This window comes from Watersipora subatra, chromosome 2, assembly GCF_963576615.1.
Source record: "Watersipora subatra chromosome 2, tzWatSuba1.1, whole genome shotgun sequence".
Classification (NCBI taxonomy): Eukaryota; Metazoa; Bryozoa; class Gymnolaemata; order Cheilostomatida; family Watersiporidae; genus Watersipora; species Watersipora subatra.
In genome coordinates, this window is record NC_088709.1 from 13,249,768 (window position 1) to 13,368,647 (window position 118,880).

Here is a 118,880-nt window from a genome sequence, read left to right on the forward strand (position 1 = left end):
CATCTACAGTAAACCCTGCGCCTCTTAAAATACTTCTTTAAAACTGTGTTCATTAGCTATCAATAACGGCTTCAACTTAGCTCTACCTCTCATAATAAGATGTCTATTGCCACCTTCACCTTTATAACCTCTCTTCTCAACTTCTCTCTTGATACATAAATTCATCTTTTTAATGAATCTCTCCCACGAACCATCACCACGCTGACCAAACACAAGCTTCTGATCATCTATCTTCATCACATCACAACACAATATATTTTATGCCACCAACCCACTCTACACTTTTCCTTTAATTTTTCAACTCTCAACTTCTCCTACGAATTCCCGAATAATAAACTTCAACACTCGCCTTTACCCCTCTAACACCGACGCTTCACAGCTTGGTAACTTCACTGCTAAGATAACTCGTCTCCACAACACTACACCTCATCTGCGCGCCTGTGAAAGGGTACCGTCAATCGTTAAACTTACGAAACCACCAGTACCTGCACACTTTCATTAACGATCTCTAAAAAAACAAAGCTTTGTCAACTGCGCCATGTTGTATAAATGAATAATCTTACATGAACTGAAGCAAAGAAAGAGAAGAAGAGAGTCTGTCTTTCATTCCACTTCCTTATATACTTCCAATACTGCCTAATACTACCTAATCTACTAGCTTTACCCACTAGCTTTATTCACTCACCGTAAATGCTAAGACCACCTGTACTGCTTCAAGCTCAGACGCCAATATAGCCTGAGCCTAACAAATCCCATAATACAACACTCACTATATACCAAAACAGCTTGTGACAATCAGGTAACAACACTCTACATTACTGTCATTACGCCTTTTCATGAAGTCTTTCATTCTTTCATTGAAAGCAATGATATGGCTAATTATTATATACTTGCAATTTAGTTGTTTCAGACTTGAATGACTTTTCGATGTATAGATTACAACCAGACCAAAATACGGACTTTAATAATCTGGGTATTTTTCTTTTATATAAATCTATAGATAGGATATATAAACAGCTTCTATATAAATAGCTTGTCCTGTTGAAATGAATTGAGCTATGAAGTCATCAGCCAAATCTCATTATCATATACATGTATACTGTAATGAAACAAAGGCTAGGGTGTAAGCTGCATTATGTACATGTATGTGTTATTTATTATTTGTTGCTATTACTCATAGCTTGAGAGACAGTGGCGTGGTAAGGACAAGCGGGGAACTCTGCAGGACTTTGATAAACTAGCACAAAAGGAAGTAGACTGGAATCTTCTAAAAAAGCTAGCTGAAGAAGGAAAAGTGACTCTATTTGGTGCCAGAAACAATGACTAACAAAATACAGTAAGGGTCGACTACTAATGTGTTGAAATTTATGCAATTCTTAATCAGCTGTTTTTTCAAGAGTTGTCTTCTCTCACTTGTTTCGATACGTTACAAATGATTCAATTAGCTTTTTCAAAAGCTGCGACCAACAAATTATTTATGCGTTTACAGACCAATCAGTGAGCTGATCACCTGATTAAAGTATTTATGTGAAAATCTTGAGTAGTTCTTAATGAAACAACTCAATAAGAAGGTAAAGTGAAGCAAATATAGTTATACTTACTGCAATCAAAGGATAGATTGAGGTAAACAGTTATAATCTATTGTCAATAAGCAAGCATTTACGCTAAACACAATGTTGATACTAAAGACAAGAAAATGTTATTCTGTCAATCGCGCATTCTGATTATTGCAAATTATTTAGTTAAAGATTAGCCAATGCTATATTCTACACCATAACTTGATTTTGTTTTTAAAATGTTTTGGAAAAATAACTCACCATATATATGCCAGCTCCTCAAATTTAAAGTTAATTTTGGAGTTATTTGCTACTGGACCTGGAATCGGGTATAGCTGTTCTTCAGTACCGATGTAAACATGTACAATGTTGCTAATTCTGCATAGCCTAAGCTCCTACAATCTGGTGAAGTTGATAAATCATGCCTATATAACAAGTAGTTTGAAATAATCGTTTCAGGCGCATACTTTCTTAATTTGCATCACCTTATTGTGAATCTCTGAAGCATTTTTAAAGCTATGAAGCAAAATGCACAGAGCTTTAAAACAGCTGTGAGTGGGTAACACTTGGGAGTTATTTACTCTTATTTGGAGTTTCAATGAAGAGATGATGATTAACACTTGCAGGGTACTAACACACTAGTTTCATTCATAGCCATTCTATGATTATAATATATTCTTGATTTCGGTGTTTATAGTAACAACTGAGATACCGAAAGAGATTCAAGTGCTCTTCTTTGAGAATTTCATCCCCAATAATTGGAAGGAGAGAATTTTACCTGATTTGATGTACTCACTGAGACGTGTATGAACAATCTATTTAACGTCATTTATTGATTTATGAAATGAATCAATTTCTATATTGATTTTATATTCATTTATCTGGAACCAGGTTATTCTAAGAGATATGCCGCTCGCGCTGCAAATCAATTTTGTTGTTATTGTCTAGTACCTGTTATTGTCTAATGGTATTGGTTTATTGTCTATGTGAGTTTTTGACTTTGTATATTTATGTAATGATCAGTCTGTACTATGCACACAAATTAAACTAGCTGCATTACCCGTCTACGGGAATACATTCATGTCCAGCAAGAGGTTTATTGAGAGTTGTCTTTCATAAGTTAAATTGTGTGTATATATTTTTACAAATATATATATTTTGTATATATCTATTTTAGTTTATCTATGAACGAGTTCTCTGTATGTATACACTCACATGTTTGTACCTTTGTATAATATAGTGTGTTTAACACATTATTAATAAATGTATTGACTCAAACTATCATTATGCCATAAAAATTTTAATATTATGTTATTATGGTTATAATAAAATAACCATAAATTAGGTGTTCACAATCAACAACTACAGTTACTATGGGATTCCTTATATGTAGTAGTTCGTGATACGATTATGCACGGGTGAGTCATTGGAATTCCGATTGTGACTCATAACAAGAGCAGAATTTAGTAGTTCAAGTCATGAGTTGGTTCACAAAGGTACATAAGAACTAAGCTACAATGACAGTGGATATGTGCATACACACTGATGCATCGTTAAAAGCTTTGGCTACAATAACCAAACACTTGCCTTGTAAAAATGTGTTGGATGGAGGCTAAAAAATTTTTATTGGTTTCACTGCATGGTCATCAATAGAATAATTTCTGGGTTTATTGCAACTTGCTGAAAGCAACAAGTAGAAGACAACTACAAACCCACAAATACATTTTTAGATTAAGCAAATTCCTATCATGTGCATGTATTTTATTCTGTGACAAATAATTTTCAATATTTTGCCACGTTTGACTGTTGAGGGTATGTAGCTATAATCATACATGAATCTCAAAGTGTGTGTGTGCGTGCGTGCGTGAGTGTGTGTGTGAGTGAGTGTGAGAGAGTGTGTGTGAGTGTGTGTGTGTGCGCGCGCGCGTTTGTGAGTGTGCGTGTGTGTGCGTGTGAGCGAGTGTGCGTGTGTGTGTTTCGGTTTGTCTACCTATAGCTACTAAAATTTAAAAATGAAATACCCATTTCATCCGGGATTTGATCTGAGAGCCTCTCGTTTACCAGGGAAATATCTTACCAATTAAGCAACGCAAGATGCATTGAATTCAGAGGCAATATGAGCCATTATGTCTAACGCAGCATGACTAAAGCTTGTTCTCATGGCTCTTTTTAGTAAGTTTAGCAATAGGATACTAGGGATAGGACAGGGATAGGGCAATGTTTCAGGCTAACAGCAAGTGGTAGGCAACTACATTACCTGCCAATGTTTATAAGCTGATTTTCACTACTATTGGGTTTTATAGATATATATATATATTCCAATGTAGTGTGTTAAAGCTGCCAAATAGTGCTCAATGAGTGATCAGAGCTTAAATATAAAATTTATTCATGTAAAACCTTAGATAAAAAACAACTTCATTACTATTAGTTTCATGTCTGTTACGCAGACAATCATCAGATAAAATTGTTTTGGTCCAACTGAGTTATATATGTAAGAGAGGTGTAATTACTATAATGACTGATAGCTATGTAAGAAAGCTATTTAATAGAAACAACACAAAGATTGGCTACAGCTGCATGCCTAACATCAAACAAACCATCAACAATCACAATAAGAAGCTTTTGAACAACGCCTCGATGCACCCAGCAAACAACAGAACATGCAACTGTCGCGCACCAAATGAATGCCCTCTCGAAGGAAACTGTCTTAGCAAGTCGCTCATTTACCAAGCTGTAGTCACCGCAGACGACGGTAACAAACCTACAGAAAGTTATATTGGCCTCACAGAAAATACCTTCAAGACACGATTCAGCGGCCACATATCATCTTTCAGGCACCAGGACAAGCAATCTGCCACAGAGCTTAGTAACTACATTTGGCAGCTAAAAGGCCTGAACACACCGTATACAATTAAATGGAAAATCGTTCAACACGCAAGGCCATACGACCCAGCCACTAAGCGTTGTAACCTGTGCATATCAGAAAAGTACATCATCCTCACAAAACCAGAAATGAGCTCACTCAACAAGCGTAACGAGCTAGCTTCCACATGCCGACATTCTACTAAATACACACTACGAAATGCAATTACATAGCTATCAGTCGTTATAGTAATTACACCTCTCTTACATATATAACTCAGTTGGACCAAAACCATTTTATCTGATGATTGTCTGCGTAACAGACATGAAACTAATAGTAATGAAGTTGTTTTTTATCTAAGGTTTTACATGAATAAATTTTATATATATACAAGTATATATATATATATATATATATATATTACGACCAGGATTACGAGATCAGGAATAAACGCAAAAACCGGAAGAGAGGAGTATTTACATAGCAAAATGCAAGAAGATGGCTAACGACCTCAAAGGTTGGGAAGGGGATGCTTCGGCCGATCTGAACAGACTTTTTCTGGTCCTCGCGAAAAAGGATGAGAACTATGGTAGAGTGAGTCTAACTATCAGCAATAGAGTGGTCACCATCCTATTGAGTAATGCGCAGCGTCACTGGTCACTTTGAGCATTCTCATTGAGATAGTGTTTGGACAGAAACTGTAAGAATCTTTGTCTTGGGGAATCTAACCAGTATACATAACGTAAGATCGTATTGATAAACATCGCACAGCGCAAACTTTTGAAGCAAATAGGAGTTAACAAACAACAGTTGGCGAACAACACCGCAACTTCTATTCACATCCATTAGTACCCAGAAAAACTGTCATCAGCTACACATTAATGAAAGAGATGAACCGACTGTGGCGGTACTGACAGAGAAAACAATGAAAAGAGGAGAAATGACCGACCTCAGTAAATAATAAGAGGGAAAAGGGTAAGAAACAACCACCTTTGTTTAGTAAAACATGTCTGTTTTTGTAGAGACACCCTTCTCCTCCATCATCACGGATTCTAAAGAAAAGTCAGTGATGAGTTCGCATTCGGCTAATTTGGTTAGTGCCAATCTTTTAGGAAAGATGAGAAAATGGTGTCCCTAAAAAAAGGAGAAATGTGTAAAGTCTCTCAACTACTACCGGATGTCAAAGCTAATGGTCAAGGCACTGAGAAACAAAGTACTCGAAAGTTTAAAGGAAATGCAAGTTGTCTATAAAAATCTGACAACTCCTGGAGAAATGACTGCAAACGCTCTACGACGGAATGTCATTAGCAAATGTTGACAGAGCGAGCTATGCGATGCGTGGGTAGAGAATTCAGCTGGCCATTCACCGTGTTGAGGAGGTATGTTAGAGAGAACATCAATTAAAATGACCTCTCTTTTAAAAGGAGGACCACCCGATCGAGCGAGACTCATTTTAACTGTTTCCTAGCAAAAAGCTGAAACTCTACATTAGGAGTATGTACAGAATACAACCAATTATAGACACAATTAACATCAAACTGGAGGGAAGATGTCGGAAAAGGAAGGAGAAGGAGGAGCAGCATTAGTAGTAGAGGATGTGCATGGTCTGCTTGAGAACGCTCTGTACCAAAAGCTTTCTTCGGCTTGAACGTCAATATTGGTAACTTGGGTTGTCTGATGAAAAACCGACTCAATGGTCAGCTCTGATACTCTCACTTCTCAAAAAATGATGCCAGATTGCTTGACGCTCAAACTACGATGACAAACTTGCTGGATCTGAGGAGGCTGTGCCAGACTTTATACGGAATAGATTTGGGAAAAGATGCCTAATGATAAATACCGGACACAACATGGCATCTCCGCATCTCCGCATCCTCACCAACATCACTTTCTACTTGTGAAAAATGGACATTGAAGAACCTAGGTAAAAAATGCATAGTTTATTCTTGACCACTGCCTGCAAAAAATAACAATTTGTAATCCTAGAGCTACTCCGTTGATCGCAAGGATCCAAGATCACAATAGGGATTACATGATGTGTGTATTAAAAGCCTTAGGACCATTAAAGAACTTAGGCTAATGCTCACATCAAATTTAGGTTAACTTCCAAAAAACTTGGGAAGGGGTGTCGAAACCAACCTAAAAACACCTGTAGTGAAAGCGTGCAACTCCAGCTTCTCAATTAAGTATTTTTAGAAAAACTGTCTACTATTGACTACCGTCCTACAAAAATGGTTTTAAGGAATTTAGGCTAATGCTTCCATTGAACTTTTTAATAACTTAAAAAAGGGGGAGCACCTACCTGCGAAAAGCGCCCCAGCTCTGAGGCTCCGCCGCCAACTGCCCATGTTATTCTACCCCTACACACTACTCTATTTTTGATGATTTCAGGTACGACCCTTACTTATATAACCATCTCATCAGGCTGCACAGCCTGATGAGAAGAAGGATTGCATATGATTTCATATGCACCACGCATATGCATGCATGTGGTTAGGGTGCATATGCATATGTACCAAAACTGAGTCAACATATTATTCAGCCCGGGTATGAAAATCATACATGTCAGCAATCATACATGTCAGGTGACATACATGTCAGCCCAGGTATTAAAAATCGGCTTATAAACAATGAGAGGTAATGAGAATTGCCTGTTACTTGCTATTAGCCTAGCACTCTGCCAATGGATAATTCGAGTAAGCTTATTAATATGAGCTACCCCCTCTGTGGCGTTATGCCTTCACCTTGCGTAGTAACGGAAAGCTGTAGCGTATTTACTCCCATATAGCAACATATATCGCCTAGTGAATCTATCAATATCTGTGGCCGAATTTGTACAAGGCATTGGACTGGTGAACGGGAGGGTCTGAGATCAAGTCTTCTACAGTACGGATTATTTATTCCAGCTGGAATAGCTAGACATATACTACAACGACAAACTTTGAGAAATATATATATAGGTAGTGGAGTGATAATTTCCAAAACTAACTTATTTGTGAATAACAAAACCATCAAACAATTATAATATTATAGGCTAATCATTTGATGGTATAGATGATGTACCATCAAATGATTATAATATTACATATATTAGTGGTCAAAATAATAATATTTTAAAAAATGCATGTATGTAGTATAAGCATAGTTGCAGAAAACAGTTCAATGCAAAGTAGTTGTTTTGTGCATTCCAACTTGTTATTTTTTGAGTAGCATTTTCCTAATGAAAACTGGAAAAGTCATTCAACAATATTTTTACAAATTGAGAAATGGATGGCTAGTTGTTAGTTTATGTTGATGAATCATCAATACCATCAATACCAATAACCTCTCGACACCATGAACTTTTTTTCTACCATTTTCACCGTCTTGCTTACCGTTCTCATTGTTTATTTGTTGAGGAGGTAAAAGATCTATAAAGAGTGTTTTTAGGTAGTGCTTTCATATATGGCCATGAATCTTCAATATTCTGGCAACAGAACGCTTAAAACAGATACGAATACATGATAACATAATTATTTGGTTTATAACTATAGTGAACAGAAGTACAGGTATATAATTTTGCAGCATTAATGCTCAGTGCCATTGAAAACTAATGAAAAGAGTATTTATGTAGAGTGCTTTAATTTATGTCAGTTGTGAGTCAATAATTGTTGAGTCAAGTATAGTGAGTTTGTATTCAAATTATATATATGACCATTCTAAGTCACTTTATTAAGCCAAGGAATCCAACTATAACAGGAACATAGCAACATTACTATCAACTAATAGTACCGTAAACAAACAGAAATATGTTAGAACCACAAACATCAACAAAGACCATATAGCTAGTACGTCTTGAATTATTTTGAAAGCTGATGTGAGTGTGAACAAGGTCATATATCTAAATTCGATCTTGTTCACATCGATAATAGATAAAATAATTATTATCTATAGATAATAGTTATTTTAGAAGTTTAGCGAGCAACGAGACAGTCTGATCGTAGTAATAATTATGCTTATGATTGGCTTGCAAAGCCAGTCTGTCTATTTAGAAGTTGTTTTACCGATGAACAATTTTCACGACCACGTGTGCTTATGAATGTACCGGCGTTAGGCGGTACGAAAAAACAATAGACCAATCGCAGAGCTGTTAGAGCGCGGCTTTTACATCATTGAAAATATGGAGTTGGGTAATCCACTGCTGGAGCGAACCTCACCACAAATCAGACAGGAACTCTACGCGGAAGAGATGTTCGGAAGCGCAGCTCTGGTCGTAGTTGGAGAACCAACATCTGAACAACACAAGAATGCGATATTGGACCGAGTGACTCAGGGTAATGTATAAAAATTGATTTGGCCTAATTTAAAATAAAAATATGTACTTCCTTGTAGCTAGTTATAACTGTAGACATGCTTGTGAGTTTGATGGCCACTAAATTCGCCTTAGCTATAGCGTTTGCATCGTGTCGATCATCTGGTACTTTTACGCTACGTAACATCATTTTAGTTTCTCGTTCGGTGTGTTAATTTGATTGCAACGAGGACCATGTTAGTAATACTGCATGAACTACTAGATAAAACAAGCTGTTTTACGATAAAACTATTGTAAAACAAAACTTGGAAAACTGCGGTTTAAAAATACGACGTATTATTTTCTGATTACTAGCTGTTAAAAAGTTTTAACTATTACATCGTCACTAAAGTATTGTTCATTAAAATTGTTGAAATTAAAATTTAGGTCAGCAACAGGCCTGCCAGCACAAGAGTGTGACAATGCGTGAGATTTGGTTTTGGGGCAATAATTGATGTATTAATGATAGTATATATAAAATTGTGGAAATTGGGGCAAACATCTCACGCATTTCTCACGCATTTTCATTTTTTTTTCTTTGGGGTGATTGCGTGAGTCTCACGCCTCATGCGTGAGAGTTGGCAGGTATGGTCAGCAAATAACGCTGTACTGTCGGCAGACATAATGCTAACCTGGCATTCCTCGACTTGTAAAAATAATGAAGTATAGGCATAAAGCGCAGTTCTACGAGAATACCCAAAGCGTTGTCTCTATCTACTACATACCGTCTCCGAATGTCATTTATCGCATTATCAGCTTACTACAAAAAGAGGGTAGTTGTAGCTTGTTCCTTGGATTCAACAATATTGATCATTTGTTAAATTTCTCCTAGAAATCATTGCTTCCGTCTTTGCACTTGAAGTAATTTTTTATCATTTTTAGTGTCACTGTAAATGCTTTAGAATAAATCTTAATTCATAAAACCTTCATCTTTGCACAGCTTTCACAATACACTTTCATTCATTCAACATCATGCCATTGTCAAATTTGACCGAGTTTATCAAAAAGCGAAGATTTTACACTATATAATTAAATAACTATAATCCCTGCGAAGCTGTAATTGCACATATAGCTCAACTATATCAATTGTTTAAAATTAAGTGGGTGTCAAGCCAATAAAAAGCTGGCTAAGTGTAATTTTGATAATTGTGACATATCTAAGGAAATGAATTTTAGTAATTGAATGTGCATTTTTATTTGTTGGTAAAGTAGTAATCCGCCATGCCTGTGTCGTCATGTTAGTGTCGTGCACATATATTTAATAATAGAAATGAAGAGCCATGTTTAGCGAATGCTGCAGAGTATCTGCTAGTCACCATATGCTCGGAAGTCCTTACAATTGTGTTTCGATGCCGAAGTTATAACATCTTGTTTCATTAAAAGTACCTACATTTTCAAGCAAATCATTGTTAATGAAAACGTACTCAAAAGTACATTTACTGTTGCTTCTAATATCATTTCTAATCTGAGAACAGTTCTTTTGCTAAATGCAGCTGCCAGACAGCATTGTCTAAATACTCGTAATAGTGCAAATATCCGTTTAAGCAAATATTTGGATTAGGTGGTAGTTTTCTATGCATTAGCCTTGCCAAAGCGTTTCAAATCCAAGTAGGTTAACACCGGTGTTAAGGCAGTCAATTACCTGCCAGGAAGTGGCTGGTAGGTGTGTTTGTAAGTAGTCATTCGCTTATTGAAGAATCACAGCTTCAATGGCAGCCTCTCGGGGCAGGCTAATTGTTTTCACAGGCTGCCAAATGCCAGCACTGGCTCATCGCTGATAAGTAGTGGAAAAGGGATGTGCGCCTATCAAAACTAGGACAGCTATCCAATGCCGGTTCAATATAACAGGCATGCCAAACGATGCCAGACATGATGAACACTTGAGGCCAGTCTCAACGCGTGTGGGGAGTAGGCCCGGCATATGCTAGACAAATTGTGTTTGGTCAAACAAAAGTTGCTGACATCTAATTGGGAAGGCAAAAACAAGTAGTTGAGGCAGCCGCTGTCCCCTGGGTATGACATTTAGGAAGAGTTGAAATGGAGATGATTAGGAGCTACAGCTGTATGGCAAACAATTGTTAATTAATAGTTGGAGCAGATGTCGAAACTCTATACAAATATGCTGTAAGAACAAGTCTCTTATCCTGACTTGAGAGAAGGAATTAAATGAAACTTAAGTTTCCATGGAAACGCAGAAAGATAAGAGTTTATTTATGTAACGACTAGACTAGTTGAAAAAGAAATGCATTTCCTTGAATGCTGTTAGGCAGAAGTTAACTGTTAGCTCGCACTTAGGATTAATGATAATAATTGTTCACATTCATTGATCGGTTGGTAGCAGAGTGTGATGACTTTAGGTTTTAAGGCTAGCGAGAAACCATCTCTTTATACAATTACACTATAGATCGGATGGTAGCAGAGAACAGGGGTTTTAGGTTCTAAGGCTAGTGAGTACCCATCAGTTATCGCTGTTGCAGCACATACTGAGACAATTCCAAGTGTTTTAAAAAAATTAGTGTTTCCAGGAAGTATTGTTTTGGGAATATGTTATATTTTAACAATTTTATATTGTTATTATTATTATTATTGGTCTTATAGCTGCTTATGTTTATAAGATTAATGTAATCCAAAATTCCATGAAACTTACAAACACAAGGAGTAACATAAATGTATGTAGAGTAGAACATGGTTTCTTGCTATATTTGCCTGAAGAACACATTTAAGCCAGTAAGCAATGCCCACTCATAGATAATAAATATTAATGCGAGGCGGATAAGGAAATCGGCGTATTAAAATGATCTTGAAACCAACAAAATAAAAGTACGTAAGGTATTGTATCTTGATGTCATGAGATTGAAACGAAACAACGGTTTTGTACTAATGTCAATCTTTAATTTTTTTAATATTTCCGAAGTAGATCATCAATGTTCTTTGTCTCTGCTCGCTCTGCATGTACCATTTCTGTTTCGACTGCTATCTCATACTTTCCTATCTCATACTGAGATTTTTCTCAATGCCATCTGTTGTCAGTGACATCGGGCAGGTTAAATTCTTACATCTATAAATCAGTTAAACTCTAACGTAGCGCTGACTTTAGAGGATCTAATAGTAACCTTTCTGTCAGCTTGTTTACACCCAGTCGTGAACACATTTGAGGTTTTGGTTTCTACCGCAAGGTATGTAGCATCAAAGCTTAGTTGTTTATTGCTGCTTGATAGCCACAGTGTAGTCATGGGCCAGGTGTAGTCATGATGTATGGCTGTAGAAATATTGGAGGTGGATGAAACAGAAGGATTCACTCTTTCCATGATGCTCAAGTTTGTCATCATCCGCATGGTGGAACCGACAAAAATCCCCACGTCAAGCGAGTTTTGTTACTCACAATTATGTGTCGAATGTATCATGCTTGCGAAAGATGGAAACATCGCTTGTGAATAATGCGCAAGAAACTGATGCGCAAGCTATTCCATGTTAAACATTTTTATACTTCAGTCGTTTCTATTTTGATGTGAGCAGTTCTGAATGCTCTAATGTTCCGAACTCTGCTAAGCGTGACAATGTTGCGTCGCTAACTATTGACCTATGGCATTGAATTCCGTACCCTTTTTAATAAAGCGCCCACATTATTCCGCACCATACGAGTGTCCATTGAAACGCTTCTCACACGATAACGTAACATAACGCATTATGCGTAATGAAAATATAGTGATAGTTCCCTCAGCTCCTATAACTCTAGTAATTGACCAGTTCATAAGTTACTAGATACCATATACTTTTGGCAGCGTTCTTGATGTCAAGGCCAAAAGATAATAAATGGTTTGAGGTACTAATAATCCTATATCATTCGCAGACTTACTTTAACTCTCTACATAATCACAGGATGTCTGAATATTCGACATTGCCCTCAAGGTTGGTACTAGATGAGCCATGAACTGGAAGCCATATTGAAATGCCCAAGTCTAATAGTGAAGTTATGAAGACTTGCTGTCCATAGTTCCCCTCCACGATTACTAGCCCTATCATTGTGTTACCTTCACTGTCAGCGCGAAGGGTCATGGTTATGAGTGAATCTTGCTCCTTACGCAAGTGGCCTAATCACAACAATTACCAGGTTTTTGTGTACTTGTAGGCTTTGCATCTTGGGACAATGAGTCAACAGGATGTGACATCAATGCTGAGCTGCTGTCCATTTTCACCGAGTCACCGTGCGGAGTAGCTGGAAGCAATGGTACTACTTGCAATCTAACTATACACTATTAGCATTAGCTGGAATATATCTATGGAATACGTGTTTTAGGTGCGCCACAAGATACATAACTACGAGTGAATATCATCGGGTCTAGTTATTTACATGTATATTAATAAATCCCACATAGTTGTGTCTGTCTGTTAGTCAGCATAAACACACTGCATTCCTACTTATTTTGCCCGATTTCATGACAACTTCACAAGCATATGCTCCGTGCCTTCCGGCAAGTCGCTCAAATATTTTGTCTCGAAACTCCTCTGGTTTGCGAGATTCAGCCTCTTGAACACCCACCTACGGACTATCTGATTGAAAAGATGTTTCCCAGTGCTTGCCAGGCCTACTGCTTAGTGTCTTCTAAGTTAATGACTAGTTACTACTACATAGAGACTGAGATTAATAATAATTCTCTGTTGCGGTTGTTAAAAGATTTTGTCAAATGTAAACTTATATCCCTAAGTTGCCCGCTGTCTCTTTCTTCAACCTATAAATTTTTTCACACGGGCTCCTCCTGTAATAAGGCCTGGTTCAGAAAACAATACTAACTCTGAAATACTCGCGCGGACACCGGCAGCATTTATCAATTCCACGTTCTCTTAGTATGTTGCGTGAGACTTCTAGTCAAGTTTTGCCATTCCTCACATCTCTCTCTTGATCTGCTCTCTTAACTTGCTTAACTTGTTCGCTACCATAAGCCGATATATCGGCTTTCATGGTAATTCAAGTACAGACCGTAAGCCGATATATCCGATATATCGGCTTTTCAATATGGTTTCACTTTTCTTTTAATTACGAAGCCTATACAATAGCTAGACCAATCAAATTTTGTCTCCAGTAAAACAACCTCGTTGCCAATCACTTGCTATCAATAGAAATTTTTTGGCTAAATATTTCCAACAATTCGCGGGGATAAAAGTACCAACTGTAAAATGATATATCGGCTTATAAATAGGGTTTCACTTTTCTTTTCATTACAGGGGCTACACATTTGCTAGACCAAACAAAATTTGTCTCCAGTGATACAACCTTGTTGCCAATCACGTGCACTTAAAAGAAATTGTTTTGGTTTAACGATTCCATTTCTAATTATTTTTCAAAACGGCAAAACCAGATCGTTATCGTCATGGCAAGGAAAAACACACCGCGTTCGTTCAACGCAAATTAAAGTTTATTAAACCTTGGATATTTTACGAAAATGGAATTCACTTTTGTGAAGAATTTTGTTTTGATCAAGATGCATTTTATAGTAAAACTATATCTGTTTTTATTCTTGAGATATTGCTAAAATACTAGTGGTATATCGGCTTTTCGAAAAATTTGTTTTATTAATTCAGGCAGAATATTCATTCGGTAAGATTTTAATGCAGTAGTGAAAGAATTGAAAATGCATCAACATTCTTATTTAACGATTGCGATATGTAAAGAATTGGTTGAAAATATGTTATAACAGTTAATACAATTCATTTTATAAGATCTTCATTTGTGTAGTTCAAGAACTATTTACAGCTATTTGATCTGTCTGTTGTTAAATGATCATTTCTGATAATAATATAACAATACACAGCTGCTATTGTTTATAAAGGTTCTTCCTTCAAACTGATTCTATCAATTTAGGAACACTGACTGATTTTGTATTCATTAAAAGTCAGACCTAGTTGGGACAGTAGACTATTCTAGAAGCTATTTAAGGTCAACATTGCCTAGAGTATATCTTCTGCATTAGATTGTTTTTGTAGCAACAAGGGAAAAATTAATCGATGGATATCTTTATAACCTCAGGCTAGCTGGTTAAATTGATTTTATGGTATCACATGACTTATTTTGTACTAACTATGAATATCTATATTTATGCCTTAAGAATTTACATTGTTCTATGGAGCCTTTTCGATAACGCATGCATAAATGTAGACAAAACACATCTACACCAAAATGAACTGGAGTGATGATAAAATGTTCAACCTGTTAAAAAGGGGCTTGCACAAATTTTTTGTACATTCTATCAAAATATCGGTATATCATCTGCGATTGTTTTTGATGTTTTAATGATTTGACGTGTTAACCATGATCAAGTTTAGTCAATTTTAATCTTGAAAGATTCTGTCAGATCACCTGAATCATCAACAACAATTGCAAATTGTTTTTGATGTTTGTGGTAATGAAGTTAAGATTGACTGGATAAAGGTGAGATAGACTTAATAAAGGTGAGATAGTCTTCATAAAGGAGAGATAGTCTTCATAAAGGAGAGATAGTCTTCATAAAGGAGAGATTAAAGTAGTTTTAGATCTTCATGTGGCCATGTTATTTTAAGTAATGTGGTTTTGGCTGACCTTGATTCATAACAACTTGTTGGTAAGGATGAAAGATAATGATTTCTGATCGGTAGACATGAAACATCATTTTAATGTCTCGCAATGGTCTCCAATGTCTCACTCTTCATCCTGTCTGTGCCTGAGGAGCACCTGTAGTCTTACCGAGTAGTTAGCAAGGGTTGACTACGTTTGCTGAGAAGTAGATATGAATTGAGCTGATAGAATTAAAAGGAGTCTTAAAGCTAACAGCTGTCATAGAGAACTTCTCCGGCTTACTCTTGCTTGGGCTTTTATCCATCACCGTCTCTAATGAATCTCCTATCGCAGATTAATAATCACTTTAATGGCTAATGAAATTACGCTCATTGCTAAGAATTGGTGCTTCCAGTTACTAGCTCTGGTTGGGTGTACACGCTTACTACCCATACTTGTAAAGAATCTGTAATCAAGGCTATATTAGTGGAATAATTTTTAATGGTCTCTGTATGAAGCTACGTGGCCGCGTGCCTAAGATGATGAGGATATTTACTGATTATCATCAGTAATGGATACGAAAACTACTCAACTTGGTAACAACTAGACATCCATGTCCAGATGTCTCCAGACAACAACGACAAAGTCTCTTGTGCGTGCCTCAAATAACTTCATTATTCAGATTTGATTGGCTTTGACGTGTCTTCCCCTGGGTCATCCATCTCAGATCAAAGAAGCTACCTTAAGAGTACATAATTTATTGTTCTGCCTACAGTTCTTTCTGGAAGATACTTTTTGACAAGAGATGTCTCAGTTCTAGCTTTGCCTCTTCCCCTACAGTCCTTTTGGTTTCAATTGACATTTACTTTTGGTCTACAGGCTATGAGAAGCTACCAGGCAGTAATTTTCTTCAATGGGAGTCAGATGGTACTTACTGGCACTCACGCGTGATTATGCTCTTGTGCAGCCAGCAATTGGGTTGGCATTGCGTGCATTAGTCTCTCCTATTGACTGGTAGCTGGAAGGGTGACTGAAATAATGGATTATTACGTAACCCCCTAATCAACTCCAATTGCTCTGTCAATTACGGAGAAATGAATTATTTAAGATTATGACAGGTTTCTCGGTGCCCTGAGCCTACAGATCTTCATAATAATTGATGTTTCGCTTTCCTACTCGCTGCCGTTTCCCTAAGGAGAGAGTGCCGGTAGCGCTTTACATCGTTCAATAGAGATATTGATTTAGTTGAATCTGGGTTACCTACCTGAGCTCTGAATATGACATAGCCTGATCTCTGGGTGTATCATTGCGTTTGCTTGAGCACTTCATATCACCGAGTGGGGCTCCTAGTTGGTTTTCTAGACTAGTTGGTTTCTTAAAGGCTACATAGGCCTAAGTATTTGTGGTATTGTCTCTTGCCATTGAATGCCTGTTATGATGAACTGGCACAAAATTTTAGTAGATTTTATCAGAAAGTATTATTGTTTTTAGATTTGCGATTGTTTTCAATGTTTTGAGGTAATCTGACTGCCTGGAGGTTTGGAGATTAAAATTGAAAAAACTTAATCGCAGATAAAACGCTAGAATCAAGCGAAAGTGACATCTCTGCAATGACGTCTATAATTGCAGAGATGGACAATACGCAACTTGACCGTAATAGCCGATAGCAATGATAACAACTGTAGGCGTCTGTAATTGCATTTTCACATGATCTGAGAATTTTAACTGCGATTAAGTTGTCTCGATTTTAATGTTGAACCATCCTGGCAGTCAGATCACCTTACACGTGAAAAACAATCGCAAATAATAGAAAAATACCGATACTTTCCGCTCAAATCTACTAAAATTTTATGGAAGACCATCTTTAGATGTACTTTACTTTGGTGGCTATTTTCCTTGTTGATTGACCTTTGCTCATGCACTTCATGTTCGAAAGTGAAGCAGAAGCGTGACACTGTGTGTTTGCAAATTTTACTAAAGAAAATGCATGTTATATGTACAATAGCCCTCGGACTGCTAGATATTTCCTTGACCTAGCCTGTTTTTATTGTTTTCATATAGGCGAGCACGTTGTCAAACATGGTAGTGAAGTTTTCCAACTGGAGATTCTTGTGAATCCACGGAGAGAAACTCTAGCAGATGCATTGCGGGTGCTTCTCCTACCCCCGACGAAACATAAACATGTTATATTTGCTGGTAAGGCTAAGTTTAATGCTCATGGTTGATGAGGTATAAATGTGTATTGTTTTGTAGCATGAATATGGTAAAACTCGAGCCAATCTCTATCTTCATAACAAAGGAATTCGGCCAATGATATTAACCCTTATAATTAGTTGTTAGTGCTTGTCAGTGATTCGCTACAAAGATAAAGCTCAATGGCTAATAAATGTGTAATATCCTGATTGATAATTGTTATCAACTATAAAAGCCTAAGGGTGGTGGTCTTGTTTATGTTAGCATTTGTTAGTCACGTATTGTTCCTCAGGCTAACATTCTAGAATTTAATAGTATATATTAGGTTGAGTATCTAGCATCATGTGGCATAGGTCTAGATTTAGTATTCTCAATAAAACTGCCATTCCAAAGGGATTTATAGTTATTAAAAGATCTGCCTTCACCTGTGGCTAGGAACATTGAGGCCTATAATTTTCTATAGGCATTATGGGAAAAATATCTTTCAGTGTGCAAATGACTGTTTTCCATTTTTAAGGATGTCCTTGATAGCAGAGTGACCTGTGTAACAATCATGACCGTCACTTTATGTTACATACTGCAATTATATTAACACTTTGGCTACCATGAAGGTGTGGCCAGGATTCATTTAAAACCAAATTTAGCTTCAGCATCTTTGTTCTGGCTGAAACCTGTGTATAAATCTACCGATTTGTTGAATTGTTTAAAAACGTTGTTTTCCTGTTTTAATATTTTAAGTAATTTAGTCATTTTAACAGTATTCAATTAAAGAAAAGATTTTCACAATTGTTATTCACAAGACGTTTGTCGTACGCTTATTAAATTTAAGAAATTTGCATTTTTTACAGTTCTAAGAAATCATTCTGATAAATTTCTATGTATCTATTTTGTCAGATTTCAGGTTTGCAGTTGGGATAATTTCTCTTTGGGATAACTTTCAGTAACTTTAATAGGGTTGGTATCTTAATATACGTAATGGAAACAGGTCCTGCTGTTAGTAGAACTATGGATGCTCTCTTATTGAATCTCATGCTATTAGATGGCATGATAAGGATGTCAAGGCTGCTGCTTCCAATTCTTCCTTTTTATAGACGGCTATATATCGTTGTTTCAATGGTTTAATCATCAAATTTATAGCTATTGCTCTCCAACACTGGTTTAAATGTTATAAAACCAGTGCAAAACAGAAAATATTATATCTTATTCGCTTTATACCCTTATATGGAGTAATGCTAAGGGAACTGGAAATTGATGTCGAAATACGTCACATCTTGTTCTGTGAATTCATTGCTAAATTCTGAATTACTGAGTGAGTGGAACAGACAAATTTAAAAAGTTGGTAATCTATGTCTGTATGCATAACTTTCTATTACCTTTGGTAGTCATCAACCAAATGAGGTTTTTCATTACAAAAAGAAAAACTGAAAAGATATATCAGGAATTATTGAGCGAGTCAAACAAGTGTTTTAAAAGTTGATGATCCATAAGTATTGCGGAAGAGTCAGGATAGTGAATTGTAGGTGGTAGTAACAGAAGTTTATAAACTGAAATATATGATGGTGGATGCAGTATGTTGGTGTCACGGAATAGAAAATGATGTTTTTCATATGTGTAGAAGGATAAATACAAATATTCTGGCCATAGTTTACGCAGGATTTTGAAACTTGCAACACAAATACAGAAACGAGCAAGTTTGGGACAAGGCAGTATGTTCAAAGGTTCTGTGATGTGATTAGTGAAGTGTGGGAAGCTAGAATACTGATCTCTAATAAACTATATTATAATCGTGTTAGATCTTCTGTAGCTGGTAGGTTATTTTGGATTGTAAGTAACTTAACTCAAGTGAGTAGCACTTTCATCTGGGATCAGAGCACAGTTTGGTCTAGAATGACTCGTGTTTTACAGCTTTCGATTACTCAACTACTAGCTTTCATTGTAGCATTGGCTCTCGGCAGCATATCTTTTTCAATCTCTAAATCGGCAGCATTCCTCTCATCCATCGCCAGAGGCAGTGTGGCATCATCAGCTCACAGCTTGATAGCTGAGGAAATTGCTTTTGCTTGCCTCTGAGATAACTGCTATGATGTAATTTCGAATTAGCGATCTGCATCTTTTATTGTGTTAATGCTTCTGTTCAAAATGGTTGCCAGTTTTTTATACAGGCAACTGAAATCCTCCAAAGTTCTTCAGATATTTATACCCAAAACTGATATTGCTAAGGGCAGTCGATGGTCTAGATGTTTCAATTGTATTATAGCTTAGCTACTATTCTGGTAACCCGTGGTTTGCTAATTGGAGTGCAGCTATAAATACGATCAGCGTTTGTATACTAACAACTTGCGTACTGCTTCACATTATACATTTTTGTGAGGTCCTTTCATGTCAGGACATTTTAAACTACGATCCGTGCCAGCTGTTAGCACCTGTTGGAAAAATGGTACAATTATGGACTTGTAGGCTACAGCTTCACAGGCACTGGAGACTGGATACTGCAGGATGGCACCTGGTCAGCTGATGACTTTCACAGGATCTGCAAACAGAAGGATGTGGAGCTCGCTCTAAATGAACAGACTGGTATGTTTAAACTGTCCCAAAATGTACAGAAAGGTACGTTTGAGCTGTCTCTAAATGTACAGAAAGGTAAGTTTGATTTGTCTCAGAATGTATAGCAAGGTAGATTTGAGTTGTCTCCGAATGTACTGGAAGGTAAGTTTGAGTTGTCTCAGAATGTACAGAAAGGTAAGTTTGATTTGTCTCAGAATGTATAGCAAGGTAGATTTGAGTTGTCTCCGAATGTACTGGAAGGTAAGTTTGAGTTGTCTCAGAATGTACAGCAAGGTAGATTTGAGCTAGTGTAATGGAGTTGCCAGCCATTTGTATAGCTTGCTTTGCCATTGCCATGTTTTTACCATTTTTATGTACTTTCTTATGACTATTAACTTCTACATGTAGTATTTCCGGTAGCGAACTCAGTTGTGGATAAGGAGACAACAGTATGAACCATCAAGTCTAGGAATTATGGTCGTTCTTGTTTTATTACAGTCTCCAGTCTGTTGCTCCTTTCTCCCTGCGCCTGTTTTGGTTGTCTCTCCAGCAATAACCACCTTGATCCTGATGTTTTTTTGCAGTCTACATTTGCGAGATGGCCTACATAGCCGTGTTATTACGTTACGTCATGTTGTTGTGTAGAGGCAGCTGACAATATGGTAATCATAGCTTAATTGCCAGATGTTTGTTGGAAGCTGGTAATGAGTATTGGCAGCGAGCACACGCAATCAGTAGTTACTAGCTGGTAGCTATCCGTCTAGTCTCAACTGACGCGGCCTCTCAGCAACGATTGTTACAATAACCCCATCAGCAACAGAAATTGAAGTTTTCGACCTTTTGTGTTTTTTATATAAACAGTAATTAATTTTGTTTGTATTGAGTTGATTATTTGATTTCTTGGTTAAATATTTATTCATGGGTTTATTCTGCTAGGACGTTGTATGTGATTGCTACTCCATCTCCATCAGACATACCAAGAGTGAATGTCACTTAGTCATCTTGTTGCTGGGTGTACAACAACGTTTGTTTATCTATTGGCTGGTAAAAGGTGCTGAGTGTTGCTACCTGTGGATTTCATGTGCCCCCCCCCCCCAGAGAGCCACATGAAACAGTTATATTACTCTATGTACAGCACTGAGCTCTCCACAAATATGACTCAATTTATTTTCTTTTTTACCTGCCAACTATTTATCTTTTCCTTTTTTACATGCCGACTATGTATCTTTTATTTCCTTTTTTTACTTGCCGACTATGTCTTTCAACAACATTTTCCATTAGCTATAATCTTCAATCATTCCTCTCATCATTATTCTTCTTCCACTTTATAACATTTTTTGCAGATTCCACCCTGACCATTCACCAAGGAGCAGCCTGTGGCCAATGGACCGAAGAGAAGATGCAGAAGTCTATAGTAGGTCAAAATTTGCGAGTGTCAGTCAATCCTGAACAGAGGCTAGACAATCTCGACACAGTTATACAGTTTACCACGTATCTCTCCTGCTTTGTCAAGGTAAGACGATTCTATGGTCATTTTTAAACTATCTATTTTGATATTAAGCATGGAATAGCCTACATCTGTTACAAATTATCTAGACCTTACTATTCTCTAGTATGAAATTAGTCTAAACTTTAGGAAAAAGTGCATAATGCTTCCTCCTATTGGGTATATAGTGGAATGCGCTGACAGCAAAAGTGAATAGGAGTCGTATAACCAGTTTATGTACTATAATACTGAGATATTAAATAGTATTATATTTAATATTATACGGTAATATTATGCGGTAAAACTAAACCATTTTTTACTATTGCCTTTGCATATGAATCCTCTGACACCCGCTGCCAGATTTGACTAACTGTCTGACTTTGCACTTGTAGTACTTTCTACCTTACATCATCCACAGTTTCTCAGAGAACGGCAGTCTTGTAAATAAAAGAGCGATAGATCAGTAAAAAAATAAAATGTAAAAATATTAAAAACTAAAAAATATTTGAGTTAGTTTAAACTTTCCAAGTTAGATCAAATTATTGCTGGTACCTCTGTCATCATCATCACCTCTGTATCACCTCTACCTCTGTATCACCTCTACCTCTGTCATCACCTCTACCTCTGTATCACCTCTACCTCTGTATCACCTCTACCTCCAAACCTATGTAATACCAGACTTGCATGTCTATCTGCAGATCTCTAAGGTCACTCTAAGGTCAAGTAACATTAAAACATTTTTTATTGATCACTTATTTATCTTTCATGTTCTTTAGCGTTATGTTTAATCAACACTGTGATTTTCAAGGGATAGGCTATTTTAACCACAAATTGCAGGTTTACGTACCGTACCATAAGCAGCAGGTTATGAAGCATATTAAATTTGTATGTAGTGGTTTAAGGTTAGTTTTTGGAACTAACTCAATAAAGTGATTTGGCATAGTTCGTTCGACCTGAGAAATGCAAAAAAAATGCAGGAGTCATTAAAAGGCTGAATGAAAAAAAGTACATTTGAAGTTTCTTATTTCAACTCTTCCATTCACATTCAGAGCAGCCTTATTTCAGTATCAGACTACCAACCATTTTAGCTAATTCTATCATTAGTAATTGGTTGAGAGCTAGTGGGTGGACAAGTCTTCTCTCTGTTGACAATAGTCATGACAAGTCAGTCGTGGCAGCTGCCTTCATACGTAATTATCTTCAGCAATAGACAATCATCTATTCTCTTGACGCTCGGCCGTAACCCTGACATCTTTGCATGAATGCGAGAAGAAGTCATACCTTCCCATGAGAGTTCTAGCAGCACTAGCAGGCAAACAAACAGCCCAAGGCCCTCTGTCTCGCTAGCAAACAAACAGCTCAAGGCTGTGAGAATGTTCCATTCATGACCCCGTGTCTCAGCTGAGCCTCAGTAGAAGATCATACAATAGGTCACTGATGCTAGAAATCTATCTGTCCCAGAAGCCACACAATTTTATTCTTTTTTGCCCATTTCTCACGTATTAACCGACTTTTCACACCGATACTGCCTCTGGTGAATTGTCAGCTTACGTGGTTATGTAGAAGCTTACAGGATTCTGTACGTAGTTGATTTAGCTGCTCAATTTTAATGACTGAAACAGAGATCCGTGAAGTCAAACCACAAAAATAAACAATTATTTTGTAAACTTATCCTTGTATTTCTTGAAGGACATTTTTTCCTTTGCAGTCAAATGTAGGATTTACTAATAGACAAGACTATTAGTAAATCCTACATTTTTTATCTTTTAGTAGCAAACTCGGCAGTATACGAAGAGTTAATAGTATAAACCATTAAGTCGAGGAATCCTGGTCATCCTTGGTTTGTTTCGGTCTCCAGTCTGTTATTCCCTTCTCCTTGCCTGTTCTGCTTGTCATTCCAAACATTTTAGGATTGGCATGCCAATTATATATGCAAATCCTTTAGGATAACGATGTTTCAAGAGAACCACCTTGCCTGTTCTTAAGGTAGCTACACGTCCGGTCCTATTTCTCAATGTTTTCTTTATACATGTAACATTATTATATTATTATATATTATATTGATTAATCGGGTTAGATCGATACATTCATTGCTATTTTCAACAATAATCTTTTCCTGTCTTTAGAAAATTATTATGTTGAGCTTGCAATTTTCAGTACTTTTTAAAAATGTGAAAAATGTATTCGGCAATTAACTAATTGGCCAATGATATGCGAGCAATGTACAACTACACCGGTGCAGTAAGTGTGAAAATAATGACCTTTTTACAAGCTCAAGCATTCAACCATCACATGCCCTAGCATTCACCTGTCACATTATACATGCAACTTCATCCAACCTCTGTAGCGAAAACTACAAGGATGTTTTGAACTCTTATTAGCTTCGCTCAAAATGCGTCGTCTCATCACAATCATGTACATGCTATTTCAAAATGGCATCCTCACTTTTAAATTCGTTGAACCTTTGATTCGAAATGCACCGAAAGATGAATACTGCAGCTCTGTGACAAGTTGGAAGCATTGAAATGTTTTAAGCGGCTAAGAGTGAATGAATATTCAACTCTAATGCATATTGATCTGTGCTCTACCTGCTCTTTATTCTCCACCTGATCAGCCTTTCATAAGCTTCTTCCAGCGTGAGTGCATCTCAGCGGAAGCTGGTTAGAGTACTTTTGTTGTCTCCTGCTTGCCTTTCATCATCGCTCTTGGCGCTCGATACGGTCGATGAATTTCCAACAGAAATAGAAAGGAATGCTTGCGGTTGTTTGTTCCGCGGATGCTCGGGGACACAATAGTCGACACTGTTAAGGCAGAGCTCGCCGGTATGCCTTCGCTTACCAAGCTGATGTCATCATAGACCGTTTCCATGACACGGTAATTCAGCAAGTCTGCATCATCCGCAAACTGGAGAGGACAAAATTCCATCAGTGAAGCGGAGTTGTGTTACTCGCAAACTTTTATTGAATGTTTCGCGCTTGCGAAAGATGGAAACGGCGATGATGCACCAGAAAATGCGCACGTTCTTCCATTTTAAACATTTTTCTCACATCAGATGTTCCTATTTCGAAAGTGCGTTGCTAAGCAAGATAAAAGTGCGCCGATCTGACCTCTGGCATAGAATTTTTAACAAAGGGTCCGCGTTATTCTGTAACATGTGAACATCCATTAAAATACTATTTGCATAGTAACACAACTCCTAATTCACATCATCCACACAATGAAAACAGTGATGGCTACATTTTAATATCCAATTTAATAAGGATAGATTAGTTAGCAGAAATATGTCTAGTTTGAATGAAAATGGAACTGGGAAAGTAAACCAGGGCTAGTAAACTTATATAATACAAGTTAATAGTTGATGCCTATGTTCCACCAAGGCAGCGGATCTGTGTCACTGAGTCATCACTATCTACTGTATGTCAGTGTGTCAACAGCTCGGAGAGCTAATATAAGTCCAAGTGGGCCCACCCATTTCCTTTTCTTAACTCCACTTATTATGAACTTCCTGTCATGGATATCTGTCGGTAGAAATTGACTTGTGAAAAAGGTCACGTTAACTTGCATACACTTGTATGAAAGGTCTCCCTGGTGCTTCTTTACGTGTGCCAATGGTTAGCAAAAGTAAAGGGGTAGGTTAGCAGCTAACCCCCATGCATGGATCTGGCGCAAAGTCCTTCACAGTATTTAACACAGATTTTAATCCCTTTTTATTTGTTGGTCAGATAACCTTCATGAAGATGGTAGATTCTGCTATTTGGAAAAATATGCTTTATTCTACATGTGCATGCTCGTGTCTACTAAAACATAGACAGACACTTGTTTAAATAGACATGGGTTAGTATACATAGACATGTGCTAGTGTACATAGCCATGCACTAGTTTACATGGATATGCACTAGTGTACATGGATATGCACTAGTGTACATGGATATGCACCTAACGTGTACATAGACATAGGCTAGTCTACATAAACATGGGTTTGTATTCATAGACATGGTATGTCATAGTTATCTATAAGTATTGTTATATAGGTCAGATGGTCTGTAATTGATAGAGTGTACCAGCTGTAGATATAATAAGCTAACAATAACGATTAGGTGTCTCTCGGGGATATATATATGAGTATAATATAGAGATCAATAATATACAGTCTGCTCTTGTGCGCTACCATTTCTCTAGTCACCGGCCTTTTTACTGCTCCACATTGTCCTTGTTCCCGTCTCATTAGGTTTCAATCAATCTTTGTTCTTATGATAAAGACATGATGGAACAGCGAAGTTTTTACTTTGTAAAAATATGCTACTCAAATAATATATGTATTCGATTGAAAGTATGTATGGAAATAGTTATTCGAAAGGTTATTTTTACAAAAAAATTGATTGCAAACAACAGCGGTGTATTTATAAATAGCGGGTCTTATCTGACATTTACCATATTGTTCAGTACAGTTATGATGTAACGCTCATTTAACCTTCAGAGGTCAAGCGCATCAGTAGTGCGCGGATGATTTAATTCTTTGAAATCATCAGATACTAAAACTCCAGTGGAAATTGAGACAGTTTGAAATGTTAGGAACACAAGTAATTCAGAGATGACCAGATCATAACTTTATGCGTTAGCCCTGTGTTTAATTTCTGAGTCCGGGACTCCTAACAAGATCCACTTTGTTATTCTCTAAAGTTGTCTCCCTCTACCTAGATAATCTCATGAATACTATGGCTGGTCAGTATGTGTGTTGTCTAGGTTCTAAGTGGTCAAAAACTGACATCTCTAGCTTCAGAGTAATTTGCTTCAAACTACTGCTATTTTTATTACTTCGGAGAACAATAGCAATAAGTAAGCTAATGAGGCGTGGTGAGTGATAGTCCTGTAGCTTACATAGATGTAGATGATACCAAACAGTCAGAATTCCAGCGAAGAATAGTCCTTGCGGAAGGCAGCCCCGCTTTACCGTTTATATCGTTTTTTGTCAAGTTTGCTGAATAATTACTTAACAGGATGTTAACCCACAACCTTGAGTACTAACATATATGCATTGAAAAGACAATGTTTCTGTGGTTGGCCAGACAGTATTCATTGTTTCAACCTTGGTAGTGAGTTAGGTACTGCCTTCACTGCAGGTTACTAGTACATGTGATCTACTTAACCTCGGTAGTGAGTTAGGTACTGCCTTCACTGCAGGTTACTAGTACATATGATCTACTTAACCTTGGTAGTCAGTTAGGTACTGCCTTCATTGCAGGTTACTAGTACAAATGAGCTACTTAACCTTGGTAGTGAGTTAGGTACTGCCTTCACTGCAGGTTACTAGTACATGTGATCTACTTAACCTTGGTAGTGAGTTAGGTACTGCCTTCACTGCAGGTTACTAGTATATATGATCTACTTAACCTTGGTAGTCAGTTAGGTACTACCTTCATTGCAGGTTACTAGTACATATGAGCTACTTCAGATGAGTCAGATTGTGGGAAATATAAGGTTCTCCAAGCCGACCCTCTACATATTTCCAGGGAGTCAAGGAGACTGCGCAGTCTTTGGTGTGCATGGATTCAACATGCTCTTAGATGGCGGGTGGGTAGAGCCCTTTTTCATTTCTTTCATTTAGAATTTCCTAGGCTATTGTGAAGGCTCATAGATAAAGGGGCAATATGAAAAGGCTAATGAGGATGTCACACAAATCTGTATGAAATGTTGCTGCAAAAAAGATTATTAAAGCCAGTGGTGTCTTAATTACAATTGGGATCAACGTCATAAAAATTAGTCTTACTGTTTGTATTTGTGCTGCCTGCTGACTGTATCCGGGTAAATGTAATCAGTTATTAATACTTAATAATTAATATTGATTAATTAATACTTGATATTAATACGGGATGTGTTATTCTATTCATTTAATATTAAAATTATTATTATTCATATTACATATGATTGAGTTTTAATGAGTCATCGTATGTTGAATGTTTAGTGTTATGAGAGGTTCTGTTTCTTTTTGATAAGCCAATCATATAGAATTTGGTTTTTTTGAAAACAAATTGTTGGAAGGAAATATTTGTTAGTTACACAGACCTGGACTATATAGTTTATTTCACATAAGCACTCTACGTGTACTTGCATTCCGTATTATTGCCTACATCTCAGTTCACACAAGTATTTGAACAGTAAAATTTCCATAGAAGTACTATCTAATATCAACTATGAAGAAGCCCAAGTTTCCTGGATTTTTATTAACTCTTGCTTGTGAAGGTTTGGTGATGGAGGTGTGAATGATTAATGTACTTGCCTTTGTTTAGTTTCTCATTAGAGTTGAAATTTCGTCCCGTCACGTCCCGAGTCAATAAATTGTTAATTTAGTTGTTTAGCTTGCCCAGAATCCTTTGCAGATGAGCACCTGCTGAAGAGTGCTATGGAAGCTGGACAAAAGGCTGTTGAGTAGGCGGCTGGCTCTCATCTTACGATACACGATCTTTGTACACAACTCGTCCACTTGTGTAACTCTATTGATTTTCCTCTCGGAATAAAATAAATGTTGGGCAGGCTGAACAAATAGCAGCATGACAGATGCTCAAAAACTTGCGTGACAGGCGTGCTTCTGAACTATCTGCGATCTTTCTGTATTTCTCGCCATATTCATATACCCAAGGACACTTATATTTCGCTAGTATTTAGTTTTGTGAGTAGCATACAGAGTAAAATTTCGCTGCAACTTAATTTCGCATTTTTGATGAGTGCGAAAATATAGTGATATGAAAATAAATGCAGTGGAACAAACATAATTAGATTCCTCAAGTTCGGTTCACCGGTAAAAGTTTTTACAATTTAGAACTACAGTAATACTTCAACTTACGAGTGCTCCAATGTACGAAAAACTTGAGATACGAGCCAGCTTTTAAGCAAGTTTTAGCACTAACATACGAGCCATATTTGAGATACGAGCACGTGAGTCAGTTGCCAAGTATGTCGGAGGTGTTTTATGACAAGAACATCAATCTGTATTTTTCAACTGCACATGTTATACTTTTGTACCGTGTTTTTGTGCACGCTTTTCAGTGCAGAATTATGTGAATTAAAAGTACTGTGCGTAGACCGAAAGTTTGCCAGTAAAATGAAAAATAATGCAAAGAAAAAGCAAATGATAACAATTGATATTAAACGGAAAATTATTGAAAAATATGCGAAATGTGTATGCATGATTGAGTTAGCTCAGCAATATGACAGAAATACATCCACAATTATCAAACAGAAGGATTATATTCAGGGCATTTAGCTCGCAAAAGTACTAACCCAAGTTCCTAAACGGCGCGGCGATCTTCACCACCGCTGATGGAGAGACTGCTCAGGCATTGGATATAAGATAAACAATTGGCCGGGGACAGCGTAACTGAAACGACGCTATTTAAAAAGGCCAGTGCTATCTATCAAAACTATAAAAATAGACATTCGGACAAGTTTGCTAGTGGTCGTGCGTTAAACCTTTCTGACGACACCTGGGTTCGTCCTAATCGCGACATGTTGAAAGGGCGACAAAGGCAAACGTCCTTAGATAGGTTCATCTTAAAACGGCCGGCTAGTCGTGAAAGCGAAACAAAGGAAAAATTAGCTAACTAGAGAGAAACTTCAAACTATGAACGCCGAAGAAATTTTAATTACGTTAAATTATAAATGAAAGTTTGCTTTTAGATTTGCTTCTAAGTGTTTGTCTTTTAAGACTTTGATAAAATCCAAATTTATCAAAGTCAACTGTTGTAATGAAGGATAACTTATATATCTCTCTCTGGCAAATGCTGGCGTTAGCTGCTATTGTATGTATTTAATTTTACATTTTAATTTAACACATTTCCTTGCATTATTTTTTATTTGTTGCGTTTTGAAAGCAAGTGGTAAGTTAGGACAATAACCAACATGTTCTTTCTGTTACAATATCTTGTTTTGAGTGTTTTATTTGCATTTTACAGAGTATGGAAACCAATAAATATATATTTAATTGTTCTATATATAAATAAATTGCACCAACATGCGAGTAAATTGACATACGAGCTCAGTCTCGGAACGCATTAAGCTCGTAAGTTGAAGTATGACTGTAGTTTGTAATTGTGAACCGCAGGTAGAATTGTGTGGACGAGCTCGATAATGCAATTTGATCGCTTGCTGCCATTTGGTTTTTGGACTAACAATGAACAAAGCTATTTAATTCCACGTTTTCGCTCGTTCGTTATGATAGTTTAGTTTCGCTCATGAAATTTTCGCGAGAGGATGACTTCGCGAAAACGCGAAAGTTAGATGAGGCGAATACATAAGTGTCCTAGGGTAGTGTGAGAATACAAATAAAAGAGAGTTGTCTTTTCACGACTAGCCGTTCAATGGAACTGGCAAACGGTAACTAGTGAGAGTTCTACTAAGCTTAATGTACAAGTTGAAGCAGTTGTCCTACCATGACAGTGGAATGGCAATAGTTGAAGGTTGTTAAAATCGTAAACTGGCCATATAATCTAGTTTCGCCCTCTCTCCACTTTAAATCTTGTAAAGTGCTTGGAAAAGCTGCAGGCGTCACTTGTACCAATTTTCTGTTTCATCGATTTCACTATTTTTCCCAACCAATATATTTGTCAAAGCCCATCACTAACCAGTTATAGAGCAAATATTTTGACTAACGCTACATTAACCACTACACTGGCCTATTTCAGGTACAGTAAACGCTCATGTTTCTGGGAATTCACACGACATCTCGATCGCCTGGATGTGCTCCTCGTGAGTCGGATAACACAGGACAATGTATTTGGTATGAAGGCATTTCTCTCACGCTGCATTGAGGAAGAGCTGGTGCACCCTCAGAGCAAGCTGCATCCGGAGATTACATACAGCTTTTTCAACCATGTGGTACCAGTCAAAGGCAAAGACAAGGAGTTGTCTTCACCGCTTAGTGTCTCACTCGTTGAGGAGTCTTCTCTAGGTCAGTATCCGATTCTGTGAGTACATGAGACGCGCGTTCCGCACAGAGAAATATACACAAACACACCGCAGCTAAAAGTTCTCTGTTTTATACAAACATGGAGAACTTTTAGCTAACATTGTAAATCTTTTATCTTTTGTGTCTAAACATTTTATGGAAAATATCGGGGTTCGGTTCATACAACTTTGGTTTAATGCTAAGTTGGATGCATTCGTCCTTTCATTTGTTGTCGGGCTGATCACAGTACTGATGCGTAGAGGAACATACATGAATCCAAATTTTTAAAAGCTGATGGTACCATGTTTCAAAGTTCACCTCTCTTTCTATTGCGTAGGTCCTAACCAAGCAAGAGCATTGACAAATTTCAATACCGACAATGCTATTTGCTGAGATTTGTCTACTCCTACAGTGTTCTAATTTTTATCTTTGTCATTGTGAGCAGACAACTCGATTTTAATATTATAATAAATGACTGGCATTGTGTTAATTTAATTGGTTGCGATTCTTGTATCTCACATTTCCAAATACCCACACAATTAACCTAATTAGTTAGAAAGTTTCATAATCAATTTAGTTGTGGGTTCTCTGTTGCTAGACCATCTATTACACGTACCTTTGGCACTGTCTTCTTTAAAATTTCAGCGTCATCTGCAATCATCGATCGCCGTCCTATACGAGTCGTGTAGCCTTAGTCAATTCTACGATGCCCAAGTTTGAAATATTTCTCATTGTCGTTTCACAAACAACTCAATTTGTGATGTATTTTATACAAGAATGTATAAACCTCTAGAATGTATCATCAAGCATATTTGTTCTTGCCTGATTCTTGAGCTTAATCGCTAACAGAAGCAACTATTGTTCATCATACCTATTTCTCTCACTAGTACCACTCAATAAATTTAAAATAGGAAAAGTATAATTTTTCTACTATTGTCTACTGAAAATAGGTTGGATTCTGTTTATCAATTTTTAAAGATATGACACAAGAGTTTTAACGATATGATATGACATGCGAGTTTTAATAATATTTTCAAATTTAAATTAAACTAAGCCTTAATTTAGATTGGTCTTTCATTCAAATGCTTTCCTCTACGCACTTTGACTGCTACCTAAACAATAGCTCATAATACTAAAACATGTCATTTTACTATTTTAAGATGGATTAAAAATTTCAAGGGAATATTAATGTTTTTTTGACTTGAGATATTGCTTTGTTGATATAACACAGTTTATTATGGTAGACAGCAGTATAGAAGGGGCCAAGAGTTCTTCAGGATTGTGACATGCTGTAATTTGTAAGGACTGACATTTACATCAATATAAGTCATTGTTTTTGGACTAAAATTCTTTTAATTTTTGAAAATAATGTTTCCGAGAACTTTGAATACGAAGAGGCGTTGGGGTAGTAGCACATCTCCACCAATCAAATTGTGTAGAGTGTAAACCTTTCTTACTTATATTTAAGAAACGTACAAAAAGGTTTAGGTGAGGTCTTAGCTTTTTGTAACGGGCCCGCGAGTTGTTTACTATTCGCGAAAGTAAAATATGTTATTTGTTATTCATAAATATGGGTCAACTTTATTAGTGGAATATAATAGATGTCATATTGCTGCAGCTGAACTTTTGAGTAGTAATAATTCATCACTTATTTATTCACCGAGACTAGGGATGCTTCATCGAGCCTTTCACTCCTTGGCAGTGGAATTAATACAACCTTAAGTAAAGTATCTGTTGCCATTTCATCACTGGTATGTTAGGAATCAGTCAGAATGAAATTGTTTATCTTATAATTAGCACAACTTCTTCCTTGCAGTCGGATCCTACCTTCGCAATCTAGACTGCAAGCCGGGGCTCGCCCACACTTCCCCTAATCCTATACGACTGTTTCACAAGATAGGGCATGGCACACTTGAGATGTATGTGCTGAATCCCAACAAAGAGTCCCCAGACTACAAGGAGATGATGAAACAATGGAGTAACACTGCCGAGCATTTCTCTAACAACAAGTATGTTTCTTTTTTGTTTGTTGGTTCTGTTTTCACCGACATGAGCCTAGACTGATTGGAGCTGGTTACGTGGCTGCATGCGTCTAGCATTGTTGCAAGGCATCTGTTGCAAAGCGTATGTATTGGATACCTAGAGTTGTTTCGATACTTTGACCTTTGCTGTCATCAGGGCTGGATCACCGCTGCCGGACTCTTGCTCTATGGCTGTATTGCTAGTCTGGAAGTCCCACTCTGGGGAGGTTATTAGGATTTTGTATCCTGGATCTACTCCGCAGCCTGACCTACTTAAAGCAATTGACAGTCTGAAGGACCTTGACCTCTTCAAATATCCAAATGGAAGCAAGACAGCTGCTAAGGTTGTACATGGTCTTTAGTAGCATATATAACCCTGCAGATAGTATATTGCTACATGCGTTATATTCATAGTTTGGTGAACATAAAGGTTTTGGCTTGGCACACCTCTGCAAATGTGCTTTAACTGGCGATGCAGATATTATTGTTGAACATGAACATGCATATGCTGAGAGAACATATGAACTTCAAAGAACCGAGTTGTTGGCAGCTCTTTACAAGGGCATGCTACATATTCTATTGGCCATCAAAGCGGTTTTGAAATGTCAAGTAAGGCTCCGTCAATTCTCACAGTACCTTATGTCTTACAGGCACCCAGGGCTTCAGTAGCTCTCTCGAAAGCATCACCTAGACAACAGACTCCTGAAATTCCCCAACCTTCTTTCACAAACACACCTACTCGCTGTGCTGAACCGGAACCAAGACAGCCAGTACAAGTGCGTTGTGTAGTCGGTACTTGTGTTTTAACATATGCAACCTGCGTGGCAGTGTTACAGCTTTCTTTCAATGCTCATTTGTAGTCTGGGATTATTGCTCCTCCTGAAGATCTTATGACTGACTTACCTGCAGAACAGCTCCCAGACCTGGTCACAGGAGATGAAAGTGGTTCGCTACCGAGCTCAACTCCTAGAGACGCATGGGTGGAGAGCAATGAACCAGTTTCTTTACCGGAGCCAGGCCAGGCTGATCTGCTATTGGTTAGTAGAGGCTACTGGATTATTATTTGCTGCTACAGTTTGCGGTGGTGACATTGAATTTTGTGGGGCTTTCGATTTTGCCTTAACTGCATTCAACTGCGGTATTGCTAGAAGAATTGTTGTTTGAAAATAGTCGCTTTCTCGATATTATAGTATTTGAGTTGCAAGGAAAGCGTGCATATTTTAGCCCGTCTGATGCATCTAATGCATCTCGTGCTATGCTAATACGCAATGAAATTTACTGAATAGATTTGTGTTGGAAGCAAGAAAAGGCTTCATACTCATGTCCTATACTAAGTTACCATATAGCGACACCTAGAGGCGCCAGTGTCGGAGCGCTACTCCGGATTGACCAGCAAATCATGTTTCCATTGGGCGCTATAGTAGAGTGATGCTTGTGCTGCAACTAATGTCAAGGTCAAGCAAGACCTATGCGCGTGTGCAGGTGTGGCGACCCCATTGGTCACCAAGGCCGTTTCTATAGCACAACTTGGTGCATCACACCTGTGTTCCGCTTTCAAACAGTGACGCTGAGTCATGACAGAATGAGAGTCGCACGGCTGTTTCTATGATGATATTGCAGAGCCATATGGGGTGTGTCGCTATAATATCACTCTATGCAAACTTAGTAATAACGTGAGTTCGTGTCTATCTTGTATTCTTTTTCTAATCCCATCTGTAACCCTTTTGATGTGCTTTTATCTAGCCATCTGAAGTTCCACTGACAGAACCTGTAGATAAACAGGAAGTGATTGACGAAATGCCGCAGCATCCGCCCAAGTTCACAGAGTAAGTGTCAATATAAAACTGACTGACAGTACCATCTTTTTAGCTTATGACAGGCTCTTGCAAGCTGCCTCTGTTCTCGTGCTGTTGAGATTTCAAGCCGGCCTTCTCTTTCTGTTTGCATTCTTGGCAGTTTTAGCAGATTCATACTCAGCAGTTCTGATGGTAATCAAAAGTGACTTTTTACCAGGTGCACTCCTGCGTGGTGTTGCATCAATTGTTTGTCCAAACTTCCAAATGATGTGTTGTATAAACTATTGAGCAATGACTGCCTTGCAGTGAATCACTTCATGACTTTGAGCAACATCTCAATGGAACAGAATCACAAGATGAAGATCCCCTTAAGCCAGCGGTTGATGTTTCTGGTATCGCAGATGATCAGGGGGCAGCCGATGAACAGGAGTCTTCGATCAAACCAGACCAGGATGAGGAGACAGAGTTAACTGATGAGGAGGCAGGAGAAGATGTGATAGAATCAGCTGAGGTAAGACTCCTTGATTTGATGTTTACAGGAAAATGTTGTTAGTTTATATTTAGAGATGAGATTTTATCATTTGGTTTCTGGGAAGGAGACTAGAATGTCTTATGTGACTTCTAGGTTAAAGTGAGACCCGCTGCTGTGATCCCTTGATGTAGGTGAGGCTCTCTTAATATAAATGATGGGTGCCGTATGTGATCGTTAGGTGGAGGTGTGGGTGTCTTATGGGATCATTAGGTGGATGCGTGGGTGTCTTATGGGCTCATTAGGTGGAGGTGTGGGTGTCTTATGTGATCATTAGGTGGATGTGTGGGTGTTTTATGGGATCATTAGGTGGGGGCGCGGATGTCTTACGGGAACACTAGGTGGAGGCGTGGGTGTTTTTAGCTGTGACAAGACATCAGCTGATCCAAAACTCCCATGGCTGGCATATTTCACCCAAAGCAGAGTCAATCTCAAAGACAAGCGCTGTTCCAGTTGTTTTCTGTCTGGTAAATGAGCAATTCGATTTATTGCATTCTGAACCATTGAATCAATATTGTGATGAAATATAACTATTATAATACAATAATACAATAAAATATTGCAATCTCGTAATATTTTGGCTAACTGAACCAAATATTGAGCATTCCGAAGCTGGTCAGCTGCAAGTTTTTTGGTCTTTGGTTCGACAGTCTTCCCTAATGGAGTCAGGTGATAGCATCAAAAACAGGTGAAGGCATGGCTGTTGGTGTGATCTTTAGGTGGACAGATGTGTAAGCATGTCATATACTTTCTAGGGAGTAATGTAGGTATGTAGTGAAGGTCACACTGTTATGTCATCTCAAAATAGGCCTGCATAAAAAGCCTTATTTATAGATTTACTGAACCTCCCTTCACATGAGACATTTGCACCCACACAGTTGAAGGGCCATTACCCTTTTGTTGTTGAAATTTTTGTCATGGGACATCCCCTGCTTGCATTTCTTGCTCTGTACATAGGATAAAACAGTTCCTGAAGGAGATATAGTGGAACCTCGCACTGACGAAACAATGGAGGAAGAGATTCCTAAGTCTGTAGTAAATGAGCTCGAAGAGTTTCCCATACCTTCTGGTAATGCCCCTTTTGATAGTCAGTCACTGGACGCTGATGGCAGCGAGCTTCACACGGAGTATGTTGGTGAACAGCTGGAAGAGCCAGTAGCTACTGACCCACTAACTTCTGCAGACTCGGTGGAAAAACAGGCTTTTCTTGAATTTGCTCCAGATGACCATAAGCCTACTGAGCACCAAATAGAGAAACAAGCACCTGATGAGTATTTGTCAGAGGAGCACGCACCTGATGAGTATTTGTCAGAGGAGCACGCACCTGATGAGTCTTTGTCAGAGGAGCACGCACCTGCTGAGCACTTGTCAGAGGAACAAGCACCTGCTGAGTCTTTGTCAGATGAGCACGCACCTGCTGAGTCTTTGTCAGAGGAGCACGCACCTGCTGAGTCTTTATCAGAGGAGCACGCATCTGATGAGTCTTTGTCAGAGGACCACGCACCTGCTGAGCATTTGTTAGAGGAACAAGCACCTGCTGAGTCTTTTTCAGAGGAGCAAGCACCCGTTGAGCCTTTGTCAGAGGAGCGAGTACCTGTTGATTATTCGTCAGAGGAGCAAGCGCCTGTCGATTATTCATCAGAGGATCGAACATCATTTGATAGGCAGTTGGAAGGTCAAGCTCAGTCTGAACACTTACCAGATGCGGCCAAGGTTGTGCAAGACATGCCAGCTGAACAGGATTCTTCCAAGTTTCTATTAGATGAACAATTATCTTCTGACCGTCTGTCAGAAGTACAGGCATCTTTGGATCAACAGGTGAAAGAGCAAGACTCTTTTGATCAATTGCTTCAAGAACAAACACTGTGTGAGCACCTGCCGAATGAACAAGTGGAACAAAAGACTTTAGATGAACAAGCACCTTTCGAGGAACTCCCAGATGAACAAACTCCGCTAGCGCCCTTGCCTGATGAACATGCAATGGCGGAGCATTTTTCACATGAACAAGTAGCTTCTGAAATGCTGTCAGAGGAGCAAATGCCTTCTGAACACCTGCTAGAAGAACAACCATCTTTCGAACAACCCCCTGTAGAACAGGCTCCTTGCCAGCAGCTGCCTGGAGAACAATCTCCTTTAGAACAGTCTCCTTGCCAACAGCTGCCTGGAGAACAAGCTCTTGAAAATCTTTCCGATAAACAGGAAGAAACATCAAATGAGCCATCAACAGTTAAACAGCCATTACAGGGAGAACCTGTTGCGGATGGACAAACACAAGAGCAGCAGTACTCGACGGAGTATGGACAAGATGAGTCAAGTTCTCTCAACAGTCTAGTCAACACAGAGGAGACGTTTTCAGTAGACCCTTTGTCTGCTCATGCTAGTCAGTTGGATCAAGAAATGAATGCTAAACCCCTCGAAGAATATTTGTCAGATGAAGACCTTACACCATGTGCAGATGTCCCAGTAACAGGTGGTGACCAGCAAAGTTTTCCAACTGTAAGTGACGCTTTTCAAAGCATGCCAGTTGAACAAGATGCGATGCCTGGATTTAATGCCGATCAAGCTGTGCTTGATGAATTTAACTCGTCACAAAATGTGATTGCTGCTCGAGACCCTGAACAGGATGTGTCAGCAGCACCTTTCTCTCCATCCATGAGTAGCGACCCTGGTATGGCAGCTGACGTTGCCAATGATAGGGAAGGAGACGATGAGGGTGTTATTCGGGAGAAGCCAACATTGATGAGCAGCAGTGAGGAGGATCTCTATAGGCATATGGCAGCCAATGGTGAGTTAAATAATTGTCCAGTTAAGATAATCTTAGGTAATCACTTGTGTTTATAGCTGATTTTTTGCCGTTCATATAGTAGGTGGTGTAAGATATATACAGTGCACCCTCGGATTACGACGATGCTGTTATACGATTTTTTCGCCCTACGATGTAGAATATGATGATTTTTCACCCTCTCTATAGGCAATATTTTTAGTCATACAATATCAACCAAAATCTTTTCTCAAAATTCAAATTCGGCAGTCGGTGTGCTGATTACGTCAAAATAACTATCATGCCAATATGCTATTCGCTGAAATCCCTCTAACGACGAATAAAAGAGATACGATGCACAGTTCGGCATTATTAGTTATTGTAAAAACGAAACTGGAAACAGATGTGATAAAATTTTAGCGAAAAACAAGTTGAAGTTCAGTGAAATAGTTGAAAATACATCTTAAAACTTAGCTTCGTGTATGTGTTTAGTAAGCTAAATTCAGTGTATGTTATTCGTCTGCCTCGAAGATAAAAACTCCCTATGGTACGTACTGCACATAGTACATTGTAACGTTACATTTTATTGCAGATCATAACCACTAAATACACTAAAGTTACTGTATGTAACTATAGTTACTGAGGTAAACATCTTATTTTGTTACTAATTTTGAATATGTATGTATTTTTAATGTAGATTAAATTGGGATGATATTTAGCAGGGGTGTTTGCATTAGATATTTACTATGGGCTTCTATACCTCTCTATACAAAATCTTTGCCTTACGATGCCAACACTGTAACTAATTACAATCATATGACGAGGGTCCACTGTAACTCAAAACTGTGATGCTCTTTATTAATGATCTTAAAAAGTCAAATATTCAACTAGCTGTTAGTATCTCGAAGCAGGTTGTTTCATGCTTGTACAAATACTACTTTTAGAGGAACCCCTGATAGCAGTTGTGCCAGAGGCTAGGGCTGATCTGTCAAATAATACATTGGAGGATAACAAAGACTTCTCAGGTATGGCATGGCTACACACTTGCTCTCAGGCTACACACTTGCTCTCAGGCTGCACACTTGCTCTCAGGCTACACACTTGCTCTCCGGCCACACACTTGCTCTCAGGCTACACACTTGCTCTCAGGCTGAACACTTGCTCTCAGGCTACACACTTGGTCTCAGGCTACACACTTGCTCTCAGGCTACACACTTGCTCTCAGGCTACACACTTGCTCTCAGGCTACACACTTGCTCTCAGGCTACACACTTGCTCTCAGGCTACACACTTGCTCTCAGGCTACACACTTGCTCTCAGGCTACACACTTGCTCTCAGGCTACACACTTGCTCTCAGGCTACACACTTGCTCTCAGGCTACACACTTGCTCTCAGGCTACACACTTGCTCTCAGGCATATGTTGTTCAACCTTTGTCTATACTATGAGTTTTTCAAATTTCAATTGCAGGTTACTAGTTCCTTTTTGTCAACTCTTTTACTGCACAAAGCCATCAAATCAGCATGCTTGTATTGTTCCTTCTGACGACAAGCCGTTATAACGGTTCAACTTAGTGCTGTACAAGAACAATCATTACGTCTCAGGGTGTTAACAGATCTACGGAAAGGCTTAGCTACAATAAATTTAAGATATTGTGTTATTATTCTGCCAAAACAAAATGAAGCAATTAGTTTGCTTTTTACTTAGAATTCTCTATCTTAAGGACGGGGGTCTGCCTCCTGGTGGATGTTCCATGCTTCGAACGCATGAAGTTTTGTGCAGAATTTGTTGCTGATTTCAAAGAGTTATAGATTGAAGTAGTCAGACAAAACTAGCGTTTACAGCGAAAATACTGAGTGTACGTCATCCAAAAACCTTTATGCAAAAATTTATTTCGTCAGTACAGACGGTTCCCTACTTACGAACATTCGTGTTACGAACAACGGTACATACGAACGTATGTACCGTTGTTCATAACTCGATTAACTTTCGAATTATTTTTTTACATTTGTTTGAACTTTAATACGTATTGTAAAGGGATTTGCCGGCCTTTACTTGGCCCGATCTCTACTAATAAATAAAGAGAAGAGAGTGCGTGTAGTTTCATTCAGCTTTTAATTAGCGAAGGAAATTTCACTAGCCGAGGAGCGTACGGCTATCTGCTCTGCTCAACTAAATGAGCGCACTCCTTTATATACAATAATATCAACCATTCCGGCTAACGGCAAACGGTAAGAACACCGGCTAACAAGGTAAATAGATAGGACCGCTAGCGCGTTGGTATGACAACAATCTAAGTGACGATAAGTGATAGTGTTATGACGGTATATCAGATATAACAATAGCATAACGAGTAAAACAACGATATAATAAACGGACAACACATACAAAAAATAAGACAACAACGATAAGTGATAGCATAACGATTAAAACAACAATATAATAAAAAGGACAAGACATACGATAAATAAGAAATGCAGTGTCATTGCCCGGCGTCCACCAAAGTATTATCTCCATTTTATTTTTAAAAAATTTCAGTACAAACTAATACAGGTTACTTATACAAGCCTTAAACATACTTATATAAACCTTCAATATACTTATATAGGCCTTAAACATAAATTATAATACAAAATATAGCACTGAAGCAACTTATGAACGAATTCACTTTACGAACAATCGTTCAGAACGTAACTCGTTCGTAGGTTGGGAACCGTCTGTATAAGCAAAAGGCTCTGTAGTGAAAATGTTAATCTGGCTACAGATGTCGAATAACTGGCTACTTCAAACAGTTTTGAAAAAAGAAAGTTTTTGTTAAACATACTTTGTCAAATTTATTAGTTTGTATTGTCTCCGTATTTGTATTGTCTTCATATTTGTATTGCAGACTCCATATTTGTATTGCGGACTCCATATTTGTATTGCAGACAGCATGGAACAGTCAGGATCAGCTGATGGAAGGTCACGGGAAGACAGCCTTGAGCCAAGCTCTCACTTTGCTGAGCATTCGGTACGATTCAGACATTTGATGATCAGACTTTGTATTCACGCCTTCCTGTTGATTATGTCAATCTGTTGGCCACAAGTTGCCCACCTTTGGTATTTACATTTAGTAGTTGCATCTGTGCTATTGCTTAGAGTGAGACTCTGTTGGAGATTTTGGTTATGTTAACCTCTTTGCTGCCATAAGCTTCGGCTGAGGTAACAATTCTAGGTGCTAGCTCTGTCATTAGCATAAGTCGGCACCGTTTTGCAAGAGAGAATCGTGTTTTTCTTCCACTTTGTGATTTTACATATAATCCAGCAGAGTTAACTATGAAACTATGATGAATTCCTCAACTCACAAGTTTATTTCGGAAGGAACATACATAGTCATTAGCACACCATTCTAACAGCATTATGACAATTGAAAATGGTTTTATATTTTTGCATGAGTTTTATTAAATGCAGTTGACATTAAATTTAAGGTACTAGTGTTTGTCTCAAAAGATAACATGAGAAATAATCAGTTGAGTTTCTATGTTTAAAATGTACACGTAAGTTCTCATTCATGTAAAATAAGACTCTCAAGCTAAACAAACATTTCACCAATGTTTAACTGATGAAAAAAAGCTTCAATCCTGTTTTAAGCATTTGCTTTTTGCTAAAATTCTTTTAATCCAGTCAAAAAAAACTGTTTGGATGTTTTATTTCTGTACAGAGTTAATGTCTGAGAATTTGATTGTGCCAATCTGCTTGCATTTTTATGGATTTTACTGAAAACATTTGAACTATGATTACAACATTCTTTCTGGTCATATTAAATTGCCATAGTTGCTATAAACCCAAGGCACTCGTGTTTAAATAATTTAGAATGATTTGCAATCTGGCTGATGACTAAAGGTGTTGAAGATAAACCTACACAATCGTTTTGTAAATTTTCAACAGAAAGTATCGGTATTGTTCAATCATTTGCGATTGTTTTGAATGTTTGACGTGTTCTGACTGCCAGGATGTTTATTGATTAAAATCGACAAATCTTCATCGCGGTTCCAACACTCGGAATAAAAATATGTGTGAAATGACGTCACTAGTTGTTATTAGAGTAGCATTGTAGAAAAAGGTGTATCCATCCTCAGGCAGTAACAGGTTTGAATAGCGGGTAGTAACAGGTTCGATTAGCGGGTAGTAACAGGTTTGAATAGCAGCTAGTAACAGGTTTGAATAGCAGCTAGTAACAGGTTCGAATAGCAGCTAGTAACAGGTTCAAATAGCGGGTAGTAACAGGTTCGAATAGCAGGTAGTAACAGGTTCGAATAGCAGGTAGTAACAGGTTCGAATAGCAGGTAGTAACAGGTTCAAATAGCAGGTAGTAACAGGTTCAAATAGCAGTAGTAACGCGATTGAATGTGTGCTCAATATGGCTCTGGTTATTCATAGGCCCGGGATACTGCCTCACAGCTCCGCAGAGGTGAGTCAGAGACATCCGATCCTATGACTTGCTCATTTATTGACGACTCACACCAGGATCAAACCGAGGATGACCCTTCAGGTCCGATTCCTGATGCCATGACGGCCTCATTTAGGGAAGAAAAGGTAGATGACATTGATCTCAGTCGTGACACTGACCCAATGACTGGGTCATTCGTAGAGATGGCAGCACCTGCTGATGCTATGATAAGATCATTCAACATGGATTCCGCCACACCTTCTGCTGTGAGTATAACTCCATAATTTGAATGTAATAAGGGCAGTGACAGCAAGAGCAGGAACAATCTGTGCAGTGGTAAAGATGTGCTATACAAGTTTTTTGGCCCAATGGAGTTGTCAATGAGCTTTAGGAGTTGTCAAATATCTTCCTTTTCTCAATAAAGGAAATTGAGATTTTTAAACAGAAACATGGGCCACCATGTCATCCACAATTATATACAGGCAAATCGGAAGCAATCAAATCGTTGCTAGCTTTTCACACTATTGTTACACATTATTATATAAAGTGGTGCTTCAATTCATGTAGTAAATAGGATGTTGCAGCAACCCCACAGGAAGTCGTAGCAACCCCACAGGAAGTCATTGCAGAACTGTCTCACAACGATTATATACCATCACTGCATCTCAGTGAGCTCATCAAGAGCAAGTTTCTAAAACTCCCATTCACCAGTTTTAGCTTCACTTATCACCAGTGTGGCTAAGGATTTCTTGTATATGTCTCTAGAGCCTGCCATCGGTAACCTCATGTCGATATTTGTTTAGGTGGATGCCTGTAGCACGAAAAGTTTGTTAGGAAGTACTCCAGCACTGAGTGAAGCTGATTCGGCTCAAGATAACAGTCCTTCAGGTAGATCTTTGTCTGGTTTCACCTTTGTTGTACCTACCTGCATGTGGTGCGCTTAGTCGATGTTGTGTAAGCACTGCTTGCTGTCGGCATATTTACTGTTCTTCTAGTTAGTAGAGTGTGTGACTCGTGGTTTCTTCTGCAGCGCATCGTGTACGTTCAACTAACTGCAGTTTTTTCCTATGAGTAGTTATGTTGACAACCATGTTGCCCCTATTTGTTAGTCAATATTACTATTGTTACACGGGATACTCTAGGGAGGAATGGCATCGACTAGTACAGTACGTCTTTATGAAGGAGAATCTTTGACGGAACAAACGACTATTAAGTACTCATACCCTGACGATTTTGAATGTCGAGAAAGATTGTCAGGTGTGCCAATAAAGCACAGAGAATAACTATATGCGCAATTATTCTAAGTTTCTGGAAAGCAAATGATGGTGCAGGTGGTAGCATTCCGTGTGACGAACCGGAATGTTATGGGTGCTAATCCTGTACGATGCATTCTTTTTTCAACTGGGATTAAGGATGGACAGATACGGCTTTTGTTATAGTAAAATTCCTACTGCAAAGTTTAGGTCAATACAGTTTTTCTCTAATTTGAATAATGTAATATCGTTATTTTCATTACTTTTTTTCGGCAACAGAGTATCTACATTAGACAAATGACATTCAAGTGTATACCAAATTGTTTAATGGTTGGCTTGAGGTAACCCAGTCTTGGTTGATCCGTTACGATGAGCCCTACCTTGTTCAGATATCGTCCTCATCCGGCGTGTCTGCGAGTGTTCCGTGTAACAACAGTAATTCTTTTGCCATTTCTCTCTAGCACTTGTCATCTATTGTCACCTTTCTCCACTTCCTATAATCGATGCTCAGATGTGCTAAGCAATGGTCCAGTGTCTAACGTTCATGGCAAGACTCTTACTAATATAAGCTTCCTTTCCTCAATGCCTTGACTTTCTGCTAATCTCATCCGCTCTCTTAGTGATGGGCGTGCACAAAAGTAAATTTTATTAGAACTTATCGGTATTTTCTATCATTTGCAATTATTTTTCATGTTTGAGGGATTTGACTGCCAGGATGTTTAAGATTAAAATTGACAAAACCCAATGGTGATTAAAATGCTCATATCAAGCGAAAGTGTTATTCTGACATCTGTAGTTGCAAAGAGTACGCCAGAATAGAGACGCGTAACGCTGCAATTTGCATCAACTCTAGCAGCAATAGCAACCAGTGACGTCATTTCAGCACAGATTCTTCTTGTGAGCATTTTAACCGCGATCAAGTTTAGTCGATTTCAATCTTGAACCATCCTGGCAGTCAGATCATCTCAAGCATAAAAAACAGTCGCAAATGATAGAGAACTACCGACAAATTTTGATAAAATCTTTTAAAATGTTGTGCAAGTTCATCTTTAATGACAGATGAGGAATCTGTCAATTGCTAATGCATTGTTGTAACCACACGCAATAGTTTATCGTTCCACAGCACTAGCTAAGACGACTTTTGATTTTAGTCACTAACTTATGCGATTTCGCCGAGGATTCTCTAAATGTGGCCACACCGGTGAGCTGTAGCGAGTTGAACCCCCTCGCTCCGGCATTCACTCCGTTGACCCAGAACACTCCACCGGAGTCAGGTACAGCCTTAGCGCATTTCTGCTCACGTCCTCCCTTCCATTTTCTGCTCTGCTTGTATCGCTCACTCATGCTTTCGATGGTCGGTGCGATTCCTTCATGTTTTCTTACAGATGTGGATAATTTAGCTGCTGATTCGCTTGGTGGAATGCTACTCTATGTCCATATTTAGCTTGACAACACTTGAAGATAGTTCATATTTTTTCACATCATGAAATCAAAAATGAGCTCTTACTTAATGCTCTAGTTATTTAATGTTCTGGTTTTTAATCCACTCATCAAATTTTTACTACTTTTCACCCGCCTTAACAAAAATGATCTTGGCAAAAACATGCATAGCCGTACACAATGGTTTCTAGTAAAGTTCAGTAAAGGGTGTCATCAAAAATTCGATGAGTAGATTTATTGTCTTTTATGATTTATTGTCTTGTTGTATGTTGCCATTGATGGATGGTTTCCTGCATTCATGCTATTCAGCTGCTTGATATATGTGCTGCTCTTGTGAATACCATCATCTGATTGTCACAAAACGTGTAGATGATTGCAGAACGACTTCTCTGCTCATTCCAAAATCCTGAAAATCTAATTCATCAACATGTGAGGTGCCAATCTATGTAGGCCACTCACTTTCTGTGAGTGACCCACTCCCTGTGAGTCATCCACTCCCTGTGAGTCATCCACTCCCTGTGAGTCACACACTCTCTGTGGGTCACCTACTCTCTGTGGGTCACCTACTCTCTGTGGGTCACCCACTCCATGTGGGTTATCCACTCCCTGTGAGTCACCTACTCTCTGTGGGTCACCTACTCTCTGTGGGTCACCCACTCCATGTGGGTCACCCACTCCATGTGGGTCACCCACTCCATGTGGGTCACCAACTCTATGTGGGTCACCAACTCCATGTGGGTCACCCACTCTCTGTGGGTCACCCACTCTCTGTGGGTCACCCACTCCATGTGGGTCATCAACTCCATGTGGGTCACCAACTCCATGTGGGTCACCCACTCTCTGTGGGTCACCCTCTCTGTGGGTCACCCACTCCATGCGAGTCACCCACTCTATGCGAGTCACCCACTCTATGCGAGTCACCCACTCTATGCGAGTCACCCACTCTATGCGAATCACCCACTCTATGCGAATCACCCACTCCTGATGAGCCACACATGTGGGCCACCCATTACACGTGGGTCAATCCTGATTCATGCACTCCATGCCTTACAACTACTATTTATAAGCTAACGGGTCCATTGCTTAAAGTAGGTCACCCTGTATTTCCTCTGTGTTACAACTCTTATCTTCTGGATCCATCCCTATGAATGAGGTTTTATTGGCTTCACATTACCTGCCTTATTTAAAGTTTTAAATTGGTACCATGTGTTATTTTGTTTGAGGGCTCACATTATGGTGTCATGCTTGCAGACTCTGCCGCATTGACAGCATCAGGCACAAATGCAGAGCTTCTATCTGGTTGGGTAGACGACAGCTGCGCTGGCTGTCAGAATCAAGTGGAGCATGACCACTCGTCAACAAAAGGTATCTCCATCATACCTCTAAATCCAGTCAGCAGGTTCTACATTGATTGGTATAACTTGAATGCTTAGAAAATGAAAGGTTGTTACGACCATATTTCTTTGAATTGTTTGTGAATTTCTCTGATAATCTGTTTAAAACCAACATTCAGTCATCAAGTAATCAGTATGCGAATAAATGTGTTGATCACATCCGTTTCATATCGGCATCGTTTTATATCGTCATCGTATTGTCTTTATCTCTATTAGAGCCTAGTCCAGCCCCTCGAGTGTTTGACCCATTGAGAGACTGGGGAGAGCCTCAGAGTTTACCACTTCCTCCTTCACCCACTCCAGTCGAGGCTGCTGCCGAATCTGGAGCAGCTCAGGCTAAAGGCGGGGCCGCTAAGTCAACTACACCCAGTGCATCAGCTGACAAGAAGAAACCATTGCTAAAGGTAGCCATAAACATTTCTGTGTAAATTGATAGCAGCATCTGGCATGTTAGTTATCGGGCATATCTACTTGTAGCTATTGTTAGAATGTGCATGGTATGAAGAATTGTTTGCTCACCTCTGTTAAACCAAATGGGTGGTAGTGTTTACTCATGCTTGAATCTCCTACCAGAGACCTGGGAGTTTGAGAACTCATCTCAAGATGTTGGCTGTTGCCAATAGCGTGCTTTTTTGCAGCCGATTTGTGTTGTTTGTATTTTGTATTTGTTCAAGCCATATTTGTTGTGTAGATGTTATTGTACCCACTGCTTCAATGATTACCAGAATTACAGTTGCACTTATATGCCAGCATTTTTCGAGTAAGACATATTTTTCTCCTCTCTGAGTAAGACATATTTCTGTACTTTTTTCTTTATATATTATATATATAATGTAATATATTATATCTATATATAATATATAGATATAATATATATAATTGTATTATATACATTTATATATATTTTTTTTTATACATATATTTTATACATATGTATATTTTATGCACATATATATATTTTATGCACATATATATTTTATATGTAAATATATTTACATATATATTTTATACATATTTATATATATATTTTATATGTATATATATATTTTATACACAAAGTGGATGCTGCTTTAGACATTTTATCTGAAGAGTGTGATACTTATTGTACCACATGAAACTATTAGTAATAAAATGTTTAACTTATAGAGTGAAGTTCCACTTATACATATTTTATACATATATTGTATATGTTTATATATATATTTATTTATATTATCGACCTTTCTCTGTTCATTGATCTTTTATTGAAATTTAGGCCGCTAATGGGACTAAAGCCAGCCCTAAAGTCAGGTCCACTGGATTAAGCAACAGGCCAGCCACTAGCAAAGCCCCTGCAGCTGATGAAGTGAGACCAAGGAAAGCAGCTGCTAGTGGACCATCTAATGGTCCCCCTAAGAAGACGAGCTCTGCTTCCAGTGCCCGAGTGCCTTTAAGTAAAAAAACAACATCAGGTGAGATTAACTGACCCTATTGTATGTACGCGATCTTGCAGTTTTTTCTGCAGGATCATACCCTGGAGGTTCTCTCTGCAGGATCATACCTTGAAGATTACTTCAGTTGTAGAGAGTTTATCGTCTGCTCAGGATTTACATCATAAAATTGGAAAATCCATAAGATGAGGTTTGACAGTGCTATACTCACTAGGAGGTAAATTGATGAACACTTCTAGCATATGAAATACGGCAATCCTCATTTGCGATTAATCGCGAGTGAGGGAGGATTGTCCCCCTCCTGTGATAATTGAAAGTCTATGAAATAGAAACTAATAAAATCATATGTAATAAAGTCGCTGTCCTTGATCGTAAATCGTTTTCCTCTTTTTATAAGTTCATAACATAGAGGGTTGAGGGCGTTTATAACACATGACGAAGGATGCTACGAGCCCTTTGCGCTTCTACACTTTACGGAACGTAACAAGAAAACCAGCAAACCGTCGCCACCGCTATCGTAGTGGTGTTCGCGAAGCGAGCTCACCTGGCCAGAGTATGAAAAAAGTTTATGTATTTTAGTTGTTTATAGTTGTTTTTATTTTTTTTTCATGAGTACTTTTTACCCCGTGAAGTACTGGAGCTGCGAAAGTCGAGTCACGGAGTAGCGAGGGGTTACTGTTTGGATGAACATTTTAAAAAGATTACTTAATTTTGTAAATCTCGAAACGGGTAGTTTTATTTATTTTTAAGCTAGAGAATATGTCATGCTAGTCTGACGCCTTTTATTGAGTTATACATATGGTTGTGTCATCCTTGTTGAAGATGCTGCCAACAAAAGATTAGCTGCTGGGGATGCTGCTGCCAGTCCAGGTGACAAAGCTCCTACTAAACCTACTCGGTCTGGATTGGCGAAGCCATCTAAGCCTAGCCAATCAGCAGTAAAGACTGAGAGGCCAGCCAGCAAGTCTCTTGCTGAGCCTAAAAGGCCAGCGGGAAGTGCTAGAGGAGCATTAAAGGAGAAACCTAAGGCTAAGCCTGCAGCTAAGGTAATTGGGAATACTTATGTGATGAGACCTATTCACTTGCCGAAGCATGTAACAGACCTTTACAATTATTCAAACTTGTTGCTTTTGCTGGTCTATGTTGACGATGACAAGAACTTGTCGTTCAGATACTAGCTGCCAGTAGATTATTATTATTAGTCAACATTAACTCGCAGAATCGTCACTGGTACATGAGAAATGTTATCATTTTTTCCTTGCTTCAAGCAACAATTTATTACGCTACAGGATGATGTTGCTAAGCCAAAGGCACCTGAGAAAAAAGGAGAGGTGAAGGCAAAGCCTGCCGTTGTGGACAAAGTGAAGACTGAGGCTAGGAAACCAAAAGTGGCCGATGAGGCGCCTAAGAAGCCCAAGACTCTGCTGACTCGTCCTAAGACAGGAACTACTCGCAGTCCTGCACAGGCTAAGGCTGCTTCCGCAAAAGGTATCTGTTAGATCTGAGGCTACCAGAAAGTAGGTCAATCTGGTCGTAAAGGAACTAAAACAAAGTTCTGTAAAGTTCAAACCGTTAGTAGATGAACCATTGGAGCCAAAACCGACAAGTTAGAAACCAAACAGCCTTATTTTGCGTAATTTTGTTTTGCTCATGTTTAAATAGCATGCTTTACGTCTCGATACAGTTTGGTAGTTGCAAATTTTGTTTTCGCTGATCAAAGCGTACACCATTTAAAAATATCATCTCAGTCATCTTTATGATAACCTCCTATACTCATTCTATGTGTTGGTAAACTGCTGTCAATCATGTACTCTACATTAGCTGTGTGTCAAGGTCGTGTGTCAAGGCCGTGTGTCAAGGCTGTGTTGGTGCTAACAGAATGGTACAATTGCAGGTGCGACTCCCTTCTATCTTGATTTGGCATATGTTCCCAACTACGGTGGTAACAAATGCGTTGGAGCAGAGTTCTTTCAGCACATCCATGCAAGGTGAGTGGCTAACAGCTTGAGTTCAATATAGCTCCTGTTTATGAACTCTTCTTCAGTCTAACTGTGAATAACTCTTCTATGAAGCTGATGCAAGCTGCCACTTTGAACCCTACAACCGATTCAGCTACCTGTCCCTATACTTCTTTTGGGTGATTGCCGAAAGTAACATTAACGTTCTGGCGACATTTGCCAGCAAGTGCTTTAAAGCAAGGATGAAAATCTTTAGTTCTTAACAAAGATTGGCATGGTTTCATATACCGTAAAACCTTTATTTGAATGCCACCTTTAATAGAACGCCATTTCTAATAGAGCGCCGCCGTTTAAATTGAACAGCACCTCTATTTGATCGCTATTTTTTGATCTTTACAAACCCATAACAAAAAGTGATCGGTTGAAAAGTGTATTTAATAATGACTCGGTTACATCAATAACAATTAATTTCTTTTGTTGTTTCTGTAGTAGTTGCCATGATTTTAGTGACGGTGTGCCTGAGAAGATCGATCATCACAATCATCAGAACTACTCTCTGATTTAAAGTCACAAAGGCCTAAATCGTATCCATTGTTTTCAGATTCATCCATAATGTGGTTTACAATCTTACCTGAAAACTTAAAAACCTTTTGATGGCCGATGAGAATACTCCTCAAGAACACCGTACAACGAAATAGCAGCCATTATTATGGCATATTTTAACTTTGAAACATTCAAAAAGTCTTTAAAAATAAAAACGTTATCACATTTTCTAACTCCAAAGCTTTACAGTTTTTCTTTAAAACTCAGAAACCACGTGTAATCGAAATATTTAATAACAGCACAACATTAATATTTTATAATCAAAATAGTTCCTTGTTTAACTCAGTCTGATACTTCGAAATATATGAAAAATGGTTAAAAAAAATGCTGAGGCTGATGGCATCAACGTCGCTTCACCTGAAGGAAAATGTAAAATATAGGCGACATAGCATCGCTTCACCTGCATAGGTCAAATTTATCTTCCCAAAAATCTGACGAGCTGGTCGAAAAATACCACGCCCCCTTTATTTGAGTGCCACCTAAAGGGTTGAAAAATAGAGGGACATGGCATTCAAATAAAAATTTTATGGTAACGCTTCCTTTCATAAGGAGCATGTTTTTACAAAACTTGACCTTCTGCAAGATTTCTATGGCGTGTAAAATGGTAGTAGTTGTATAATATACTGTATATAACTTTCCGTGTCCAGGTACTATGTGTTCAGTGGGCACAACCACAGGATGGAACCATACGATGCTCTCCTGTCAGGCAAAGAGACCTGGCCGGCTGACCCAGTGACCTTGATTCCGACATATGACACGACAGAATTCAGCCATTGGCTGGCTGATCACACCGATGACCTCGGTATGTGCCCGACTTCCTTCCGATAACTGCAAGGGTTGTCATTCTAGCAGCTTTTTATCTCTTATTGCTAGCATAAGGGATCATTAATCACTATACTGGATGTATTCATATGTTGCTTGTTGAAGTTGTCCTCTCTTAGCACTACGCTGAAATGTGGAAAAACAATTTCAAGAGTTTTACTATTGTCTCAGCAAAACAGGTTATGCCAAGACAATAGTAAAGCTAAATTTAGATGAAGTCAACTAAAAAGGCTGCAGAAGGTTAGCTATACCAGATTAATCATGTGGTAATCTACTCTTGGTACTAAGAAACTATCCTGCTGTAAATATTCTGTAGATATCCTGTACATCAGCCTAGTTATGCATCTTGATGAATTGAGAATCATATCAATTCTGTGGATTTTTCAAATCTAGTTTTCAGATTTCAATTCTGAAATGAGTTAGCTTTATTTTCTCTTTTTAACTATTCAACTCTAGTTTTAACTGTTTTTATTGTTCATGTGAATGTTCATTTTTAGCGAGGCTCAACATCACAGTAGCGATGAGTGCGGCAAGGTGCATTATACAGCTCACAGAGGGTAACAGCAATTTTCCAGCCTTTCGACTTGAATTCTAAAAGTGGAACTTACACCGTTTCTCTCCTCGCTGGTGCAAGCGTTTCACAAATGCTGTCATTCCAGTGACAACAGAGTATTTTCGACTGCACTGAAGAGTGGGGGTTTTAATCGCCTCACATGAGTAGGGCGTAGCCCTCTGTCCGAAGCATTGATGTAATCAATGACAGTCTAAGTCATATCTCCAAATATATCGCCATGTAGAATAACTGGTGTATTCCAGAGCTTTCCTTTGTTGTATTCCACTTCCTCTGCTTACTGCGTGCCATAATGCACGACGTTACGCAGCTCATGACTACTTACTACATAACGCACAACGTTTCGTATTCTTACATCTTTCATCTTGTTATTTTAATATATTATTATCGATGCTTTTTGGCTTAATGCTTAGCTTTGGTGCAGAAGAGCGTTGGGCATTCCCGGGTGCTTTTTCACAGCGTATAGATCTGGAATTTTGTGTCCTTTGGTACTTAGTCTACTTTGCATCTGCTGCTGTTGTTTAGATGCTGCTACTATGCTGTTGTATTTCTATATTATAACCCATATACGCCAGTGAGCCTTGCTTTATGTCATACAATCATAGTCTGCTACCCAGGGAGACATTCACGCGCATACAGTCCAATATTTCAACCTTTTTGCCGGATCTTAATCTATTTCAATCAAACTTTTCATTTTTGTTTTTGACATTCTGGTTCTTTTACTTTGTGTTTTCATTTTATTATTACCAGTTTCGCTATAATTGTTTTAATATGTTGTACCCAAAATATCTCGATATATATGTGCCACTGTTGTAATTTTATAAATAAATGTTGTTCAACAAGTTTGTGTCGTTAGCATTGATGGAGAAACACCTCGAACAAAATAAATGTTATAGCTACACATGTAACTTTTGGATGAGCGTGTATAACCGAGTATCCACACATTTTAATACAAGATGATTATAACTACACTAGCAAATAATCGTATTACTAGTATATAGCATTACGGATATATTTGATACTATGCTAGCAGATATGCTCTCCGCTTGCAGATAATCTCTCTACTAGCTGATAATCTCTCTTCTAGCTAATATTCTCTACTAACTGATAGTCTTTCAACTAGCTAATAATTTCTCTACTAACTGATAATCTCTCTACTAGCTGATAATCTCTCTACTGGCTGATAATCTCCATAGTAGCTGATAATCTTTCTACTAAGTGATAATCTCTACTAACTGATAATCTCTCTACTAGCTGATAAACTTTATACCGCTGATAATCTCTACTAGCTGAAGATCTCTCTTGTAGCTGATCTCTACTAGCTGATAATCTCTCCACTAGCCGATCATCTCTTTACTAGCTGATGATTTTTATACTCGCTCATAATCTATTAGCTGATGATCTCCTCCTCGCTGGTAATCTATTAATTAGCTTGTGATCTCTTTACTGGCTGATGATCTTTCTACTAAGTGATAACCTTTCTACTAGCTGATAATCTCTCTTCCAGCAGCACCCTTATACACTAGCTGCAGCAATCTCTTCGCTGGCATATGTCCTTACGAGTTGACAGTATCTACACTAGCTGTTAGTATGTACAGTAAAAGATAATATGTACATTAGTAAATAATCTCTAGACTAACAATCTCTATACTAGCTCAGCATCTTTATAGCACTTAATATCCATACTATCTGATGGTCTCTACACTTACTAAAATAACTTAAAAACAATCAGCTGGTAGCATGAAATACTATCAGCATCAAAACTATCAGCATGAAATATTATGATTATCAGTGTTTCAAAAGCTTTTACAACAATCGGTTGAGCTTTAAATAGACTACATGCATGATGAATTTTCAAATGATTTTCATGTTAAAGCAATAAAAACTAATGAAAAATATTACTCATAAAGTTTACTGCTTTTACTATCACTCGAAGTAATCCCTGATGTTAACAAAGAAATTAGGTAAATCTTATGACATGTTTTTGTTCCAACTGTTCAGGGACTTAAAATTTGATCTTCTCATCATTGTATGTTTGCCAAAAAAAGCAGCAGGTGGCATTCATTGTTGTAGTTGATGGTATATCGAAAGCCCCACCCGAGTGCTTGTCATTGTGGTTGACTGTTGCTGTACTCCTGTAATCAGGCCATGTAACTCGGTCTGCGCTGTTGGTCACGATGCCAAGCAAATTATCAATCGTATTCATGCTATGCTGAATATGAACACCTCAGTGCAGTGCAATAAATAGATAGGAAGAGCCAAAGAGGTATCAATAAACATGAGAAGGTAATTTATATTATTTCAAGCAAATTATTTTGTTCTGTACTTCCTTGCCATATTGAATTATTTTAGGTAAATGTCATGTTGACCTATTTGTTTCAAGGTGAATGTATTATATCTAATCTCTTGTGTAAATTTATTTACATAAAATCTGTAATATCTGTCTCTAAGATTTCAAGACTGGCCGTCTACTCGATCGGAAAGAAAATATTCTGCTGAAGGCATTCCATCTCGAGTTCTTCTTGCTTGTCGTAGACAGTGACACACTGCTTATGTTATTGGCCTGTGTCGGCTTTTCTCTCTCAATCCAAACATCGTTATCTAAAGCAGTAACAATATATATATTATCTCTGTAATCAGCTACACTGTCAGTGGAAGTATAACAAAGAAACGATAATAATTTCTTTACATTCCAAAGTTTTGATATGAAAACAATCGGCACCACAAGTACAGCCAGCAGCCTTCATTTTTTCTTGTACCTCTTTACCTTGTTACAGCTCTTACCATACATTTTATCAATGTAACTTTTCCCCACACATTACAGACCGCGCTATAAGACAAACCACTAGGTTCGATTAGTCATCACACTCCGCTTTAATCAACATGATTATCCTAACTAGCTGCACAACTGGCACAAAACAGTTCGCATCCTCGTCTCACCACTGCGTTCCAACTGACAGGGCGTAAGTCTGTCTGGACGTAAGTTGAATTGTTAAATATAATACTATTCATGCCATTTTTTAAATATCAACTCTAAAATATGAATTAATAAGTTTTAAAAAATGCAACACAAAATCGAACTGTGAACATACTTATTAACAATAAACTAACGCAGAGGAAAAACAGTTTACGGTTGTTTTATTTTGAATCCAGGCTTCATAAAATAATTGTAGATTTAATTTATTGTATTAATTGATCGTATTTTATTTGTGACTGAAAAATCTCAGTATTTACACAAATAAAAATAAGTTTATCTTTAAAAAAATCAATGTTGAGAGAGTCGTAAAGTAGGTTAAAAAGAAGTTGTAATAAGGTCAGAAGAAAGTATTTGTTGTCCCAAAAAAGTCTCAGGTCAAAGTTTTTTTATAACTAGTCACAGCCAATCACCAAGTCTTTTATATGCTGCTGCCCATGAGTTTGAGATTTGAGCATATGAGTTTGACAACGTTAGATTCTTTTTAAAATGACTTTCCTATAACATGCTGTTTTTTATATTATAAATATGCATGATTTTCATTGTTTTAAGCCTTTGTGTTTTATTTAAAACAATGAGTGTGAGATTGCCCTCACAAGGTGTTCGGTGACAAAAACTATTAAGGAAGTTCTTATATGAAAATATAAAATGATGACTCACCGCTGTCAGTTCTACGAAGTCTGCAAGTAGAATTGCTCAGGAGATGAGGCTTCTGGAAGGAGATACTTCTTAGTAAACTTTTAATATCTGTTTTATCTGTTACTGGCTCTTCAACCATGGATTGGCACATTCTATCTGGCACACACGTGACAGGCGACGATTGGTCAGTTTCATCAATAGAGTTATGACCTTGCTGCCGCGATGCCAATCTTACTGTTACAATCTCTTCCATGACTTCAGCTGACCAACTTTTCGTTTCTTCTTCATTCTCATAACCAGCAATGTTGTTGAGACTGTCTGTTTCCATGATTTTCGCATTAAAATCTGTTTGACGCGGCTCATTTTCATAGACATCACTGGTTTCAATTTTTAAAATGCCTTCATCGTCTTCTAGACTTTCACGGATGTCGGCTTGAGAAATGCTTTTTTCACTTGCAGCATCTTTGTTGTTAGACATATCAATCAAGTTACTTTCAAGATAAACTTCTGGATTCTCACGTGTATCTTCATAGTCTATGTTACTAATGGTGACAGCATTTTGTGGAATATTTTCCGCATTTTTTGGGACCCTAGCTAGATCCGTTTCATCGTGCACAGTAAGCAATTTTTCACTTATCTCTTCATTAGGTGGTTGTTCCTCCACGGTAAATACATCATCGGTGTCTGGAGAAGTTGGTGTCAACGTATAGTTTTCCTGATCATTGGTTGAGTTCTGTATTTCAAAATTTGTATCTGTAGCTAATTTTTTCATTTCACAATTAGGGTCACACTCCTCTTCCTCGCATATATGAGCTTCGTCAGCAGACGGCTCACATCCTTTTAAACGAGCTATGATTTCATCAAACCTCTGAGCGCACTCAGGCTCCACCGGAGCTATCGGACTGTACAGACTGAGAGAGTGTTTCGCTCTAAGCTTCCTCGCGTAGATAGACAGTCCTGCCGACATTTTACGACGCCGTCTCATTGTTTGAGTTGACGTCATGTCTTCAACAATGTGTTGTACTTTCTGCGCTTCGTCTTGCAAATCACGCACACTCTTATAGATTTTGTGACGGTCCATCTGCATTCCATCCATACTCATGTGCCTGGTCATTCTTGGGGCGGTTTGAAACACCTCATCGTAAGATATATTAGATCCTGGACTAGACAAGCCGCTATCAAAGGAATAGTCTCTCGGTGGCTTCCGCGGCCCCCTTTCTGTCATACTTCTCTGTAAACACAGCAACATTTTGAGGGTTATTGAGATATTAGCAAATATATTTCAAGCGTTGCCAAAACTGAAGTCAATTTATAAGCTATTTATTGGATAAGCTTTGATACAGTATATGGGTCGCGGTCACAGAAACCATGGTTAAGTCGCAAATCACGAAGTTGAGTTATCCGACTTTGAAGTTGCACTAACTGAATTTATAATATTGGTAACGATTTTTGTAACACGTGCATCTGGACCAATCAAAGAGGGATCTTTCTGAATCTGAAATCAGTTTAGCCAATAGAAGTCTTTAACCCTAGGAGAAAAAAAACCTTAAAACCGTTCCTATGCTAAACAGGAAGTACTGAAAAATGGCATCCGATAAATATAATCGTTTCTTTTTTGCTGATTTTAAAGATAACTTTGACATTCTGGACACTTATAATGAGTACTTTGGTATTCCAAATGATGTCAAAAACAGTGAAAGTAAAGGGAATTACGGTGATATTTTCCTAACAATTCTTACAAACTTATTACAATATTTAATTGTAAGAATAATTATTCGATTTTATAACATTGTTTTCAGATTTAATTTTGAGAACAATCATTCGAATTTACAAGATCGAAGTATATTATAGTGATCGATGGTGTGCAATATGTTACTGTTGTTATTTTTTTAAAGATTTTGTTGATGATTTGGCTGTGCCCAATATCGCGATACTGTCAAGCCGTTTTTAATATCTGCAAAATGAAGTAATACGTTTTTTTTTTATAAATATAAAGCTATTTCTATGACAACCAGCTAAAATCTGTTTAGATTTTTAAATTCAGCATCATTTTTTGAATGTAAATACAGAAATCTAGATAAATATCCCAACTTCTTGATATTTGTTGCTATGATGTTTTGAAATGTAAACAAAATTGTGCATTGGTTTTCGTTTCTCAAACTTTAACACCAGTTTTATCAAAGCTACGTTTTCGCACTAATGGTAAACGGGCATTCAGTTTTTTTACCATAGAATCTGCTGTAATTAAGCTAGAATCAAAAGATTTTTGCAAAATAGCTGTGAGAAATTTCTCCTTCTGCTAGTGTAGATAACTCTAAATCTTAGAATCCCGACTTAACCATGGTTTCTGTGATCATGACACATATTAGCAAAAATAAATGTACCAGTTACTTGCATAGTTTGGGTGACGTCACACTTCCTACACATACCCTAGAAAGGTACACAAAACAAAATATCAAAAAATATTTATCAGGAAATAAGGGTTGCGATAAAAATTCGTTTAGTCCGATACAAATCTATACACTTGGAGTTATCTTCTACATGTCACTTTCAGCAATATGTGACTGACACATTAATCACTCTATTGATGACCTGTGAACTAAATGTTTATGGTCCATATCAAACTTGTTTGTCACAAGACAGTTATTCAGTTATCATAAACTAAATATCTTTACTACAAAGAGCAGGGTCAGTTTTGTCCAAGTCTGTCAGAAGCTACTCTAAGAGCATTAAGAAAAAAATACCTCCCATGAGAATTGAACTTGAATACTTCGATTAACATACCAGCACACTAACCATTACACCACTCCATGAATTAATTATGGACTTAATGATTACGCATTACAATCTCTCACGGTGCTCAGAACATCCAGGCAAACTAGAATTTATATAAAGTCTCAAGACATGGCAATTTCAAGATATTGCAATACATTTCTTTTTACAACATATTTAGTCCACTATCAATGACCCTGTCCTACTTAGTGGTCACATGACATTGTGTACCCCATTTTAAGGCAACAACTACTCTATTGCTTTAAAAGGAGTGGTGTTGTGGCACATTTGAAATTGAAATGGTACATTTGAAAATTACAAAAAAAGTTATGATTTTTGACAAAGTTTGTAAAAAATGTTCACAAGGAAAACAAACATCAAAGATAATATTACTTAACATTAAAAAGTACATAATTAGCGTGTGCAATCGTGATAAGGGTTAATAAGTTAATTGAGAATGACAAGAAAGGATTGGCATAGTGGTTGAGCGAGCTTGTTTGTAGACTTGTGGTTTGAAACTCACAAATTTAACTCCAATGTCATGTGGTTGTCATTTGGATTAATAAATCTAAATCGCAATAACTGGACACAGGAACGACAGACCAACAAAAAGCCAACAAACATTGAGATTTATATATATATAGATTTACAATGTTACGATTGGATTTTTCTCCATGATAATTAATGATGACGATAATTGACAATGCTTTACTGTAGATCAACTAATGTGTGGGCATAGAAGTGTGTCAGATATGTCTAACATCACTGATATAATACTGCTTCATGGAAATTAGTGAGCGAGATAATAGGTCACTTGTTAAAGGTTGACTTGCAACAAAATTCACATTACAGTTATTTGGTATAAAAAGATTACCATGTCTTACTCTGTTGTGTTGTAGGTGCCACATATGTGGAAATGTGATTACAAGCTCTTAAAAGCTCAAAACCGAAAAGCCGCCGTATATTGGAATCTCTTTATTTCTCTGACGTAGTCATGAAATTTGGTTATCGTCTTGTTACGTGATGTTCTCCCGTGAATTGAAAGGGCAATAAAAAGCTCAATATAAAACTTATCGTAACACTAGTTTATGACAAACACTTCGGGTTTTACCGATGACCCCGTATCAAATATAGATGCTCGCTACTTTACAGTTTTGTTTCGGTTTGGTCTAATCGGCAAGTCGTAATCTGTTCATGTGACCCAATACTTCGCAAATAATTTCTGCAGCATTTTTCGATTATCACAAATGACCAACAGGCTTGTCATGATTATCAGACAATGATATGTACTCCTTCAAGCTAAGGCTAAAAAATTAAACAATATTTTACGGTAAGTTATAAGATATCAGTGCTAAAAGTGACAGCATTAAAATGACGATAAAACAGACGCGTAAGAACAATAGACATGGTTTTATTGCATGCGTGAAGTATATTTGTGAAATATTTCGACGAATAAGGTTGCATGAAAGTGTAAACGGAAACCATCTCTCACAACTACGTCACATTTGAGCCGTTTTGGAAAGAGAATCCAAACTACAGCGGTTTTGTGTGGCTGTGATTAACTGTTTGTTTTTGAGCTTTTAAGAGCTTGTAATCACATTCCCACATACATGTATTTTGCACCTACAACACAACAGAGTAAGACATGGTGAATCCTTTCATATCAAATAACTGTAATGTGAATTTTGTTGCAAGTCAACCTTTAACAAGTGACCTATTATCTCGCTCACTAATTTCCATGAAGCAGTACTCAAAATTGTCACAGTTACTCAAATTGAATTTGAGAACTTGGACTGACTTGACGCTTTACATAATATGAAGTTTCTTACATAATACGAAGCAAAACTTTACATTAATTTGTATGTTAACTGGAATTTGTGTAACTTTGTAGTTTATGTTATGAGAGCGTCTACTGCACTAGCATCTTGCAACAACTCTCCTATCGCCTCCAGTGCGCTTCAGCTGTAGGAGGAGCAGCAATATTTAATCTCTTTTTAAATATTAGTAAACAATGGTTGGAGAAAGAGGCACCACTGCTGGAAACACCTTAAATATCCTTTGGACCCGTAAGTTGGCATTATGACAGCTTTCATCTATGTAAGAACACTGACAGCTGTTTACTCCAACAGTAACCTGAGCAGCCTGTCATTCTTCAGAGATAAAGGTTACTGAGGTTACCTAAGGAACTGTTTGGTCAGTCAGTACTGTGGCTTTTTAGGAAACTACATGAATGCAATTTGGTTTACCGTATTCTTTGACAAGAAATTCCACGAGGCAGCATTTATTTACCTGCTAGCCTTTTTACACAATTTGTCATAAAATGACGTAACAGACCATAAAACATTGGAAGCGGAGTTGGCAAGTGTGAATGTACTAAAAAAAACCTCAAACAGGATCAGACAATTTTAAGAAACAAAATTATTTTATGGTGTTTTATTTTTCTTAACTGAATGCTGGCTATCTTTTGAGGCCTTGCAATGCTATGTGAGAACCATAATAGGAAGGTTCATTTTTAGCTGAGGATTAGTACTACGAGCCCTGAGGAAGTCAAGTAATGAGAGAGTTATCTCGTCACGTGTGTCTTGTAGCAGTTGTGAAATCATAGAGTGGATGCAAAGAAACTAAAGCTTTAGACAAGTGTATCAACCTGCAATGTTTAATCTATGTCGCTCACGCGTCTTATTTAAAATTTAATCGTTGCTCCTCTATGTAAGATTTTCCTAATTAGTAGCATCGCCCAAAATCTGTTAGTTGCTGTTGCCTTAGGTTGGTTCACCCTGTATCGCTGTATGTCTGTATTAATCTCACAATACTTTGGTGGTTGTTGGGGATAACATTGTTCACACTATCACAAACCCATTCGCGTTAACATCAGCGAATAGTCTGCAGTGCTCTCATTACATAATGCAGTCGTGGAAATGATGAAAAGCTAGTCCCGCAGCAACTGCGATGAAAGAAAATATAGATTGAGCAATCCATGACGACCAATCACCATCGCCAAAGGGGTACACATTGCACAGGCTGTCATGGATGTTCGGAGAACTATCGGGAATATTTGTCAGCTGTAATCTTCCCGACAGAACGCGTTGCATCAACGATGTCATCGGTTTACGGTGCACATAGTTGATAAATAATGAGCGAGAGGACAAGCCCGACATATGGCGATATAGTGTGAACAAGCCTTTAAGCATTCCATGTAGTCATAACAAAGCCTTACCTTGAGTCTGTGGTTCGCTGGTGACCTCTTGCTGTCACCACTACCATAAACATCAGCGAAAAATCGTTCCCTCAGCTGATTGACAAATTTCATGTGCTCACTTTCATGTACATGTATCTCCTCCAGGGCAGGAAGAACTGGGATGAGAGAGCTTGTTGGGCTCATAGAAATGTCCAGGAGACTGTCCTTGTTCTCGATGTCGGACAGCTCTTCTATGTGCAGCTCCATTGTCACCCCGTTGCTCTTACCGAAGGGTTCTATTGTTTCCTATCAAAACAAAGCACATTTCTATAGAATTTCGTGACAATTTGGAGATTAACAACATCTGTTAAGATTTTAGATGGACTCCTCCCATTGACTTATATAGTTAGAAAGTGACAAAACTACCAAAGACGAAAATAATAAGCTAATGTGTTCCCACAGGAGAGTGAGCTGTCATGGGGTGTTAGGAAAATCAATGTGGGGTGGGTGGTATCTGAAAATTAACTCCACTGTAACGGTAGGGCCACAGCATCGTGTAATTTCAACTAATCTGGGAAATTCCATTTGTACGAAATTTCTGACCTACCACACGGAGTTTCCCCACCACGGATTCGTACAAAACTAACTTTCAACTAGCCAATCAGAAAGCGGTGATAAATTGAAGCCGATTCCGTTTCAGTCATTTGCTTCAGTACAAACATGCGCCAAAGAAAACGACCTTCAACATTCAACTAACCTTTTCAACCGACCAATCAAACAACGATTCGTAGGAACTTCTGGCGTTTCGTCCAATTCAGGATTCGTTCATTGTGCGCAACCAACAATGGACGAATTCGTCCAAATGTCAATTCGTACGAATCGTTTCGTCCAAATTTCGCCGATTTCGTGAGAATTTTGTCTCGTGTGGCCCTACTTTAAGAGTAAACAGCTAAAGCAAAATGACTTTTTAGAGAGTGACCGCCTTCCTAAACCCTTACTAATGGCTTTCTCACTCCTACATTTCACTGGATCAATCGTCAAATAATGAACCTAGTCTTAGCCTGTTTTGACATTCCTCAAACATTACCGTGTTGCAGAGGCAGACTCAAAGCTTATTTTTAAAACTATCAAAGGCATCAGTATCTGGCAAACTAACAAGAAAAACTGAAATATTTTCACAGCTGAGCTCGGTCGGCAGCTATATAATCATTATGATCTAATGATTGTTCTATTCGTTCAAAGTTGGCATTTAAACAAGATACAAAGCGTTTCTACAGCACAAGTAGCCGGCTCTGAGAACACTGATGGGACTTAGGTATTACGAATACAATGAATGACAATTACAATACACAATTCTCTAATAGTGGCCCCAAACACCTGTCAACCAATCTTCCATCTGTCTAGTCTGTCCCTTGATCCTAAATATCGATCTTTAGCTTTTACATCTCTGCCTATTAACAGGTTATAAATTCACACAACGTCCGGACGCAATTACTGTTGTAATATAGCTTATCACCGGCTCCTATCAGATTCAAAAAGAGTGTGATATCACAAAGGGCCCCTTTCCCACCCAGACCCTCTACCATCTTCCCGATGGATTCATACACAGGAAACTCAAAAGAAGCTTATTAGAGACAGAAAAGCAATGACTAGCAAAGATAATTAGTCTTGGCAGATATAAATAGTACTTTAACATCCCCGTAAGGGTATGAGATTCAAAGTTAGATTAAAATGCCTTAGGTGACAAGAAGAGCAGAAGATTACATAAGCTAACACCAACGCAGCTGCCAGACTGTAAAGTTTTTTTGAGATGGCAATAGCTCCCTGAGATGCAATATCAATAAATACGGTACCACAATTATATGTCTACTGTATGTTTCATGCAGGTTTTAATATACCAATTAGTAGAAATTCCAACTATGCCTGAGATGTATTTCATTTTCAGTTAAATAGCCAGCAGGTGGTTGTTTAAGAGGGCTGGTTCTTAGGAACCAGATAGAGTTTTGAAATGAAATATTTTAATGGTCTGCAGGAAGGCACGGAGCATATGTGTGAGAAGTGTAGATAAAATTGGTCGTAGTGTTCACTCGGACTATTAGACAGATACACAATGATAAAGTCGGATTTATTATTAATGCAGACAGACAACATAGGCCTACTTTGAGAAATATATATATAAATGCTAGGCTTATAACTTTTTAATTTAAATTCACTAATTACTTAAGTAATATGCATTGTAGAAACAGCTCATAAACCGGTGAGACATTTTGTAGATAAAAGCTAGTGGAAGCTTATATCCAGAGTTTCACGATTTCCAAAAATTACCAGAGGATTTGATACTGCAAATAAACTATTCATGATATATCGCGGTATTATTATTATTATTATGTAAAACAACTTGTAAACTTTTGTTAAGATTTTTTGTATATTTTAACTTAAAAAGAAACTTTTTTCTGTTCATGATAATTAGAAACATTTATATAATGAATGCCTGTGTACCTGGAAGGCCATGGAATGAGCTTATTATAAGACTAGAAGTGCCCTTGCTTTCTAATACTAGTATTGTTCACCCTGAAAATCATCAGTTGTTAGATAAACTGCCATTGCACGGTTATATTGTTTATGTGATTGGCGATATCTCTTTTATTGGTGGCGGCTTTCAAGCCGTCTACCTGACAAATCGCCTTCATAGATAAACTTATAGATATTGCTACTTGTTAATGCTTTTGCTGACTTGATTTAAATAGCCTCAAAGTCCATGTTTGTTGGTGCCCAGGCTATTAAGGTTTTTAAAACCGCTGAGTCATCTAAATTCAGTTTAAGTGCAATAACAAAGATTTTGCGTTAGCTTGACGTTCATCAAGTTTTTAAGCAACGGGTTTTCAAACATTGCTACCAGGATTTGATACTGGCTTGCATTTTAAGTGAAATTTTATATTCGCAGGAATCTAAAAATTGCCATGTTCAAATTGTTAAAAAAAGCAAGAGATTAAAGTTTTTACCTTTATAAACATGGTCTCTGAGAGTCAGATGAGTGGCATACCCTGACTCTATCAAGTAACAAAGACTATTGGTTTAAACCTATACAGCATTACTTCATCTCTATATAGAAAACCCTCCTATTAATACAAAGTGTTCCATGTCCGAACATTGAAAAAGTTCAGATGTTGATAATTGAGTTCTGTATAGTACATTAAACAGCCTATCTAGTCTCACACACATACTCCTAGGTTACAACATATTACAATATGCGTATACAGTGTACACGAGAGAGTAAAATATGATTATACCTGCAACAGGGTACAGTATAATATTAATAACATTAGTAATTATAAAAAAATACAGTACAATACTTTGGCAAGAAACTCACGCGCATATGTCAGTTGTGTCGTCTGTCGCTAGAACCACCTATCGATCAAACTTGTCATTCTTCGGACAATGCCGAGACAGTTGTAAGTTTAAGGAAGTCCGAAGAATCCCGTGTTGACTGTACCACGAAAGAATTGAACTGCCCTGTGTTTATTATTAGAGTAGCGCATTCTTTTAGGTAAACCAACTCGGAAGAAACTACCTACATCTCCGTAGCCGTATTATGCGATTAACACCAACTTATGTCGACTCGCGGTATGTTTTGGACTTTCAGGCATTGGTAAAACCTTAGTAAACAAAAGGTCATTCGGATTTACAGGTGATGGTGCTAATTAATGCCTAAGTCCTTGGGTTCTGCACTTGATTCTTTGATTTACCATAGTAAGTTTCTTGTTGTGACCTCTTAGCTCTAGAGCTAATAATAGCATAACATGATAATCACACGGTCTGTGAGTATTTAGCAAAGCTCACATTGTGCTCAGCTATAATGAATGGTCAATGCTCTTAAGGAAACCACACTTGCTCATTCCTGAATCACTAGCAATTTATTAGCATCTCTTAAATTTAGCTATGAAATTGATTGAACTCCTTTTTAGCCGATCGGACAAGGACCATTTGAAGCAGCTTCGGCCATCGATTGCTCGTTTATCTAGTCTGTCAGACGTTACGCAGAGCTAGAGTGGACTGTATTTTACCTGACAAACTAAAGATAGTTGTATAATGACTGGCTGTTAATATTGCTATGCAAATTAGCATTTAAGATTGAAGTCATTTAATCAAGTTAACTGTCTCTTCTGCTAGAATATACACTCTTGCAAACAATCTGTGTAGAAGATCATGTATTCCAGCTCACCACATTTCCACCCATCACATCACAAAATCTTTAAACATATTACCTTATCCCAAACTTGCTTGTTTCTGTATTTGTGTTACAGGTTTCAAAATCCTGCACAAGCTATGCCCAGAATCTTCGTGTTTATCCTTGCGCACATACGACAAACATAGTTTTCTATTCCGTGACATCAACATACTGCATCCACCATCATATGTTTCAGTTTATGAACTTTCTGTTACTACAACCTTCAATTCACTATCCTGACTCCTCCACAATACTATTAGAGCACAACTTTCAAAACGGTTCGACTCACCTTTTTCATTATTTTTTATTTTATTATTTTTTTTATTTTTTCTGTTTTTTTCTTTTGGTATATAATGAAAAACATAATTTTGTTGATGACTATAAATGCCAATAAAAGTTATACATATATATTAGCAAGTAAGTGCCAAATCAGAGGATGCTAAAGAGAGATTTTTTGATATCTGGGCAGTTTTTCATAATATTATTTTTGTTATAGATACTATAGGTTAACAGTTTGCCAACCAACTGTAGCAGAGTATGGTATGCTGAGTTTATCATCACTGCAGGCTCGAAAAGCCATGAGGTAATCATCACTATGTTTCCATGATGCAGTTAACTCGCAAGTTTGCGTCACCAGCAAAGATGGAAACAACAAAAACTCGCAAGTCAAGCGATTTTCGTTACTCGCAATTTTGTATCAAATGATGCGCAAGTAAATGCCATGCAAGTTATTCTGTTTTAAATATTTTCTACACTTTAGTGACTCCGAACTTTCGAAAGTGCGTCGCTATGTGAAACCGGAGTGTCTTTTACCTTGTCTTTTTTTAACAAAGTGACTGCATTAATCTGCAACATATGGATTATTCCACAAGAGTGTCATTCCAAACTTGTATCGTGTACAAAATGAAACAAGTGATGTCACAGTCAACAGAACCTCAGCAACTGCTATGGACAGAATTCATTGAAATATTGGTCATTTGTAGAAATCTTGATATTTGAAAATGCCCAATACTAACAAAAATTTAATAATCTGAAAAGAGCTTTTCCATTGAAATTTATAAGTGCTAATGAACTAATGAAAACAGTATTTATCGATTTCAACTGAACTATATGTAATTTGTACCATAGATGCATGATTGAAATTTCTATCATGACTTCCATATCCGTTTGCTACAATAAAATACTAGTTTATTATAATGTTAATCTAAAAACAAACTATTATCTGATTACTACTGAATCCTTAGATAGCAATATTTCAATAAGAGTCATTGTAAATCAGTAAATATGAACAATCCTAGTAAAACTTGCTCAGCAGTTTTGCATTTCGAAAACCTACAACAGTTTCAAGTTCACAACTAATAAAAATTTATGAAAATTGTGTATCGGCGAGCAGTCTTCTCTGAGTGTCTAGAAATACATTGATTTCAAATAAATCCTACTCATACCAATATATCTATTGGTATGAGTATTATATCTATCTGAGGCTTAATCCTTTTAGCGAACGACCTATCGTATTTCTAACATTGTATGCTTGACGTTGGTTATATCAGCTATGAGTTTGTATGAGCAAACAGCGGTATTAACAAGCATGATCAAAATCATATAATTACTAGCATACATAATCTAGTAGAGCAACTAATATTATATTATCGTATTTATCAATTGTTCAATAAGTTTCAAAGTCAACTTTCCAATATATAAACGTAATCACTATTCCTCCTTTATGTTTATACAGAATAAGTTTAACAAATGTATAATATAAAACACAATATAAAGTACAACAGACGTTCAAAACATTACAATTTTTGTACAAAAATTTGTCATGCTTTATGGCATTAAACTCGGATGTTCAAAGCAATAATAGAATGTATCAAGTTGTAAGGCAATTACCTGCTGCGGTAGTCAAGCACTCTGAACAGAATGTCAGCAGCGAGCTCATCAGCTTGGCATTTCAATTATCCAATAAAATGCCATCCTCTGTGCGTGGAGAATGATTATAAATAAACAATGGGATTGGTGCTTATAGCCAATAACAATAGCCTTAAATTCCTTGTAATATGATCTTACGGACTGTCACGGTAGTCTCCCGATGTTTCTAGATCTATTATACGCTCTTACACATAATTATTGTCACAACCTAAACTCCTTGTTTATATAACAGCGGTTGAGCTGTCGAACCATTTGCTCTGGACTTCAGTTCACGATGAGCTGACATCCCACTGTAGTACCGTAAGGTACAACTTCAAAACACATTAGCCTGATGTCTCTAAATTAGTCATCTGGGTTCAGTTTTGCTGAGAGAACTCATGAGAACCTATCAGCTTACAAAGGTGAATGATGAGATTGAGATGTAACACAGAATGGACACATTTTAGCAAAAAAATTTTTTAGTGACATAAATATCATTTGCATTTTAAAAAATTTTGAGGATTGTTTCATTGAAATCAAATAGTGAGTGCCAAACGCATATGAGGAGACTGCATGTAATCAGGATAAAATAACTATGCAGCATAATGAATATCACATGAAAAGATATGAATAAAACACAGAAACCCTATGATAAGCAGGCTTCTTATCCATAGAGGACATCCTGATAAAAAAGGCCTGAGTTGCAAGGATGTGTGCACAGGATGGCTATTGGGCAATTGCCAAGACAACTATCTATATTCACAAATCTACAAAGGAAAGAGGAATCAGGGCAGACCCAGGCTGAGATACGAAGATGTAGCTAAGCGTATCATGAAGTTGAGGAAACTCGACACAAACAGATGGTAAGAGAAAGTGGGAAACAGAGCTGCATGGAAGTCAACAATAAAGCCTAAACCGTAAGACAGCCTTTGTTGAAATGACTGACTGCGAGAGAAAGGGGGGAAAAGAAAGAGAGAGAGGAGGAAAGAGAGGGAGAAAGAGAGACCGTAAGATAGAAACTGAGAGAGAGAGATAGAGGGAAAGAGAGAGAGAGATGGAGAGGGAAAGAGAGAGGGGGAAAGAGAAAGAGAGGGAAAGAGAGGGAGAGGAAAAGAGAAAGAGAGAAAGGAAGAGAGAGGGAGGAAGAGGGAGGGAATGGGAGGGAGAGGGAAAGGGAGGGAGAGGGAAAGGGAGGGAGAGGAAAAGGGAGGTAGAGGGACAGGGAGGGCGAGGGAAAGAGAGGGAAGGAGAGAGAAAGGAAGGGAGAGGGAAAAGAAAGGAGAGGGAAAGGGAGGGAGAGGGAAAGGGAGAGGGAAAGGGAGGGAGAGGGAAAGGGAGGTAGAGGGAAAGGGAGGGAGAGGGAAAGGGAGGTAGAGGGACAGGGAGGGAGAGGGAAAGGGAGGTAGAGGGACAGGGAGGGAAAAGGAGGTAGAGGGACAGGGAGGGAGAGGGAAAGGGAGGGAGAGGGAAAGGGAGGGAGAGGGAAAGGGAGGGAAAAGGAGGTAGAGGGACAGGGAGGGCGAGGGAAAGAGAGGGAAGGAGAGAGAAAGGAAGGGAGAGGGAAAAGAAAGGAGAGGGAAAGGGAGAGAGGAAGAGCAAGATAGAGGGAAAAAGAGAGATGAAGAGAGAGATGGAGAGAAAAGAGAGAGGGGGGAGAAGGAGAGCGTGTGCGGGTACCAAGAGTAGGTGTGAAACATACTCTCAGTGATGATGTTTGCTAAGAAGCACTGAGTGCATGTATTCCCTCGTGGCGAAGCAAACGTTTGGTCTTGTCAGCATCCTCCTTTTCTGTGAAGCATATTAGGTAACACAGCTTCTTATCACGATGCAGTGATAAATCTTTCTTTAGAACTGAAGTTGTATAGCATAAAGTATTGATTTTAATCGATTTACATTTAACAAAACTTGGGCATGGCTGAGTGCGGGTCACTTGAACACAAACAGCAATGCTGTAACCTAAAATTGCCTTTTCCGGTAAAAGGTGACCAACAAATACCACAAACAAATGGAAAAGGTGACACGCTATTGGATTTCCTCTGTTTATCTTGTCAAAAGTGTTAACGAAAAAGAATTATCGAAAGACCTGCGGCTCTACCGGGTTTTCAATCAAGACCGTTACCTACTATTCATACAAGCATTTGTTTTTAACAAATGGCACATCTTGTTAACTCACATGAAAACTCTTACTAGTTTATATAATCTACTAACCTAAGACAACAACCTACTGCCTGTAGATGGCTGAGCGTTTGCTCTTCTGCCCCACTGGGTTGACATGCCATTTTTGTACAAACACATTGTTGGCTCAAGACCGCTCATTGGAATTTGCGATATAAACAAAGTTGTGTTGCTAAGACTAGCAGAATATGAAGTGTTTATGGCAAAAGCTGGCATCTATGTATACAATTGACTGGCTATTGTAACAACAGAAGATGGTAAGCATACCGCTGCAATATCCTAGAATAATAATTACTCTTCTGTATTCATAACTATAAAACCATTTGTTTTTTGAAATATTTATCTTTAAAACTGTTTTAAGAAGTTGCTACTGACTAGCATTCGAACTCCTTGTCAATCATTATATTAAAGTGGAGTTGTCTAATCCTGAATTACCAATCTGAGTGATGAGCCACTCTTTGAGAAATACACAAGTAAAGCTGCAATTCTCTGCAAATAAATACACACACGATCCTAGTACACATACGGCACACTAAGCCCATACATTGGCGACTAGAGCTGAATATGATGATGAAATATAGGCTACTGTTCAGCCACATTCGGTGAACATCAGAAATAATCATTGCTGCCATCTACTGATGACAGCCAGAGTGCTCAAGTCTTATCTAAATTTGGTTTTCCGTAAAGAACTGTAATCAAGCTTAGAAGGTAAGACACTGCATCGGTAGTTTAAAATTTCAAAAAATTTTAATCTACAGATAAATTAAATATTCATCTCATGAAATTTATTATAGCTGATTAGACAAGTTTAAACTTGTTACAACAGTGAGCAGCCAAAGGAAGACGTGGTCAGTTTCCAATGTGAACCAGAACGTTCATCCTTCAACAAGCATTTTTAAAAAGCCAATATACAATAAGAAAAGTCAACAAACAACAAGTTGCTACAGGTGTACGGCGCTTCAGGCTGCCTGTTACTATGGGGTGGCTGTTGGTACGGGTTGGCTGTTGGTACGGGGTGGCTGTTGGTACGGGGTGGCTGTTGGTACGGGGTGGCCAGCGCTATGGGGCCGCTGGTGCAACAGATGTCCGATGAAGGAGGAACGGAAGACTAGAGCTCCATCAGACGAGGCTCACCCGCTCCCATCATCACATTTGAGTTATCATTTTTTTCAACCATCTCATAAAGTGCAGACAACTCTTCGCTACACTTTATCTGGGCAAGGAAGTCGATGAGCTGCTGACAGCTGTCCGCTCCTTGCAGGCGCTGCAATGCCATAACAGCTCGCAGCGCCGATCTTTTCAACTCATCCTGCTTCTCATACTCCTGCTTGACGGAGTTAGACTTGACCTTGGCATTGCATGTCTGTTTGAGAGGATCTATCAGCCGTTCAACTCCTGAAAGAGAAACACTCTCACCTTCACATAAACAATGGGTAGTTGGATGAATTGTCACTAATTACGCTCGTCTGAATAGCCTAATAAAAACACCCATTAAGTAACCAGTCCATGGGAACATAGTGACACTGGCTCCTACACATATCAACGATGTACAAGCGCTCCTGACTCTCTTGCTTGACACACACTATCATCCACTGAGATGAGCATATTGTCTTTTGATTCACGGCGTTTCTATGCTTTCAATGGGTTGAGAGTTGCCCGCTGCCGACAATGTCACACCCCTATCGTTTCAACAATTCAGATTTGTACTATATAGATGCAATTCTATTGCGAATCCTCTCCAACGTTTGCGATATATTCCTCAAAACATGTTCAAGTAGATTCACTTTCAGGTCACGGTCACTTTTCATTTATGTGTAGTCAACTAGTTGCACTAACTAAGCCAAGATGCCTGATGGCAATGCTGAAATTGTTTTACCTTTACCGGGGAGATCTTAGCTGAGCATTATTGATTGGGATCAATCATGAGTGACCATCTCTATGGTGTTGAATAATATTCTCACAGTGAATGCCTTCGCACAAATTTAGCGAAGTGAAATCTTTGTTGAATGGGCTCAGATTTTACCATTTCCATAAATTGAAGTGGACACAACTCCGAACCCATTCGAAATACATAAAAACGTATACATGATAGATATACATATATACGTATATATTTCTCAAAATATGTCTGTGGATCTGTCATTCCACCTATAGCGCACGCTCATTATTTTACCGATGGGCCAAGCGTTGCGATGCCCCTGTTAAAAAATATTTTTCGTAAGGTTTGATTACTATATTTAGGGTCAAGGCCAATTCTTCTCACGCGGACAATTATATTGTCTTCTTATCGTCATATTTAAAGTTTTGATGGATAGCTTCTGGTGTAACAGTAACCATTTTTATACACGCACACTTCTATGCAAGACTTCTATGTTTTCTCAGTTCGTATTATTTGTATCGTTACCGAATCATCTTTTATTGTAATCGTAGCAAAATAGACTTAATTTAGCAATTACTTGTTAATTATTTCACATTTACATCTAAACCCTTTTATAGTTGTTTTATTTTAGTTTATTTGACCTGCATGAAACATTTCCTTCATGATATGAAGTTTAAAAGTTGTTTGACAATGTTTGAAAACCTTTACAGTTGTTTTTATTTTCCCTCTTAATTTATTTCAATTGCACAAAACACTTTTCTCATGATACGTAGTTTGAAAGTTGGAATGGCAAATGTTGTTATATGTTAAATCCAAATCAATTTTCTGATCAAAAACTTTTTATTAACCGAGCAACGCCGGGTTGTACAGCTAGGGATAAACAAGACTAGCCTAATTAAAATGTCCATAATTAGTAAGATAAGCTCTCTCCCTCCAATCAGCTAGTTGGAATGACTCCTAGGTGAGTAGATAAGCCTGGTGGGCAGAGTATGACTCCAACTAACTGGTAAGCTGCCAATGTCGCTATATCTTTCTATATTAACAACAGCAATAAAGATAAAATGTAGGTGAGAATTAGTGTAAGGATTTACTTTGCAAGACTGGACCAGGCGCGAGACTGGCTAACCTCACTACCATGAGATAGGTTAGCATTTTCACATCATAGTGGTCCTTAAGTCCATCCTCTACATGGGTGAGAAACTCAAAGATGTCTATGCGGTCGAGACAGGCGTCCAGAAGAGTGTACATGCACTCGAATGCTGCCTGCAGGTAGAGAAGGACAATGATTTAGTTAAATGCTGTCAATACCGAAGGTAACCTATCTTAATGTTGTTCATAAACCCTTTATCTGTACTATCCACATAGATGAATACATACAAATATTCAAAATAAAAGCAGACCACTGAGTAAGGTTATAACGTCAGTGATATGCATAAACTAAAATGTCCACAGCTTTTTTATTAAATTTACCAGGTTTAAAAAACATACAAAAAAAGTAAAGTCTGATTGGTTCTCCAATATTGCAATTTTCAACAATTTTTCCAATAATGCAAAACTTATCAAACGTTTTTATCAATCTTTACTATAACAAAAGCCGTGTCCGTCCATCACCATGCCTAGGGCATTATGAAAACAGATTACACTTCAACGGAATTGAACTTAGACATTCCACTTTGTAGCCAAGTGCGTTGCCAACTGCGCCACTCTACCACCTTTCCACAACAAGAACAATTGTGCCCATAGTTATTACACATGACTATCTCTCAGGGCGCATGAAACTGCCAGCGTACTAATATTGATAAATGCGAGCAAGAGCGAGCAGTTACAGACAGGGGGCAACAACTACACACAAAATATAAAATCAATACGTTAATCGATAACAAATTAATTTTTAGTGAGCTCAAACTAAAGCTGATGTTTAGTTATTCCATTAGCACTCGATGTAGGCAAATGTCTGCAAACACATATCTCATAGACAGACAGTTACTCTAGAATGTATGCATACATTGGAATGTGGTAACTGCCTTGGGTTAAATTTTTATAGCATCGTAATTGTTATCTACTTTAGTTAGACTAATCGCTTCTACAATGATGTGCCAGAGATTTCTGTGATGAAGGAAGAATGGTTAAAGGTAGCATCACATACGACTCTTGAAAGGCATAACATTTCTAACTAAATATGCTGCAATCCTATTGGGATGGAAGCATATTGTTTCCACAATATGCTCACCTTCCTGAGGTCGAGCCCGTCATCTACGGTGTGCTTGAAGGGGCCCATCTCAACCTCCCTAATAAGCTCTCTGCGGATCTTAGTCTCGTTGTAAAGGAGAGGGAGTACTTCAACAAGCAGGTCTCGTATAAGCATGGGCTTGTTGTGCGCAGCCGAGTTGAACATCACCTGTAGAGAATGTCATAAACTACAGCCTAGTCTCACATATAAGTAAGAGACAAGAACCTACAAAGTGACATAGATAAATGACACAAATATAATTATGCACGTGTAAAATTAGAGATACAGTCACATTTCGACATACGGGTGCCCCAACATACGAAAAAGTCGAGATATGAACATAATGTCAAGCATGTTTCTTCCTTGAGATATGAGTAATCTTTGAGATACAAACATACGATCTGGTCCTCTTGATGGACACTATATGGCTAAGTATGCAAGAGGCCGCTTTTGAGAACAGCATCGCTTAGTCTTTCTCCTTGTATCCGTTTAAAAAAGATTTTAAAAGGTTGGCTAAAAGTTATGGTGAGTGCGAAGCAAAAATCGTCAAACTGGAAACAATACGATAATTAAAATGAAAAAATTAAAGTCAAGTTTAGTAAAAGATTAAAACTTAGCTTCAGGTGTGTATTTAGTAAGCTGAATTAATTTAAGTTAAATTCAAAGTTTTTGTTATGTAGCGTCACAAAAGTTTAGTGTACCGAACACGTTGCTGTCAAGTCTCTCACCGACCGCCGTTAGCCACTATGTCTGCCTCGAAGGTAAAAACTTACAGTGGTGTACATAGTGATGTTAAATTTTATTGCAACTAAAATTTAACAACTAAATAGATATTTGTTACTTAATTAACTCATATATTAAATTACAACAATTAAACACACATTTTCTACCGTAATATCCTGTTTTATGTGGTTCTTTCCAAGGTGATGGATTAATTTGTATTTAGTTATTTTATATAGGAAGTAGTGCTTTGAGAAATGAGTAAATTGACATACGAGCTCAGTCACAAAACCCATTAAGCTCGTATGTATGACTGTAGATGATATTAAACTAAACTCCAATACTACAGTTGTCAAGACCTGAGAGACTGATGTTGTATGGCTGCAGTGACTTAATGTCTGAGCGTTCTATTGGTGTTTTTTGGAATGAATGACTTGATTACTTGCCTAATATCTGCCGAGTTGTTAGCTCACTAGTTTTATTTAGAGAGATTAGGAAAAAAATATTGTTGTGAGGTGACAATTCCTGGTGCAGCTGAAGTTTCCATTCTACATTGTAGTTCAAGTCTTGCAGGACAAATACGTATTTACTGTGAGCTGTATATTATTTTGTCCTAACTATTGAGAATGGCGTTTATGAGGTAGTGAACAACGCATCAGATATGTCTACATATAGACCTACATATATAGACCTACATATAGACCTACATATATAGACCTACATATAGACCTACATATAGACCTACATATATAGACCTACATATAGACCTACATGTAGACCTACATATAGACCTACATATATAGACCTACATATATAGACCTACATATATAGACCTACATATAGACCTACATATAGACCTACATATAGACCTACATATATAGACCTACATATATAGACCTACATATAGACCTACATATATAGACCTACATATATAGACCTACATATAGACCTACATATAGACCTACATATAGACCTACATATAGACCTACATATATAGACCTACATATATAGACCTACATATAGACCTACATATAGACCTACATATAGACCTACATATATAGACCTACATATATAGACCTACATATATAGACCTACATATATAATAGACCTACATATAGACCTACATATAGACCTACATATAGACCTACATATAGACCTACATATAGACCTACATATAGACCTACATATAGACCTACATATAGACCTACATATAGACCTACATGTAGACCTACATATAGACCTACATATAGACCTACATATGCTTATTTTGGTTTAGTGGCTGTTTCTGGAACTGCTGCCATGTATTTGATGACGTTTTCCAAACGGTTGTTTCAAGTAGCTGTTACTTATTTTCCTGCAGTTGAAAAATGTTTCTTTATTCTTTTATTCTGCGTATCAATATCAGTTTTTATGTTAGGCAGGTGCACACGAATGGCGAGTCTTTAATGTTTAATGATTGAGAAACTTCATGCATTCAATAAAAAATTCATGATTAATAAATAAATTGATTTTATGATATTTACGAATTTTTACTTAACATAATTTGTTTATACATAACTGCGGAAGTAAACGCTGTATTAAACTATTGTTTATCTGTTCTGCTTGGGTTTGCATACTTTCACTTAGTAGATTAGTTTGATGTTATGTCCACTTTTGTGTAGTGCTTGCATGGCAGAAACTAAGTCAAACCAACATCCCAAACTTATTAAATCACTTTCACCGATATAACATTCAAAACATTTAATTGATCAACTTCACAACTGCGAATAATCAAGGAATCAAGCTAGTAATTAAAATCAACCAAACTAAACGGCAACAATTACTAGTATTAAGAGTAAAGTGCGTCACAAAAATTGACACAGTACCCTAGGACACTTATATTTCGCTAGTATTTAGTTTCATGAGTAGCAAACAGAGTGAAATTTCACTGCTTCTCAATTTTGCAGCTCTGATGAGTGCGAAAATATAGTGATGTGAAAATAAATGCAGTGGAACAAACATAATTAGATTCCTCAGGTTCAGTTCACCGCAGGCCTGTATTCACTGGTTGCAAGTTGGAGCGGCTAATGTTAGTCGGCTAATTATGAACACCTGGGGTGTTGAGGGGGCGGTGTAAGCCTCCAACAGGTTTTTCTTATGTAGGGCCTCAGCTGGGCCTCTCGTGTGAAGTTTTAAAAATTTTTATCGGAAAGTATCAACATTTTCCTATTTTTTGAGATTTGTTTTGTTTTAGGGGATGTGACTGACGAGACGTTTTTAAATTAAAATAGGCAAAACTTGACCGCAGTTGAAACGCTCAGAGAAAAAACATCTTTTTTTTTAGCGTTTTAACAAAAATCAATTTTGCCGATTTTATTTTAAGTTCACACGGAGGTTTCCACGCTTTCGATGGGACATGGCCAAGTGGATGTTTGATGAAACTTGATATTTTTCAAACCTTTATAAAGGTCGTTAACAAGAATATTTTGCCACTCATGATGAAAATAATGACGCCTAAGAACTACTACAAGTTGATGTTTGTCTCTATGGCTTCGAATAAAGTGACATTCTACAGCGATAAAAACCGTCACCATAGTCGTTGGGCAAATAAGTTTTCGAATAAATGATGTTGAGGCCGAGTTATCTGAAGCAATTTATCATTGCGGGGGAACGGACCAAACAAATCCGTTCGAGTTAACCTTGTGTTTGAGATGAAATGTTACATTTTATCCGAGGGTGAGTTATCCGAGTTTGAATGTACTTAGCCGCGGAAAGTTCCTAAAAAGTTGGGATGGCTCAGCCGGCCAGCCGCCCCAGGGAATACGGGCCTGGTTCACCGATAAGAAAAAAAATTTCAATTTGGGATTAGTTTGTAATTGTGAACCGCAGGTAGAATGGTGTGGGCGAGGTCGATAATGCAATTTGATCGCTTGCTGCCATTTGTATCTTGGACTATCAAAGAACAAAGCTATTTAATTTTGCGTTTTCGCTCGTTCGTTATGATAGTTTAGTTTCGCACATGAAATTTTCGCGAGAGGATAACTCCGCGAAAACGCGAAAGTTAGATGAGGCGAATACATAAGTGTCCTAGGGTATATTGAACGTTTAACTGAGGGTTATAAGAGACACGACTCGCAATTGACGAAGTAAGGCCTCTAAAAGTGAGCTGGGGGAAGATGTGGAGGCGGAGAGAAAAACAAAGAAGAAAGGACATACCAGAGCGACTCGCCTAACATCCAAGTTTGTGTCTTTCAAAGTAGCCAAGAAATCTCTTATGGCAGTCTTTAGCAGACAGTCGATATCCTGTGGTTGGTCGGTTATTGTGAACTTGACCGCGGTGATTACTGTTGCTCTAGTGAGAGGTGATTCAGCACCTATAAAAATTGACACTAGAGAGTACTGATATACCGATGTGGCTCCCAGAAAATTCCAGATTCATTCACATCAAGTGCGACTGTCAAAAGATCAATGCTTTAGTAGCAACCACGGCTGCTGACTATGTTTACAGGTGCAAAGAACATGTGAGGTAATGGCAAAAAAGTAAAAACTGACCAAGCTGATCTTTTAGTCTGGCAAGGAGTGGGTCAGGCTGGAGAAGTGTGAGTTTACCAAGACACTCGGCAACAACATTCCTAGTTCCCTCCTCCGGGCACTCGCAGTGAGACATGAGCATTGACCAGATGTTAGATATATGTGGCTTGAATGTCTCTATCACCTGACTGTTGGATTCGCATGATATTATCTCCTGTAGGGAAATGAATGCATCATCATCCCATCTCATTACGATTAGTAGCAAAAATTGATCGATGAAATACTTTGTACACAAATTTTTTCAACTATAAGAATTGTTCCTGGTCAGCTTACAGACATAATAATATGTGAACTGCGCATCATCGCATGACACAACTAACATACAACCTGTTGACAAGTGTCACACTACCTTTAACGAATGTAGCAGGAGATATTGCCGTTTAGTCTGACTATCTATTTCCTTCAAAACGAAGGGCAGATATTTTGATAGATTTCCTACAGCCACAGCACCCAAAGCGTAAGAGGCAGCCGTCTTTATGTCCTCATTCGCTGATGAAAATGCGTTCAGGATGACAGCTACAAGAAAGGGCACAGTGTCCTTAGTGATCGATACTCTTCAACATAACAGCGGCTCGTCCTCGAACCTGTACTAGACCCTTCTTGAGCAATACTAACAATTATCAATTAAACAAAAATTGTTTCAATCCAAGTTGATAAGTGGCTAAATCTATAGACATGCCAAAAACAAGAAGGCCTCACTGTAATACACGGTTACACTGTAATACACTACTTGTGGATACATGGTATACAGTAATCCACGCTGCTTTACAGCTTACCTTGCGCTGTTTCAGTACTTCACGGTTGAAAAATGTTTGTTAAAAATACAAATAAAATTAATTAAAATAACATTAATAAAATTAAAATACATTAATATACATAAAATACATAAATACAAACATGCTTCTCCTTACAACGAACCATGTTGATCAAATGCACGAATTTTCAGACTAGATCAACTCCATGCTATTACGTAAGTGTATTCCCAGGCGTAAAATACCAGAATTGAAGTTGAAATATAAACTGAAACTCAATCAAGATACAGTGCACCCTCGAGATATGATGTTAATCCGTTTCAAGGCTGGCATCGTATGGCGAAAAAATCGTATGTCGGGGTATAGAAACCATTGTAATTATACAATGGAAAAATGCAAGGTAAAAATCGTCCAAAATTTTATAAAAATGAGATACATATTGAAAATTAGTTACAAAATAGTATGTTAATTTATGTTTTAGTATGTATTTTGAATTAGTTTACTGAATTTCAACTTATTATCACGAAATTTTATCCTTCATAAGTTTCTATCTTCACTTTCATTATAAAATTTAGCGTGCCTGGTTGAAACCTTTTTCAACCAGAATTCAATAAGGCCGAGCGATGCAGTTATCGAAAGCGGCCTCTCACACACCTGACCATTTAATGGCCATCGAAAAGAAAAATGAAATTTTATTTACTATTATGCAGGACGTACATACCTTTGGAGTAACGTGACTTTAGCTGGTACATGTAGCGAATAAAGCAGAGGGGAGGTAAAAACGTATCAATGTTAATTATGTTGCTGTACACTTGAAGGTTTATTTAATACGTAATGAAATGGAATTTTTAGCAGGCGAAAGAAAGTTCTCTAGTCCTGTCCAATTTTTCTTCTGATTTAAAAGAAAAAATTCTGGTGGAATGCAGAAAACTGCTAGCTAGCTAACGCATGTAGAAGGATCCAGAGAAGGTGCTACAGTAGTTTTTCTTGTATGAAATGTGCACAAGAATCAACGTAACCATACGTACAAAGCTTGTACGTATTATACACTAGAGGACAAGGCTTAAACAAGTTTCAGAAAGTAATGTGAATGCATCAACTATCTTGAGTAGCTAGTTATATGAGTTACATACATACGATGAATTGTATTCACATAGGAGATAACAAGCCCATCTGCAAAGACATGGTTAAACAAGAAAATAAAACAAAATCAAAAGGAAACAAATAAAATGAATAAAATATGAAAAACGTGCCACACAAGAGATAAATAATATATATTATACATGTATTGTTTTAATGTACCATTCCACATCAGTAAATTAAACACTTGAAACATTTCTGCCAATGTGGGGGTTTTCTGTATCTTCTACCTCCTCGCCCCTACTAATTGGTTGCTCCTTTTGAATGCTGATCGCGTGCATGGCCTTCTAACTCCTTCAAATCTTCAGTCGTAAGCTTCTTCTTGTGCTTGCTTTAATGGAGTTCTTGTTTTAATAATAATTGCAAATGCTGATTGGTTGCAATCATATTCCTTGACAATGTTAATAATACGGGTGCCTTCTTCTTATCTACGACATCCAACTTTGTTGACATAGCAATCATTTTTCCTTCGTTATGTATCAGTCTCAGATTCCATAGCTGACGAATTAAATGTAGATACTCGTAGTTATATACGTATGCTGACTAAAAGTTTACAGTAAAAGATATTATAACGCTACAAATGAATATTTCCTCTGCCTTGAGTATTTTACACGAAATTTTCCACGCGTAATTCTGACATGAGAGAAGTCGATCATCGTGTCTCTTCTAAACGTTCTGAAAATGTTTTCGGCACACTATGTATCAGTGTCTTTTTTTATTTCGACGTGCGTTATGAGCCCACCGACCGCCAAATTTTAACTCGGGCGAAACTTTTCTCAAAATCGTATGGTGAAATAAAATTCGTATAGCGAGGTGAAGATCTCACAATGCTCGACTTCGTAAGGTGAAAAAATAGTATATCAGGGTAATCGTATCTCGAGGGTACACTGTAACTTCAATTCACTTCCTATATAGGAAATAAATACAACATGTTTGAAAAGCAGTTTAAATTTTCCGGTGTTAAATTTTGGCTCACACTTATGTACCTTAGAAAATTAGTTTCAATTTCACATATTTTCAGTTATCACGGAGGATGCCAGACCCCATTAACCCCAAAAATAAGGGATAGCTGTACTGATAACCTGATGATGGCATTCACCTTACATGCACTATACACAGTAACGAGCTAACACTTATAAGGAGTTTCTAACTACTACTAGATATCAAACTTTAAAACTAAACCGTGTCTTGCCACCATTTTGTACTTTAACACACAGCTTGCAAACTTCAGCCAACAATGACCTGCCAAGGAATGTCAGCTCATGCAGGTTGTGTAAATAAACTACTGTTAAACATCAAAAGAAGCAGAACCGAACAATAATCACCCTCTGGCTGCGCGTGTGCGCTCATGTCCTGGTACCTCCCGATCTCTCCGAGAGTCAGCAAGCAGAAGACCTGCACAGAGTCACTCGTCTCTTTTTTACTTAGGCTAGTCATAAACTCGTTGACCACGGAAGCCACGTCATTGGCCAGCGCCAGCGCTGCCACACATCGCGCTATCGAATGGAATGCCTGCAAAGAATACATGTTCATCACGCCTTTTTGTCTAAACTAAAAAGCAACCGACATACTATGGTTGTTTTTTGATTAGACAAATTTCTATAATCTTACAATTGCTAAGAAGACAACAGTAACAGGCCTCTTACTTTTCAAGAAACAGATTTATAGACAACGCAGCAGAATTAAAACATCTGATATCAACAGCTGGTGGTAACTACGCTTAGAACTTATGTGGCAGCACCTGCTTATGAACAGCTAACTGTGTGTTTGACTGGCTGGACGCACTCTCAGGGTGGTATATCGGGTCTGTTAGTAGTTTTATCAGGTCAGTGAACTGGAGACCTGGAGTATTGGAGGCAGCAAGGCAGCGGAGGAACTGGAGCATTGAAGTAAGGGCACTGCCCTGTAGCAATGGAGACCGTGTCTACAAAAGGAATGAAAAGGTATAAGATTGCTCGAGCTATCACATAGTGCCTATAGACAGAAGGGCATCCACCGCTATCCTATGATGGCATCTGTAGGATAGATCAAGTGAGACTTGCCTAACTACAACATAAGCTGAGGCGCTGTCAATACAACAATGTGTTAGTCATACAAATACTGCGGAACCAACAGTACTACCTCTGTGTGCTACAAATATATTTACCAGAAATAACACTTGGCTTATGACTTCCTGCCGGACACCAGTGATGACTTGGGGGTCCACTTTACACATGGAGGTCAGCAAAGTTAAGGTCAATTGAGAAATGTGAAGGTCGGACTCATTGATGAGAGGGGCACACTCCTGGGCAACCTAAATGATAAGGAAGTTTTAGCCAGTTTGGAATCTCAGGCAATCGCTAATAGTGCTATAGAATCGTTAAAAAAACCTCATAGCTGTGAACAAATAGGCATCCTTTTATTGCTCATATATATTGATCAAATATATTGATCATATATATTGATCATATATATTGATCATATATATTGATCATATATATTGATCATATATATTGATCATATATATTGATTATATATATTGATCATATAAATTGATCATATATAATGATCATATATAATAATCATATATATTGATCATATACATTGATCATATATATTGATCATATATATTGATCATATATAGCCAGACTTCTTTCAATGCAACCATGATCCGAATATCTATCACGAGAAGGTAACAACTCTATATTCGTTCTGAAATCTGATCTAACACAGACATCTGCTGTTATAAGATGAACATATATAAAAGTCGAGAGTGACTCCTACCACATCAAGTTTGACGACCGAAGAATACTTCTGCATAATAACATCGAGACACTGAAGTGTAGCAAGTTTTAGCGCTCTGTGGTTCTTTCGCAAAAATGATGAGAGGATAGGAATGGCATCGGGAAGGATTGGAGCCAAGGCTATCTGAGAAAATATAATTATGACATTACAGTCATGCTAGAGGCAGCAACAAGTTGAAGCTTGTAAAACACAAATAAATTCCATCAGCAACAAAGATTTATGTCATAACAAAACAGCTCAAGCAATATTGCTCGAAAACATACCGAAAGAGGAGACGATGCTACTAGTGTCAAAGATTTGACTGTGGTGAGTCTAGTTATTTCATTTCTCAACCTGTCCACAAATATGGGCAGACATACCTGCAAAGATTCGCACTCAAGCAATAAAAGTGCAGAGACAGTGTGCACTAGCAGAATTTATGTGACAAAGCAATCAAAACGCCTTTCAGACTGAGAAATTGTAAACGACGCCTATCCGACTGAGAAAATCTCTGGAACGTCTGGGAACTGTCAGAGAATAGCGTGTTCAATCGATGGTTAATATCTTCTGCTAAAACTATTTTACTAACTTTACTAACCACACTGTTGAAACAACCAATCAGAATAAGAGTAGACGATTGAACGCAGAATCAGCACCTGAATGTGGCTACCTTATTGAATACATCGATATCATTCATACGTAAGCGATCAGCGCTGTTGAATAGCTACATAACAACGTTATATTAATTTTAAAATTAAAAATTGCTTGTCATCTCTGCTACAAAACATCAGCCAATCTTACGGGAACAAAGAACGGTCAAATTCAAAGGGAATAACTTGGTAATAAAAATGACAACAGGCTTTTGGCTTGATAAACGACTGCCTACTGTAACTGACCATGGCCTCGTCTTCTAACAATTATTCTAGCAATTGAAACTCTGATGATCACACTTCAAAAAAAATATAATTTAACAATTTTAAGCCATTTTAAGCTTGCTACAAGAAATCCAGTGAGATTCAAGCGGTATGAAGAGGAAATATATACAGTCCTACAGCGTACCGTAAGCTCAGTGCCAAGGCAGTCACCCAAGTTACAGAGCAGACGTCCCATACAAGAAATGGCTCTTTCCTTAACCTCCTGATCTATGTCGGCAGCCTTTAGCCGAGCCAGTGTGCACTCATACAATGCCTTCACATACACAAGAAAACTCGGGTTGAAAGGCTGAAGAGGCTTCAAAGGTCGTAGCACCTGCGGAGCATCATAGAGACAACCATAGAGCTATACATATCCATGTGCTATATACATAAATTGAATGGTTAGTTTTAATTTCGCATAGACTTCCATGAAGAGCTACACAGTTATAGAGCTCAACATAAACTTTTTTATATTCTCCATTTTTTATCTTGTTTAAAGATGTTCAGAGTTTTTGTTCACTGAACGGACTTTAAAGATGTTCACTGAACATCTTTAAACAAGATAAAAAATGGAGAATATAAAAACTAACAATTTCATTTTGAACCAGTTACTTAAGCAGAAGTAAGATGGAGGCACTAAACTTCTGAACTCCTGCTGCGAGGCAGTTGGTCAGAAATACTGACCTGAACAAGTTGTTGGGCAACTAGGAGTGCCTCCGAAACAATTTTGTAAAAGTTGTCGGCCACTGCATTCACTACCCCAGGCACCAAAGACTAAAAAAACATCAAACGGATGTTAAAGATTAGAATATGAAAGTGTTTGATTTGTCATGCGAATCATGTCATTGATGCTGAATTGAGAGTGAGTAGCCAATCAAGAGTGGGTAGATAATCAAGAGAGCGAGTATATTACAAGGGAGAATAACTAATACTGGCCTCCAAGGCTACATGAAGCGGAGAGCAAATTAAACTTGGGAACTAAGTCTAGAAGGCCTAAAAACCTGCACTGAGTAAAGTCTTGCCACATAATAACTGAATCAAAGCTCACATATCTCAATAAATCAACACAAGTTGGGGATGACAACATTCTCAGCCTTTATACAAGATTATAAATGGCATTTGCTAATAATTTACCATCAAATATAAGGCGCCAAAAATGTTTATCTCTTAAAACAGAGACACAATTACTGGTATTTGCTTTATATTATTGCCAGTCCTATTTTTAATGAATAAAATTTGAATAAATTTGTAGTGAAAAATTAAGTTAAAACCACATTTGATGGTAACTTATATAATCAGATTTGAATCTGATTGAACCAAATGAAGCATGGTCAAGGCTGGTCAGCTGTAAGCTTTACACCATCGGCTACTCCCAACTGCAGCTTCTGACCAAATGAAGCATGGTCAAGGCTGGTCAGCTGTAAGCTTTACACCATCGGCTACTCCCAACTGCAGCTTCTGACATCAGAAGTTTCAGTCTAGTTAACACACACTTGCTAGTTCTAGTACTAGTGAGGGAATACTTACACCTAGATGGTCATGGAAAATATTTCCAGGATGATTAGCGATGAGAGTGTTAAGGAAGGAGAGTGTGTCTATCTTCATGGTTGAACTGCTGTTCTTGTCAGTGAGTGAATAGTTAATACCTGGCATGATACTCGTAATGTGCTCAGAAAGACAGCCAGTCAGCACCAAGCTCAGCTCTGACAGCAATAGGAAACACGACTGCAAACACACAGAACTAACACATTTAAGATATCACCAAATCTTCAGTAGTTCAGTCTGTTTTAAAATAAGGTTTTGCCAAATTTCAAGAAAATAAAGTTATAAATGCAAATGAAGAAGGATCTCATTATTGCTGACTAAAGGTTCACCAAGACAGGATTTCCATAAACATGCGATGCTGACAGACAAAGTTAGTCATATTAACTTGCGGTTAGACATGATCCTTGTAATAATTACAGATGATATTCTCTCTAGTTTGACAGTTAATCAAGTTCAAAATTGGTCAAATGCATTAGACAGTTAGAACAGCAAACAGATGTTTAGTAGAAATAAACTTTTAAGATGATTAAATCAGAAATATATTCTTTGTATCAGCTTCAAGAAAAATGGCTAAGTAAAGAACGTCTCCTAAACACAAATAACTAATAACTATCATTATCAGCGTGTTAACTTTTTAGAATCTATTAAAAACTAATGAAACAAATCTAGATTTTTTATTAAACGGTTAAATAAGCAACATTAGATTTAATTGAATTATGTGATAACAAACAGTGAAATATTGCGACAATATTTATGTGTTAAAACGAAACAATAAAATATGAATAGAACATCTTTTATTAATATAAATGTAGTGTCAAGTGTTGAGACCCATCTACTCTAGATTCTAGACAGTGTAGTCTAATAGACTCGAGTTTACTTGAATCAAAATACTTTTTACCATTTTCAACACCTAATGCTAATCCTTGCACGTGTTTGAGATTACAAATCTGATCTGACCAGTGAATTGTTCTAGTAACAAATTTTATGAAGCTTATACGGGTTTCACCGCCGATCCTTCGTATTTTCAGGAAATAAAACTAATGATCTGCCATGTAATGAGTAAAACTGCATAAAATTATATCTGGTTTAACAGAACTCCAGGACTGATAGTTATGAGATCTTCATATAGTAGAGATAGCTAGATCTTGATAGCAGTGATAGTTATCAGACCCTTATAGTAGAGATAGCTAGATCTTGATAGCAGTGATAGTTATCAGACCCTTATAGTAGAGATAGCTAGATCTTGATAGCAGTGATAGTTATGAGAACTTAATACATTTACCCTATTGTTCTGTTGTCGGGCGCACATCTGAGTGAAGAACATGTGTTATAGTTTATTCAATGACAAATAATCCATTAAAAATAACAACAGCTAAAGAGTAAGTTTGATAAAACCCAACATGACATGCCGTGGATCTTGATACAATTTTCAATTTTTTTGTAGACCTCCAAGTTTGACCCTAGGAATTTACCTACCCTTTTAATTGTGTGTCTATCATAAAACATTCTTCACTATACTATTTTTCACTTTGTGAATAGACTTCATACAATTTATAATAATAAACGCAACATAATTTTCTCAGCAAGACATCTAAATATGTACAGCAACACCAGTTATAATCCACACATAATTATAAAATGGCTGCGTTACCTTCAGCTTACGTTGGTATTGATATAGAAGGAAAGTGCTATACAACCTCTTTCCATATGTTCATCAGTTTCTGTAATACAGTCTTTCTCAAAATAGTTCACTTAAAACATTTGTCACAACGCTTGTTGTCTATATTATCTTCTTTTATAACCTGGCTTTAGCTTGTTATTTTAATACTTTTCCTCATTTTAGTATATAATTGATTTAGTGTCATGTAACACATTTACAGAAAATATTGGCATAAATTGGAAGTATACAAAAGATGGCAGAGTTTTTTGCAGTCACAAATGTGAAAAGTTGACACGATTTGCTCTAATGTGAATCTTTTATGATTTCAACTTTTTTAAATATATCATCACCATCCATGTTTGGCTTTCCCCGAAGTAGAATAACGGAGAGTTATTCAGGCTTGAATAGTCTAGACCATAGAGTTATCTCCCCCTAGAGTGATAACTACACGAATGTTTCCGGTGCCAACAAGGAGCGTTTAGGCCACGCCTCTTTTTTGTGCTAGTCAGTCGTAGTGATTGACTAGATCAATAACATCAGCCATGAGAAGGGTTAAACAAGGATCATGAATTCCAGTTGAGATAGTAATTAATGCTCATATTAAAGAAATGATGATTATAGTTTATTACTTTAATATATGCTTATTATTTAAAGCAATTCAATACCTACAAGGGATTGCTAAACATTATGGAAATGTTTACTTTTTCATTTCCATAAACATAAATATTTCCATTTATTTTTATTTTACAAGTATGGAAATAGTATGAAAATGGAAATAATATGGAAATGAATTATGGAAATGCTATGGAAATTAATTATGGAAATGGAATTAATATGGAAATGAATTATGGAACTTTTATGGAAATGGAAATAATATAGAAATGATTTATGGAAATGGAAATAATATGGAAATGGAAATACTATGGAAATGAAGTAGGGAAATGGAATTAATATGGAAATGAATTATGGAAATGGAAATAATATGGAAATGGAAATAATATGGAAATGAATTATGGAAATGGAACTAATATGGAAATGAATTATGGAAATGGAAATAATATGGAAATGGAAATAATTTGGAAATGAATTATGGAAATGGAATTAATATGGAAATGAATTATGGAAATGGAAATAATATGGAAATGGAAATAATATGGAAATGAATTATGGAAATGGAATTAATATGGAAATGGAAATAATATGGAAATGAGTTATGGAAATGGAATTAATATGGAAATGAATTATGGAAATGTTATGGAAATAGAAATAATATGGAAATGAATTATGGAAATGTTAGGGAAATAGAAATAATATGGAAATGAATTATGAAAATGGAAATTGTGACATACACGTAATCCCTGATACCTACATGACTTGCCAAGGCACTGAATAGATAGTGAGTGAAAGTGAAGGTAATGCAAGCAGTTACTCATAGATAACATACATAATCATACTGGGGTTGTATTACATTGGTGTGATGGGAAGCTAATCAACTGCCATCAACTATGAGCTGTACTACCCGGTGTTGCCCGAGTAATAAAAAAGTATTTGGACAGAAAATTTATTTTTATATAACATTTACTATTCTAACTTTTAAACTTCATATCATGAGAAAATATTTTTAAGCAGTTTAAATGAATTAAGAAGAAAAAGAAAACAACTCTAAAGGTTTGCAAGCTTTTTCAAACAACTACAACTTTTAAATTTCATATCATGAAAGAAGTGTTTTGTTGAAATAAATTAGGAAATTAGGAAAAAAAATAAAACTGTAAATGTGTTTAAATGTAAAATAATTAGCAAGTAATGGCAAAATATAATCTGTTTAGCTATGATTACAATGAAAAATTATTTAATAAATAAGGTAATAAAAAAGTCTATTTTATTTTTATATAATTATAGTTAGTAGAATTAAGTATAATTTATTTTTATTTAACATATAACAACATTTACCACTTTAACCTTCAAACCACATATTATGAAAAGTGTTTTGTGTAATTGAAATAAATGAAGAGAAGAGAGAAAATAAAAACAACTGTAAATGTTTTCAAGCTTTTTCAAACAACTACAACTTTTAAACTTCATATCATGAAAGAAGTTTTTTGTTAAAATGAATTAAGAAGAAAAATGAAACTGCAAATGTGTTTAAATGTAAAATAATTAGCAAGTAATGCTAAATATAATCTGTTTAGCTATGATTACAATAAAAAATTATTGTAATCATAGCTAAGTTTTATTACTTTATTTAATAAATAAAGTAATTCACAACTACTTTTTATTACTTTATTTAATAAATAAAGTAATAAAAAGTCTATTTTATTTTTAAATAATTATAATTTAGTATAATTAAGTATAATTTATTTTTATCTAACATATAACAACATTTGCCACTCTAACTTTCAAACTTTTTGCTTGCTTACATCAAGCAAAGATGTCCACTAACTAGTGGACATCTTTGCTTCAAGCTAGTCTATGTATTTGATTGATATGTATTGAAATCTAATATTACATGCAAGGGCTGTTTGTGAACTGAGGTGACAATGAATCACTCTATCACCATACAATGTCAATACTTTCAGTTGATGGCAGTCGATTAGCTTCCTATCACACCAATGTAATACAACCCCAGTATGATTATCTATCTTATCTATGAATAACCAATGATATACAGCCCCTCATGTGTGGGGGCTGTATATCATTTGAGTAACTGATTGCATTAACTCACTTACTTAACACCATCTATTCAGTGCCTTTACAATGCATGTAGGTATTGAATTGCCTTAAATAATAAGCATATATTAGAGTAATAAACTATAATCATCATTTCTTTAATATGAGCAATAATTACTATCTTAACTGGAAATTCATGATCATTCTCATGACTGATGTTATTGTTCTGTCGATCACTACGATCATAGACCTATTAACTATACTAGACTGGGCAATCCAATGCATCACGGCTCAGCATTGTGTCCTACTTAAATAGCCACATTCTTCGCGACGCAACGTCAACGCTTTGTTCACTTGCAGCTGGTCAGGCAAGCGAGTCATCATTGTTTACATTGAAAGAATGGGCGGAGACAGCTTTGTTGCTACATGTAATTTGACATAACTACTAAAGTACACAAGATATTGGTTTAAAATTTTAGATGCAAAGCTTATACACTATGCATTTCCTACCCTGCAAATTTTTAAACATAAAGTTGAATATTTCATATGTAAAGTGCGAGTAAAAATGTATATTGATCTATTCAAAAAATATTGCAAAATTTCCAATGTTGCCCCGTGCTATGGGCTAACATGTCAGATAGCTAGGTGTAGAAACTGATTTCAAATGCATACGCACTGATAAATGGTACACTGATCGCAGTCTGCCATGAATATAAATGTTGGGTCTTAGGTGTTATGCAAACAGCATCAGAAAATAGGTTTATGTTCCCTTTGTTGCTTTGTTCACTTTGCCTAGTCCAGGCCATAATTTTAAGTAGGAAGCCATGGAGAGTGGAGCAACTACCAGCACTGGAAATGATTCGAAGGTAAATTTTACTCCAATTATTTTCAAGTGTGGTTGTGAAAGGTACCTAGATATGAAGAGCAAGAAATCTTGCGGATTTTTCCGAGATATGCATACAAATAATAGTTTTTTTCAAAATGCTTTCTTAAAGTTCATTGCTGGCACTAATATTTGAAAAGTCGCTTCGCACAAAGAGGTGCCAACCGCAAAGTAGACAAAGTGTTGCCCATTTCATGAAGTTTTTCATCACCATGACAGATGGACATAGGCTAGTAAATGAGTATGGTGATGGCTGTGCTATAATTAGAAGTGTAGCTAAACCCAATGAAAAGATTTTTACTTTATGATGGTCTCATAAGAATGCAATTATTTACTGATTATTTTGCAGGACAAGAGTAAAAATTTTTGCTGTGCATTTGGTTGTTCTAATACTCCAGCAAAAGACAGTTAACTCAGTTTCCACACCTTTCCATCAGAAGAAAAACACCTAGACATACGTAACAAGTGGATAGACGTCGTGAAACGTAAGGATTAGATACCTTCCAAATACTCTGCGCTCGGCAGTGATCTCCTGCAGACCTCCTGGTATGATGATGGCTGCCATACTAAAGCCTACTGCTGTACCAAGAGTATTTGATTCTCTGCCAAAATATTTACAACCAACTCAACCAAAGCATAGACGACTGTTATGCTGACCAACACTATCTAAATCATCTTCAGCAGACCGAGATGAGCCAGTCCTGTAACCTTCACTTTGCTATGAAGAGCCAACAGCCACCAAGCAATCTGAAGAGATCATTCCCGACCCTCTACATAACCGTACCTCGTACCTTGGAATAGGGAATTAAATTTTTCAAACATTTCGCGAGGCCAAGTATCTACTTCCGTACAAGCTTGGACAGGATCATATAGAAACACTGTCCTCAAAGACATGATAGGGGCCTACATGATTTAGGTATGTACATGTATTTTGGTATTAGCTACTTTCACTTATTGTTAGTGTATAGAACAGATATACAGGTAGTAGAGTGGCTTGAAGTAATACTGCAGCAAATCAGTGAGATGTAGTTAAATTTATTTTACGATTGATACATATACTTTTTATAATAATATTAGCATATGATATTTATTTAGCAGGTTATGTGGTACGGTGCTTAAAACTCAACTGCAATGACTGCACCAGCTTTATAGCCTCCTGTCCAGGTTTACGCACCAGGGAGGATGTGACACTAATCAGTATAAAAGATAGAGGTGGTCTGTTTACACCTCATCCTGTCATCACAAAGATATGTCTAGGCTCAGAACAGATCATCCGGCAGTGTGTCAACTTACAAGGAATCACTGCAGACATACACAAGCTGGTAGTCACTAAGACTCTTTTATTGGTTTTACAAAGCAATTTGCATCAAGAATTTCCATCAAGTCACAGCAGTTAAAACTACCACATCCAGATATGTCAGAATTAGAATTACACATGAAGCTACAAAGGTAGCAGCTAACAAGAGTAATCTTAGATCAAAGCTCAGCCGACTGGTCGTCTTTAGTCATGAGTAGCCTTTCACAATATGCCTAGAAAAGTGTACCATTTGTCGTTTGTTTTCTACGATTTTTTGATGCTGTTTGCATAAAACCTAAGACCCAACATTTATGTTCATGGCAGACTGTGATCAGTGTACCATTTACCAGTGTGTATGCATTTGAAATCAGTTTCTACACCTAGCTATCTGACATGTTAGCCCATAGCATAGGGCAATGTTGATAATTTTGCAATATTTTTTGAATAGATCAATATACATTTTTACTGGCACTTTACATATGAAATATTCAACTTTATGTTTACAAATTTGCAGGGTAGGAAATGCATAGTGTATAAGCTTTGCATCTAAAATTTTAAACCAATATCTTGTGTACTTTAGTAGTTATGTCAAATTACATGTAGCAAAAAAGCTGTCTCCGCCCATTCTTTCAATGTAAACAATGATGACTTGCTTGCCTGACCAGCTGCAAGTGAACAAAGCGTTGACGCTGCGTCGCGAAGAATGTGGCTATTTATGTAGGACACCGTGGCTTCGCATTGCCCAGTCTAATATAGTTAATAGGTCTATGACTACGATTGACTAGCACAAAAAAGGGGCGTGGCCTAAACGCTCCTTGTTGGCACCGGAAACGCTCGTGTTGTTGAATGCACAGTTATCACTCTAGGGGGAGATAACTCTATGGTCTAGACACGTTATAAAAAAGGAACTTTCCATGAGTCAATGAGTCATTATGAACAATACATATACTGGTTATACACTGGCCTATATAGTTAGCACTCAAGGTCATTATGAACAATACATATGCTGGTTATACACTGGCCTATAAAGTTAGCACTCAAGGTCATTATGAAAAATCATTCGCTATATTTATTACAATAATGGGCCTATACTTTTCAGCTTTCTAAAAATAGAAAAAATGTGCTCCCAATTAACAGACGTAATCAATGAGGTAAGAGTGCAGCAAAGGCACCCCAAATATACAGCTAGACATTCAATTCAATAGAGAAGACATCAGCGTTCGCACTGGTGCAAAACAACTATCACAGTCAATAATGCTGAATCAGAGGAACTCGAGGCTAAGGTCAGTTGTTGAGATTGAATACTGCTTTTACACGTGTACATGGCTTTGACACCTTTTCTTTAGATAGTTATGGAGTGAGCAAATTATCATAATTTGGAAAATATTCCTCAGGTCTCCATCAGACTGAATTGGATGAACTCGTTTTAATTACGAATACAAACAAAGCAAAATAAACCTTTTACAAAATCTAAAGGAAACAAGATTTCCAAACATACTTCCAAAACTTCTTAATACTAACTAAACGTAGTCAAACTCCCTATAAATTGTTTTGTGATTTGTTTTTGTGATCGTAACCAACAGATTAATGAGCTATATGCAAGTGAAAACATACCAAGCATTCTCAAAGCTCACCATTCATTCCAACAGAACAACTGAAACCAACCTGACGAGTCTTAAAACTTTTCTCCTTGAGCTGTCGAGTAACTCCCTTAACGATCATTGGCAGCTGGTTTCTTAGCAAGGTTAGAGGATGAGATTCATTGACCTCTCCAATCGTAACGAGTTTGGTTTGTCTCAAAAGTGATATGTAAATGGCAAATATATCCGATTTTACATTTTCTTCCCTTTCTTTAAATCGTTGTATAAGTGGTGGAGAGACGCTGAACGAGATAAACAGAAGTATATGACAGTGATAAACAGGCTGAAACGAGTGTCATGAAGAAATTATAGAGTTTGTGTCACGCACAATAATCACACAATTTTCCACTCAAAATACATACAATATATTTATAATATTTCATATTTAATCACACATACATGTATATATAGAAAGTTGGTAAAACAGACTATTACTTTAGATAAAACACTATTACTAATAGTTTCACGCTTGCTGAGGGCACTCTTCAGATAAACTGTTTTTACCAGTTTTGGTTATTATATACAGAGCTTAAAGTATTATAAATTTAAGTTTAATTAGGTTTTAATAGTTTTATAGTAGTGCTCAGAGCTGTTATTTATATTGTCATACATGTATATATATGATAATATGAATATTGTCTGTCCAATTTGGTCTATCCAGTTATAGCAACTAGTATCTAGTGATAATATTTCCGTATCGCAGAAGATTTGATCTCGAAACCACCCATTCACTAGGTGATAACCTAACCTATTCAGCTACACGAGATGCAATGATTTATTGGGCGATATGAGTCGTTATCTAGGTTAACATTTGCATAGCACTCAGCGTTACACGCAAGGTCACTAAAGCTTGCTCTCACAGCTATTATCATTAAGTTTAGCAACGCAGATACTAACTTACTCAAATTAGCCATTGGAAAAGTGCTAAGCTAATGGCAGGCAACTACATTACCTGCCACTGTTGATAAGCTGTTTTTTAATACCCGTGCAACGCCGGACATTTGGCTAGTATATACATGTACATATATATTAGCTAAATGCCCGACATTGCACGAGTATTGAAAAACAGCTTATAGTAAGCATTGAATATCCTACTTAATTTGTCCAGTCAGGGTACTACGGGGTTGAACTGGATAAGTTGAGTGAAGGAGAATAGTGATGTAGCAAACCAACCGTGTGTATAGCTCAGCGAGCATGTGATGTCTTGTACTAACTACAGCATTCAAACACTTTGCACTCGCTCTTCTCACTTTACAGCTCATGTCATCATCATCACTAAAACAAATTCACATGTTGCTAGGAAGAGAAAAGAGCATTTGAGAGTATCAATACAAGAGTGTGAATAGAGTACTAGTGACAAGTACATAAAGCACTAACATAGAGTATACAAAGTATTATCAGACAGTATTTAGTGCAATAGTTAGTAATTTGTAAAGCGCTACAAAAAGTATATAAGTATTGCCATACTAACAAAATGCCCTAACATACGAGAAAACTGAGATATCAAAAGTGTTCAAGCAAGTTTCTTCCTTGAGATACGAGTAATCTCTGAGATACGAGCATACAAGCCAGTTCTCAATGGCCAGTATATGTATGGACAAGTATGCGAGAGGCCGTTTCCGAAAACAGCATCGCTTGGTCTTTTTGCTCGAATCAGTTTAAAAACCCTTTAAAAGGTCATCTAAAAGTTATAGTAATGAGAGAAAAAAACCATCAACTCGGATACAAATAATAAAAATTTGAAACGACAAAATTAGAGTCGGTTTAGTGAGAAATTAAAACTTAGGTTTACTTAAGAGTTTAGTGAGCTGAATTCATTAAATTTAAATTCAAAGTTTCAGTTGTGTAGCGTCACAAAAGTTGAGTGTACCGAACGCGTTGCTGTCAAGTACCCTCAGACAGCTTTTAGCTATTACGTCTGTCTCGACGGTGAAAAATTACAGTAGTGTACATAGTAATGTTACATTCTATTGCAGATTTTAACAGCTTAATAGGTAATTTGTTAGTGTAGTTACTGAATTACAACAATTAAAAAACTTTTTTCTATTTAAATAGCCTGTTTTGTGTATTTTCATCATATGGTAATGGATTAATTTGTATTTGGTTATTTTTATATAGGAAGTAGTGTTTTGAGACACGAGTAAATTGATATACGAGCTCAGTCACAAAATGCATAAGCTCTTTGTCGAGGTATAGATGTAGTGTGTCACCACACTAACAAATAGTATATAGTGTGTTACCATACTAACAAAGAGTAAATAGTGTGTTACCATACTAACAAAGAGTACATTGTGTGTTACCATAGTAACAAAGAGTATACAGTGTGTTACCATACTAACAAAGAGTACATAGTGTGTTACCATACTAACAAAGAGTACATTGTGTGGTACCATACTAACAAAGAGTATACAGTGTGTTACCATACTAACAAAGAGTATACAGTGTGTTACCATACTAACAAAGAGCATACAGTGTGTTACAAAAGTGTACATAGGTACTATAGAAAATATAGAATACATAGGTACTATCAGAGAATGTATAAAGTACAACAAGAGAATATAGAGTGAACCAGTAGAGTACACAGAGTATTACTAGAGTAGGTAAATACTGCTGTGGAGTACAAAGAGTACAGTATAAAGAATATAAGCAAAGAGTACTTAAATTACTAGCAGGGAGCAGTACTCTACATACGTTCTACTAGTACCCCATATACTTTCTGATAGTATTTTATATGCGTTTATCTAGTACCCCATGTAAGGCTGTAACCATGGTTTACCCTACAGCCAGTACACTATATACACTTTGGTAATACCCTATGTAATCCCGACTATTAATGTACCAGCAATCATAGTTGCCGTGCGAGCGTACACAAAAGGAAAAACAAACAACCTGTAGTCATCATCCAAATCATCTTCATCATCCTCATCGACTTCCATATCATCCGCTTCATCCTCATCGTCACCATAGTTGTAGTTTGGATCATAGGATAAATACTCGAGACACAAGTCGATAATCTACAAATCACTTATACACACTAGTGATTGTATCAAGCTTAAGAAACACAGGCTATAGAAAGACTAATAGATATGCACATACAGCAAACTGTGTGTTCAAGAGCCTCACCTGACTGACATACGAAGTTATCTCCTTTGGGCATTTGAGTATAAAATACTCGAATGCCTCGATGCTGTACTCCCTGAGCTCATCATCATCTATATTACAGAAGTTAATGATTAGGGGGATGAGTTGCTGCAGATATTCTCCAACCCTGTGTCCTGCTTCCCTGCTTATTCGCCCGACACACTGAAATGTACAAATCCACATTTAGACAGGAATAAAAGTTGAATTACCAGTTGTGGAAGTTGTGGATATTGAAAGGCTTTGGTGCAGAGACGAGCAACTACAGACACTTGAAAAAAAGGTGCTTGGTCATATTTAACTTGCCTCGGTAGGGCACGGCGAAGCTTTGAGTTTGATTAAATAGCATATTATTAGTGAGCCCAACTACAGCTTTATTTTGTTAAATAAAATGAAATCAAACGAAACTACAACGAAAAATAAGCAAGACTTATGTTACTTTCCAAAGATCGTCAACACTTACATCGAGTGTAATTGGGTAAATTATCATCATAAAAAAGCGCATTCGGACCAAATTTTCACTGTCACTGGGTATTTGTTAAAAATTCTTTAACCCTTTTGCAGACGAGTTTTTTTGGAACTATTTGAAACCCCCTGAGCAAATTAATTTTTCACAAATCGATTTAAAAGAAATCATTGATACACTCTTATTTATGATACTTTATTCGTGTAATATGTTTTTTATGATACAGGTAAATACAAATAAACATGTTTCAAGTCAATTCTTCATATAACTGTTTCTCTAGCTAGGGTACTTCTTGATATTATGTGCTTATTCTTGTTCCTCTATAGCCTTGCCTATGCCTATAGCTTTTGGAGGACGCCATGACAGTAAAAGAAAGTTTTTTTGCACTCTGGTAAAACATTCTGAAAGCAGAAACACAAGCAGAAACAAGCTACAAACAAAATTCCCAATTTAATTTAAATACGTTTTTATTTTGGATTTTTTGTTCGTTTAGCATTGCAAAAACGATCGTTTTTTTCTTCTCAAGACGGCTTATTTTTTGTTGCTAACAGAGACCAATCTATTTTAGTTTACTATTAGTAAAAAAATTAAACAACTAAGGCAAGTAGCTAACCTGAAATCAATTCATAAAAACGTTCGTGTGACGACATAATAGTCGCTCTGCCCACTAGCGTCAGTATCTCAAAACGACAAAAATGTTGCTATGCCTGCAAAAGGGTTAAGGCCCAAACACACTAGGCGATTTTATCGTGTGCGTCATGAGGAGCGCGAAGATATCGCTGGCGTGTGCCTAAACACACTTGGAGCGATTCACCAGCAAATATAACGTGGGCCCGCTCACAAACTACCAATAAGATTCTGTATCATTAGTTTCTTCGAAGTTGTTAATAAATTTAAATCAATAAGGCGCCTTCTAGGCGATGGACGTAAACAACTTCCACTTTTGTTACTAGACCGATCTCACTTTTATGGATTGTACACTACAAGACATAAGAAAAAAAAGGAATCTTGCATTTTTAACAGCAATATATTACACTTTATATATATAGTTTACTTGATAGTAGTTTTATAATATAATAAATATTTACAATTTTCAAGATGGTCAACCTGCGCAACGATTGACTCCCAAATGTTGGTTTTCAACCGAGTTTTTTTGTACTTTTTATGTGTTGTGTCATACAGGACTGGGTGTGCTCTTAATAAATCTATGAACAATTCAGTGTTCGTTTTGATGATGTTTCAATCATAACAAAATGGCAAAATGTTGTTGCTGTATGCTGGTGAACATCGATAGGAAAAAATTCCCAGCCATAGAATTGCATTTTGGAAAAAACCAACCAATCAAAACCAATCAAAAACTTGCGAGAAAGTTTTGATAGAGAATGTCTAGCGTTATCGCTCTGCACACAGCGCGATATCGCGCCAAATATCGCCTAGTGTGTTTGCACCTTTAGAGTTGAGCTTGTGTGACAACTCAATGCAAATTTGTTGCACTCTTCAAAAACTGCATTTCAAATAGTCTTTCAAGGTATGGATGACAAATTATTCACCTTACAAGGTATTTATTGTCATAGGTGAGGATAAAATACCTGGATGTAGATGCTCTTAGTGGATGGATTGCTGTTTTCATCAAGTCTTTTTAAAAGAAACTGCATGAGCTCATCAAACTGTACGTTATTGCTGCAGAGGACAAGATGCCCGATCGCTTTGATGCTTCTCTTGCAAACGGCAGGCCTCTACAGTAAACAATTCCGCACATTTGGAACCAACCCTCAAAATAGCTCAATGAAGGCTTAAAAAGAAGCGCTAAGCAAACAAGCGACGAATCATGTTTGATGACATTTGGTGACTTCCTCTTTCATATTCTGTCAGGTATCCATCCGTTGATAAAGACTCTCTAGTACAAAAGAACCTTAGAGAAGATACAAACCAATATATAAACGATCATGGTAAATCACTAAACGTGTGACTGGCCATCACTATCTCCACATACAAATACCAGGCAACTAGACATATGGAGATGGTAGTTCATTACACATTTAAGCGGCTGTAAGAAATACACGCAGCTTAAAATCCATCAAACTGCCAAAAGCAAAGGCTATGCAAACCTTGGAAGAAAGCTGTGACAGTAACGCTGTCTGTATGGAACTGTGGAAGCTCACAAGCAGCGCACCGAACCTACTCAGCAGGTCTGTAAGAATATCAAAAGCTTCAAGTTGCACCGAGACATCATCCTGTTTTGTTACCGCATCAGTCAGTCTTCCTGTAATCTTTCTTGAGATGCTAGCAGCGAGAGAAGTAGCAACTGGAGGTAACTCTAGAATGACTGTTTTGAGACCAATGCTCGAAATATCCCTCAGTTGTTCTTTTTCAGACATCATATTAGTACAGAGAGTATCAACTATCGTCTCCACTTGACTTTCCTTCACCTAAGAGTAGTGGTAGAAAAGGCTAACATAATATAAATAAGCGATGAAACATCCAGCATGTCGCTAACACATAATTAACTGCTAAGCGAATGACACGAATAAACCATCAAAATGCAACAAAAAAAAACAGATACAGGCAGTAATAATAAGCGAGATTGATAAAACTGACCTTGGCTACTAGCGGTCCCAGACACTTGACTGCAAGGTTCTGTACTTCACCATTCTGGTCCTCCAATAGTTTGAGTAGCATTTTTACTACCTTCTTTTCACTTTCATCATCAAGTTTTATAGAGTTTTTCTATAATTATCAATCATCTATTGTTGAAACAAAGGCTGCATACAACTGTGGAAAGTGCCGGTAAGGTACCACCAACAGCTCAGATATCTTTGGGGTTGTATGTTATGGCGAAACTGATTGCTAAATATATGCGAGCTGGTGCCAATGACTACTACTCGTGCAAAAACTAAAGACATCGGATGGTTTTACTTTTACCTTCTCGATAAAAGTATTCGTTCCGGACTCAGCTCACGGATTATTAAAAACTTCAAAATAAAACCTCTTTGAAATTCAAACCTTTTATTTTAAAAATACTCTAATAAGGCAAATATAACCAGTTCATACCACCAAATATATTCTTGTCCAAAAATCTCTAACACAATTCTCAATTCTCGCGCCTAGTGAGAAAAATCTACTGTACAGATATAATTTGTTAAGCACTAGAACATGTTTCCGTAGTTCTTTGTTATAGGTAAATACATTTCTAAGAGATAAAAAATTAACAATCTATAATTTATCAACAAACAAAATTTTTTGAAGATGAACCGTTTAAAAACTGGAGAAGTGAAACATCCCATACATATTCTCTTGTTACACACACTACTATGAAGTTAGTGTGACTCACAATTAACTGAATGAGTAAGTGACATAACATATGATTCCAATGAGTGTGGCTTTGCAGGGTTGAGAAAAACCATGTTTCTTCAAAAAGAAGACTCTTTTTAAATATTTTTTCTATATTTATATCTTTTTGATAAATTTTAGTGCTTCATTCATTTTTGCTCATGCAAGTTGTCTGTGTATGGCATTCTACTTCTAAAAGCTGGTGAACTAGTTCTGGTTGGATTGTACTAGTGGTTTGGTTGGGTTCTACTAGTTGGGTTGACTCTAGGATGCTCTGCAATTAACCAAGCCATTACTAATTATGGCAAGCAGTCTTTTTCGTTTTTCTACTCGGCACTAAAAGATGGCTTCTTTTATGTTGTCCAGTGAACATTCTTCAACTCAGATAAATGATAGGAATAATTTGAAACTTATGGGCACCCCCAGCATTTCATATAGCTAAATCATAGACATACATCTTAAACCATAAAAAATTTTATTTTACAACTTTTTTAACCTCAACTGACACTACGATCAATGTCTCTAATTATTCAGCTGTTGGTACATATTTGTATAAATATAGTTTTGAGGGTTTTTGCTTACTAGCAGTGTATACAAAAGCGACATGCAACAGCGCAACATAAATTAATCATTATTAAAGGCTCATAAAAGAATGTTGAACTCTCTGTGAAGAACTCTTGTTATAGGTCAGTTTTTAGGGAAAGATTTATACATTTCATCAATATTACCCTAGCTAATACAAGGCTAAGTTTTTGCATTTACAAGGTAGTGGCAAGTGATGCTTGATAATTAAGAAAAGCTTTGGCAAAATCTGTTAGCACTTGTGAAATGTTACATGTATCAGATGTGATATGTTTGTGGTCTTATCAGGGATGATTGTAATCAGCTATTCTATCCTAGTTTGACTATGCATGTATGGTATGGGTAATGGCAGACTATGAAAAAAACTTCAACATTTCCATCACCTGTCTCTTTTGGACAAATGATGCACTATTAATCCTTTTGTATATCTTGCACTACAAAACATTGTATTGGTCCTGGTGACTTGTGAGATGCCTTAACCCACTCAGGACTGTTCCCGAATACCTCGGGAAGAGTTGTGCTCTCCAGGGCCCATTCCCGAAGTACTCGGGTTAAACTTTGATTTGCTCTATTGCTTAGCTGTTTAGGTACATCAGTTTTATTCATTCACCAAACGAAGTTTAAGAGTCTGGGCATCATTTTGATACCAAATATGTGATTGGACAAGAAAGTTTTAACTAACAAATTATGTGATAGATATCAACTGTTTTGGAAATTTGATGATCGCCATATTGGAAAAGGTTTATCCGAACGATGGCAAAATTTTTAAGTGAATTAGATGCGGTAATCAGCTCAGGGGAAGAAAATAGCAACAAAAGTAATGTTCAAGAAGAAAATGAGAATTTTCTGATGGAAGAAGGTAAGTTTTATGTGGCTATTTATAGAATTTTACCGAAAAAAAAACGATAAAAAGCCGAAATTTTTCTTGTGAATTTCTAACAAACTTTATTCTAACAGTGTAAGATATGGATTTTTTTCATGATACACATGATTATAACATTTTCAATCCAATAAAATTTAGATCTTTTTGCAGCATGAACTCATCACTCTATTACCCCATAATAAACAATAGTTTTATGATTTCCTTGTAGAACTACAAGATAATAAAAATTTCTTATTTCATTTATATCCAATTGTTCAACCCACAATTAGTCAAGCATATAGTTCTCAACCTCAACATCTACTATAAACTAGCCTTAACCACTAGGCTCTAATATTGGTCGATAGGGGACACTTACCACAGTAATCATCTTCATGACTTTTTGTGTTTATATTTACAGTATCAAAAAATATTTGCAATTTGTATTACCAATTGTTAGCTGCAGTAGACTACTTATTTTCAATTTGTTATTAGGTATTTACCCTGAAAAGCTACTAAAGCACAATTTTTTCTAGGCTGTACAAGAAGTTTGAAAGCAAATAGGTTGCTTACTACCGATCATATTTGCTACATGTAGGTGAAGACAGTCAAGGGCTTGTGAGTGATGATGCCATTGTTGATGAGCCTAGGGCTTCAACACCAATATCTGATGAATACTGCATCAACTAACTTATAATGGCAGCAAATATGCATGTGTAGTTGGCATCAAATAACTCTCACCGTGTCATAATTTTTTAATGAACACACCCTTATTATACATGTATATATTGTTTCGTTTTCATGCATATTCATTTTTACTGTATTTTTTACAATATATTTTACTGTATTTTTACACCTATTTTTTTGCTAGTAATTGATTGTCTGTTAGCTGGTAACTTGAGTATTCTTTATGCATAATATATTCATAATAACCTCTGCAATGCATTTCAATATAAATTAACAAATTGTTTGATTATATAATTGATAAAACTGTCAGTGACGTAGTGTTGGTTAGAAGCTAGTAACACCTGTTCTATTGCTCGGAATTGAGAAATCTTTTTTTTTATTTGCTGCTGATAAAGTTTGCTATCAATCTAACGTAAGTCCAACAATGTCAGTATCAAAAAACTGCTTGTGAGCTGCTACGAAACATGAAAACTAATTTTGATAAAAAAAAAGTTCACAGAATTATTAGAAATTGTGGTCAGTAGAATTTGTAAAGGTGCACAAAAATTTATATCACATTGTAGCCTGGAATGTCTTTGTTATGCTGCAAAAAACAAATCAAGATTATTTTGAAAAGAACTCTAGTTATACTCAATTTTGTGTAGCTCTATTTTAATTGTAAGGCTAGTGAAAAATTAATTGGGCTGGGGGAGCAGTCAACCAATAACTAATTAGTCCTGAATGGGTTAATTCTCAGTAGATGCAGAAAGAGCCCAGACTAGTTACGCGTAACTTGGTTTTTTTACGTTAATAAGTGGCTGGTGTTAATAAATGTAGCAATTGTACTTAGTATTTTGGTTTATTTTGAGATAATATTCCCCAATTATATTGATAAATCAATTATTGATGGTTTTTCTTCAGATAATTTTGTGCAATTTAGCAAGTTTGTAGAAACTTTTTCTTGATGCAAACTGCTGGTTATGTTTGTGCCTGAAAAATTATGCAATTGCAATTATAGGTGATATTATACTTGCTATAACAACAGATTTGATGAGCCTTATTCATTAACTTTTGTTCATATAGACATACAAGTATATTATTTTTGTCTATGATTTAGAACAAATCTGGAGAATGTCAGCTTCCGTATAGATATTGTATTGGTTCCTGCGACCAACACGTAGAGGCGACTAGGTCAGCTTACTCTACCGGTCTGCATTCACCCTTCACAGGGGCTGTGTACTGGTTTCCCGTGACCAACACACAGAGGCGACTAGGTCGGCTTACTCCACCGGTCAACATTAACCACCTCACACAAGGGATTGCACCAAAGAGGTTTTATACTAGGTCGACAAAGTCGACCGGAGGTCGACAGTGTTCTTATGAGTCTATCCCCACAGCACAGTCCATAGACTAGGTCTTTGGAGATAGCTATATGCCGGGGTGGTTCAGGTATCGCTTAAGGTAGCAGAAAGAGTATGATTCAATTGCACTGCATGTATTGAACAACTACAAAGGGCCGAGACCCTGCCTTAAGTACATGAAATTATGCAAATTAGATGATAAGACCAGCCTCTCTTAGGGGCGTGGCTAACAAAAGAAAGAAAGGGAACATAACTCCAGATAGAAACTGTACAAGAGGGGATGGAAATCTTGTGTTCCACCACAATATGGACTAAATCTATTTTGCCTTATCGCTTTCTGTATAATTAATCGATCGTGATACCAGTCTCTGAGAAAAGGATACTAAAACTGTAACTAAAAAAAGTTTTAGAAAAATTAAACTGCAAAAATTTCATATTTTGTGTCTAAATATATATAGGGCCTACCTATCTACTGAACAACTGGTTTACATCAAAATCATTACTATCTATCCTCAGCATTACTTCAGGCAATGCAGATCTACTGAAAAATTCACAGTAAAAATCATAACTTTTGGCATTATTTAATTGCGAATATACTTGTCTACTATATTACTGTTCAGGATCGCTGCGTACTGGTCGGCACCTCTCTCAGACATTTCAAGTGCTGAATAAAAATTCGATGCATTGTTCAAACAGCCAATAACAGTAAGTTGAGAAAATATCAATGCATCCCGAAAAATGCAGTTTCCAATAAATAATTGATATTAAGTGGTATGAAAACTCGGGATATTAGATTGGGAGATCATTAGAACAGGAAAGTTTTATTAATTGATGTTTTAAATTCACTTGTTCAAATAGATAAATTTTTATTCTTATACAATCTATGCAAACGGTCTCCACTTCCTCCTTTTGAGGTCTCGAGACTCTTTTTAATCAGAATCAGAATCAGAAAAACGATAATAAAACAATGACATACATGGGATCAACAAAGTATAATGGACTATAACGCGCATTTAAAGCGATCACATCATTAATCATATACACCTCAGCATGTCTGAGTTGAAAATTTATCGATGTAATTATTATTAACAATTTAAAACTGAATATTCCTGTTTTACCTTCAGTTAAACCGTCTGTCGAGAATATAAAATGCGAAACAGACATTAAAAATAATTTTAATCGGAATACCTGAAGCTCAGTCATCAAATCATTTGTTGCCATGAACCTGAAATCTTTATCTGTAGAAAGCATTTTGTCCAGTAAGTTTGCAATATGAAACGACATGTTAGCCATTCCGCAATTACAAACATCAGTGAATGACCAGTGTTGTCGTTATGACTGGAAACAAGCGTTCTATCATTACCGGAAGAACAAATCGCATTTGCGCAAAAGAAAGCGAGGCTATTCCATTATTTATTTTTGTTTTACTACACTCCTAGAGTTTAGGCCGTGAGCTAAAGTTTTTACCGCGACGACACTTCGGCAAAGCTTTGGTGCACCGCTACTCTAGGTCTAAGCTTGGTTGGTTGGAGGCTGTTGGTGCGGAGCCTTCGATCATTTATAATCTTGTCGTGTGATGCGGAGAACCGGATGTCCGGTTCGCGAGGAGAAAGGGGGATAGCGGCAACTTAACTGCGAGCACGCGAGAGGTAGGACGCAAAAAACCAGGTACGTTAGATGGTGTCAAGAGTGGCGACTACAAGGAAATTTTCAGTAAGTCAGCGATAATAATCAAATTATTAGGCAATAGCGAATAGTTGATGATTAGAGAGAGAATTTGCGAGGATAATAGTTGAAAAAAAAAATTATAAGTTATACAATAGTGAAGGATTGAAGATAATAACTTGGAAAATGAGCGACAGACACAACAATAGTATTTTCGGGAAGGGGGTTAAGACACCCGAGCTGAGACTAGAAACAGGAGCCGAATTGGAAGGATGGAGGAGATTTATTAAGAGATTTGAGATAGCAATTGTGTCGGCAGGATTAAAAAGAAAGGAACACACCAGGGTGACAAGAAAAGTAGAATCAAAAGAATACGATTTAGAACAAAAGAAGGCAGCGTTTCTGTTGGACTGTATGGGAGAGAAGGGGTATGATATTTTTGAAACATGGGAGATAGAGGTCGACGCCATGCAATATGACGACATTAAAGAAAAATTTGACGATTATTTTTCTGAGAAGGAAAATATAGTAGCAACGAGACACAGATTATTTACTATGAAACAGGATAATTGTGAAGATTTATGCAGGTTTATAGAAAGAATAGAAAGGGCAGCAAAACAATGCAGGCTGGAGGAGTTAGAAAAAGATCTAATACTGCAGGTTTTGATAATGGGTATGAATGATGATAAAATGAGAAAAGAGTTGTTACTTAAGAAGAATATCACCCTAGAGAAGGCAAGAGCTAGGTGCAGTCAGTACGAGTCGGCCACAATAGCAGCGGGGATAATAACAACAAGGGAAAAAGAAACGATAGATCAAGTAATAGGAGAAGAAGAGGACAATGAGTTAATACAAAGGATAGGAGGTAGAGCTGACGGAGGAGCAAGAAACAAATGTAATATCGGTACAGGGAGATCTGGAGTACAATGCTATACATGTGATAGATTCGGACACATCTCAAAAGATTGCTTCAGGAATAGAGGAACTGGGTATAATAGAGGATACAAAGGACGAAACTTAACCAGGGGGGCAGGCAGTCTAAGAAAAAACGATGAAAGGTCACCTATCACATGCTATGCTTGCTCGGCAACAGGACATATGGCAAGAAGCTGTCCTAACCGGCTAACAGATAAGAAAATAAGCATGGTTGAAAATAATGCATCGGAATATTCAGAAGATTCATTATGACTAAAAGAACAATTAAAAAGATTTAAAGCGGCCAATGACTTCCTAATCAGCTTGAAAACTAAAAACAAATACATAAACTTCGAGATAGACACAGGAGCTGATGTAACAGTTATGAGTGAAGCAACAGCAAGGAGGATAAACTGCAAGATTGAACCAACTAAACGAGTACTGAAAGGGGCAGATGGCAAGAGGTTAGAGACGATAGGCGAGTCAAAAATTGAGTTGATCTCAAAGAGAGGACAAAGAATAATAGCGAGGATCAGTGTTATGAAGGGAAACAATAGTAATCTGTTAGGGAAACCGGAAATAAAAGTTAGGGCTAGTTAAGACAATTCAAAGAGTGACTAGGATAGAGGACGAGATGGCAAAGAAATACCCAAATTTGTTCAAAGAGCTTGGAACACTACCAGACGTGTTCCGGATAAATTTAAGGGAAGATTCGACACCGGTGTGTCTCCAAGTGCCAAGGAGGTTGCCTATAGGTCTGAAGGAAGCAACGAAACAGGAAATAGCAAGGATGGAAAAATTAGGAGTGATAAAGAAAATAGAGAAACCAACAAAGTGGTGTTCAGGAATGGTAGTAGCGCCAAAGAGTAAGGGAAAAGTCCGAATTTGTGTTGATCTGACGCAGCTAAACAAGAGTGTGCTCAGAGAAAATTTCCCACTGCCTACATTGGAAGAAACAATAGCCGAGCTAGAGGACAGCGTCATTTTTAGCAAAATGGATGCTAATTCAGGATTTTGGCAGACAGAATTAGCGGAAGAGTCACAAGAGCTAACTACATTCATTACACCATTTGGTAGGTATATGTTTCAGCGAATGCCGTTCGGTATTTCGGCAGCTCCAGAATTTTTCCAACGCCAAGTGAGTAAGATAATAGGGCAACAACAAGGAGTTGTTTGTATGATGGATGACATTCTGGTAGTAGGAAAGAACAAAGAAGAACACGACATAAGGCTTCACGAAGTGCTAGACAAGCTTAATAGAGCAGGGTTGACACTTAATAGAGAAAAATGTCAGTTTGGAGTTGATGAAGTCAAGTTTTTAGGTCATATCCTAAACAAAGAAGGAATTCGGATAGATCCAGAGAAAGAAAAAGTAATCAAGGAGATGCCAGCACCTATAGACAGGAAGAGTTTGAGAAGGTTCTTGGCGATGGTGAACTATTTAGGAAGGTTTAGCCCCTTGTTAGCAGAAGTGGAAAGACCATTGAGACTATTAGACAAAAACAATGCAGCATGGTGTTGGAATGAGGAACAGCAGAAGGGCTTCGAAAAGATTAAGGAGATCATCTCTACGGCACCAGTCTTGACTTTATTTGATAATAGTAGTAAACACCGGATAACAGCAGATGCCAGTAAACATACATTGGGAGCAGCTTTGCTGCAGATGAATAGAGAAGGAAGATGGCAACCAGTAGCCTATGCCTCAAGAAAAATGAGTGAAGCAGAGCAAAAGTATGGACAAATAGAGAAGGAGGCACTGGCCGTAGCATGGGCATGTGACAAATTCGATTTCTACTTGGTGGGGAGAGACTTTGAAGTTGAGACTGATCATAAGCCACTGGTTCCGCTGCTGGGAAATAAAGATCTGTCAGACTTGCCATTAAGGATACAAAGATTTAAGATGAGGATGATGAGATACAGATACAATATTTTTCACACACCAGGAGACAAGATGTTTTTGGCTGACCTGTTATCAAGACCAGCATCAAAAAGAGACGAAATAAAATTACAAAGAGTGGAAAACCATGCTAGTAGGATAGTAGCAGCAATAGAGGATGTGCTAATAGAGAAAATTAAAGGGTACGCGGAAACGGATGAAACGTATCAGACAGTGATGAAAGGAATAGAAACAGGATGGAAATATGCAATATGTGGCGAGGCAAAAAGGTTGAAGGAAAAGAAGGATGAGCTCAGCGTGGTAAATGGAATGATTATGTGGAACGCCAGGGTTTACATACCTATTAATTTGAGAAAGGAAATAATGGAAAAACTCCATAGTGGACATCAGGGCCAGGTCAAGACGTACCGAAGGTGTCAAGATTCAGTGTGGTGGCCAGGGATTAGAAAGGAGATAATAGAGATGGTGGAACGCTGTGAGGTATGTATAAAAAATAGAAGGATGTCACATGAGCCGATGTGTAACACTCCATTACCAGAGAAACCTTGGCAAGAGATCGGAACAGACTTGTTCGAGTTCGAAGGAAGGCGCTACATTATTTTCATGGACTACTACTCGAAATGGATAGAGGTAGTTCAGATGAATAACCAAACAGGAAGAGAATTGGTGTTGAAATTCGCAGGAATAATAGCAAGGTTGGGAGCCCCATTAAAAGTACGTAGCGATAACGGACCATGTTACAACTCACCCGAATGGAGGGAAATTTTAATAAGGTACAACATAATAGGAGAAACTAGTAGTCCTAGATATCCTGAAAGTAATGGCTTAGCGGAGAGAGCGGTAGGGATAATAAAAAGTTTGTGGAGGAAAGAGAAGGACAAGAACCTGGCCTTGCTAGCCTATAGAACTACCCCACTGGAAAGTGGAAATAGGCCAGATGAGTTAATGTATAATAGAAGAATTCGAAATGAGTTACCAGGACAGCACTTAGTCATACCCAATCTCGGACAGTTCAAAGAAAGAGATAGACACCTCAAAGAGAGACAGAAAAGCAATTTTGATAGGGTAAAGAGGCCAAAGAGATTGTCCGTATTAAAAGAAGGGGATAGAGTATGGGTGAAAATAAACCACGAAGATGAAGGGAGAGAGGCAACAGTTATTAAGGAGGCTTTAGAACCAAATAGCTTCTGGGTGGCTATGAACGGAAGAAGAGTACGAAGGAATAGGAAACACCTGAGATTATTATTTGAAAAAGCTTCGCGCTACATGATAGAGTCTCAAGATAAGGAAGTAGTTAGTAATAGTAGGGAAGGGAATAGAAAGAAAACATGGGTAGGAGATAATAGTAATAGTAACCCAATAAGAAAGAGTACTAGAGATAGAATAAATAAACGTGACAATGATTTTGTTTATTCCAAATAACTTCTGTTGTAGACACTTAGAATATTACAACCAAAGTTGGATTCAATAGAAAGGGCTCAAAGTAAAAGAAAGGCTTGACAATAGAAAGTGAGGAGGTTAACAGCACGGATAATAAAAGGGGTTTAATAGAAAGAGAAAGAGCAATAATAATAGAGAAAGTAATAATAGAGATGGAGGACTACACCATAGTCGGGAACAGCATAGCTCACTACATCACACCACCAGTGGGGGTGAAAAAAATTGCCCTAGGAGGAGCCACCCTGGAGGAGCTGTTGTACAGGTGCGGAATCCCCGGAATAAAGATTGTCATTTCCGGAGTTCCCGACATCATGAGCCGAAGAGATGACGCCGTGGATGGGGACAAAGTTTCCAAGTACGAGCAGACCCTGAGAAGGGCATCAAATAGACCCGGAGTGATCCTCTGCTCCTTTTACCCCTCTACCAGGGTGCCAGCTGCACAGTTCGGCATTATAGGTCGCCTAAATAGGCTCATATGCACCCTCAACTCCAACAAGAAGGAGGGCACGCCGAACTTGTGCACCCGCCTCTTCGGAAGAGGTCAGGATGGCCTGTTTTTTTTCAACAAAGAACATTTGAAAGACGAAGTTCACCCTAACGACCACTGGGCGAGGGTGCTATCTGAGACTATGTGTAGATACATAGCGACCAGGAGAAGGGGTGCGAGGGACTTGAGGGAACGTCTGTATCGGCCTCTAAGGAGAGACACTAGGGCAGGGACAGAAAGAGGAAACGAGAGAAAGGAGATTAATAGGGAGAGGTTAAATAGAGATGGAAGTTCGGAGGAAAGGAACGTCGAAGCTGCGAGGGAAACCCAAGAGAGAGAAGGTAGTCAACAGGAGGAAGAGAGCATATGGAGGAGAAGAGAAAGAGAGGTGATAGAAAGAGCAAGACAAGATAGAGAACAAAAGAAAGCGGAAATAAGAATAAGGTTCGAAAGCGAAATGGCAGCAGTGGAAAGAGAATACGAAAGAGATGTGGTAAGAGCTAGAGAAGATAGGCAAATAGCTGAAAGAGCTATTGAAAGAGAAAGAGCCAGGGGGCAAGGCGCAGAAAGGGTTAACAGGGAGGAAAAGAAACAACAAGAAATCAGAAGGATAGATAGAGAGACAAGGGAGAGAAAGTCACCAGTCAGGCAGCGGAGAGTTCGTTTTGCTGAACAACCAGAGATAAGAAATAGAGACATCCGGCTAGATGTCCCTACTCTTCGGGAGTATGTGAGGTAGAAGGAATGAATGGGAACAATAGTCAGGGCTTAAGGAAAAGGTAATAGTTTCAGAGAACAATAGAGCGGATAATAGACAGGGCTAAAAACAAGAGATAAAGGGAAGAGAGAGAGGGAGATGTGATGCGGAGAACCGGATGTCCGGTTCGCGAGGAGAAAGGGGGATAGCGGCAACTTAACTGCGAGCACGCGAGAGGTAGGACGCAAAAAACCAGGTACGTTAGAGTCGAGCGTACATTTTAACGCTCATAAAGAGCATATTGATGGAGTCACGAAATCAAGTGGCTTTGGACTTCGCTCGCTAACGCCACAATTCATTCGTTTGCTGGAAAGCAAACGCAACAAAATAGCATACAATTTTGTATAGGCCAGTAATTTAAAGTCTTGTTTCGATAATCTTATGCTACGTAATGTAAGGCCCTTTAAGGAACACCTAATGACGTTTGCTTGAGAGAAGCTGGCGTGACAGATTTATAGGATTATCAGTGCGAGCATTATAAGAAAGTCAACGACAGAAAATAGCTTTTAAAAGTGTTTTTATTATGCAGAGTTGCACAATTTTGTGTACACATGTTGGAAAATTGTTTGTGCATTGTGAGCATGCTGTTAATCAGTAGTCATGTATTTATACCTTTTGTGTGATCTCTTGTTGCTGTTACTCCATGTTTGACTAGTTCTGATTTATCTTTTTTGTTTATTGTAGTACTTGTGTGTGTATCGAGTAGGCTTTACTATTAAAGAGCTGACCATATACATTGATGACTGATGGTCATACAATGCAAGTAGTATTCGATAACTCTCACCTCTAGTTGAGTTATATGTTGATTCCTTCACTGACGCCTTCCGAGTCCTTCAGGCTTTGTCCTCCGTTTACTCCTTCCCGCTCTAGACTGACCTTCACTAAGGCACTTGCGGGTCATGTTCATAAAGGCTACCCCCATTACACCATACCTCCTCTTCAAGTGTACAACTCTGTTGTTCATGACAAGTGCTATCAAACTAGAAATCACCATAACATCTCCGAACAAATATCTATTAATCTGTAACAGTAGCGATCTGTAACTGACAATTTGTTAAACTGCTCAGAATAGTTTATCTCCGGTTGCACAATGTGATCTGTTGTCGGATTATTAGCTTTGGATATCTGCGCTTGGCTTCGTTGTAAAATGATGCCGCCCTTTTCTGCTAACACTTTCCGACCGTTAGTCCCTACAACTGATGCCATCTGTGGTTTTCTTTTGCTACCTTCTACCTTGTTACCACTTCTAACTTTGTTACCTGAAAAGGCTTGTGCCCCGTGTCGAGCGTTGTAGTTGGAAGCTTGCCTAGCTTTGGATCGAGCATCTCTGTTCATAAACCTTTGTTCATTGACTGAGCGAGTATTATTAATGCCCATCGAGTTCAGACCTCTGCCAAATAATAGCCGCGCTAGTGAATAACCCGATTCCACTGGAGCGTCATGATAACTACAAAAGGCTGGTTGAAGATAACTTTTTAGCCAGTAAGCCCTTGGCAGTTTGAACTGCTCCTTCCACTTCTCCATTACTCTTTGAATATCTTGGAGCTGATGTGACGTTTTCAATATCCCATACTTTCCGAAATTGTTAGAATTAATTTCTTTTGAAGTACGCCGCATTGTCAGTCACTAATGTGTGTGGTATACCTTAACTTGCATATATTACTTTGTATTACACTGCAGGTGGTTCTCAACTCGCAGCTTTCTACCTTCCCAGCTATTATGTAATGACTGTAGTAATCTACCATCACCAGGTAGTTCTGACCTTCCTCACATACACCAGCTGCCAAGTGCCACCATGGTCTTTTAGGAAAAGGTGTTTGACCAAGTTTTTCTCAGGGTACACGTCTGTATTCGACACACATGGTACAATTCCGCACCATGTTCCGGATTTCAGTGGACATTCCTGATCACCACACCAATTCACTAGCAAACCGAATGCACTTAGTTTCACCTTGGCGCCCTTGATGAATATCGTTGACCACCCAATCTCTCTCTTTGGGATAAATGCCTGGTCATCTTCAAACATGGTGCCATCAATGATCTTCAAGTAGTCTTTAAAAGGGAAGAATTTCTGTACCGCCGAATGAATATGTGATAAGATGGCCAAGACTGTGTGATATACTCTAGAAGTAGACTTCTTTCAGTATTTTTAATTGTTGATGTCTGTAGTCTCATAATCTGGTAACATGATATTGGTAATGTCTCTATTAGTTCTTCCATCATGATTTCGGGTTTACTAATGATCTTGTCTTTAAGAGGAGCTCTAGAAATTGCATCTGCTAGGACTAACTTCTCATCTGGTGTGTACGAAATTGTATAATCATATGCCAGCAGCTGAAATCTGAATCTCTGCGCCCTTATCGGAAGTCCAGCCAGCTTTTTGGTCCCTAGTATGGAAATCAGCAGTTTATAATCTGTTTCGATGCTAAATTTCGTTACTGCTAGGAAATAATAAAACTTTTCATATTCCCAGGCTATCGCTAGAGCTTCCTTTTTAATTTGAGCATACTTGCTTTATGTTGGTGACATTGTTCTAGAAGCGAAGGCTACAGGCTTCCAGTCTGATCCTGATTTCTGTAACAATGCAGCGACAAGACCATACGATGAATCATCAGTGCTTAACATTGTCTCATCCTCTAGCTTGGATGGTATTAAGGTAGCTGGCGATGACAGCTTATTCCTGAGGTTTTTAAATTGTTGCATCTGTGCTGCTTCCCACACTCACTCTCTATCTTTCTTGAGTAGTTCCCTAAAGGCTGAGGTGTCCTTGGCTAGTGAGGGTGAGAATTTCCCGGCATCGTTTATGATCCCAAAGAACCTTCTGACCTCTTCTATTCTTCGGTGCTGGGTACTCTAGGATGGCTTTGGTTTTCCCAGGATCTACATGTATTCCGTCTTTGTCGATGACATGTTCGAGAAACTTGATAGAGTGTCTGTCAAACTCACACTTAGCTGAAGCTTGAAGCATCTCGAATGTTTATAGTAATAGTAGATACACGCACTACAGTTCATTGTATCATCCAATGAAACAGACAAAATAGTATTTATTTTTTCCTAGATAGAGTGTCTATGTTATTGTTTTGTAGGCTGGTTTGGTTCTTTAAGTATGTAGAATTCATTTATTCTCACACCATGTCGCACAACGCAAATAGCATTCGATAACTCTCATCTGTAGTTGATCAGATAAAATGCCTAGTGAGGACTATACAGGAAATTCTGCATAAGCTGGTAAACTTAAATAGCTCAGGTATTAAAAGTTATTAAAAGCTAGATGGATGAAAGCTATTATTTAATGCTATTTTGTAAAAGATGTTGCTTAGAATGTCTACAAGTAAATATGAGTTCATTTCGTTTGTTTAGAGTTGCCTTTTCAAGTCTGTAAATGATGAAATATTTTTCCAAAGTACATAACTTGCATTTTCCGCTGTTCTTTAAGTGAGGCTTGGCATGTGATAAAATTTTTCAGGTGATGTGATAGTCGGTGCTGCTTTATTTGAGGTCCCATATGTAACTGCTTCGTTTCGTAAAGTCGCGTTTAGATATGTCATTGAATGTAGATTTTTGGTATCTTGTTTTGAAGTTGTTTTTGGTGAATCCTACATATGTGGTTACAGGTTTCTTGTAATCGGTGGTTGTTACACTTGCCTGGTATATTACGGGTTTTGCTAGACATTTGTCTGGTAATGGACAGCTGTTCTTATTTCTACAATTGCAGCCCTGATTAGTTGTTTCTGGATTTTTCAATGAAACTAGCTTCTGGTTGTTAGCGTTGATTGCCTGTTTTATGTTGTCCATGCAGCTATAGCTTAATTTTATAACATTTCTGTTGAAGATTTTATGTAGTTTGTGGTTGGTAAGAAATTCTTCATCGGTTATTTTGAAGAAAGTTTTCCCGATGTTAGTGTATACGGTGTTGCTGTAAGGGGGATTATGCCAGATTGTGTTTCTCTTTCTTTGTCTATTTCCTGCTTTTAGCTGTTGAGCTCTAGATGGGGAGAATTCTAGCTGGTGTTGGCCTTAGCTCTTTGCTAATGCTTCCTAATAAATAGGGGCAGCTTGTTTGAAGGCTTTTTCATCTGATGAAATTTTTGACAGTCTCTTATCGATTGCTAGCGGTATATTTCTGATGATGTTAGGTGGGTGGTTAGAATCTTAGTGAACACTGTACAGAAAAGTGTGATGAATTATGAATACATGAAACATGAAAACATGCAAATGCAAAGCATACATTAAGTCAATCAGAAATATACGCATGACCCTACATATATGATTTATTATAGTAAGACCTGACTATATCGTTATATAGTTTGTAGAAGTTTACCATATTCATGGACATCGTATGGTGACGATGGTAGACTTAAATTTTGATTAATTATTTATGTCGAGTATAACTTCAATCGTGCTTGTAGCTACACAGTATTATTTATTCTAAACATGGCTTTTGTCCATTACCAATAATATAACCAAACTTAGTGCTGGAACTAAGTTTAGTCCAGTTTGCATAAGTTTGAACTAACTTATGCAACTTAATGATTGCATAAGTTGCCAGATTTTTTCAAGCGTTGTTTTCTATCCTATGCTAATCCGTAATATAGTTTTTTCCTGGAAATGGTGTCGATGAATATTAAAAAATTGCTGATTTTTAATTCGAACTAGTTTTGAGTAATATGTGTATATATTATATATGTGATAAACCTAATGTACATATTATATAGGGAGGACGAGGTAGGTTGCCACTATTTTTACAAAAATGCAGATTCTATCACTAATCATTGCTATTTGATTTTTTGAACTTGAATGGTGGAAACATAGGATTGTTTGCTATGTAACATCATTATTACAAGTGAATAGCCATAAAAGTTTGGTTATGGTTTGTTATTTAAAAACTGTTGCTAGTCCCCCCACCCTTGGACTTTCTCCGACACTGTTCCAAGTTGAACCACCTATTGGGTAAGTTGAACATATGGTAATAATGTTATAACAAATAAAGTTTCAAGTAAGAATAATATATTTTGCAGGGAATTGTATCTATAAAAAGACAGTTGAGAAATATTTCGCAGCAGATTATGACAATAAAAATTACATCAGCGTATATTGTTGTTTTTAATGTCAATTTGAAAGGCGAAACCACCAATGGTGGGACCCCTAATTCCTTCTGAGATTGGTTTTAGGACTTTGACTGTTCTGTCAATTTCAATAGTGTCAGAATCTTTGGTGGCGGGCTTTATGAACCGATTTGAGTGCCCAACTCTTTTCAGGCATTCGATTTCATACTCTTGACCAGCTATGGCTTCGATCTGAGCAGAATAGAACAATTTTTGTTGTTGTAAAAAACAAGAACGAAGGTTCCTACTTGAATGTCATTGGCTTGAATTTCTTCTTCATCTGTGATTGCATTGTCACTAGCGTGTTTGGATAGCATAGGTTCTGGCTCATCATCGTTGGTGTCAGAACTCTCAACCGCAGTGTGCTTAACACTCTTCACTAACTTTCGATGTAGGACCTTAGGCTGTGCTTGCTTTGGTTTTTCAATCTCAATAGTTTCTTTGACAACCGTGTCAGTAATTATAGCCGACTTTCTCATTTTCCTTCTTCTGCTCACTGTTTTTCTGACGTATGGCAGGCAAGGTAATATTTTTCCTGGTGATACATATATGTTACTAATGTGTGGGGCAATCATTCTGCTACTACATGAGAATTTGATGGCCTTGCAACTACAGCAACAACAGCAAAAACCAATTATCTGGACAATTTCTTTCATATACTGCTGCTGTCGCAAACTCGCTCTATGGAAAGATGTTTTGGTTAAATAGGTAGATAGATACCTGTCACTTTAACCCAGAAACTACATTAGCAATAGTCATAGCTCTATTATGGGCAGTTACCACAATAGAAGGAATGTTGTAAATATTGACTCCATTCACAACATGAGAGCGAACAAAGCCATCCATTTCTTGGTTATAATAAGTCTTAAGTGGTCCGTAAATGCTATGACCGAGCGGTTGTAGTTTGTGAGAGCGATGAGGCGGTAGGGTCAGCATATGGATGCCATTGGCCTTTGCAAAGTTGAGGGAGTTGATACTGATGTGAGACTCGTGGTGTTCAAGCATAAGCAGCACCAAGTTGTCGTTACTTGGCATGTTTTACAAAATGAGTCCGGAAGATTTGGCGGAAGATAGCTGCAGTCATCTATCCAGATCTTGGTCGGCCAGCGCAACCAATAGATCATGTAGGTCCATTTAGTGTCCAACTGTTATTGTATTTTGCTCGTGGAGAAACAAACAATGGTGGGACTGCTACTACAGAGGCGCTGACAACCCCAACCTATTTGACCAGCTCTCCTCGTTCTTGAGCAGTAATAGACCTAATCTACTTTTTGCCACGAGGAGCCATGATACCTTTGGAGTCTTGCACATGGTGATGCCAACCTCATCTGTGTTATATATGTTGTGAGGCTCAAAGCTGTATCTAACAATTATAAAATTAATAAAATAAAAGAAAAAAATAGAAAATGGTGACACAGTTTGATGTCTATGAATTTTAACTATTTATCGTCGAAAAGTGTTTTTACCTGTCCATTAGTGTTGCAATATTGCCATAACAGCAACTTTGTTAAATCCTGTGGCATGTGCAATAGATGTCGCGTCAGGTGTTCAAATGGGCAGGCTGTGGCATTTGCGGAACCTTGACCCCCACTCCTCACCTAGTAAAGAAAGTTGGAAGATTGTCATCTATTTTTAATTTTTTTCAGTGCTTTAAAACAGGTATTTTATTATTTATTTTATCTAAGACAAATTATTTAACCTCACTTGCCTGCTTATTGGTTATCCAGGATTGTGGTACTTTCAGCTGATTCTCTATTGCGAATTCATAAGCCAGTTCCAAAGTTTTATCCTTAGGCAATCCATAGAAAGAATCGGTCAGCTCTTCCATGTGAGAGGCCAAGTCTTTCTCCATCGTATCAGTGTAGACCATGCGAGCTATCCTCGTGCCAGAATAGCTGATCACAGTTTGCTCATTCTTTTCTTTTTTCAACTTGTACCGTTTTAGGGTAATTCGATCTATGCCATGTGTTAAAGCCACTTTCCTAATTGAAGTTCCGATAGAAACTTCAAGTAGAGTAAAATCAAATTCAGAGTTGCCCCGATTTTAATATCAGAATCGGTATCGGTGCCGATATGGGTGTTAAGTATCTGAATCGGTATCGGCCGATCTTTTCTTAAAAAATCGGAAACTTAAGATATATTTTACAGATCAACTATTTAGCAGAAAACCATATTTCAGCCTGCTACACTAATAAAAAATCATCAGCTGCAAGTTCCTTATTTTTAACTAATGCATTCCAGGCCTGTCACGCAATCTACTCCATGGCTATAGTCTGATAAACATCCACACAGCTGAGGAATCTTTTGGCTTTAGTCAGCACGTAATCACAAAGTATTTCCCAATTACAGCGATATGATTTATTGCAGCCAATTACGAACAAGAGAACAATGATGAGAAACAAGAATGCAGTGTAGTATTTTTATTTACTAGCATTACGAAAGTAATTTGAGCAGTCGATGCATAAAGTTATATATCTTTCCCTTGATCCTGACTATATATTGTGTCGTTTGTATAGGATAAAATAACCTTGTTGGCTTATCGGTATTTAGCCTGTCCTCCATCATCTGTGGCAAGTGAGTGCTTCTTCAGTACGACTGGCTACATCGATAGTGACTGAAGATAGAGACGTCTCACTGAGAGAATTGAATCACTAACGGTAATTAAAAGAAACATTGATTTGCTCTAAACTTGCACAGGTGCAGCAGTTCGTTCAGCAATAGAAGAGAGACTTCATTATCACAAAAAAAGCTGCACCACTGTACCACTAACAGTAATTATCATTATTAATAACAAATTACAAGAAACATGGACTGTTTTGTTACTAGATGCACGGTATGTCAGTATGTGAATATATATACATATATCTTTTTTCCATAAATACAAACAAATAAATACATCAATATTTATATTTTCTTTGCATTATATTTATATTTGCATAATAAAACTAACAATTATCTATGCAACACAAAAGATCAGAATCGGAATATTTTTCAATAAGAATTGGTATATCGGATTGGTGTCTGAATCGGCTGGTTAAATTAAAATTGGGGCATCTCTAAAATCCATCACTTCTTGGCTTGTGTTGCCATGATTTGCTTTTTGTACGTAGTTTCGAGGCATCTAAAATGGGGCAAACGCATGCCTATAAACAAATATTTGGGGTAAGTTGAACATATGTTCAGCTTACCTCATCAGCCCTGGTTCAACTTGCTCCCTAAGAAGAACAAA

General features: G+C 37.4%; 3 protein-coding genes across 4 annotated transcripts; 1 reads left to right on the top strand and 2 right to left on the bottom strand.

Annotated features, from left to right (window-relative positions):
* Window positions 1–8,589: 8,589 nt before the first annotated feature.
* On the top strand, window positions 8,590–52,292 carry LOC137387223 (microtubule-associated protein futsch-like). Of its 2 annotated transcripts, XM_068073562.1 has the most exons (27): window positions 8,590–8,732; window positions 12,879–12,977; window positions 17,340–17,474; window positions 19,929–20,045; window positions 21,359–21,528; window positions 26,927–27,072; window positions 30,180–30,445; window positions 32,259–32,451; window positions 32,621–32,807; window positions 33,114–33,239; window positions 33,324–33,500; window positions 34,207–34,289; window positions 34,566–34,770; window positions 35,746–37,573; window positions 38,494–38,574; window positions 40,477–40,559; window positions 41,969–42,244; window positions 42,782–42,866; window positions 44,383–44,505; window positions 45,923–46,036; window positions 46,282–46,469; window positions 47,321–47,516; window positions 48,318–48,541; window positions 48,785–48,983; window positions 49,390–49,483; window positions 50,704–50,858; window positions 51,376–52,292. In XM_068073562.1, exons 1-27 carry the CDS (start codon window positions 8,648–8,650, stop codon window positions 51,471–51,473), a joined length of 5,733 nt encoding a protein of 1,910 aa, XP_067929663.1. In that variant the 5' UTR covers window positions 8,590–8,647; the 3' UTR covers window positions 51,474–52,292. The 2 variants fall into 2 exon arrangements, with proteins under 2 accessions (XP_067929663.1, XP_067929664.1); XM_068073563.1 differs by lacking the exon at window positions 44,383–44,505.
* Window positions 52,293–53,500: 1,208 nt separating this feature from the next.
* LOC137387449 (uncharacterized) lies at window positions 53,501–67,193 on the bottom strand. Its single transcript, XM_068073875.1, has 4 exons — window positions 67,131–67,193; window positions 61,052–61,318; window positions 55,084–56,293; window positions 53,501–54,050 (listed from the first exon to the last, which is right to left on the bottom strand). Exons 2-4 carry the CDS (start codon window positions 61,277–61,279, stop codon window positions 53,896–53,898), a joined length of 1,593 nt encoding a protein of 530 aa, XP_067929976.1. The 5' UTR covers window positions 61,280–61,318; window positions 67,131–67,193; the 3' UTR covers window positions 53,501–53,895.
* A 2,900-nt stretch (window positions 67,194–70,093) lies between these two features.
* LOC137387863 (cullin-associated NEDD8-dissociated protein 1-like) lies at window positions 70,094–104,693 on the bottom strand. Its single transcript, XM_068074378.1, has 22 exons — window positions 104,574–104,693; window positions 99,186–99,314; window positions 98,696–99,016; window positions 98,177–98,323; window positions 96,107–96,286; window positions 95,873–95,997; window positions 94,157–94,258; window positions 93,009–93,225; window positions 84,819–85,016; window positions 83,976–84,065; window positions 83,437–83,625; window positions 82,662–82,757; window positions 82,378–82,521; window positions 81,761–81,907; window positions 81,356–81,538; window positions 80,940–81,126; window positions 78,072–78,238; window positions 77,684–77,876; window positions 77,348–77,505; window positions 73,433–73,600; window positions 72,294–72,465; window positions 70,094–70,718 (listed from the first exon to the last, which is right to left on the bottom strand). The coding sequence occupies exons 1-22, from the start codon at window positions 104,676–104,678 to the stop codon at window positions 70,432–70,434; spliced, it is 3,705 nt and encodes a 1,234-aa protein (XP_067930479.1). The 5' UTR covers window positions 104,679–104,693; the 3' UTR covers window positions 70,094–70,431.
* Between the last annotated feature and the right edge of the window lie 14,187 nt (window positions 104,694–118,880).

What these genes read in the sequence shown, in the direction of transcription:
- LOC137387449 (XM_068073875.1), bottom strand. Translation starts at nt 61,279, where the DNA reads ATGGAGCTGCACATAGAAGAGCTGTCCGACATCGAGAACAAGGACAGT. An exon ending in CAGCGAACCACAGACTCAAG is followed by an intron (nt 56,294 to 61,051) that starts GTAAGGCTTTGT and finishes CTGTGTTTACAG; the next exon opens with AGAAGTATGACAGAAAGGGG. An exon ending in ACTTCGTAGAACTGACAGCG is followed by an intron (nt 54,051 to 55,083) that starts GTGAGTCATCAT and finishes TTACTGCTTTAG; the next exon opens with ATAACGATGTTTGGATTGAG.
- LOC137387863 (XM_068074378.1), bottom strand. Translation starts at nt 104,678, where the DNA reads ATGGCTAACATGTCGTTTCATATTGCAAACTTACTGGACAAAATGCTT. An exon ending in CAGACTAAAAGATCAGCTTG is followed by an intron (nt 77,506 to 77,683) that starts GTCAGTTTTTAC and finishes CAATTTTTATAG; the next exon opens with GTGCTGAATCACCTCTCACT. An exon ending in GCCTGGTCCAGTCTTGCAAA is followed by an intron (nt 70,719 to 72,293) that starts GTAAATCCTTAC and finishes TTTCTCTTTCAG; the next exon opens with GAGTTGAACGGCTGATAGAT.
- LOC137387223 (XM_068073562.1), top strand. Translation starts at nt 8,648, where the DNA reads ATGTTCGGAAGCGCAGCTCTGGTCGTAGTTGGAGAACCAACATCTGAA. An exon ending in AACATGCTCTTAGATGGCGG is followed by an intron (nt 27,073 to 30,179) that starts GTGGGTAGAGCC and finishes GGCCTATTTCAG; the next exon opens with GTACAGTAAACGCTCATGTT. An exon ending in AGGCTAAGCCTGCAGCTAAG is followed by an intron (nt 48,542 to 48,784) that starts GTAATTGGGAAT and finishes ATTACGCTACAG; the next exon opens with GATGATGTTGCTAAGCCAAA.